This window comes from Cnephaeus nilssonii (genome assembly GCF_951640355.1).
Source record: "Cnephaeus nilssonii genome assembly, chromosome: 13".
In the NCBI taxonomy this organism is placed as follows: domain Eukaryota; kingdom Metazoa; phylum Chordata; class Mammalia; order Chiroptera; family Vespertilionidae; genus Cnephaeus; species Cnephaeus nilssonii.
The window spans coordinates 24,104,176-24,248,354 of record NC_137084.1 but is presented as its reverse complement, the minus strand read 5'-3'; the positions used below and the strand labels follow the sequence as shown (position 1 = coordinate 24,248,354).

The 144,179-nt window shown below is 38.4% G+C and overlaps 1 protein-coding gene across 4 annotated transcripts; it reads right to left on the bottom strand.

Annotated features, from left to right (window-relative positions):
• Nucleotides 1–67,140: 67,140 nt before the first annotated feature.
• Nucleotides 67,141–143,593, bottom strand: KIF18A (kinesin family member 18A; the record flags this gene model as incomplete). 4 transcript variants are annotated; one of them, XM_079788883.1, is made up of 18 exons in its annotated part: nucleotides 143,420–143,593; nucleotides 142,899–143,006; nucleotides 133,278–133,646; nucleotides 130,939–131,096; nucleotides 128,006–128,110; nucleotides 127,447–127,557; nucleotides 124,939–125,136; nucleotides 122,750–122,926; nucleotides 120,766–120,840; nucleotides 120,444–120,556; nucleotides 116,066–116,228; nucleotides 111,416–111,580; nucleotides 105,889–106,010; nucleotides 102,414–102,649; nucleotides 75,944–76,385; nucleotides 75,205–75,312; nucleotides 69,300–69,406; nucleotides 67,142–67,836 (listed from the first exon to the last, which is right to left on the bottom strand). In XM_079788883.1, the coding sequence occupies exons 3-18, from the start codon at nucleotides 133,600–133,602 to the stop codon at nucleotides 67,754–67,756; spliced, it is 2,688 nt and encodes an 895-aa protein (XP_079645009.1). In that variant the 5' UTR covers nucleotides 133,603–133,646; nucleotides 142,899–143,006; nucleotides 143,420–143,593. The 4 variants fall into 4 exon arrangements, with proteins under 4 accessions (XP_079645010.1, XP_079645009.1, XP_079645011.1 ...); XM_079788884.1 differs by lacking the exon at nucleotides 142,899–143,006 and having other exon boundaries at nucleotides 67,141–67,836; XM_079788885.1 differs by lacking the exons at nucleotides 67,142–67,836; nucleotides 69,300–69,406; nucleotides 75,205–75,312; nucleotides 75,944–76,385 and adding an exon at nucleotides 78,606–80,028.
• Between the last annotated feature and the right edge of the window lie 586 nt (nucleotides 143,594–144,179).

Here is a 144,179-nt window from a genome sequence, read left to right as displayed (position 1 = left end):
CTTACAGCACTGCCCTAAGCCACTTGGTAAACCAGGACCTAAGTTAGAGTCCTGGGTGTCATGATCCACTTAAATCAAAGCCAGGGCTGGCTTTTGGAATATGGGGGCCTTAGACAGAGTGGGTTAGCCCACTTATACTCCACCTTGGCTGCCCATTAGAATCATCTGGGAAGTCTATATATGAGGCTTTATCCAAGATAAATGTATTTAAAAAATATATCTGTTTTAGCTAAAGATGAAGAGGTTTAGAACTGACCCAAGGATTGATAAGATGCTCTGCCTCCACATATCTGTCCATATGCTACAGTGAAAATGTCCTCAGCCTCAGACGTAGAGGCATAGATGGAATGGAGCTTGGGCACTGCAGCTCTGGAATGGGCTGCTGGAGCTGGAATTCTAGCTCTGCTACTTGCTAGCTTCGTGGCCTTGAGTACGTTATTTAGCTTGGTAGGGCTGCAGTTTTTAATTAAGAGGATTGCATAAGTTAGTAGATATAAACCTCTTAAAAGGGAAAATATATAGCAAATACTTAATAAATGTTAGCTTTTATTGATTTTCTCATTATGAGAAAATCTCACAGACCAATATGAAGCTTGGAGGAATGCTTCATGGAGAAGATGATCCCTTACACTTGCCTTGGCCTTTTGGTGTATCCCTTCTTCTGTGGTTCAGGTCTTGTCAGATCATTTGGGTCTCCTATTGTCCTGTGTTTCTAAATTACCACATTCTGTACTCTAATATCTCTTACTAGAGGCCCGGTGCACAGGAGGGGCACGTGGTGGTGTCCCACAGCCTGGCCTGCACCCTCTCGCAATCTGGGATCCCTCTCACAATCCGGGACTGCTGGCTCCTAACCACTTGCCTGCCTGCCTGATCGCCCCTAACCACTCTGCCTGCCTACCTGATCACCCTAACCCCTCTGCCTGCCTGCCTGATCACCCCTAACTGCTCGCCTGCCTGCCTGATTGCCCCTAATCACCTCTGCCTGCTTGCCTGATCATCCTTGTCCATTCGCCTTCCTACCTGATCATCCCTAATCCCTTTGCCTGCCTGTCTGATCACCCCTAACTGCTCGCCTGCCTGCCTGATCGCCCCTAACCACCTCTGCCTTGGCCCCCGCCTGCCGTAGTGGCTGCCTCTGCCCCCACTGCTGTGGCTTTGTCCAGAAGGTCATCCGGAAGAACATCCGGAAGTTCGTTTGGCTGTCCAGTCTAATTAGCATATTACACTTTTATTATTATAGATAATGGATGCTTTACTTGTCCTTTGATGTTGGGTATTGTGGTAAATTAAAATGGCTTCAAATTTTTTGGTACTTATTTGAGAGGTAGAATCTAATTTCTGTTCCTTTGAATCTGGGCTGAGCTCAGTGTCTTTCTTGATCCATAGAATTCTGTGGTCATGGTTTTCTAAAACCCTGAGGGGAGGTGATAGGAAGCCTTGGAGCTTCAGCCTGGGTGCCTTGGAGAACTCACTCTGGGGAAGCCAATTGCCATGTAAGAAGGCCAATCACTCTGAGGCCACCATGCTGGAAAGAGCATGTAGAGAGAGAACACTTGGAGACATCCTGAGCCTGCATGAGGAGAAAGATATGCCCGATAGCTCCCATCTGCTGCAACCCCCAGCCATTCCCTCAGCGGATGCCCCAGGCTTCACGTGAAGTAAGAGGAACTGTCCCTGCCAAGTCTGGCCTCAATTGCAGATTCATGAGCAAAAGAAATTAGTAAGGTTTAGGGTGATTAAATTTGTGGAGGTATATAAGAAGAACAAAAATTTATAAACCCAGTAAAGCAGCAGCTGCCCTGGGAGAGGGAGCCAGGCATGTAACATGATATGGATATCATGATGAAGAAACCACAGGCATTTTGTGAACTTGGATGAAGCTGGCCTCAGTAGTTCTGCCATCCACTTATATGCTACTGATTTAACTAGAGTTGAAAGTCCAGATCCCTCCCACTGCTGTAAAGTTTGCTCTTGTGTTGTCTACAGCTAAAAACATATCCAGAAGTGGGGTAGTGATAATAACTGAGAGGCAGAGCTGATTCACAAGGGTGAGGCTAAAAAAGGACATGATTCATATGTTAAAGATGTGAAATTCCATTCAACAAAACTTTATTGGGCACCTAGAATCTGCCAGTTGAGACACTAGAGATGCACAGATGAAATCCCCATAGGTGCATGGGTAGGGTGTGGGACCAGTGATTGCCTTCCATATAGTAAAAGCTAGCCACCCCAGAGGTTTTGTGCAGGGTTTAGTGGGGGCACAAAGAGAATCTGTTCAACTTTATCCGAAGAGATCAGGAAAGACTTCATGGAGAAGATGATCCTTCAGTGAAGTATTGCAGAAGGAAGGGGCATTCACCAGGAAGCCATGGGAGAAGTAGCTGTAGTTCAATGTTTAAATGCATTTAATCTGGAAGCAAACTTATAAAGGAATGCCTATATCCCATTCCTTTCTATCACTGTTGGTTTTGTAGACTAGGATAAGTTACTTAACCTCTCTGAGCCTCAGTTCAATTTCATATAATCTGATCAACAATTGTGGTGCCTGATGATTAAAAGAGTTAAAACATATAAATCACTTAAAATAGTGTCTACTATATTGCAAGCATGCAGTAAATGTTAGCTCCAACAGAGAAAAGAGCACATGCAAAAGATACAGAGTCAAGAAACATCATGGTAGCACAAAGAGTTAATGGGGGCACGAGGGATGGGCAAGGAGTGGGAGCAGAAGCTAGAGATGGCAGTAGGGATCAGGTCATGAAAAACATGCATGGATTTTATCTCCTAGGGCAGTTATTTTTCATCATGATATATCTTTGGAAGGAAATGACAAAATCACTTGTTAGGCCACATATAATTTTCAAAGCATTTCAACATTATAAATCCCCATTGTTTGTTTTTAATATATTTTAATTTATTTCAGAAAGGAAGGGAGAGGGAGAGAGAGAGAGAAACATCAATGATGAGATGAAGCCTGCAGCCAAACTGTGACCTCCTAGTTCATAGGTCAATGCTCAACCACTGAGCCACGCCCCCATTGTTTTGACAATGCAAACCACCAAACATAAGGGCAGACAAAATCTTCTTGACACAGGTTATTCTCTCTTCAGAGTACTCATGTTCTGCCACTTCACAGAAAGGAGAGGCTATGGGTATATCTAAAGCTTGACAAGAATGGGATTTTTTTTTTTTTAAATCTAGGGTATAAGGGGCTGAGAACTCAATAGTGGAAAATAGGGAGCCATTGAAGATTTGCAATCAGAAGAGAATCATGATTCGCCTTGCATTTTAGAAATATAATTTTGATGGCAGTTTGAAGAAAGCTTTGGGGTGGTAGAAGAAGCTGGCCCATGGTGGGAGCAGATAGATGAATAGGAGAATATTGCAATGGTCCAGGCTAGAGATGAGATGGAGAGGAGGGGCACAGCCTTTATGGTAGAATAAATAGATGCATGAGCTATGTCTTAAAAGCTCTAAAGAGCTGAGTAATCTTGGATTCCTCTGCTCATGTCAGGACCCCTTGGCCTTTATTGTAAGCATCTATCTCCCTGTGTTGTCTCTCAGATCAGACTGAACAGATTCATTCTTTGAACACAAATTTGAGTTTCTGCCACTGTGGCAGTCCCTGCGCTAGGCAATAAACTTTAAGATTATGATTGTTCTGTCCACGGATTATTTCACTGTATATGCTCAAAAGACCACAAATAATTGCGACCCACTAATTTGTGGGTTTTCTCAGCTGAGAGCCAGAACCACAGGAAGGTCATTTCTTAAAACCTATAATCAGGCGGATTTCCCCCAGGCTGGTTTTGCAACCAGGTGCAGACCTCATTTCTGAATCCTGCTTGACTCAGGAACCCTGCCTTCGCTGCAAAGCAGAAATGAGAGGGGAGAGGAGGGCAGCCAAAACCATTCTGTCTTCACACCCAAATCCCCAGGGATTAGTCTCATCATCATATCATGACTCTGAGGCTTTTGACAGGAAAAGCCAAGACATAAATCCCCTCCACTGTAAAACCATGCGGGAAGTAAGCCAGCCCATGTTTGAGAGCCTCACTCACAGCATCGCTCTGCTCTCCAGGAGCTTCGCTCAGCGTCTTCATGCCTGTGGTTCACACCTAGAAAGCCATGGGGACAGCCTGCTGGCTGCTGCTCTCTTTTTCCCAGGGGAGGAGAAAGGTGTCTGTGTGGATGCTTCTATCATCTCCAGCTCTGAGCTCATTAGCAGAGGATGCTTCTTGGAAAGATCATGTCTTCTGGTGCAACAAGCAATGCTTTTTTCCCCCCGAAACTTTTATTTTTACAATGATTAAGATGACCGTGTAACTCAGCATTGTGTCTTTAGTCCACACAAGTCCAAGGTAAGCCAGAGGTTGGGCAGAGAGTGCAAAGGAGATAACACAGTAGTGATGCTGAGTCGCCCTTCATGGAGAGAGGAGGTGCAAGGTCTTGGCTCCTGGCAGGGCCTGAGAATCTGAGCTAGGCCAGGGGCTTAGGGTGAGAGGGACAGTATCAGGGCAAGTGGGGAACATCATCACCTATCACCTATTCCATGTAGCTGGGTGGCCAGCTAAGTGTAGATATCTTGGGGACAAACCAAAATCAATATTATCAGACTGAAAAAAAAATATTATCAGACTGTACTGACCACGGGTCATTTGGAAAGGAGGGGACAAAGAGAGAGACTCTATCTTGATGATGAGCTGTGGGAGGGAGAATAGGAGACTGATTAGGAGCAAGAAAATTTGAAGGAGAGGAGAGGATTTTTCTGACCTAAAGAACAGGGTGAGAAGGCTTTGAGCATGTCTAGTAAAGGCGATACAGAATTATCAACCCGACTTGCACACATGCCAGGATTGATCCTGGATGTCTGACCCACCTGGGCAGTCAAGGACCTGGGGAGCAGGATTTACCTTCCCATTTTACATATGAGAAAACTGAGGTTTGGGGAAATGAAACAAATCACCCAAGTTTACACATCTAGTGAATAACAGAACCAGGATTCTATCCAGGACATGTAACTGTGAATATGTCTTTTCTATTATCCCAAATGTTTTACAAATGTCTGAAGAGGGATGAGACTTCTGGGTTCCCAGATTAAAAGATAGATGTGAATCAACTGATCTAATCAGAGTGAGAGTAGGGGCCAGTACAGTAAGTAGTTCCCCTTTACATAAGGTTTCACTTTCTGTGGTTTTTGCTACCTGCGGTCAAATGCAGTCCAAAAATATTAAATGGCAAATTCCAGAAATAAACAATTTATAAGTTTTAAATTGCACGATGTTCTGAGTAGCATGATGAAATCCCCGGATGTGAATCATCCCTTTGTCCAGTGTCTCCACGCTATACACGCTCCCAGCCCATTAGTCACTTAGTAGTTGTCTGGATATCAGATCCACCGCCATGGTGCTTGCATTCAAGTAACCCTTATTTAACTTTTATTACTCTCCATTTTAATAATTGTTCTTGTGTATTATTAGTCATTGCTGTTCATCTCTTACTGTGCCTAATTATCAATTAAACAGGAGATTACAACCTCTGCACAAGGAGGTGGTTGGTACTGGGGGCAGCCAGGTAGTGGCAGCCCATCAGGAATGGCTGTCCCCATACCATCAATCACGCCTTAACTTGGATCCAACTGTGCTTGCACTCAGGCCTCCTCCAGAGTGAGAGGGCAACAAAAGTCACTGGGCAGGAGTGGGGACGGGATGGTCAGGAAGGCTGGCACTTGGTGGCAGGGGACTAAGCTACTGGGAACCCAACACAGGGAGGCAGGGAGGCAGCAGGAAGCAGGAGGAACATGAGCTGAGACTTCAAGTTTTTGGAACATGCTCTATTGTCTCATTGGTAGAAGGAGCTGGTTAATACAATGCTGGGAACAGATAGATGAATAGGAGAATATTGCAATGGTCCAGGCTAGAGATGAGATGGAGAGGAGGGGCACAGCCTTTATGGTAGAATAAATAGATGCATGAGCTATGTCTTAAAAGCTTCCAAAGAGCTGAGTAATCTTGGATTCCTCTGCTCATGTCAGGACCCCTTGGCCTTTATTGTAAGCATCTATCTCCCTGTGTTGTCTCTCAAATCAGACTGAACAGATTCATTCTTTGAACACAAATTTGAGTTTCTGCACTGTAGCAGTCCCTGGGCTAGGCAATAAACCTGAAGATGATGGTTGTTTTTAAAGCTTTTTAATTAATCACTTAAATTTTTTAAAATTAATTTTGAGAGAGAGAGAGAGAGAGAGAGAGAGAGAAAACCATTGATGTGAGAGAGAAACATCCATTGGCTGCCTCCTGCATGCCCCCTACTGAAACAAAACATCAAAGATAAAATTATTAAGGATTTCCATATGGCAATAGCAGAACATTAAACTCCAAGAGCAGGGTTCTTCTGAAGGCAAGGTCCTGATTGCATGCCTGTGAAACTAGCCCTGGGAATATGCAAGCTCAAATAGCAATGGTCTTAAAGTACAAATACCACCTAGGAATCTGAGGAGTACCCCCCCCAACATCCCACCCTGGCTTTCTACCCTACTGCCAATGTCTAGATGGCTTCTTTGGAAATCATAAAAATTTTCTGCTATTGTCACCAGTCCTGTCCTCCACTCTGCAGTTTCTAGTGATGCTGCTACTATTATTGCTGTCTCCCTCACCAAGACAGGCAAGGGCTCTCTCTCTGTTGGTGTCGGTTTCACTTACGTTCTAGAACATGTGCCTGGCTCTTTCCATTTCTCCTATACTGTGTACTGAAAAATTTAGGGAAAGTCTATTACAACTAAAGTGACTATGTAACTAATCGTCTGTATTGGACGTGAAAGGGTGTTAAATGAACAATTACACTAGGACAACAGGAGTAAATGGGACTGTCTCAGGCAAACCAGGACATATGGTCATCCCACTTGGGACTGAATAGTAAGACATCTGATTGATCTTATACAGTGTCACAGATTTAGAAATTCGAATACTGCCACCTCAAACTAGTTCCTTAACATGAAACCCAAATGTCTCGATTCTCTCCCTTCTTAGGGAACCTTCCCAGCACTTCTCAGAGAAAGGTCAGCTTTTTTCCCTGCTCAGCCACTGTTTCCAATCAATATTTCTAATCTTGTCTTGTCTGTGAGCCTAAATGACAGCTGCAAAGTTTCCCTATACTCATTCTTTGCCAGGAAGCCTAACCGGTCATTGTTATGCAAATTTGACTCCTACTGAGCTGTTGTGGGATTCCAAGGTTTAGAGTAGGAGTGGGTATCCTTGCTGTGTCTGTACATGGATTGATTTTTCTCTACTTTGGAACAGCTAGTGGGAAGCATTGAACAGCCACCCCCACATCTTCCTGTTTGCTCATGCTCTTTCAAAGGTGCCAAAGGACTGATGTCAATGGCTAAGAAATCTTAATTGGCCTTAAATAGGATATTTTAGAGTTCAGAAGGGATTTTATTAATGATTTCATTCTAAAGGTAGAGTTCACTGTTGCTTAACCTCATCTGTAAAGGTAAATGCTCAGCCTAAACTATTCTAAGAGGGTGAAATCATTCTTGCCCTTTCTAAAGAGACTATCAATGAAAGAGAGATTTCATTTACCAGGTGTACCGGTTAATAATGCAGGTATTGTAATCAAAGAAAACACAATAATTTCAAGAGAAACATCAAAAGTGCTTTATTCAAAGTAATGTCCATCGCTTGCTGCATATTCCCCCATCTTGCAGGTAATTTGTGGATACCATTCCAATAGAACTTCCCTTGTTTTGAGGCAAACCATTCAGAGACCCAATTTTCCACTTCTTCGTACGTTTTGAAGTGCTGCTCAGAAAGTGCATGTGCCATCATTCGGAACAAGTGGTAATCTGAAGGAGCAAGGTCTGGTGAATACAGCAAGAGAGTTAATATTTCCCAGGCAAGATCTTTTAACATGTCTTTAACTGGTTTTAAAGTGTGTGATGGTGCATCATCATGAAGCAACATTACTTTGCCATGTCTTCTGGAACATTCTGGTCATTTTATGATCAAAGTGTGGTTCAAATTGATTACTTTTTGTGGGTAGCAATCAGTATTAACGGTTTCACCTGGTTTTAGAAGCTCTTAATACACCACACCTTCCTGATCCCACCAAATGCAGAGCATTATCTTCTTTCCGAAGCGATTTGTCCTTGCAGTCGATGTTGATGGCTGACCTGGATCAACCCATGATTTTGTGCATTTGGTATTCTCAAAATAAATCCATTTTTCATCGCCAGTCACAATTCGATGCAAAAAAGACTTTGAAAGTGCTGTTGAAGCAACATTTTACTGATGACGTTTCAGTTTTCCATTTGTCTTTCATTCAGTTGATGTGGCACCCATTTTCCTTTCTTTAAAATCTTTCCCATTGCTTGTAAATTATCAGAAATTGTTTGCTGAGCAACCTTTAATTTTTCTGCAAGTTGTTTTTGAGTTTGACATGCATCTTCATCCAATAAAGCTTGTAATTGTTGGTCTTCAAACTTTTTCGGTTGACCTGGACATTCTTTGTCTTTCACATAGAAATCAGCACTTTTAAAGCATTTAAACCAGCGTTCACAAGTATTTTGAGAAGGAGCATGTTCACCATAAGCTTACCGTAAGCACTTTTCTTCAAAATAAAGTAATAAATTAAAACTTCCTGCAAATGCTCTTTTTTTTGGCACAAAATTTGACATTTTTAAGAGTAAAAATATCTATGATGTTAACACCTTCAGAAAATTTGACATATGAAGTTTTGAAGCTTATTGTCAATACAACAAAATAGCATACATAATCAAATTGCATATCTATATCAACATATGTGTAACTCCATCTATTGAAAAAAATCCGCATTATTAACCGGTGCCTCTGGTATATTTTTAGGCCCTATTTTTTTTTCTCCAATGCAATTCTTCTTCACTGCATGGGAATATGGTCACAGAAAATCAACTCTTTGGGTTTCCCATTTGACATCTGAAATTATGTTTATCTTTATATTTTTTATCTTGAATAAGAGCGACTTCTTTGAAGAGTTCTACTTATGCCATGAAATACCTTTTTGGTTCCTTCTGGACAGAGAAGCATCGATCAGACTACCAAACCTCAGAGGGAAGATAGGAGAGGGTGGGGAAAGGAGGAGAGATCAACCAAAGGACTTGTATGCATGAATATAAGCCTAACCAATGGACACGAACACCAGGGGTGTGAGGGCATGAGTGGGGGGGGGGAGGGGACTGGGGAGTTAATGGAGGGATGAGGACACATATGTAATACCTTAATCAATAAAGAAATTTAAAAAAAAAGAAAAACACAACAAAAACTTCAAGGGGGTGTAACTTCAATAGTGTCAGGCCTGAGCACTTGTAAAATTTATTATTTAGAAAGGAGGGGTCCTCCAAGTCTTCCTATGCTATAGGATAATAATGAAAGCCAATTCTTAAAATCTCAAATTTTGTTTTATCCTTTAATAATTTTAATTTTGAAAGTTTAGCATTTAAGCCACCATGTCTCACCTTTCTCTCCCCCAACTACAACCTTCCTGCTTTATCTTTTTTTTGTGTGTATGTTTTAAAAAATGGGGTTAGTACCCTAGCTGGTTTGGTTCAGTGGCTAAAGCATCGACCTGCAGACTGAAGGGCCCGGGTTTGATCCCGGTCAAAGGCACATGCCTGGGTTGTGGGCTCAATCCCCAGTTGTGGGGCATGCAGAAGGCAACGGATCAATGATTCTCTCTCATCATTGATGTTTCTATTTCTCTCTCCCTCTCCCTTCCTCTCTGAAATCAATAAAAATATGTAAAAAAATTTTAAAAATGGGGTTAGCATCCTAAAAATAGAGGCAAAGTTTTCTAATCAATCATTTTTTAATTTTTTTAAAATTAATTTTGAGAGAAAGAGAGAGAAACCATTGATGTGAGAGAGAAACATCCATCAGCGGCCTCCTGCATGCCCCCTACTGGGAATCGAGCCGGCAAACCAGGAATGTGCCCAGTCCAGGAAGGAACTGGCAACCTTTTGGTGCATGGGATGAGAAAGGTCAGCTTTTTCCCTGCTCAACCACTGTTCCCAACCAACTGAGCCACACCAGCCAGGGCCTAATCAATAATTTTTTGAGATTCCTGTGGCATCCTAATCCAGCCTCGCCAATATTATATTCACCATAAAATTATTAAATCAAAATATATGTTTGGTGCTATGGGCTGAATTGTGACCCTTCAAAATTCATACATTGAACTCCTAACCCCAGTATCTCAAAATGTGATTGTATTTGGAGATAGGGACTTTAAAGATGTTATTAAGGTAAAATGAGTTTATTAGGTGGGTTCTAATTCAATATGACTTAATGTCCTTATAAGAAGAGGAGATTAGCCCTAGCCGGTTTGGCTCAGTGGATAGAGCTTCGGCCTTCGGACTGAAGGGTCCCTGGTTCGATTCTGGTCAAGGGCACATGCCTGGGTTGCAGGCTCGGTCCCCAGTAGGGGGCATGCAGGAGGCAGCCAATCAATGATTCCCTGTCATCGTTGATGTTTCTCTCTCTTCCCCTCCCTTCCTCTCTGAAATCAATAAAAATATATTTAAAAAAAAAGAAAAATGGATCTTAAAAAAAAAAAAGAATGAAGAGGAGATTAGAACACAGACACACACTGAGAGAAATTATGTGAAGACAAAGAGGAGAATACAATCACCTATAAGCCAAGAACAAAGGCCGCAACCTAGCCAATACCTTGAACTTGGACTTCCAGCCTCCAGAATCATCCTATATAATAAAAGCCTGATATGCAAATTGTCCAACCAGGAGTTCGACCGCTCACTATGACGTGCGCTGACCACCAGGAGGCGGCACGGAACATAGCACGCATCAGTGACGTGGCGCTGCCAGTCCAGATGGGCCCCAATGAGAGCAGGACTGCGTCAGGATGGCGGAGCAGGGGAACAGGCGGCGCCAGGCCAAGGCGGGGGTGAATGGGGGCCTGATCACCCCACAGACAGTGACTAGCCATGGTGGCAGAGGCAGGGCCACTATGTAACTCCCAGGCACTGAGGGAGCCAGGCAGGCGGGGGCCCAGGCCAGATAGATTGCTCTGCAGGTGGGATAGTGGAGTAGATGAGAGGGCAGCGCCAGGCCACAGCAGGGTGCCAGGTGGGGCTGTGGGGCTGCAAGGCTGGAGGTGGGAGCTGGGGCCCGATCCCTGCAAGCCCCTCTTAGGGACCCCACCCATGCACGAATTCATGCACCAGGCCTCTAGTGTGAAAATAAATGGCAGTTGTTTAAGCCACCAACTGTATGTTGTAGTTTGTCAAGCAACCCTAACTAATACGTTGATCTTGTATCCATTCAATTTATCATTCTTTTTTATTCACTTTGTGACTAAAATCAACTTTATTGAATTTAGATGTAATAAAATGCATCTTATTTTAAGTGTGTGGTTCAATGAATTTTGACATATGTATACACCCATGTAAACACCCCACAATCAAAATATAATATTTCCTGCAACCCAAAATAATTTTTCATGTTCCTTTGCAATCAATCCCAACTCCCCAGCTACAGGCAAAAATGAATCTGCTTTCTGTTACAATAGATTAATTTTGCCTATTCTAGAACTGCATATGAATAGAAACAGACTAAGTATATTCCTTTGTGTCTAGTTTCTTTCACAGAGCATAATGTTTTTGAAATTCATCCATGTTATTGCATATATCAGTAGTTTGTTCTTTTCTGTTGCTAAATTGTATTCCATTTTATGTACAACCACAGTTTTCTTATTCACTTACCTGTTGGGTTATTTCCAATTTTGAGCTTTTATAAATAAAGTTACTCTAAACCTTTATGTACAAGTCTTTGTGTGGCTGTTTTGATTTCTCTTGGGTAAATACCTAGGAGTAGAATTGCTGCATGATGTTAAGTGTATGCTTAATTTGTTTTAAAAAATGAAGAAGGCTGCTGAACTTGTTTTTGAAAAAGTTTTATTATCCCACCAATTTTACTTTCTTAAATCACAAATTTGCCATTTTACTTTCTTACCAATAATGAATGACAGTTCCTGTTCTAGATCCTTGTTAACTCTTGGTATTGTCGTTTTTTAAAAATTTTAGTCATTTTAATGGGTATGTAGAAGTCTCTTATTGTGGTTTGAATTTCAATTTTCCTGGATGACCAATGATGTTGAGCATCTTTTCATGTGTTTACTAAATACTTGTACACCTTCTTTGGAGAAATCTGGTCAAACGTTTAATTGGGTTTTTAAAATTACTGAATAGCAACTTTTCTTTATATATTCTGGATAACAGTCTTGTCTAAATATGTATAAAAGATTTTTTCCTTATCTTTGACTTAGCCTTTCACTTTTTTGATGGTGTCTTTTGACAAAATATTTTTTTCATGATATTAATACTTACCAAATTTTCCTTTAATAACTAATGACTTTTGTGTTCAAGGAAATCTCAAAGTTGCAAATTTTCTTCTAAAAGTCTTGTGGGTTTTTTGTGTGTGTTTTTTTAAAATTTAGGTTATGATTAATATCAAGTTTTCTGTGTGTATGCTATGTAGTAAGGGCCAGGGTTCTTTTTTGTCTTCCTGTGGGTGTCCAATTGTTTCAGCACTATCAGTCATAAAGATACTTCTTTTCCCATTGAATTATCTTGGAATTTTTGCCAATAATTTATTGAGCATATTTCTATTAGTATATTTCTGGACTCTTTATTGTTCTACTAGAGGCCCGGTGCATGAAATTCGTGCATGGGGGGGGGGTGTCCCTCAGCCTAGCCTGCACCCTCTCCAATCTGGGACCCCTTGAGGGCTGTTGGACATCCCTCTCACAATCCAGGACTGCTGGCTCCCAACTGCCCTCCCTTGCAGGCGTGGTTCCCCCCAACTGCCCTCCCCTGCAGGCCTTGTCCCCCCCAACTGCCCTCCCCTGCAGGCCTTGTCCCCCCCAACTGCCCTCCCCTGCAAGCCTGGTCCACCCCAACTGCTCTCCCCTGCAGGCCTGGTCACCCTCAACTGCCCTCCCCTGCAGGCCTGGTCCCCCCCCAGCTGCCCTCCCCTACAGGCCTGGTCACCCCCCATCTGCCCTCCCCTGCAGGCCTGGTGCCCCCCCAACTGCCCTCCCCTGCATGCCTGGGTCCCCCACAACTGCCCTTCCTTGCTGGCCTGGTTTCCCACAACTGCCCTCCTCTGCTGGCCTGGTCACCCCCAACTGCCCTCCTCTGCTGGCCCGGTCACCCCTAACTTCCCACAACTGCCCTGCCCTGCAGGCCATCTTGTGGCAGCCATCTTGTGTCCACATGGGGGCAGCCATCTTTGACCACATGGGGGCGGCCATCTTGTATCTTGGTGTGACAGTCAATTTGCATATTACTCTTTTATTAGATAGGATTGTTCAATATGTCTATCCTTATGTCAATACTACTCTGTCTTTATTACTGTAGCTTTATAGTAAGGATTCAGATCCAACTTTGTTCCCCTATTTTAAATGTTTTGGCTCTTCTAGGCCCTTTACATTTCCATGTAAATTTTAGAATCAGCTTATCAAATTTCCAAAAAGATACTAGGATTTTTATTGGTATTGTTAAATCTATAGGTCAATTTAGGGAGAATGAGCATTTTAATAATAATGAGTTTTCTCATGTGTGAACATGTTTTCTCTCCAATTATTTAGTTTTTTCCTCTCAATAATGTATTGCATTTTCCACTGTATTTTAGTTTGCTCTTGCACATATTTTGTTATATTCATCCCTAAGTATTCAATATTTGTTGATGTTGTAAATGCCATTTTAAAACTTTTATTTCCTAATGGTTTATTGCTAGTACATAGAATTATAATTGAGTTTTATATATTGACATTGCTTCCTTAGGCCTTGTTAAAAACCCCCTATTAATTCTAGTAGCTCAATTACAGAGTCTTAGAATTTTCTATACACACAATTACGCTGTCTGTGATATAAAGATAGTTTTACTACATCCTTTCCAATCCATATGACCTTTATTTATTGCCTTATTGCACATGCTAGTTTTCCAGTACAATGGTGAATAAAGATGGTGAGAACAGACATCTTTGCTTTGTTTCTGTTCTGAGTGTGAAAGCATTCCCTGTTTTGACATTGACTTTGATGTTAGCCCTAAGGTTTCCCACAGATGTTCTTCATCAGGTAGAGGAAATTCCCATTTATTCTTAGTTTGTTCATGACTTTTGTCATGAACAAGTATTGAATCTTATCAAATGCTTTTAAAATAATCTACTGAGTTTATCAACTTTTCTTCCCCTTCAGTTTGCTAATGCAGTGAATAAAATTGATTGATTTTCAAATGTTAAACCAAACTTGACTTTCTTAGGTAAACTTATCTTCTATTGGCAGTTCCAGACCATTAAAAGAACCAATCACAGCTGTTTGGAGCTTCTATAGAAGTCTGAGCACCAGCTCTTGTGGGGTAGGGATGGGGAGGGTATCTCCGAGGCCCTGAAATATGCAGGCCCTTCTCAGAAGTCTGTAGACCAACTACTCATGGTTAATTCTTGGAGCAACTAATTTCAAATAATCCCACCTCCTCCTTTTTTCCTCACAGCCCTGGGGCTCATGGTAATCTCATACAACCATTATTGCTCAAAGTTGGAAATACCTTGGAGATAATTTAGTGCAACCTTCCAGCCAATTCATGAATCCTCGCTGCCACAGTTCTATCCTAGGCTTGAAAGCACTTGGGACAGAGAACCTAGTACACCCTTGCTTCCTTAAATATAAAGATGCTAAGAAAATGAAGCAGATTAAGAAGAGTTGATATTATTGTTGGGGATTTAGCTTTCCTCAGTAGTGCTAAAAGGCCTAAAAGGCCATTTTCCAGCTTAATTTATTTCAATGTGGGTTTATTTATTTATTTACTTATTTATTTATTTTTAAGCTGGGTTATGAAACTTTCATGGACATACTCTCAGTAGTTATTAATGGAAACTTATTTTTAAATTTTATTTTTATACCTGAGGAATTAACTGAGGCACAGAAAAAAAAAAGTAATATGGTATATTCTGGAGTATAGTGTTTTTCTGTACACTGATGACTTTATTCTCTAAAATAAGTAATCTACACTAATAAAAGAGAAACATGCAAATTAACCTTCACTCCGCTAAGCCAAGCCATGCCCACCAGCCAATCAGGAGCGAGTATGCAAATTAACTCAACCAAAATGGCGAGGCCCATAGTGGGCAGGTGGCGCTGGGGCTGCCAGGACAGATGGGATACACAAACCTGCAGGGAGGCCGGCACCCAGCAGCCCCAAGCCCCGCCCACCATGGCTGCGCTAGGGCTGCGCGGGGCCAGATGGGAGACACAAACCTGCAGTGAGGCCAGCACCCAGCAGCCCCAAGCCCTGCCACCGCGGACCTGGGGCTGGGGTGGGTGGGCAGATCAGAGACACAAACCTGCAGGCCTGGCACCCAGCAGCCTCAAGGCCTGCCATGGCCGCGCTGGGGCTGTGAGGGGTCGGATGGGAGAGACAAACCCACAGGGAGGCCGGCACCCAGCAGCCCCAAGCTGCGTGGTCGAGGCGCTGGGGCTGCTGGAGGGGGGGGGGCAGCGGAGACACAAACCCGTAAGAAACCTGTGGAAAGGGAGATAAACTATCATAACTTTATCTCCCTTTCCACATGATGAGAAAACTGACCCTGGTTTATTTAGTGATATGGCCCACACCTTTCTACAAGCACAGGGTATGTTATGACCACTCCCAGGAAGGTCTGGTCAGAATACCATCTCTAGGGAATAACACTATTGTGGCGAATCATCTAAGAGAGGAAATAAGCTTTTGTTGGGTTTATTCTGAAGGTCAGAGAACATGCCACTCCAACGTATGCTGTGTTGTTATATTGATTATCTTGAGCTGCAGATGCTTGAAAAACAGCAAATGCATGCAGAGGCTTTCACTGAAGTCTCCTGATCTGCCTAAAATCGGACCCCCCAAAAGGAGCTTAAATGTCATAGGTCCCCTTGACAGGAGAAGTGTCATCAGGCAGAGAAGACTGACTCCTGTCACAGGACAGGAGAGTAGAAGTTGACATCACACCCAAACTTTGTTACAAACTATTTCCCCGCACTCCCATTCATCTTTACTAAAAATCATTTACTCTCCTCTAAGAGGCCTACATCTCCCATCCCCTTTCCCTAGGAAGAAGGTATTTAAATCTGCATTCTAAGCCACCTTGGGGAGTTACTCATTTTTCCCTGGGATCTCCCACATATACACAAGGTACACATGTTAATTAACTTTTGTTTTTCTCTTGGTGATCTGTCTTTCATTACAAGGGCCTCCACTAAGAACTCAGAAAGGTAGAGGAAAACTATTTTTCCTCCTCCATAATTCTATCTTGGGAAATCAAGTCCCCAGCTGAACAATGAGGTTGGCTCAAGTACCAAGCAGTCTTGGCTGACGGGAGGGAAGCTTCTAGGGAGAAATCAATGATATTGGCATCAAAGGGGGACAGAGGGCACACGCATGGTTGCTGGTGGGAGTTTAAAGTGGTTCAACATTTTTGGAGGATGATTTGGCAAATTCGATAGAAATGTTCAAGGTACATTCAAGAGTCTTCTTCTAGGAATCACATCTGCTGAGATAAAGCACAAGAACATAAGCCCTGGTCAGAACCCAGGATGCTACTGAGAGCTCCCCTTCCATGATAGGAAAACCTGGGAACAACCTACATTTTTAGGACAAGGTGGCATCTATACAAATAAAAGGGTTATATGCTAATTAGACTGAACATCTTCTGGACGACCTTCCGGATGTCCTTCCGGATGTCCTTCCCGACAAAGCCATATTGGTGGGGCCAAGGCAGAGGAGGTAGAGGCAATCAGGCAGGCAGGGGAGAGCAGTTTGGAGGATCAGGCTGGCAGGCAGGTGAGCGGTTAGGAGTCAGAGGTCCTGAGGGGTCCCGGATTGGAGAGAGTGCAGGCCGAGCTGAGGGGACCACCTTCCTGTGCACAAATTTCATGCACCAGGCCTCTAGTATAGGTATATTCTGGATGATTTCAATGACCACAGAGTGAGAGTATTGCCACACATTTTTAGTGCCCCTGTAAACTCTGTGCTTACATTCATAGTCTACTTGAGAGGCTATCATTGATTAAGAACAAAGACACTGGGTGTAGGGTGCCTGGGTTGGAATTCCAGGTCAGCAACTCATGTTATGTGTGACTTTGGGCAAATTACATTGTCTTTCTATGCCACAGCTAATTCCTCAAGTATAAAATGGAGCTAATTAAAGTATCTCATTCATAGGATTGTTATAAGGGTTGAATGAATCAATGTATTAAAACAATGCCTGGGACACAGTATGTACTACATAAATATTTGGTAGTATCATGGACTTAATTATTTCACAGAAGCAGGTAGAATTGATATCTATCTTAATCATTATGTACCAAGTGAAGACTAAATAACATCACAGCACACTGTACAAAGGATTCATAGTGCTTGTAATAGATAAACTGGTAAGAGAATTGAGTAATTATATAGCACATAGTACTGTAACATACTCCATAACACAGAAAGTGGCAATTTAATTCCAGCAAAATAATATCATTTGTCATATCATTTGTCTTATAATTACTGCATTTATAGTTGGCTTATATTTAATTTTAAATTGGTTTTCTATTTATAGGTCATAAGGACTGGAAGCAAATGTTTGGTTTTATGTTGTACATATTTAAGAAACATGCTACTGAAAATAACTTGTCAACACTGGTATTGCATGAGACATTTTTTTTTTCTTTAAAGTAGATCCATCCATGATTCAAAATCGAGGCTCAGTCACCAGATTTAATATCCTCGGTTTGAAATGGGAAGAAGGTACATTTAGAAGAGACTAAGTGTCCCTGACGGAAGAAGAGTAAAGAGCCAGAGGCAGGTAGGATAATGCTGAACTAACATGCATTTGAGTGTAGGAGCCAGGCACCACCCTCACAACAATTCTGTACACTGATGACTTTATTCTCTACTTTTCAGATGAGGAGAATGGGGTTCAGGGATGTTAATTTGTATACAGTCACAGGGTAAAAAAGTAGCAGAGCCAGGACATTCAACTGGGCTGCTTGGCTCCAAAGCCGATTATTTTGCAATATAGCTTTGTCCCTGGAAGCCATGGGCAAGCTCTGAAACAAAGACTGATGACCAGGAATTCCAGAATCCAAGCCCTTTCAAAAAGGCAAGACCAGAGGAGCCTCTCTGAGTATTCCTTGGCTTCTGATCCACAAAGGGAAGAGGCCTGCAGACTGGGTTACTGTGATAGTAAATTTTATGTGTCAACTTGACTGAGCTATGGGATGTCCAGATAGCTGGTTAAACATGATTCCTGGGTGTGTCCCTGAGGACAGTCCCAGAAGAGATTATCATTTGAATTGGTGGGCTGAGTAAAGCAGATGGTCCTCTCTAATGTGGGTGGGCAGCATCATTCAGTCCATTGAGAGCCTGAGTAGAATGAAAGGGCAGAGCTGGGACACCCATCTTCTCCTGCCTTCAGTGATTCTGGTTTCAGTCCCAGACTGGAACCTACACCATCCTGTCTGGCTCAGAGGCCATCAATCTACACCACTGGTTTTTCTAGGTCTCCAGCTTACAGATGATAGATTGTGGGACTTCTCAGGCTCCATAATTGTGTGAGCCAGTATCTCACTTCAACAAATCTCTTCCTAGATATAAATATATACAAAGGCTCTGTTTCTCTGGAGAACCTTGGCAGAGGCAGCTAGAGAGGCTGGCTCTCGGCATCCTGAGAGCTCTAGCTGCAGCCCCAACAGGAGCATTTCTACCAGAAACTTCTTCCTTTCCTCAGCTCAAATATGTAAGGAAGAACCACTGGCCATTTATTTTCACAAGTGGGTTCATGACCTCAAATAGTTATGGATCCAAATATGCCTGAGAAAAATAGTCTTTCTTGTCCTCAGTTGATACGTCATCATCTCTTAAAGAAGTCGAGGTGTTCTTATCCTGCGGCTGGGAGAATCCTTTTCTTCCAGAACAGAGAGGATGCTGGAAAGAAAGCACATGGACCAATGCTGCCCTCTCTCTCCACCTAAGGGTTTGCATTTTTCTTTTTCGCTCTTCTCCACTAGAAACCTACACGCTAAGCTTCATTTTTAAATATTCAGTTGGTAAGTCAGAGTTGAAACAGGTCCTCAATTTTCAGAAAGCCCAATCCCCAAGTACAGACACCACTTTTGTGAAAATGGTGTCAATTCTTTTCTCTGTTGCTGCTGCAAGGTCCCCTGGCAGCTCCCAGAGATGCTCGAGAATCTGCTTCCTCCAAATCTAGGCACCTTCGGCTTCCTCTGCTATGGAGGGTAAGGGGCACTTAGCATTTCTCCCACTGACTTCACCCCGTTGTTAAACTCAGATGTGGTTTTTGCGGAGCACAGCCAATATACAAATTTTAAGTTACTTTAGAAAAGTCCCTTTCAGCTTAACAACTCATTTTAGCTAATGTCATGTAAACTATTGAAATTGTCAAATTTAGAAAAAAAAATTTTAATCAAGATTTGGAAGTAGTTTCCACAAACCAGCTTCTGGCTATAGACATTGCAAACCTTGTTTCTCTTCCACTCTCCACATACTTCTGGTGCTGAACGCCACAGGAAACATTCATGTCACCATGTGACCCACATGTCATGACACGAGGTGAATCAGCACAGAAGGCAATAGAATTATTTCTGGAAGCTATTTCTATACCAGGATGGCTCACTGTACAGCAGAGTGACCTTAATCCACATGAATACATACCACCAAACCCAAGGCCATCATGTCCCCAATTCAACTTCCCCAGAGGATCTTCCAAATGCCTATGGCCACACCAACACTACTCAAGAGGCAGCAGAGTGTGAGAGAGGGATGTTGGGGGGGGGAAGGGTGGTCTTAACTAAGTCAAGTAGAGAGTAGCATTGCAAATATTATATGACATACACCCAAATGAACACATTACTACAGTACTCCCAGAGACTTGGAAGGGACTGATGCAAATGAGCTCTAAAGTTTAAGCCTCATTCACTTCACCATGTATCTCTGCCTTGCATTTTAGGTGTGTGAGCTTCTTACTCTTTATGGTCCAGTTTTCTTTGTGTTCATAGTGTCTTTAAGATGCTAAAATATTTTTCTTCTACTTTATTTCTATACTAAATGGCCCTCCCAGTTTGCTGAGATAGGCCATGAGCCATTTAATTATTATTTAAATAATCCCTGCGGCTCTTTACCCCAATGCATATTACAGATTATTGCCTGTGGGAGAAATGGCAATTTAAAGAGTCTTGCACTTGTGGCTTTCAATTTGGGACTTAAATTTGGAATAAAGTTTGGTATTTCTGACCATAGCATCTTAATATTTATGGTACATCTTTTCTGGTTGGTCAATAAATTCAACCTCGTGTACTTTATTGCCTGCTGCTCAGGAGGGTCACTTCCCATATACTTAATCTCCTCTCATGACTCCCCAAAATGAATTTAATGTATGACACATTGTCTATATAAGTCTTGTAATGCCAAACAGAGTCTTCAAATTCTGTGAAAATATGGCCAGCTGTTGTCATGTGACATATTTAAAAATAGACCCAAACACTCTTTTATTTTTATGGTTTCAAGCTCCACATCATTTCCTAAAGGATTTGAGGCACTTTATGGTTATAGACATTTAAAAAAATGTTTTTCTCTTACAAATAGAAAAAAAAAGAACAAAAAATAAAACTGAGAGGAAAATGGAAACCTGGTGTAGAATGGCTGAAGGAGAGAGTTCATACATAGAAAAGCAGAAACGCAAGCATGATGGCCACATCTGGGTTAGTAAATCAATGCTGAGCTTCTTTGTGAGAAAAGTAAAAAGGGAAATCTGATGAGTGATGAGGTACACATTGTTCAGCAGATCAAACCTTCACTATTCTTCAGAAGCTCAGCTTTTCCTGGTTGAGATGGGGCCCAGCATATACTCACTCACTATTTAAATCCCATAGTGGTACCTGATACTTAGTAAACACTTACTAAATATTTGTTGGGAAAATGAATAAGTGGATGAGGGAAATCAATGTTTGCTTTCTCTTATAAGTTGGAAATTATTTAAAGGCCCATTCTGTGCCTCATCCATTTTTATATTCCCCAAAACACTTACTATGGTTCATTCATTCAACAAGCATTTATTGAGGGCCTATTATGTGTCAGGCAGTGTTTACAGCTCTGGGAATACTGTAGTGAACAAAACATGCTAATGAAAGTGGACAAACAAATGAGGTAATTGATATATATATGTGTGTGTATATATAGATAGCTAGCTAGCTAGCTAGCTAGCTAGATAGATAGATAGATATAGATATAGATATATATAGGATAGTGAGTGATCCTTCAATATAGTGAGCACGTGTTTGAATTTTGCATGGATTCCAAAAGGAATCCTCAGAAAACCCTGGAGGGTCTTCTAACCAAGGTCTCACAACTGTGATGTAACAGCTGGGTCTGTGAAATGGCTTCCCTGGAGGCTGAAGAATGGCCCTTGGATTTGGGCCCTTTAGTAATGACTGGGGTGTCTTATGAAAATTCTAAATTAGAAGACTGTGGGGTGATAGGCCTTAGGGTGAGAAGCTCTCTTGGGAAATCCTGTCCTTCTTAGACTAAGCAGAGAGAGCCTACGCCGAGGCCATCTTTAGAAATGGGATCTCCTTGGGGCCCATTTATAGCCCTGAGCCATTCTGCTTCCTACTAAGGGAACTCCCAGCCAAATGCCCATGGTCAAACACGGTCACTGGTCCTGAAGAATGTTCCCTCTTCTCTCTTTTGGCTCTCCTTCAGGACACAGGGCTGTTCAGCATCCCCTTATCTGCGGCCCCGTGACAGCTGGGGCTGGCAGGGTGCACACTGGAGGCTGTCTGCTGTCCGGGGCCCATTAACCTCCTCTTCCAGCTCATTGTTTTACAAGCGGTCATCGCCACCTCACCATCCAGTCCAAAGCCAGTAGCAGCTTTATAGCCTACTTACAGAAAATGGCTCAGCACTTAGGCATTTTCTGGTGCCCCAGGGTTCAAAGTGAAATTAATTCCATTACCTCCCATAATAAATCACCTCACCCAACACATGTATGAAATTCCATTCAGGAGACTCAAGTCATTCTGGGGCTCTACAGAAAAGCCTACACCCTTCAGCTAGCAGTTAGTTAATTTCTCTGTTTGGGATGGAGTTGATGGGGCCCTGCAAACCATTAGGTTCCAAGAGAGCCAATGGATCAGGAGGCAGCCCCCCAAAACAGGCAGAAGCCAGCCCAAGGATGCTGGGTTTAATAGAAAAGGGGGACTTCCTTCCTGCTTGGGACACTTTTTGGTGGCCCTTCCTCTCCCTCAATAGCCTTTCTTATCACAGGCACATCTGCACAGAATCTGACAACTAGTAGGGGCAGCAGTGTGCCCCTGTTTGACATCATAATCTGGATCTTGGGAACATTTTGAAGCCTTTTGGGGGGGATGTGTGGCTAGTCATCGTGATTCTGTCTTTTTATCAAAGAAACTGCTGGACGATCAAAAGTGGCAAACAGTTAGATAATGAAGAAAGAAAATAGCAAGGTATGGCATCACACACAGCTCCACGGAGGTTGAAAGGATGGTGAGCATGACTCACACACACTTAACGAATCATGTCTGAGGAATTTAAGCCAAAGAAGAAAGGGAGAAGGAAAGAGACAGGCCCAGAATCTTCCAGCTGGAAGGGATCTTACAGAGCGCTGACTCCAATCCGCAAAGTTAGAGATGGGAACAGAGGGAAAGATACAGGAGATTATAATAGTAACCACTACTGTTTACTGGGTCCCCACTGTTCCTACGAGGTACTAACCTGTAACCTTTGTATCAGAGAAGCCCCATGAAAACCCTATTTTTTTTAAAGAAGAGTTTTAGATTTATAGAAAAAATTTACAAGATATTACAGAGTTCATATATACCCCACACCCAGTTTCCCTTGTTATTAACATTTGACATTAGTAAGTCACCTTTGTTATAATAAATGAACCAGTAATGATATATTGTTATTGAATAAAGTCCATAGTTTTTAAAAGATTTTTTAATGGTTTTTAGAGAGAGGAAGGGAGAGGAAGCCTGGGCATGTGTCCTGACCAGGAATTGAGTCAGCAACCTTTCAGTGCATGGGATTACACCCAACCAACTGAGCCACCCAGCCAGGGTTAAAGTCCGTATTTTATTCAGATTTCAGTTTTAAGGAGTTCTGAGAAGATTTTTTTTTTTTTGGATGCCCCTCTATGGACATTTGTCTGATTTTTTTTTTTCATGATTAGACTGGAGTTATTATTTTTTGAGAAATGAGATAGGTATTTTTATCTTAAATTGCAAATGAGAAAATAAAGACTCAGTGGAATAAAGGGGAATTACCTTGAGTCATGTCACCAAGAAGTGATGGAGTCAGGTTTGAAAACCAGGTCTTTCTGAATCCAGATATCAAGTTTTTAACCATTACACTGCTTCTCTGTAACCCAATGAGTTGGAAGCCCAACTGGTATTTAAAAAATCTGAAACCCAACTGATGTTCTTTCACAGAGATGGATGGATGGATGGTGGATAGAGTGATAGGGAGGTAGAAAGATAGATAGGTGACAGACTTTTTATAGATGCTTTTTTTGATGACATAAGTAACACAGTCTCCCTATAAATACTTAAGCACTATACACATAGGAAGTGAACATGCTTGTAAGCCTTTTGAAACAATTACTACTACTAGGATAAACAGCTAGCACCTATTGAGAGCTTACTGTTGCATGTTCTGTGCTAGTACTTCACGTGGGTTATCTCATTAAACCCTCTCCATAGTAATTTCTGAAATCGGTACTATTTTATGACCATTGGACAGATGAGAAAATAGAGACTCAGGCTAAATAACCCACCCAAGGCCACATGCCTAGTGTGTGACAGAAGACTTAACTAATGACGACTGATGTCAGAATAAACTTATGAAACCAGCAAGCTATGTTTTAGTGCTTTTCTGTCCACCCACAATTGTTGAAAGCAACTTTCCCCATTTTAGCATTCGACCTTTTAGAACCTGAGGTCCAGCTGTTTGTAGAACTTGCCCGTCAGTCTGTTTCTATGTGCCCAGCTTGTCTCATTGGCTGACAACTACAGTGCAGAGTGTGCTGGGGTAGCAGGGGGAGGAGGAGGGATACCCATTGAAAGGGGGAGCTTTCAGAGGCCAAGGTGGGGAGCCCTCCAGCTTTTCTCCCAGCCCCAGCTACAGGCACCGCCCACCTTCCACCCTTTCTCTGAGCGACCCTGTGACGCCTGATGAAATTAAACCTGCCCCACCAGGAGCAAACCATGGGCGTCTGGTTCCCTGGCACTTTTAGCCTAATTGCTGCCCAATGAATATAATAGCTTCCCGACTATCTTTTCAGCAACACAGGCTTCTGAAGCCATTCAGAAAGGGCTGAACACCAATAACACTCACCCTTCTGTCTGAGGGCTGAAACCCAATATCAGCTGGAGGGTCCTCGTTTACAACTTGGTTTTCATCTCAACAAGGTCCCTCAGTCTCAGGTTTACTGTCCAGTCTCTAGGCAGGAACAATCTGTGACATCCCCCTAACCTCTCTCCAGCTTCTCACATCCCAGGGCTGCCAAACTCAGGATAGGATCACAGGATTACTTTTCAGGCTGAGAACAGGAGCCGCAAAGTCCAGCTGAAACCCATTTTGCTGAGCGGCTACCTATTGACCTTGAAGAAGCAACTGGCTCAAATTGTTTTGGGGTTGAGTTTGGAGACCAGGTGGAGGCTTTGACGAATTAGTGGGACCTGGCCGTAGTCGTCAAACTGCGGCTCGCGAGCCACATGCGGCTCTTTGGCCCCTTGAGTGTGGCTCTTCCCCAAAATACCACGGCCTGGGTGAGTCTATTTTGAAGAAGTGGCGTTAGAAGAAGTTTAAGTTTAAAAAATTTGGCTCTCAAAAGAAATTTCAATCGTTGTGCTGTTGATATTTGGCTCTGTTGACTAATTAGTTTGCCGACCACTGTGCAGCTAATGCAATCGACAGGTGTGGATCCAACATTGCCACGTGCCCACGTGTATCACCTTGTCTTCACCCGAGATCAGGCAGGAAGCCAAGAGAAAGCCTGGCTCCTAATAACTAAATCTTAGGTACCTCAGTGTTTCAATTATCTATTGCAGGGAAACAAAACAGGCCACCCCAAAATGTAGTGGCTTAAATCAAATGATAGCTGGGACTGAAGTCATCTGGAATATCCCAGAGAACTCACTCCCATGTCTGGCACCTTGGCAGGGACAATTGGGACACTGAATTCAGCTGAGACCCTAAGGCAGGTAGGCCTACCTCTCGACAGAGTCTCAGGCTCTCACCAGAGTTTCCATATTATCTCTTCAACTGCATAGCTGGGCTTCTTATGTAGTGGCCCAGGGCTCCCCAAAGTAGAAACCATCAGTCATTAAGGATTAAGCAAAAGGAAGGAAGGAAGGAAGGAAGGAAGGAAGGAAGGAAGGAAGGAAGGAAGGAAGAAAGGGTGGGGAGTGGGTGGAGGTGGAAGCCTTGTTTTCAATGCTAACTCATTTACTTTATTATGAACAAGGAACTTTATAAAAACATTCTAAGAGCCCTGGCTGGGGTGGCTCAGTTGGTTGAGCATTCCCGTGCACCAAAATGTTCTGACTTCCATTAGTCATAAAGAAATTCTTAGCATTCAAGAAGGTAGGAGAGAGGAGTGATGTTACTGAGTGAGTGAATACTTCAAATATCTGCAAACCAGGCCTTATGCCATCTCATAAGCAGATGTGAATAATGGAATCCATGTGAAGAGAAACATAACTGAGTGTCGGGAGCACTTGTTCCTGAGTCTGCACATACTCCTGAACCCTGCTCACTGCGCCAATTGTTGGAGTAAGTTCTTTCTCGACCCTGCTTGCTGAAGCAATTGTGGGAGTACTCACTCCTTGAATCCTGCTTCACTACACCAACTGTTGGGTCCGAGTCCCTCTGCCAGGGACTGGACCTCCTTTGATGCTGGGTATCAGACAGAGAAGACATAAGAAGTCGTAGGCATATAAGAGAGTCTTTATTGTAGGAGCCAGTGACCATGTAGCCATTGCTACTAAGGAGCCATCAGTAGCTGCCCCCTTACATAAAACAACCTCTGCTAACACAGTAGCAAACATAGGAGTCATCCTAGTAAAAACAGCCAGCATCAGCTGGTCAGTAATACATCTTCCCCACAATAGCCCCCAACACAGGAACTATACAGGAGCCAGCCACACTGGCTGGTCAGTAAAATAGTGACCTCAGTCTTGGGTTATAGAAGAGCACATATGCATAGTACATAGATTGCTGCATCCTTCCTTTTGCACCTGGCATATAGTAAATTAGCATTGAACACCCTGATTAGGATTCCCACACTCAGAGTGGCCTTGAACATCCAGTGTACTCTGGACAGGGCCCCCACACTGAGCTATGACTTTGTCCTTGTCAGTGTATTGGGCCAACCAAGTCATTCCCATAGGCTTGTGTCAGAACTAAAAGTCCCAGGAAGTAGTATTTCATTGAAGAATGTCAATGTATTTATTCACTGGGGGTTTTTCCATTCAATATTGACTGAGTGTGTACCATGAACCAGAGTTAGGAACTGAAGTTATAGTAGTAAACAAAACAAAGTCCCTGCCCACATGGAGTTGACAATCTAGTCAGGAAGACAGACAATGAAGAAGTAAATACATAATGCATTAGATAAGTGCTATGAATAAAAATAAAGTAGGGCAAGAAACATAAGTGGTTAGGGCAGTGGTCGGCAAACTGTGGCTCGCGAGCCACGGTTTGCCGCTCTGTTGACTAGTGAGTTTGCTGACCACTGTTATATACTACCCTTTACCTCTTTGCACACAATATTCCACAATTGCCTAATCCTCACAGCTTCCAACTACACAGTAACATTTAGTCTAGCAGTGGTCGGCAAACTCATTAGTCAACAGAGCGGCAAACCGTGGCTCGCGAGCCGCAGTTTGCCGACCACTGGGTTAGGGAATGTCTGTCTCTAACATAATAGGCCTTAAGGAAATAAAGGATGATATGTGGGAGAACAGGTAGGAAAAGGAGGGAAAAAAAAAAAGCAAGAGCAAAAGCCTTGAGGTAGAATCATCCTTGAAATGCTCACAGAACCACAGGAAGGCAACTTGGCTAGAGAGGAGTGAACAATGAGGAAAGAAAGTAGAGATGCTGGTTAAGAAATGGGAGCAGGAGACAGAAGATGTCTCTCCCCGGATTTTTGCTGCAAATCAGAGTGAGTGGAAAGCTGGTGAGTGATTTTGAGCGGAGTGGCATGATCTGATTTAGGTTTCAGAAGGATGAGTCTGGCTGCTGTGTTGAGAATATAGAGTTGGAGGCACCCAAGAATGAAAGCCAAGAGATTCCTTTGGAGGCTGTTCTAGGTGAGTAATAATTGTAACTGGCCCAGGTTAGGAGTGGTGGTTGTAATGATGAATGGTCTATTCTGAAGGAAAAGCTGAAAGTATTTGGTTCTATTCTGAAGGAAAGGCTGAAAATATTTGATATCGGATTAATATGGGGTGTGAAAGAAGGAGTAAAGTGAAAAATGATCCCAAGATTTCTATCCTGAGCAGATGGAGGAATGGAGCTGTCATTTACTGACAGGGGAAAAGCTAAGAGCCCAATATTTGACATGTTAAGTTTAAAATTCCTATTAGACATTCAAGCAAAAGTATCAGGTATATAGCTGAATGTGAGTCTAGATGTCAGGGAAGCGAACAAGCTGGAAATTTGTATGTAGCTAAGGGGAAAGCACTATCTAAACCATGCTGTGCTTATAATGGTCTTCACTGAACACTATAGAAAGAGTTTATGGGAAAGAAGCAGAATGTTGTGGGGAAGGGAGTTCTCCAGGAGAGTTAAATGTAGTTCTCATTTTGTGGGACTTGAAACTTGATAACAATTATTTCAGGTAGATGAGTGAAGACTAGTGTTCTAATGAGCTCAGAATTAACCCCAAAATATATATTTTCTAACCTTAATAAAGGCCAACATAGCCCAGATTACACCATTTTATTCCACTCCACAGTGTCAGGCACTGTCAATGTCTCTAGAGAGATGAGGGTTATGAATTTTGCTCCAAGGAACTCAGAGCTAAGGAGCCATGCCTGGCGAAGTAGCCCACCTAGAGGTCATTTCTTGATCAGATCAGTTCTTAAGACATTGCAAGGGGTCTTCAAACAGATGAATCCAGCAGTTAGAAAAGCTGCAATTTTCCCACTGTATAACTGTAACGTTCAAAACATCCAGCCACATGGGCAAAGTTTAAAAAAGAAAATGTCATTTTTTAAATTCTAGAATTATCTCTTTTGAAGTACAAGTGAACTGGTCCCAGGCATGATGAAAATGTTTCTCTTTATGCTATTTAAATAAATAAATGTAACAGAGATAGACAATTTTATATTCATTAAATTAGCAAGAAGAAAACATTAGCAATGACATCGAGGGCTATTGAGATTGTGAGCATATGCAGCACTTATGCATTTAGTAGAAAAGCAGTCTGGTACAATATTTGGTCAATACTATGGCATTAGATATTTTGGTAGATTGGATGATCTGTTCCAATTCTTTACCCTACCTCTTCGCCCCTCCCTCTAAATACAGAGTGCACTTCCCTGTCCTTGAATTTAGGCTCAGCCATGTGAATTGTTTTGACTAATGGGGTTAGCAAACGTGATACAAACAGGGACTTGCAATGTGTTTGTGTAGTTGGGTGTGATCTCTGATGCTTTTACCATCTTCAGAAGAACATGCCTACGTTAATCTGCTGCTGTTGGGACCAGAATGAGAGACATACAGAGTCAGCCCAGTTGAACCCAACTTAGATGTATCAACCAGCAGATCTGTGAGATTAAATGATCACTATATTATGTCACTGGGTTTTGGAGTGTTTTTATATAGCATGTATGAAGCACTAGCCAACTAGTTTACATGTCAAGTATCATTAACAATGCTAATACTCTTCCATCCTCCAAATACACTTTGAGAGCTTATCCAGATAAATCCACATGTGTATCAGTCAGCATAGACTAGGTTATTCTGATGTAACACATGAGGCTTAACTCAACAACAGTGTATTTCTCACACATGCAAAGCAGATATGGGAAAACATTAACAATGTGTATCCAATGGCAGAGGTTTTGAACCTGAGTTATGTCTACCCGTAGTATATAAATGGAACAGTGCGGGATAAACAGGACAACCATCTAGACAGGCAGATGAGCAGAATAACACTAGTAATCAAAGGGCTATCACATTTCAAATCTTTCTCATTTGGCATAGCACTTTCTCTTCTGTTTATTTAGCCTTTGGAAATAATGTAATGGGATAATTTTTTAAACTTTGAGTTAACAAGCTCTTTCTACTTTTACCTGTGATAGCAGAAGAATCAGAAACAACCTACTTGTCCAACACAGGGGGAATGCATAAGTAAATTAAGGTACACATAAGATCATAAAAGATTAGGAAAAAACGGGAAATAACACTTAAACAGTATGATTTTTAATTATGCAAAGTATTTGTGTAAGTGAAGAAATTTTAGAAGGAAATATGACATAAGACAACCTTAGGGTGGGGCTTAATCAGTGGATTATTTTCTTTAAAGACCTTAAACATATTTTATATTATTGAAATAAAAATAAAATGACTCTCATTAAATATCCTTCTGATACTGCTTATCTGGGAAACAACTAGTTAGAAAATACATTTGCTATGGAATGCTAACCCCCTGGAGAAAAGAGATAGTATCTATTTAAACATCTTAAGGGTATCAGATGCTAAGGTGTAGTAACTTGCAATCAATACCTGTAATTTGATGAATTGGTAACCAAATCCATCTACCTGAATCCAATTTTTTTTTCTTCATCATAACTAGACTTAGAAACAAAGAGCAAGATTTTAAGCTATCAATTCAGGTGAAACAGAATTTGATCTTTAGTAAACCTTAAAACATAACCTTCACAAAAAGAAGATAGTTTGAGGACCCAGAAAGAGGGGTGGCCCAGCTATTCAGCCAGGACACTTCCCTCGGGCTGGAGCCAACAGACACACTGGCATTCTTACACATTGAACAATGCTCAGCGCTTCTCCCCTGGGGAGCCATAGCCCAGAGCCAAGGCCTGCATCTCTGCCTCCCAGATGGCACATCCACAAGCACATCTTTGATATGGGTCAGGGTCAATGCTTTGGAGACAATTTCAGCAAGACTCATGGTCTCTGGTCATAGCTTCTTAAACTAAAAAAAAAAAAAAAAGTGTATGAAAGATTCAACATACATTTTTGGAACTGTAAATACAAAATTCTCAACTGTTATGGTTCCAAGAGGTGTCTTGATGTCTCGGTACGTTTTTTCAAAGTAAGTTTTTCATTCGTTTACTGCAAAGAACTCCATATTGAGTGTCTCTTTCGAGCTAGAAGCTGAAGGTATGGTATGAAACAAGAAAGACAAAGGTCCTTGCCCTGTGAAGTTTACATTTTATTGGGGGACATATAGCTTATCTCTGTTTTTCCTTCAGATCCTATTATAGTAGGAAAAGATTAAGAGGTGAGCATCCAAAGTAAAGACTCCTATTGGCTGTAAAGAATGATAATGAAATATACTAACTAACCCAAATGTATTCCCAGACTCTAGCACCTAGAAAGACCTTTGTTGTTTAGTTCCAAATATCCTAAGTATCAATTGATTATACCAACCCAACCCACTCAGTCTATAGGAGAGGCCAGTCAAATACTATCAGGTCCAGATTCTTCTGAAGAACTGATCTTGTTTGAACTGAAGGAAGTTTTGAATCTAATATTTCTTCTTTCTCACATTTGTGCCAGGGACAGTGATGACTTCCTTTCCATGCATTATTTGGTTCAGTTCTTACAATTATCCTCTCAGGTAGCTATTTTTATCCCATCTGTACAGACAACAAACTTAAGGTCTAATTCTCAAAGGTAGGAAAATTGAAATTGGTGAATTCAAAATTCAGATTCTGTCTCATGCCAAAGGCTGTGCTCTCCCCCACGACTTGATGCTCAAAGACTTTGTGGTCAAAATATAAATAATAGAAGGAGATTCTGAAAGAAGTCATACCTTATGGGTATCACAGTGTTTATGTGGTTGGGCTGGCTGGTCATTTTCTGATTGTGCAGCATGACACAGGTAAGAGCGAGGCTTTGAAGTCAGGCTGACCTGCATCTGAATCCCAGCTCCCCCAGTTATTATCACCTGTGACCATGGAGCAGTACCTTGTGACATGGAATACATTACCCTTTAGGCAATGGTAATGATAATGCTTAACCTCACACGGGTTGGTGAGGATTAAATGGAGTAATGTTTGTAAAGCAACTGTTGGGATCCTTGGTATATAAGTTCTCAAATAATTAATTCATTTAGCAAACATTCTTCCTAATTCTCTTTTGCATATCTCTCAGGCAGGTTAGGTTCAAATACAAAGATTTAAAAAGTAAAGTTTTCTTGTGGGGTCCACAAAGGCATTTTCAGAGAATAAATAACTTATCCCATTAACCTGAGGTTAACTCTCCTAGGTTTTCTGTTTGTTTCTTTGGTATATTTATGTTTATCAGATTGTGAACCGGACCTCAAATGATGTGTTTATCTGAAATATCCCTTAGCAATATCTTGACACCCTTGCCCTTCTAATCCAAGAGCATGAATAAGGGAACGGAGATGTATAAATCAATACCATGGGCCAGTTACTGTGCCAAGCCACCTACACACAGCATCTCATCTTATCCTTTAACCAACACTAATAGATAAAAAGAAATAACCAAAATTATATATGAGAAAAATTCCCATGGCTAATCAAGTAATGAAAAGCAAAATTGAGAAATACAGGCTTACTCCAGACCCAGGCTCTTCAGCATACCAGCTACTCCCCAGCAAGTCTGACATCACCAACTCACGAGTCTTATACACTGGGTATTCTGTGTTTGTCCCTCCAGAGCCACTCTCCACTCTTCACTACTCAGGTCTATCAGGCTATATCATCAGGCTCCCCCACATGCTGGTTTCCAGTTGGGTTTGGCCAATGGGAGGTACCCACAGGAGGCAATGAGAGGTGGGGTAGAAGCGAGAAGAGTGAGGTTGGAGCATTTATTCCCCCAGCCCCATTCCATCAGATCACAGGTTGATAGTGGCCATGTTTCTCTACCAAAGCCATGGCTTTTATCCTATGTTCTCTCCTGGAGGTGCATCCCTGTCCAGGTGCCACCCCGTTTCCTGCTCCTTTGGACCTGGGGAAGGAAATGGCTTCTGGGGCTCAGGCTGTTCCTGGAAGCAAGGTTCTTCACTATTCCTTCTTGGTTTTCCGTGTCCTGTCCAAACTTTTGTAATAATCCCTTCATTCTACTTTCCTGAATTAGCCCATTTAGCCATCTGTTTTGTATTGGACTCTGATTGCTATAGCTTAGGTAATAGAATCTAAGAACTAGGTGGGCAAAGTTATTTAATCTGAAACAAAATTAATTTATGGCACAGACCAACTCCAAATGAAGCCCTTTGATACTCAGTGCAGAGAATTTCTTTAATTTGTCTCTTTATATTTCTCCCTGAAGATGGGATTTATCATCCATTCTCTTCCAGGATTGCCAAGGAGACAACGTTATTTCATTCTTTCTGGGTGCTTTCACTCTAAGCTTGTTATTTCTTCACTTGCAAGTTTGGAAAGTTCAATAAAGCCCAATACCAGGACAGATGTTAACATGTTAATTTTATTCTTTAATATAATCCCTTTAAGTATTACAAATGATGCCTGATTGCTTTAAGTTTCATAGTAAAATAAAATTATTTTGACTTTATTTTAGAATGATGGAACATATTAAAGTCACATACTATGATTTCAAAAGAAGCTACCCAAAGGAGAGACACAGAAGTAAGAAGGGATGTATTACTACTGGTATCCCTAGTCAACCATCTTAATAATAAAATTTGGTTTATTAAAGAAGCCAATTAAATCTTCGTACATTCTCCTTCATTGACCAGAATAACAATGGTTTTAAAAAGGACTCCAGTTGGGAAAAGGATATGTTGCCCCCAGAAATAATGTACAAAATTTCTCCATATTACAGAGATATAATTCAAATCTATCATTAGTTTTTGAGATGTTTATTGGTCTTCCCTGACTCCACCCTCTCCCCACTGCCAAGGCCCTAGTTTCCTAGAGTCTCTCTGCCTCTTGTATAGTTCCTTGACCATCCATCCCCCATGTTCCAACCACAAAGTTCTTCCTAAAAAGTGAGTCTGACTACGTTTTTCCCCTGAGTCAAACCTTTGGATGGCATCCCATGGTCTACGGAATAAAGCAAACTCCTGAGAAATATAAACTAGTCTTAGCTATGTTTCTGGGTGTCCCTACTCTATTCCATTACTCCAGGACCTATGCTTTAATACCTTGGGTGCACCATCCTTCTCTCTCCTGGACATAGCCTGCTCTGCCTTTCTTCCAGGGTCTTGCCCAGGCTGTCCCTCTGCTGAGAAGGTTCATTCCCATCACTCACTGTGAGCCTCCTGCATGCCTTCTCATGCTCAAGAGACCAAGTTAAATGTCACCTCCTGGCTAAAGTTTTCCCTCACTGACTCCCCACAACAGCTTTCTACCACCTTTCATTTCCTTTCCAGATTTTTTAAAAATCTTAATCTCTTGTTCTCAACTTGTTCAACATCATATCCTTGTTAGAACAGGGAAAGTTACTAATTACTAATTATCTTTTATAATGCCATGCCCTTCTGAGTCAGTGAATTCTAATTACGTATTTAGAAAGGAAATATTTATCAAACACCTACTGATGTACTATGTGCATTATTTACATACATAGCATGATTTAATCCTCACAACAGCATGATATAGAGAAACACTATTATTCCATTTTGTTGGTAAGGAAACTGAGCCTCAAAATAGAGAAACATTGATCAAGGCAGTTCAGTTGGTGATGGGGATCTTTGAATTTGAACCCATGTTCTGACTCACAATCTGTGCTTTTTTCATTATATCACCATTTTCTCATATAAATAATTGATTCATAGATTTTAAGACTCCCTCTTGTTTGCACAGCATGTTACAAATTACAAAGTACATTCACAGAATTATTTTATTTGATCCCCAGTAAACCTGTGAGGTAGTTAAGACAGGGTGAGTACCTTACTTTATAGATCAGAAGGTCAGAGAGGGAAATGATTTGCCCAAGATCATTAAACCCAAAACTGGAGGCATCAACATGAGAACTTCTGTCTCCTAAGCCAGTGCTCTTTCTCCGTAACAACACAGTCTCCAGCACAGGTATTATATTTTCTTCCTGGAAGGAAAGAAGAGTTAGATCTTCAAAACAACTTGACTGTCTACAGAGGCTCCAAATGAACCTTCCTCACATCTCGATATTTTGTTCTGTGTTTTCTATCCAAGGATGCAATCTCTGCCCTAACTGGTCAGCTCAGCTAAGCTCTAAATCCGAAATTCCAACGTGGTAAGCCAGCAGCCAACTCTGACCTCAGATATGGGATTTTATTTTTGTGTTTTGTCCTACACTGCATTTTAAAGAAGTGTAATTATTTCCTAACTTTTAAAAATCAAGTGTCTAGCATCTCCTGAAAAATGTCGATACTGCCCTAGTTGGTTTGGCTCAGTGGATAGAGCATTGGCCTGCAGACTGAAGGGTCCCGTGTTCGATTCCTGTTAAGGGCACATGCCCGGGGTTGCAGGCTCAAGAAAGCAGAGCCTTGAACTAAACTTTGAGGAAAAAAATTAGAGAGGGAGGCAAATGTGCGTCAGGTGCTCCTGCAAGCCCTTGTGCATTGCATGATGGTCAACAAGGAGTCTCCAATGATGAGACCTGGGCTGGACACTCAGGAGCCTATAGGGCCAGCAGGTACATAAAGAAGAAAATGAAGACCGTCTGTCTCATCTCACCGTCAGAGTTGGTGATTTTAGCAGTAGCAACATTTTTAAAAATATGTACAGTAGGGGGCCTGCAAAAGGCAACCAAACAATAATTCTCTCTCATCATTGATGTTACTATCTCTCTCTCCGTCTCCCTTCCTCTGGGGAATCTGGAATTTGAACCCATGTTCTATCTGACTCACAATCTGTGCTTTTTCCATTACATCACCATTTTCTCATATAAATAATTTACATATTTTTAAAAATGTTGATACTGCTAAAAATCACTGACTCTGATGGTGAGATGAGACAGGCAGTCTCCATTTTCTTCTTTATGTACCTGCTGGCCCTATAGGCTCCTGAGTGTCCAGCCCAGGTCTCATCATTGGAGACTCCTTGTTGACCATCATACAATGCACAAGGGCTTGCAGGAGCACCTGCCACACATTTGCCTCCCTCTCTAATTTTTTTCTCAAAGTTTAGTTCAAGGCTCTGCTTTCTTGGAATGATTCCCTTCTCTTAAACATTGAAGAGCATCGTCTGTGAGAACCAAGACTTTGCTCCTTCAAACAGAAATAAAGATGTCTAAGCATCATCTATTCCATATCCCTTTATGAAACCTCATTCCATCTGTGCTGGTGATTCTCTCTCCTACATGCTCCACAGGAAAGGGCCATTGGTGAGTGGGGAAGAATTGCTCATTGCAGCAGATAAGAACTTACTTCAGTCTAAGAAATTTCTGTTCTTTGTTTCACCTTCCCTGGCTTCTGGATAACACAGAAGAGACACTACACACCATAATGTAAATGACAGAAAATATTCCTCACTAGTTCCTTTGGGCCTCAGTTTCCTCATCTGTAATATGAAGGTGGTGGATTCTTTGCTCTCTAAAGGCCCTTTGAGATCTAATATGATCTTATGTTATGGGGGAACCATCCTATATAATAAAAGGTAATATGCAAATTGACCCAAACAGCGGAACGACCGGTCTTTATGATGCACATTGACCACCAGGTGGGCAGATGCTCAATGCAGGAGCTGCCCCCTGGTAGTCAGTGCGCTCCCACAGGGGAAGCTCTGCTCAGCCACAAGCTGGGCTGATGGCTGTGAGCGTCTAAGCCAGCAGGTGGACATCCCCCGAGGGGTTCTGGACTGCGAGAGGGTGCAGGCCTGGTTGAGGGACCCCCACCCTCAGTGCACTAATTTTCATGCACCAGGCCTCTAGTCTTTAATATAAATTCAATTTTTGTCTTAAGAGTGTTTTAGTTCCGCATTTATAATTAAAAATATATCCTAACTTTCAGGTAGAAGAACAGCCTAATGATCTCTCACAGTGTTTTGGCTGCCCACAAAGCCAGGATATTTCTGGCTAGATATGATGCCCCATAGGTTAGTAAAAAGAACTCTAGGCTAATGGCTAGGACAGTTGGCTGTGCCACTTACCTGTCACATGATCCTGGGCAAGTCCCTTTCTTTCTCTGGGTCTTGGTTTCCCCATTGCAGAACGAGAGAAATAGTTTAAATTCAACAGATCTGTGATTGTGGACGCAGTAAATCCACATCTGTGAGCTTGAGCAGCAGTGGGAATAGAAAAATGCTGGACAGGTGTCAGACCTGGATGCTATTCACAGTTCTGCTACTCACTATGTTTGTGATTCTGGGAAGTCACACACATGCTCTGGGTCTTTCTCCCCATTGGCATTTGTCACTTTTGTGCTGTGTTTGTGTGTGTGCTTTCTTGTAATCTGGCCAGCACCATTCATTTCTGTAACCACTTGGACTATAGGCATCTGAGTTCACTACTTACCCAAGAGTTTCATTCACTCAGCTCATATCTACTAGGAATCTCTTGGTGACAAAACTTTTCAGAGAGGTGTTATTGACAGGAGCATGCTGCCCCAGTGAAGCTGATTTTCTGGTGAAGTCTACAATTCTATCTTGCATATACAACACCAAGTCTTGTTGCTGGTACAACTGGTTTTCTGCATCCTTCATTACCCCTCCCCTTCAATGCATCCTCTTCATCCTTTCCTCTGGCTTCCACCTAGTGGTCACCAGTGCCCTTAAGTCCTTTCAGCCGTGTGCCCTGCTCTTACATCAGCTCTTATTTAATCCCCACCGCACCCTGAAGAGTAAACCCAAATGCTCATGTGTATGTAGTAAAGCCAGAGCAATTAAGTGGACAATGAAAGTAAGCATGCGACTAAATATTAAAAGTAAATGTGGACTACTGGAGGATCCTTCATCCCAAAGGAATGGTCTGAGGAAGGGCTCTGGGCTCAAGAGAATGTGGATTCACATTGCTATGAAGCTACTCAGGGGCTGTGGGACTGATACAACTTGTTTAACCTTTTTGGAGCCTCAGCTTCCACATCTGTAAAATGGGGATGACAGTAGTACCTACTCTTTGGGGAGAGTGTTGAGGTTCAGTAAGACAATGCATGTTCAACACAGAGCCCAGCCTGGCAGGTTTAAAGTGCTCAATACATGGTCCCTGTTATGACCACCCTGAGGCCTGGACAATTGCATTTGTGGTCAGGCCAATTGCAGAGATGTTCTTAAAGAGGAGAGGCCTTCCTGCCACCCCCAAACTCATGCTAATTAGCCCATGTTAAGAACAGAATATATACAGGGCCTCCATTCAGAATCACTCTCAGTGAGACAGTGAGGGAATCAGCCACAGATTGCAACTCGACCCTCTGGCTGCTCAGTGTAGACAGGAAAATCTTTGCCAGTTCCAGAGACAACAGTATTCAGGCTGCACGTGGCATTGACTTCCAGTGCCAAACATCAGGCTCTTTACAAAGCCCTTGTTTTTCTGCAAACGTGTCTGTCCGTGGGCCTTGTTTTGCAGATAATAGATTTACAAAGAGGCCTGTTCTTCCTTTCTGGCACCTTGAAAGGAAAAAAATCCCTGAATGGAAAGAAGGATCAAGTGGCCACTCAGCTTGTGCAGTGGCTCTTGCCTACAGACTGTGCCACCGAGTTGGAGGCCAGGTTGCATAATTACCCAGTGCCAGCACACAATTACCTACAATTAGGCTAATTATATAAATACACTATGATCATCGGAAAGATAACACTGAGTAGCACACAAAGAGAAGTGGAAGGCCCTGAGGTAAAACTGAAGGGAATTGATGGTGGATCAAGGAAGTTCCAGGGGATCCCAGCGATAGGCACCAGCTTCCAACTTCCCCTTCCCCCTGCCCATCCTCTCCACACAGGAACAAGTCCTTTTCACAGCCTCTGGGGGCTAGTCACCCTTCAGGTGACCCCCAAATGTCCCCTTTACCATCCCTGTCTGTTAACACAAGAAATTATAAAGGACAATTGGGTTGGAAACCATATCTAAATTCCAGGCCAAGAGCACAGCCACGCTGCTGACATTTAAAGGCAAGCCGTGGGTGCATTCTCTATGTCCACACGTGACTGATCATCTTGCCATTCTCAGATAGTCAGGCCAGAGCAATTAAGCAAAGGTTTACATTGGCATAAAAATGACCGCTGACTGACGGAGGGCCAACCTCTGGCTCACTCTGAATCCCGGCTGCCGACTCAGATTTTGACAAATGCATATTGAGCTCTGGAGGAAAAGGGATGGCTTCCCAAACACACACACACACACATGAGCATTTGGGGTTACTATTCATGCTGTCTGTTTCCTGGACTCTCCTGGACCAGGATTCTCAATATTCACTCAACAAGTAGTTATGGAAAACCTTTTTTTTTTTTCAATCTGCAAATTTGATTTTGGAAGTAGAGAAAGGAGCAAAAAAACTCATGGCCCTTGCCCACCAGGAGCTTAGAGTCTAGCTGTGGGGAGAGAAGGGAACATGAGCTACTTTCAAGTGGATTGGCCATTCCTGGGACCATGGAGGATTGCATTATAGTCCCCAATTGTTCACTCTCCCCTCTTGCCACCTGTTTGCCATGTGACTTGGTGGTTCCTCTCCTTAGAGATGGAGTGACTGCCCTACTCTACTTTTGGTGAACTTGGCTACATGACTTCTTTCAGCCAATGGAATTTGGGCCAACATAGCAGAGACCAGTTGCAAGCTTTGTCCTCAAGAGACATCGCATGCTTCCACTTATCTCTCAGGGGACATCCAACCTCTGCCATGAAAAGAACATGTCCTATGTGCCCTGATGGTTCCAGAAGAATGAGAAACTTGCAGCAGACCTGAACTGAACCTGGAACCAAACCCTGTCCATGGAGCAAATCTGCTTTTTATTCTGTCTTCTTTGACTTTCTTTAAAATTTCAATAACAAGCATTGTGCAGTTTTAAAATAAATATATTTTTAAAATGTCATTAAAAAAATAAAAATAAGGTAAACTGAGAAGAAAAGACATTCATCAAACCCTTAATGCATTCTAGGCACTGTTAATTATTTTATACACCTTACCTCATTTAATTTTTACAACAGCCTGTCTCTGTGTTTTTAAAAATTTATTGGGGTAACATTGATTAATAAAATTATTAGCTTTCTGGAGTGCAATTCCATAATACATATCTGTATATTGTATTGTATGTTCATCACCCCTCGCCAAGTCTACGTCCATCGCCATTTATCCCAACTAGCTCTGTGTTAAAGATGGGGACACTGGGCTCAGAGTGTTAGGAATGCTTGCCCAAAACCAAACAGCTAGGACACTGGGGAGAAAACATTTGAATTCAAGGCTGCCAACCTCAAAATCTCTCCTCTTTGCTTCATATTATATTGTTGCTTGCTGTCACAGATGAATAAACGTTCAGAGCCTCCGTTTCCTTGTTTGCAAGAAAGAGAGGTTTGGACTCCACCATCTCTAATGTTCCTGATAGTCTAAGATTCCATGAGTGAAGATTCCCATCATGCAATGATGATTCTTTCCTTTCAGGGGAAGACAATCAAATTTTCTTTAAGTATAGTGCTCCCCTAGCTCACATAAGAGCTTATTATTTCCAGATCATTAACTGCTTGACATAGAGATTTGGCTGAGAAACTTGAAGCTCAAGTGTTAGAGGTCTCTGCCAATTGAAGATCAGTCAAATGTGGATAATGGCCTCTGTTACTCTAATGCAAGCCTACAGGAAAATGTGATTGAATTTATAAAAATTCTATGCAGCTTTTCAGGAATTCATCTGTTGGGTGCAACAAGGTACATCTGTGCTATATTATCCAAATAAGTTCCACCTGGCAGACAGATGATGGTAACGCTTAAAAAGGAAAAAAGAAAAGAAAAAAAGGCGTTTTTAGAAAGTGCTTTCATCTCATCTCACTCTATTTTAACTTGTGCTAGTCTCTCACACCCTTATTTCTAGGTAAAGCAGAGACGTTAATTTGGCCAAGCAATGGATGATGCACTTTTATGAACAGATAGAAGAGGATTGGTCATGAGACAATCCTTTCAAATATCATTCCACAGTATGAAAACTTGGGAAGGGGGGATGGGCAAAAAAAGCAGGAGCCTGTTCTTTGTCCAACTGGCTTTACTTATGATGAAATTCACAAAATGGGCATGAAAGCTGTGCAACGTGAACCTCCAGAGGCTTGTTCTAGCTTCTGCTACAATTGAGGGCCCTAAGAATGCCAAAGGAAAACAAGCCGTTAAAATGTGCCATCGTTTGGGGGTATTGAAAAGATCAAGACAGGTTATTTGGATGTCTGGGGTAGTTGAACTTGAAGAATACTTTCCAGGTTCAGTGTGATTTAACACAGAGGATTCCTATTATAGTCAGTCTCCTGCCTTAGGTGACATTTTAACTTTCAGCAGCAGATCGCCTTCCCCTCTCCCCAGCCCCTGCTCATTTTTCCTCTTCGTCTCTGTGGCTTCACCCAAGACAATGTCATCCATTCTTATTTGGGCCTTTGTAAACCAAAATACCTCCAGACTCAGAAGTTAGCTTCAAGAGCCAGACATCTGTTTCATTATGAATATCTGTCTAGACATAAAAGGAATCACTCAACACTACCTCCCATGATCCTGTGAGCACCTTGACAATAGCAGACCAACTCATGACAGACAAACAGACATACTTCCACCTGCCCTGCCCCTGGGCTTTCACTAACCTTAATAGATTCTACTTTCAATAGAAGCAAATGGGAAATAGCCAGGCTTCTCTATTGGTAGAAGTAACATGATGTGTTCAAAGACTCATTTGATTTGCTGAGTTTGTTGTTTTCCCTTCTAAAGGTGGGTAGCTTCCTGGATTGGGGGGAAGTATAAAATGTTCAGCCTTATTACCTTCTTGGGTTTATTATCAAACCAAAAGGATCAAGAGGAAGATGCTGTTGATTAATTATTTTGTTCACAATTGGAAATCTTGTGCAAAAGCACTGATGTGTTAGCCACAGGTCAAGCAAGAAATGCACCTTTCTTAGGCATAGTATTCATTCATGATTGCTCCCTCTCATCACCCCTTCTGTAAAATGCTGGTATTGAATGTAGACCACCTGGTGTTGACCTCAAAATTGTGTCGGGGTAGTGGATCAAGTCCTTTGCCTCAATACTGAGGTTCTGCCAATAAAATTCTGTCTAGGATGTTATTTGAAATCTCTAGAGCAACCAATCAGTCTTTAATGTACACATTCTCAGAAACAGCTTTCTTAAGGTGTGTTCTCCCCATTTCATTCCTAAGGAGACTGAGGCACCAATATAAACAATCACATTAAATTTAGCATGTGATTTTAACAAAATGAGACTTGGAAAGAAGTACAAAATTACCAAATTAAATTTGCTCCCCTTGAAATTAAGTCATTAGAAGGCCACATACTTAGTCTATTACATACTTTAGTCTATTGTGGCTTCCTTTGCTACTTACCCTCTCCTATTACCTTGGGAAAAGCTTTGAGTCACTTCAGACAAATAGAAAAAATTAATCTAAACACCTCAGAATTCTTTCCCTTTTTAATAATAGCAACAAAAGACATGCTCTAGGTTATTCTAAAATTTACATGAGATTTTGTACCTAAAGACATATAATATTTTCAAATGTCAAATCCCCCATCAAAGGATTATTTGCAGCTATTAAGGGCACTCCAAAAAATTTAAGGTAATTCCAAAGTTGTAAACAACGCAATATTTTTGGAATAAGCCTTTCTATGGAGGTGGCTACTTTGGGGAAGACTCTGTTCATTTGCAGGCATACATTCAGGTGTTGCACCAAGTATAGAGGGTTATGGTCTCATTGTATTCTATGTAAACAACACCCTTTGGGATTTTATAACATGAGGAATATGTATGTCCTACTCTGTTTGGGGGAAAATAATACTATGACTTGAGTCACTCTCCTAGTCTTCATAGCAAGCATCCTGTATAGTATCCTTTTCAGAATATTAGAGCCTCGAGGATTACATTTTCTTTCTCTTTAAATATATTTTCATCCCGTGGATATGAGCAATGTCCCTATTTTATTGATAACTATTCTTTGTCATATTTATGAGTCTTTCAAAGAAATAGGAACTACCTTCTGGAGATGGTTAGGGTTTGTGTATTTTCATATCCCACTGTAATTTTTATAGGACAAAAGTGGCAAGGTTAGAAACATTTCTATCCTGAAGTAAGTGAGATGGTCTGGGTTAATGTTAGCCCAAAGGCTTGGAATTTAAGCCTCAGACGTGGTTGAGAACTTTACTGTTGGTTTAATTTTCCTTTAATCTTTTCATAAACAAACAAAAAAGAGGCACATTTAAGAGAGAGATTGGGGAAAAAATGATAGAAACTCCTAAAAAAATAAATAAATCCAAGAATAAGACTTGGTCATTGGCCCCATTTAAATGGCTAGGTTTATAGGTCACATTAATCAATATTTGATTTCATAGCAGATGTGGAGGAAGTGAAAAGTCTGGATTCCAAAAGGACCCAAGAATACGGAAAAGTATCGTGTTTCACACGCACAAGGGAGAAATGCAGAGGGAAAGAGATTTATGTATAGCTGAAAGCAATAAGGATGAAAAAACACAACTCAAGTCATCAAAATCACTGTTGAGAAACCAGACTTGAATGCTGCTTCGAGTTTTCTTGATTAAATTTCAACATCAGAAAGCCATGAATAAAGAGGATTCGTTTTAGTGCACCCCAGTGCGATCCACTGGCCCACCTGGAGGGGGACACTTTCAAATCGCACTTAGCAGCATCGATGGATGAAGGCACACATTCATTCTCTCCCTGCCCCCTCTTCCTCTCTTTCTTTCTCAAAACTTTCCAAGTTTGGCCTCTTGTGTCTTTTGCAGAAGATCTTCGGTATCTTTTGTTCATTCAACAAACATTCACTGAACTCTCTCAGGGGGCCAGCCGCTCCTCTAGCTGTGACCTGAGACACATAGAGAAGAATTTGACCATGGGAGCAAAGAAACTCCAGATGATGAAAAATAAATAGGAAAACATGGGAAGGGTCTTGAACAAAGATTGGAGCAAAACTAAATTTGCTCCACTGGCATCCACTCAACGCAGATACTTCTTAGTGCCTACTATGTGCTTGCTGTGTACCAGGCCCCCTGGTGAACGTGACAAGAGCGAGATAGAGCCTTCTGATTTCACTAACTTGAAGCCCATCCTTTCACGTTTCATGAGATCCTTCTGTTCAAGTCCTCCCAAAGCTCTTCCCTACATTCACCAAATCACACAGCTGGATGCTGGGAGCCATGCCTGCCCATCTCCAGCTGGGTTGACTATGTAACACAATTACAGATGTCCTACTCATAATCTGAATCAGTTGTTTACCAGTACAATTATTTTAAGGCCTGTGTGTGACTGCTGCTGGCAGGTTGGTGAGCAGAGGAAAACAGGAAATGAGCGGAATCATTTATTAACATTAAAAATAACAAATTGAAAGGTGTTGGGTCCTGGGGTAAATAGCCCTTGGCTGCTGCAAATGACGGAATGGGAATTTTCCAAAGAAAGGACTTACCTGAAAGAATTTTCCAAAATTTGGTTTTGGTGTCATGGAAAAACACTCATTTTGAAATGATTTTGTCGATTGCTAGACGTGTCCTCAAGAAGACACATACTTGCTAAGAACTATAACATGAGCAGTGTTGTACAAAGTCACTGTATTATTCATGCCTTGAGTATATTCTGAAAATAAAAGAGAAAAATAAAAAAGGAAAGGAAGTTTTTATTATACAGCCATCAAATGCCAGGTCTAGTAATAGATGTTTTCATAAACATCATGTTATCTGCATGTTACAACAAACTTGTGAGTTCGAATTACCACTTTATAAATGAAAAAAAAATAGAGGCTTAGAGAGGCTAAATAACTTAACTGAGGTCACACAGCTGATGAAGAGTGGAACTTGTACCTGAAACCAGGATTCATGTCTTTCCATCCATCTACAAGGCCACCCTCACTTAAAGCGCCACCCCTCATAAGAGGATTTATGCTAGGGAGCAGAAGATTTAGGGGAAATGCAGCTTTAAAAAAATTTTCCGATAAAATAATATTTTAAGAGATGCTAAACTCTAAAATCACAAATCACATTTTAATTCAGTCTGATAAATTATGTATTAATCATATGTTCTTTGAAATATATATAGGTCAAGAGTATTGTTGAAAATAGAAGAACGTTTTGGTTGATATTTTCCCTGCTGCCCTGCCCTTTCCTTTGTCCCAGGACTCTGTACTGCCTTGGGAATGAGTAGTGACCCAGGAATCAGTTGGTGGGGAGGAAAGTGGGTGTGGATATTGTCATTAAAGGAGCCTAAGGATTTTATCACATGGAGATAATTAAATAAGTGACAATTTATGAGAAAGGATGTTCATTGCCATATGATTTATATGGCAAAAGCTGGCAATACCGCCCTAGCTGGTTTGGCTCAGTGGATAGAGCATCAGCTTGTGGACCAAAGGATCCCAGTTTGATTCCGGTCAAGGGCACGTACCTTGGTTGCAGGCTTCTCCTTGGCCTGGGCCCTGGTCAGGGGTTGTGCAAGCGGCAACCAATCGATATGTTTCTCTCACATCGAGGTTTCTCTCTGTCTTTCCCTCTCTCTTCCACTCTGCCTAAAAAGCAATGGAAAAATATCTTCAGGTGAGGATTAACAAGAAAAAAAATTGGCAATACCTAACACAAGAGATTTGATCAATAGATAAAGCTTCTTTGAACAATTGGAACGTTTTCATTGGTTAGAAATAGTGGTGCGTTCATGGGTGATGTTTACCTGGGCGGTTCATTATACTATCCCATTTTGTGTGTGTTTGAAATTTCCCATAATAAAATATTCTTTCAATGCCAATCTATATATTGACCATCTTAGCAGTATTTCTGTGGTATCTGATTGTGTGGGAAAGGTCATTATCAAATGAAGGAGACATTTACATTGTTCATCTGCATCCCGTTTTCCTCCCCTTTCAAGTACAAGTGGGAGGATTAGATGTCCCTGCTCCCTTACAGCTGGGCAAAGCCAAATGATTGGCCAATAGATGGAGGCAGAAGTGATGTGCGTCGCTTTCAGCTGCAGCACTTAATTGCCAATGAGTGACCCTCCAGCCCTCTCTATTCCCTGCCTCTGTAACTCAGGACATTCCAAGTGGGAGAGCCTTTGACCCTGAGTGAGGACAACATCAAACAACTCCCTGACAAAGTAGGATGGGCATGTAGGATGAGCAGGAAATAAGCTTTCGATGTCTACAGCCACTGAGATGTTTGCTGCTACACTGTTGCTTAGCATATCCTAATTGGTAAACCAAGTAATGTAATTTGACCAGAATACTCAGCTTGTTCCCTCCTCTCAGTCAGGTTTTTGTGCAAATTTCATTTTCTGGGCAGCTTCTCCACTTAAGCTTATATAATAAAAAAGTCAGAGCCCATAGGACTTGGCAGATCATCTAGTCTGGTTATGAATACTGGGGCCACAGAGGTTAAGTGGTTGTCTGGGATACAAAAATGCAGGGCCAGTTCCTAATATAGCTGTTCTCGATTATTGTATCTCTCCCTTATGAGACTAGAAGCCTTATGAGGACAGGGAATTTAGCCTGCCTTTCCAGCTGTAACTAACCCTGGCAACTGGAAAGGATGGATGGTGAGCAATAATAATAATAACGTCTATCTATATAATACTGTCACCTTTCCATATTATCACATTTTGCTCTTATTCCAATTTGGAAAAACATAAAGCTACGATTACTTAAAAATTGAAGCCTAGAAGAATTAAGTGATCTTCCCTACATTAAAATCACACAGCTGGGTCATAACAGCTTACCAATTTATTGTGGTCTTTTCTGTGCTAAGCACCTTCCATGTTTTATTTTATTTAACCTCACAACACCTTCACAAGATCAGCTGGATTATTATTGCCCTTTTACAGGTAAGAAAAGAGAGACAAAGAAAGGCTAAGAAATTGAATTCATTCATTCAGCTCATATTTGCTGAGTACCAGCTAAGGCCAGGCACTACTCTATGCACTAAGAACAGAGAACTAGAGATAATGTCCCTTTCTTCCACATCTGTGGAGGACGGGGGAAGATACTGAAGTGTATCCGAAGCCTCTGGTGCCCCCTCACAGCCCCTCAGCCGTACCTCTGAGTTGAGCAGCTCTCTGAGGGCTTCCATCACCTGGCACTGAGAGCATGTCACCTCAAACGCTCACCCACCATCTTTGGTTTCTATCTGCTGAGATATCTTAGCCCACAGGCAACTCAGAACTAGGCAAGGAATTAATACCTGTGGAGGCAAACGTCAACCAACAGAGGATGGGAGTTGATGGATAAAACTCGCAATTCCCAATTTAGGCAGACAATACTGAGAGACAAAGAATTAGAAGTTCACTGCACAATTATATTAAGTGCTATCAAGAGAGCAAAGCAGGGTGAAGGGATAGAGTGATCCTGGGGTGGCAATGGTGAGGCTCTATATTTAGGGTGGGTGTCCAAGGAGGACCTGTCTGAGGTGGTGGGCAGTGAACTGATGACAAGGAAGCAGTCCTGTAAAGATCTGGGGCTGGGGCTCGGGCTGGGGGTGCTGAGGAGAGTTTCTGGCAGGTAGAAGAGCAGGTGCAAAGGCCCTTATGAGGAAACAAACATGGGAGAATAGTATGTGAAGAAGTAAAAGATAAAGTCAGGGGCCAGACTAAATTGGCTGGTAAGGAAAATTCGAAATTATTTTCATTGCAATGAGCAGCCATTGGAGGGATTCAAGCAGGAGAGTGAAAGGACTGAATCAAGTATTCTAGGGTCCAAGTCCAAGCTCCTAACTTTTGTATTAGTTAGAATACGGAGTCAGCTGCTGTAACCAACAAACAGTATCTGACCACCAACAATGATTAAGACATGCACCTGCAGAACGACATTTTGGTCAATAACAAACCACATATGGCCCCATAAGAATGCAATGGAGCTGAATTTCCTGTAGAAAAAATGGAAACAACATCTTTGGGGCTCAGCAATAGACTCCCTGTCACTCACAGCACCTCAATTTTGAGTGCAGAGAATATATCCCAGCCAGTTAGCCATGGACCTATTTCATCCCAGAGGAGCCTGTCCCCCCAATGCTATATTTTCAGAGGGCGCTACAGCCCTCCCAGATCTAGCTTGATGGTCTTCAGAGCACATTGCTGTGAATTCCTTGTTGAGGACCTAAGACCCTGTACAAGGACACAGGTCCACAGAAGCTCCCCTAACAAGTACTGAGTGTCCCTGCCACTTTAGTGAAAGCTTTCTGTGGCAGTGTGGAGACAGCTTGTCCCTGTACTTTGAAACTATTTTGCTGTAAAGCATAGGTTAGTTTTATTTCTTCCGTCAATTCAATGCCAGAGAGAGTCATTTGTGCCACATAGGGTCAATGGAACCAAAAACAAATTTCCAAAGTCAAAATATTGAGTCCTCAGTTCTATACCCTCATTTAAACACTCTTTTTAAAAAATGACTATCATTTTAAAAAATCTGACCAGTGCTCCAACATGCAATAGACAAAACCACATCAACCATGACAAGCCCCTATGTTCCTTTTTCTCTCCATCTTGATTCCTTATTCCTACTGATCCTCAGGCCACCTTTCGCTCCCTCCTGACAGCCACTATTATGGGGACCTATGCCTTCCCCAGACAGTTCTCCTCAATATTTCAAGCAATCCAGCCCACATCTCTGTTCATGGAGTAGCATTGGCATCTGCAATGTTTTATTTCTGACCCTGTCAAAAGAAATCAGGGGAAGGGCTTATGGGACAGTGTTTATAAAGTCTCTAGTAGTGTCCAATAGTATCCCAGGCCTTCACATTCACACACCACCTCCTCACTAACTCACCCAGAGCAACTTCCACTCCTGCGAGCTCCAGTCAGAGTAAATGGCTTATACAGTTTTATCACTTTTTTTATCATTTATATTGTATTTTTACTGTATCTTTTCTATATTTAGAAATGTTTATATATACAAATATTTATTATTGTGTTACAATTGCCTACAGTATTCAGTACAATAACATGCTCTAAAGTTTTGTAGCCTAGGAGCAATAGGCCATATCAGAGAGCCTCGGTGTGTAGCAGGCTATACCACCTAGGCTTGTGTAAGTGCACTCTGTGATGTTCACGCAATGATGAAATATCTTACTGACACATTTCTCAGAATGTATCCCCATTGTAAAGTGATGCAGAGATGTGGGGAAAACAACATTAATAAGGCATGATCTATGTCATCAAAAATAAAGCTGCAGAGGAGGGAGGAACAGACATTAATACAATGAATTATAATAAAAAGCAGAATTAAATTAAAGCAGTAATAAGGTGAGAATAGTTTGTTATGGGGTACAGGAAATCTTGTGGATGGTAGATATCAGGGGAGATATTTGAATAGGTCACTAAAGAATAAGAAAGATTTCGGTAGACCAGAAAGCCAAGGGAAGGCATTGTAGCCCAAAACACAGACGTTGGGGGAATAAATGAATATAGAATTAAAATAATAATGAGATGTCCAGTGGGCTGGGGTATCACCTCGAGTGCACGGAGGGATATAACATGATACGAGGTTGGAATGATGGCTTGGGGTCAGATGGCGACAGTCTCAGATCCCTCGGGAAGGTGTTTTTACTTCGTTCTGCAGGTAGGGAGGAACCATCTAAGGTCTGTGAATTAGGGAATGAGTAGATCAGACTTTGGTTTTAGAGCAATTACTCTGACAGTAGAGTCAATTGGGTGGGGACAGACAGCTGAGAGAAAACTTATCCCCTTCTCTACTTTTGGGAAGGTCTGCCCCTGACCCTGTCAACTGCTCACTTTTCAAACGGATAGTTTCTCTCCTGAGCTTCTCAGAATGTCCTGGACTTCCTGGAATTTGATGACCTTCACTGCTGTAGGTATGAATCACTCTGCATATTTACACTGGGCCTGGGGAACCTGAAGAGAACAAAGTATCCATGTAATGTTTGAAGAATGATGAGATCTAAATCTATTTGTCACAGCCCTTGGGCAAAGATGTGGCCCTGGCAGATTCTTCACTTAAGATCCTATAAAAAGTCAGATCCCATAGTATTTGGCAGATTATCTAATCCAGTTATGAATACCAGAGCCCACAGAGACCTAATAACTGTCCAGGACACAAAGATTCAGGGCCAGTGCTTGATATCATGGGCTTCCTCATCCAATACTTTATCCACCAGTAATAATCACACAAAAAAACCCCTTCTTACTTGGTAGAGTCTCATATTTATGCTAGTTTGGGACCAGCTCTTAGGTAAATGGGGGCCAAGAAATCATTGACAAGTATTGTTTGTAGTAACTACCCCAAAATGCAATTAAAGCTTTTATTTTTCAGGCTTAATGGTATTTGATACTCATTAGTACATTTCCTGTCAAATTACAGAATTATAGGGTCTCATAAAGACTTTATAAGTGATCTGGTCCAATTATAGAATATTCAGAATTCTATTAACTTGTAAGACACAAGGGTTTAAACTGATGGTTGTCTTGGGCCAAAGAATAATAAAACATATTACATCATTCATTCATTTGACAAAGAGGGTGTATATGTCTGCATAGACCCAATCCTCAGCCTGGTGATAGTCCAGTAAAATACCTGTATATTTTCTTAATTCTTTCCTCTATTGCCCTCAATGTCTTGTTATTGATTTGGTGTGCTTGGCAATTCTAGCACTTTATAGCCTGAATTTGATTTTAGGAGGAAGTAAAAGAAACTCTATAAGCCATGCAGAGACACCTTCCAGCTTCCTTTCTTCTCTCCTAGGCTGCAACTCATCCAGCTCAAACATCTGCCAGAGCTCAAGTCCTTGCTCTGAGGGCTGTGTTCATGGGAGAGACTGCCCCAACCAGGACCAGTAATCACCAGAGGGCAATATGGAGAGCCTTGACGGGGCCTGGAAATACATTGCCTCAGCGAAAAACACAGCAGACCTTAGCTGTGAATTACCCTGACAGTAGCAACTGGAGACAACCTGGTTCAAATAAAGCTCTGTTTGCCCCGTGCTGGAGTTTTGCATCTTTCTGGGGCTGAACCCCTGGAGTGAGCCCAACACCTTGGTCATAAGAAGACATTTTGCTTTTCGAGTACGTTTTCACTCTTCAAGTACATATTGGCAGGAACAGTGTGTACATGCTGAAGATAGAGCCAGCAGATGTGATAATAGTAATAAGTGTGGGCAAAACACTTTTCTGGTTACAAGACCCTTTCTCATTTATATATGTCTTCAGTGCAGAGAGTAGGAGATAAATTGTGGTTGAGGATGGGGTGTGATAAAGATACTTCCCACCTCCCTTCTATCATGTATGACCAAATTCCAATTTCTTAGTCCAAGTTCTAATATTCCGTATACAAAACAGTTGTGTACAAAGCTAGTTGGCTTAGAGAAATACAGCATCTTGGGGTCTACAGTTCTAGAGACACATTATCCAGTAGAGTAGCCACTAGCCAGCCACATGTGGCCATGGAGCACTTGAAGTGGGCTGGTCTGAATTGAGATGCACTGGATCTGTAAGATAAACGATAGAGTTTGAAGATTTAGTATAAAAATGAATTTAAAATATCTCCTTAAGAATTTTCATATTGATTTCATTTTGAAATAATATTTTAGATATATTGAATTGGGTAATAGATATTATGAACATTCGTCTCACCTGTTTCTCTTTGCATTTTAAAATATGGCTACTAGACTATTTGAAGTTACATATGTAGCTGGAATTATATTTCTATTGGACGGTCTTGCTCCAAAGGCCCATCCAGGAATGAGTTAGTTTGAACCTCCTTAACCCTGGTTAATGGTGATGTGGACATGCCTCTCCCCAGAAAGACAGTGTTGGGAATCACTCTAAGAGAATCCAGGAAACAGATGAGAACATGACTCTGGTCAGGGAACATGACTAATTTGTGGGCTCAATCCCCAGTAGGGGGTGTGCAAGAGGCAGCTGATTAATGATTCTCTCTCATTATTGATGCTTCTCTCTCTCTTTTTCCCTTCATCTCTGAAATCAATAAAAATATTCCTAAAAATAAACAAAGAAATAAAGACTCCCATGCCTTGAAAATAAGTGAAAATCCAGTAGTGGCCCCAGGCCTGAGGCCTGGGTGGGCAGCAACAACAGGCCAGGACACCCAGGAATTGCTCTCTAATCCAATGTACCCATCCAAGACACATGCAACCAGGAAAACTAGGAAAGAGCCTTCCTCTCATCAGCTTCACGCTGTGACAAGTGCTTCAGCCAGCTCAGATGAGGTCATTCACAAAGGCGTCCTTGGCACTGGATTCTGTTTAATTCCATGGCCTGACGTTTCTTCTTCCACACACCGGGCTTCCTGTTTCTATCCTCACCCCAACCAGAGAAGGCGTTTTAAAACCTAAGTTGGTTCGTGTCACCCACCCCCTCTACTCAGAACCTGTGGCTCCTGCTTAGCCTCAGAATAAAAGCCAAAAGCTCTAACAGTGACCTGTGGACCCCACAGCACCTCCCTGAAGTCACCTCCTACTCCCCTCCCTGGCTCACTCGCCTCCTGGCTGTGCCCCAGCTCTGACCTTTCCCTTCTCTCATATGTCTGCATGGTTAGCTGCCTCATCTCTTCTAGGCTTTGCTCAGATTTCATGTTTGTAGCAAGGCCTCCCTGACCACTCATTTAAAATTGCAACATGCGCCCCTCCCTTTCCAATCTCCCTTACCTTTCTCCCTTTTTTCCTTCTTCATAGCCCTTATTGTCTATCTACTATAAACTATAAAACTTACTTATTCAGGTAATTGTTTACTGTCTATCTCTCTCCACTGGGATATAAGTATTGCAAGAGTAGAATCTCTCTCTCTCTCTCTCTCTCTCTCTCTCTCTCTCTCTCTCTCTCTCTCTCTCTCTGTGTGTGTGTGTGTGTGTGTGTGTGTGTGTGTGTGTGTGTTTATTGATGCATCCCAAGAAACTGGACCAGTGGTAGGTATTCAGTAAGTATTTTTTTAAACATAAGGGAAGTTACATAATGTTCATTATCCTTTTTATTCCTGTCATTATGTTTTCAGTGCAAACCCATGTCACCTGGTGCTGAGAAGACCCCAGTGGTATCCCAGCTCATCTCTCTGGCATGTCAGCCTTTTCTGGTCCCATCCTACCTTCTCCTTCCATCCCTTCCTTAACAAATCCACTAGATAGTTGCCAACAGCCAGAGTCCATGAGTGATATAAAACCTTTGGCAAATGCTTAAGTACCGATACTTTATGCTGGAATTTGTTAACAAGTATCTGTAGTGTGACTGCTTTGCTAAAGAAATTTAGTTTGAAACCTGTAGGTAATAGAGAATCATTGAGAGCTTTTTTGTAAGAGAAAGTTGTGATAAAAGTGGTGCTTAACTATTCATTCTTTTCTTCAAGGCAATTTTCTAGAATCACATTTTCACCTACCCAGCAGGAATGCCTTCATTGAGTTACAATTTGATTGTAAATATGAAGCCCTTCACTAAAGAGCTGTACAAGGATCAACTATCTGGACAGCTTCTCTGTGTCTTTTACAAGGTTTCCTGTTTGGTCACTGATGAGCTAATCAAAGACCTACATGATTCTTCCCACCTTAAGAATGGTAATAGAAAAAAAAGATTTTTTTTTTGTGCTTCTGTAAATGAATTTGATTTCTTTTGGCAGGGAATGGCAACAATGAAATCTAATAGATTTTATTTATCTTTTTTTGCTTTAACTGTCAGAAAAGCTTAATTCATGGCTGTATTATGGTAGTAGTTAATTTACTACTTATATCTTGTAACTTTTGGGGAATGGAGGACTAAGCTCTACCACCCAGAGGGAGGTGTATCAAAGAATTTGTGGATATATGTTTAAACAACACCCCTTACCCCAAGGCAGAGAGGGGATGCGATTTGTACAGGTCAATTCATGACTTCCTGTGAGAGTTCATTCTCCGCCTTTTCTTGTTTTCTTTGCTCACTCACCACAGCTCAGTGCAATCTGTTTTCTTCTTAGTCAGATGTTAGAAGCCCGTGCTTTTACTACATTATGCGGGTAAATAAGACCAAAAGCAAAACTACCTTGACGAAGCTGCATCACACTTCTCCTGCCATGACTTCTTTGATTAATGACCTAAATGCACCGTCACTTTGGTCAGGGTATTGATTTATCAAGGAAGAGGGTGTTATTGAAAAGGAGTGAGTCAGATCATCCACACAGGGAGATGCTCTTAACACGTTAGGAGCAAGGTGTTAGGGGGGGTTGAGGAGAGGGGAGTGGAGTAGCAGACAATGAGTTAGAGAAGAACAAAAGATTTTTCTATGTTTAAAACACAAAAAGGAAAAATTACAGTCTGCAATCCGCTCAGTTCACCCAGACTATTGAAAATGGGCCAAAGCCAAGGAGTCCCCACTGGGCCGTGTCCTTTTGAAATAAATCCCAGCTGCACTCTTTACAAGTTCAGGCCTGGGCTCCCAGACTTGTACTGATTTTGATGATGCCAAGTATCCTCATTTCCCACGGTTGCCAATTTATCAAAAACTGGTGACTTCCAAGAATAGAGATGTATTTGGAAGTCCGAAATCAAGGCAACCTCTTTTGAAGGTCCTTTGTGTGTGAATTATTAGCGTGAATGACTATGAGATACCATCCCTGTTACCTTGTGCAGATCATTTGACTTTTCTGGGCATTTGTTTCAGCATCTGAGAGTCTCAGAGGCACTTATAATGATTACATCAGATAAAGGTAGTGGGGTGCCTGGCATGTGGCTGTCATTCAGTAAGTGGCAGCAGCTATTATCTTCAAGACTTGGTTGCACAGGAAAAGGCGGCCAAGGCATCCTTATTCACATCCCAGTCAAACTACCCCATTGAGAATCCATGCCTAATAACTCTACCCATAATTGTTCCATAACTGTGGGAATCAGGAAGCTTCACCATCAGCTACCGTTTACAAGCATAACATGAATAGTACTATTCAATCACTTAGGGATGATTTAAGACATCTTCCTCATTTGCAACAAATGCAGAGAGATTCATCAATGGTCATACAATGAAATAGTAACAAAGCATGAAATGCAGTTTATATTTATGGGGTTTTTTTTACTCTGAGCTTGAAAAAGTATATGCTTTTAATTGAAACTTTAACATTACAGATAGGACTTCAAACAGTGCTAAGTAATACATGTGTCCTTGATTGATTGGGCAATGAAATACCAGTTTTATAGTCTAAACTAAAATGAAAAAATAAAAACACGTTGCCTAGACCACTCACCCCCACCATTCTCCACCCCAACTTTGAAGGGAATAGATTGGATAAGAAATATCTTAGCTTTGGAAGCACTAAAAGTTGGACTTAGTGTTTTGAGGTATGTGCCCTTGACAGGAATTGAACACGGGACCCTTCAGTCCACAGGCTGACACTTTATTCACTGAGCCAAACTGACTAGGGCTCATTTAATTCTTATGACAACTTTGTTAGATAGAAATCTAGCCCCATATTACAGATGAGGAAACAGACCTATGAAGTGAGTGTAAATTCTCTGGAATCACCCACTACAAATGGGCAGAGTTAGGACCAGATACCATACTTCCAACTCTTCCAACTCCAGTTCTTCCTTCTTTTCTCTTTCTTTCCTCTTTCTTTCTTTCTTTCTTTCTTTCTTTCTTTCTTTCTTTCTTTCTTTCTTTCTTTCTTTCTTTCTTTCTTTCTTTCTTTCTTCCTTCCTTCCTTCCTTCCTTCCTTCCTTCCTTCCTTCCTTCCTTCCTTCCTTCCTTCCTTCCTTCCTTTTCTTTAGGCTCAGCTGCCTTCTTTATTATAGCTCTTTGTGAAATAACCTCTATTTCACAGGGAAGCTTATGTCTGTCTTAGTAAAATTAAGATAATTGATAGGAAAGAGCCTTGGGACTATAAAAGGAATCACGGACATTACCTTCTTTTTTTGGCACTGGTACTCCCCAAATTTGAAGTTGAGATTTTTTTCTCCTCTCAAACAACTGACATGTATCAATTTTTTAATATTATTCCCCTTCACTTTTTGCTTCAGGCCCTTTGCCCATTTCTCCTCTTCAAGAGCTCATTCACCAAGAAATATCAGATAACAAGAGGATTGATGAGAGGTCAAAAGGCCACATTGGGGTCAATGAGCAGAGATCAGGAGATACCATTTTCTTATACAGGAATTTTAAAGTCATTTATGTTTCCAGTCTGAATGGTAAAACCTCATGTTTATCATTGGGACTCATATGATGCTTCATTCATTTATTCAATCATATGTAATATACATTTATTTATTGAACACTTACTTTGTGCCAGGCACTGTTTTGATGCAGGGCATTAAAAAATGAATAGGGCATTAATCCTGTCTCTACAGAGTTAATATTTAGTCACAAAAAAGAAAATATAATCACATTATAGGTAGGATAATGGAGGTTGCCCATCTGTACCACAGGTCCTCATTTGAATCTATGCCAACTATTTCTAGCACTTTTGAGATCACAAGCATCATCAGTTTCATAGGAAGGTCTTCAGCAAGAAAGCACATCTGCCTGTGCCTTGAGTTTTTTAGGCAGCTGACAGAATGGTGTATTATTTGCCTTTCTTGGTGGCAAATATCAAGCTGGGGAACAAAGGTTGTTTTTTCTGGAGTCTTTTTCTTGTGTGTGTGAGTTTTTTCTTACCTATATCAGGGAAGTTTTCTGTCATTATTTCTTCATACAGGTTTTCTATTCCTTGCTCCGTTTCCTCTCCTTCTTGTACCCCTATTATGCAGATGTTGTTTCATTTCATGTTGTCCCAAAGTTCCCTTAGGTTCTCCTCCTGTTTTTAAGTTGTTTTTTTCTAGATGCTGCTCTGCTTGGATATTTTTTCCTACCTTGTCTTCTAGCTCACTGATGCAGTCCTCTGCTTCTTCTAGTCTACTGTTTATGCTTTCTATTGAGTTCTTTATTGCAGTGATGTCATTTTTCATTTCTTCTTGGTTCTTCTTCATTTCCTCTTGGTTCTTACACATATTGTTGAATTTGTCTTCCATCCTTTTCAGCGACCTTATGACCATTTCTTGAATTCTTTCTCTGACATATTGCTTGCCTCCATTTTGTTTACTTCCTTTTCTGGTGATGCCTCCTTTTTTTTCATATGCGGGTTGTTTCTTTGTCTCCCCATGATCGCTCCTCTCAGGGTGTCTGGTTATGTAGCTCTCTCTCTCCTGCATTGACTTAAAAGCACAAAATACAGCACAACAAGGCACCATGCACAAGATACCAAACACAACTGTATTCATGATACTAATAACCCCAAATAAAGGTGACCACCAGAGAAAAGAGAATCAGGGGATTAAAAAAAAAAAAGAGTGCAAAAATGATATTGAGAAAAGAAAAAAATATAAGAGAGAAAAAGAGAATAAAAAAGAAGAGGGGGAATATATGTATATGGGGAGAAGATGGAGTCTTTTTTTTTAACTTTTAATTGATTTCAGAGAGGAAGTGATAAGGAGAGAGAGATGGAAACATCAATGATGAGAGAGAATCATTGATTGTCTGCCTCCTGCATGCCCCTGCTGGGGATCAAGCTCGAAACCCGGTCATGTGCCCTGACTGGGAACCGAATATTACCTCCTGGTTAAATGCTCAACCACTGAGCCATGCCAGCTGTGCCAGTCTTTGTTTATAGGGTTAGTTCAGACCTGGCCTCCTGCTTTTGGAAGCAATGGATGTGGAATATGAAAGCAATGAGATTTCCCCTGATTAATGAAAAAGTTACATAGTGAAATACTAAACACCCAACATGTTTTAACTCAGGGCCCTTAATTTTAATGGCACTGATTGAGTACAGCTGCTCAAAGGCCCATTACAATGTTTTTCTTTAAGGACAATCAATTCTATTTGGCTGATATTAAATGGAGGATCATTATTTTTCATGTCAGGTAGAAATAAGAAGAAATAATCAAGTAAAATAAGTGGAGTGAACTATTATTATCATGTCAGAGGGTACCATCTTCTGTGAGTCAAGTGCATGCATAAACCCGGACTATTATCATCACCTACAGGCTTTACTGCTTTCACACACCTGAATAGCAGGGATTGCCTGCCCACAATGTCTCATAATCCAGCGAGACTATGGCCTGACATTTGGCCAGTGTTTATACAGAATTGCTGTGAGTCCAACTCTTTGGCACCCCTATAGTATAGCAGTGCAGTGGCCCGACAACTGAGACTACTGGCCTTGCTTTTTAATTTTTTATAATGGACTCCTGACCTTGTCATCCTCATAGATGGGGCTAAAAATGGATAAAGCTTTAGTCCCCTGAAATTCCAAGTCCCAGGCATGCACCAGTTTAAAATGACTGCCACCTAGTCCCTATCAAAATCTTAGCTGAGAAAAATGGTATTCCTGAAAGCAATATAAGAGGCATATTCTCCCTCTAGCATCTAACCCTGTAGGATCCACATATAAGATGTCAAAAATAGTGCTGAAAAATGCCTTTGACAACTCAGCACTATTTTCTCCTTTCTGAGCTCTCCCCTGCAGTGAAGTGGTTGCAAGACCAGAAACTATATTTCTCAAACCCCCCTGGAGGATTGGTGTGGATTCCACCAAAGCCCAAGTGTGCCAAGTGCAAAGTTGGATGGAGGAAGAAAGGTCAAAGCTATATTATTGCCTCTCAGGTAGTGGCAGAGAATCGTGGGCTTTAAGACAGGAAATGTTATAGTGGTTTCCAGGCATTTTGCTGTGAACCGTCTACCTTGGTACTGGAGACACTGAGAGAAATTTCCTATGGTTCTTGCATCTCTCTGGGTCCCAAACAGATAGAATCAAACACAGGAGTTAATACATTTCCTGTTCCTTCTTCTGGGGATGCTCTTTCCTTGGATGCCCACATAGTTCACAGGTTCACTTCTTTAGGCTTCTGCTCAAAGGTTGCTTATTGGTGAGGTCTTCTCTGACCACTCTATAAAGCACACCACTTACTCCTCCTCCTTGCTCTGTATCCACACACTCCTCTTTATTCTTCTTCACAGTTAATATTCAATTGTTATTTTTATTATGTGTTTATTCATTGCTCTTCCATAGGAAAGTCAGCTCTGGGACAGCAAAGACTTGTTTTTGTCCACTGCTGAATCCTCAGCACCTAGAACAGTGCCTGGGACAGTAAAGGTGCTCAATAAAAATCTGTTGAATGAAGAAATAAGTGTTGACAACATGAATATATAACAAAGTGAATAAGACTAAGATTAAGACTAAGACTAAAACTAAGAATAATAGCTGCCTTAGTCTGTTTGGGCTTTTATAACAAAATACCACACACTAGGTAGCTTTTAAACAACAGAAATGTATTGTTCACAGTTTTGGAGACTGGAAAGTCCAAGATGAAGATTGTCACCATGGTCTCCCAGTGAGGGCCTTCTTCCTGGTTCAAAGCCAGCACTTTCCTGCTGTGTCCTCCCCAAAGCGCTTTCTACCAACACCACCACATTGCAACACCACCACGTTGGGCATTAGGATTTCTGCCTATAAATTTTTGGGGTTCACAAACATTCAGATCATAGTATTCTCTTCTGAGCCCTTCCAAGAATCATCCTTAATAGTCCATTCATGACAATGTATAACAAAGTACTCACTACTACTGCTACTACTACTAATACTACTAATACTACTACTACTATTACTACTACTACTACTATCTGATTTTGTCCTATCAAATCCTCTCAATAACTCAGCCGCATAGGAGGTAACGTGCATTATTTCCCAGCATCTCATTCTTCTAAAGACAGTGTTTGGTTCAGAAGTGACAGCATCAAAGGGAAGCTTGCACTAGTAGTTTGGTGGCCAGAAGAGGGACTTCTCTTTTCTGGATAAGAAGAAGGAGACATGTAGTGCAGGGTGCTGCAGCAGTCATTCTGCTAACAGCAGCAGAATCAGCTCAAGGATAAAGCCAATAGGATGAAAGGTAAAGGAGACAGAGGGAAAGACCTTGGGCCCATGATGACATCACTATGCTGCTGGACCAAACCTCACCTGAAGCTCATCCTACCTCTTTCAGTTATAAAAACCAATACATTCCTTGATTGTTTAATTCAGCTTAGGGTTTTTTTGGTTAATCTTTGCAACTAAAAGCAGCTTAACTAATCCAGGTAGATACTATTTAGCAGCTATGCTATATTAAAGGGAATATGGAATCTCTCTCTGCTTCTTTCCCTCATCTGTAGACTGAGAATGATGCTAGAACTTAGTTCTGGATTTGTTGTGCAAATAAAGAGATCATGTAGATAAAATACCAAGTACACATAGTAAGAAATCTATCCACATGTGTACACTAATATTATTTCAAGAAGTTTACAATAAAAGGAAGAAAGAGGACTGTAATTACGTTAGGTCAGATATGTGACACCTGATCATATTTACTCCCATGACAACTTTTAGATGCCTCTATTACCGCACATATGTACTTGGATGTTTTGTTTACATGTCAACTTCCTAAACTGTACTGTGAGCTTTTAGGATCTAGACAGCAAGACAATGTCTTAATATTCTTTGCACTCAGCCCAGTGCCCAGCTTTATGTCAGGCATTTAGCATGTGCTTAATTGAAGTCTGTTGAATTAAAGAACCAAGATATGAGAAAGGATCCTAAAGAAGGAGAAAGATAGAGAGGCAAGTGATAAAGAAAGGCTATACCTGATGAAATAGGTTTCAGGAGTGGCTAGGAGTGATGGGGACCAGAGCACAGAGGGAGGGGGAAGGTTAATAATAAGTGGGATCTGATTTCTGCTCCCAAATGACTGTCATCACATTTCTTTTAGGGTCACACACACAGCCAGACACTAACTATTTCCCAGTGATTATTACCAAGACAAGGCCTGGGAAAGATATTTGTAACAGAAAGAAAAATAACAATGAACTTTCTTTCAAAATGGCTGGGACCAGGATCTGTGTTTATGTTATATATTAAACTGAGTATGAATTTTAAAGAGAGAATGATAAATTTTCACACAATATTAATCTTTACTACATAATATTGCAGAATGGAACAGCTCTAACAGAAATGAGTTGCTGAAGTTCTCCAGTTATATAAATGATAATTGTAGTAAATATCTTGATACTATTTAATAGTATTTTTAGAAATATTTCATTTTTTCTCCATCAAAAGTTATGTTGGGGCTAACAAAGAATGTGTTGTTACTTCCTTTGAAACATGGATTAGTCATGGACTAAATCATTGGGAGTAAACCAAATTCAACGATACTATTGTTTGCGCATTAAGCAGCAGCAATAATATTCCATGCACAGGGCTTGCCCTGAGGACACAGAGATAAATGAGTCATGAGCCCTATCCTCATAGAAATTACATGTTTTATAACCCCAAACCCAACTAATTGCAATTTGTCTGTGGTGAAGTTCAAGGAGAAAGAAGGCAAATAAGAAGATGAGGTCATCTTGAGGATTCCACATTTTTTATAGCCGCGGGAACATCTCCTGCGGGCTACTCCAGCTTGAGCCCAGTCTTCCACAGCAACTGACACTTTCCATGTCTGTAATGGCCCAGTGCACCCCTATAATCCCTTCGGGCTGTGCTGGTGAGCACATGCCCCCTCGCCTAGGAGATTCAAAATGTGAGTATAAACAAGAAGCACCTGTGGACCTCTCTTGGGGGTCAGGTGTCTGAAATGGCCCAGGAGTTATCTCAGTATCCTTGTTTCTGTGCATTGGAGGACCTGTTTCTGATTCGAACCCTGTGCAGGAAGGGACTTGTGTTGCCAGAGGGAATTTACATGCTCTTTTCCAAGTTCTCCCACAGCTGCTCTCTTACTCCTCTTTACCCCCTCAACTGCCGATGAGAACACTGCAGATGAGGAAGCTCCCATTGAAGAACAAAGCTGCAGCATGATGCCTGGCCAGCATGGGTGGAAGGAGGCAAAACTTTCTAGGCTGTACATCTGTGAATGAAGACCTAGAAACCAAAGATGTGCCTTAAGCACAAACTTTTGGGCAGACGTGTCAGTGAAGCCCAAGACGCTGTGGAAAGATCCCAGAAGCAGCAGCGGATATCACAGTACCAGGGTTGCACATGTGGCTGGAGGGCAGCATTCCTGGAAGGAGATGAACACTGCCCCAGATAAAGGTGGTTATTACCAATTTCCTGAGAATTATAGGAAGTGCTTCATTTATTCCATGTGAACTATATGTCAGGTGCTCCATCGGCACTTATTCTAATTTGACCCAAGACAATCCTTTGAGAGCACTACTGTTAATATCTTAATTGTTTTGACAAAGATAGTGAGACTCAGAGAAGTTAAGTAACTGCCCAAGATTTCATGGCCAGAACTCCAACACATGTCTGTCTGACTGATTTTGTTTGTAACCACTGTGCTCTACTGCTTCCAGGGAGAAACAGGAAACTGATTGCATTATCCATTATGGATCTTTTATGATCTGTTGTGTGCATTTATAGTGTGCTCCATGTAGTTGCAAGTCATACAATGTGGTTTTTATTCCATGGAGTGCATTCAGCCAACCACAAAAAAAAGCCCCTTGTCCTTTCATAAAATCTAACTGCAAAACAATATCTGCAACACTCCTGGAGATAAAAGACAAACATAAAAATTTCAGCAAATAACTGGAAGCCATAAAAATTGGGACATTGCTTATTTGCAAGAGTATCAACTAGAAATGCTATAACTGAAAGATGCAATAACAAAAATTAAGGACCCAAAGGTTTGATTTAGCAGCAGTGAAAGAATGAGAACAAAAGGAGAATAATGATTCAATATATATAAGTTTAGCCTGTATTTGAGTCCCAGAAGGGGAGAAGAGGAAGAAAAGGCAAAGACTGTCAATTATTTCATTGATGTGGAGATACTTATTTTTTTTTCATGTTATTTTTCTAAAATCAGGATATCTTACAATTGATGGTGTCTTATTTTTCTAAAGCTGGTCAGAGGTTATCAATTCTCCTGGCCTGTGCATATGAATAACAAAAGTGCAAACATCCAAACTTTCCGAATGGGGACAAGTTGCTTGGAGGACAATTTCAGAGGCAATAGTGGAGCATTCTTTTCACTGGCTAGGATACAAATGGTCATGAGGGGTGAAGGATTTCAATCAGATAACTTTAACAATATGTTTCCAAAGAGAAGAGAGTAGTAGGCTATTTCTACATAATTTCAAAGCCAAATTAAGAGCTCACCACTCATGGCTTTTAGTTTATTTATGGAATCTTTGAGAAAATGCTGTAATTCAGTAGCTAGAAGTGATTCAGAACACTTATTCATTGGAAGAAGTTTTAGGAATACCTGTATAGGTAATTTATATATATGTATGTATGTATGTGTATATATATATATATATATATATATATATATATATATATATATACATACACACACACACACACACACACACACACATACTAGAGGCTCGATGCACGAAATTTGTGCAAGGGGCTCAGCCCTCACAGTCCCAGCTTCCTCCAGAAGGTCATTTAGCTGTCTGGTCTAATTAGCATAATATATATATATATACATATATATGTATATATATATACATACATATATATATGTGTGTGTGTGTGTGTGTGTATATATATATATATACATATATATATATATATATATATTTCTTATTGGGTATTGTGGTGGTTAATTTTATGTACCAACTTGGCTGAACCACAGTGCCCAGGTATTTGGTCAGACATTATTCTGGATGTTTCTGTGAGGCTATTTTCCAATAATATTTACCTCTAAATGGGTGGACTTGGAGTAAATTAGATTGCCTACCATAATGTGGGTGGGTTCATGCAATCCATTGAAGGTCTGAGTAGCCCAAAACCCTTCAGGGAGCTAAGCAAGAAGGAATTCTTCAGCAGACTGCCTTTGGACTTGAACTATATAACTTTCCAGTCTCCAGAGTTAGAACTTTCAAACAAAGTGTTCCATTAATGGAGTGAGCTCTCTTTGCAAAGAAACTAACTTCCCACCCATTAAAAATTTCAGGACCATAGAAGGGGTTCCCGCACTGCATGAAAGGATAGCTGAGAAACTCCTAATATTCCTTCTTATGCTAAAGTTCTAATATCAATTTTCAACGAGTGTCAACATCAAAAAGGCTTTAAATAAAAAACTTCTTTAAAACTGTTAAATCGCAAATTCAAATAACCACAGTACCCCAGTTTCTCAATTCTGATTAAGATTATACTGGGTAATTAGAGATAATAGTAGTTACACCAGGTACTGTGTTAGATGTTGGGGTACAGAGATGAACAAAAGCAACATGATCTTGGATATCATGGAGTTTGTAATCTTGTTGCCATGACTATCACATGCCTAACATGTAATGGAACATGAAATACTGATTTCTTCTTTTTTAACGGAAATATTTTTTTTTCCTGTTTTTCACACTCTAAATAGATATAGCTCAAATGCAAGTTTATTTACAAATAAGCCAATGGGTTCTGCCCAACATTTATGGCTATACAAACCTATTAGGCTATGGGCTCTGATTTTAGTAAAGTAAAATAAATATAAATGACATTTCTGAACAAACCTTAGGTATACAAAGCAATTTTATAATGTCCAATCTAAGGTTTCAATGTGTGATTACCTCATAAATAATTACAATGGGTATTTTTGTACTCACCTTTTTGTTTTCATCTGAGATACAGGTGGTTTCATGTTTGCATCGATAATTTCTTTTCATTTATTTTGCCATTTCAACTGTGATGAATGTTTATAAATATATACCTGCGGATAGTCTGACTGGCCCTTTCACACATAGACATGTTTGAATATAAAATGTGTATTGATGATACAACTGTAAAAGTCTGGAGAATTGATTATATAGGAACTCCTCCCCTCACACCAGCATTTTTTTTCTAATGACACTTCTAATTGAAAAATATTCTAAATCCAAGCCCCTTGCACTGCTGAGTCATGTTAAGTTGTGCAGTATTAGGTTACATTCCTTTTGGCATTGGATAATGTAATAGACTGCAGAGTCTTTAATTTTCAGGTATGTTTCAGATATGGATACACTTCAAGGTATCACAAAACTGTCCATAATTCAGGATCTATATTGCCAATGTGTTCTGTAGATAGTCTTTGTGATAGTCATTAAAAGGTAAACATTTATAACATTCACTGTACCGAACACACATTTCTTATCCAAATGTTAAAAATTATTGGCATCCATTTGAAGAACTCAAGTATCTAAAATTTTACACCAGCAACTATCTGGAATATGCCTTGAAGCAACTTCTGTTTACAGACAACGTCTGTAAGATCTCCAAATACCACTGTGATGTGTTTACAGTTTATAAAGGAATTAAATATCAAGTCCTTTTGGGTGTATATTTCTAAATGAGCATTAAATGAATTGGGAAAAAAAGTTAAAAAAATTATATCTAGTATATGCCAATCAAATGATGGCATTCATCTTCCCTTTGCAGCTCACTTTTGACTGATAAGGCATTTACTCTAACGGTCATTACGGTCATTGCTGGGAATTAGTTTACTTTTGTAAATGGATTTCACCTGGAAATGTCATTTCTCTGCAATCAACTGTATCATCTTGGGCCTATGAGCAATGATGCTAAACTACTGACAGATGGAGAATTTTGAAATCAGTTCCAACTAATTCTGACAGCCATCACTTCCCACCACCCTTAGTTAAAAATTAACTTCCAATAGTGGGAAAGAAAGATGATGAAACCGACCAAATACCTACAAAAGATGTTTAATATCACGAATATTTATCCATCATTTCTTTTTTGGGAGGGAGAATGAGTCGATCTAGGGAGTTATAATGACTACTAAATAAAACCAAAAGTTCATTAGGCTATACCTCCTACAAAATTAAACTCATAGTCATGAGGAAGCAGACTCCCAGGGAAAATTACTGTTACAGGAATTGAAAGTATTGTGTTGGTCTAAAACAGTGGTCGGCAAACTGTGGCTCACGAGCCACATGCGGCTCTTAGGCCCCTTGAGTGTGGCTCTTCCACAAAATACCATGGCCTGGGCGAGTCTATTTTGAAGAAGTGGCGTTAGAAGTTTAAGTTTAAAAAACTTGGCTCTCAAAAGGAATTTCAATCATTGTACTGTTGATATTTGGCTCTGTTGACTAATGAGTTTGCCGATCACTGGTCTAAAAGAAGCGCTGAAATTCACCAGCACAGATTATCTAGTTCAATTATTTCTCAAGGCTTTCCCAGTGGGGGGTCTGCAGGAGGCAGCCAATCAATGATTCTCTCTCATCATTGATGTTTCTATCTCTCTCCCTTCATTCTTCTGAAATCAATAAAAATATATCTTTAATAAAAAGCATTAACATTTCATATTTGAGAAGTAGCTTCAGAGGATAAGAATATTCTATAGGGTTGAGAAATGGGGCTGAGGACCTAATATCTTTGCCCAAAGTCCTGCTCAAAGAACTTTTTTCCTGTCATGTTACTAATCTTCTTAATTATACCAGACATCTTTTAATCTTCCGTTTGAAAGCATGAGAATGAACTTCTTTAAAAAAAATTATGACTCCTGGCTTATTTTGTCTCATACAGTATGCTTTAGGCACACACACACGTGACAGAAATATATCAGAACTAACCTTTCCTGACAGCTCTTAACTTGATGAACTAGTCCCTATAGTGGCTGTTATGCAGAACTTGCCATTTGCAAGGCTTGAGTGGTTTGTTAAATGACGTTCACTCTGAGTAGTATGGACTATCTGTCAACTACTGCCTTTTGGGGGAAGTTACAGGAGAGAAAGAACTTAGTACTCTACATATGTATTTCAAAAACAAATGTCTTGTGCTGATTGCTGAAACACAAGATTATATTTGACTTAGTATCTAAGCTGTGTCTTCAGACTTTGAATATGGAGTCTTAACACAAAGATTCAAATATAACCAGTGATTTTGTAACATATCTTGAGTAGTTGACAACAACTTACGAGCAAGTTGTAAATATCCAACAAATAATGTGCTATTGTGATTGTAAAAGACACAAAACAGTCCTTGAAAAAGCAATCTGTAGGATTGTAAATACTTTCAGTGATACTAAAGACTTTTATTAATACTTTACTAATAAGAATGTAAACTGCTTTTTGATATAAACAATATGAACTAAATATAATTTACTCATAGTTATAAAATGCATTGACTAAATTTTCCCCCAAATAAATTAGCAAATCACAGGTGACCATGGAATGGAATTCATTTTCTATAGTGGATACTTTTTGTAGTTATGCACATGCAGAGTATTAGCCCACTGTAGATGGAGGCAGTGTATAGTATAGGAATAGCAGCAACTCTTTACAGCAACCTTAGTGCAAAATCCCAACTCTGCCACTGTCTAGTTGTGAGATCTTTGGCATATTACTTAACATTGCCAAGAGTCTTTTTCTTCATTGCTAAGTAAAAAAATAAACTATAATATGAAATACACATGGCTAGATCAGAATTAATTTTTTTTTTTTTTAGAAAGGCAACATAGTTCATGTATTGTTCTTACATATCACCACCAGTGGGGTTTAGGACAACACCTGGTAATGAGACATTAACATTTCTGTAGTAAAACCTTTGAAAGTTTGAATGTTGCTTTGATGGGACAGTCCTAGGCCATATAAAGTTAAAAACACATTTAACCAAATATTTGTTGTATTCAGGAGATAAACAGGCCAAGCAATGCAGGGGAACAGGGAGATATAATTAAGCTGTAGCTCCATGTACTTCCTATGGTACTAAAAGGAATAATTAAAACATCTTTTCATTATCATTAAAGAAACTATGGATTCTTTTCATTCCTTGATTCTAGTGCCATATATCTTGATTTAATTTGAAATACAAATCTACAAAGTTCACATTTTATATGCTATAGTTCAAAGTGTGTAAGGGGTAGTAACGAGACACAAAAGCGAACATTATAAAACCTATGACTTTAATATACTAAGTAGTATGGAACAATATTAGTATTTTATTCATGAAGACTATTTAAATAATATTTACAACAGCTTTATGGGAACATATATGTACATTTGAACATCAAAACATTTTTGCGAAGAAAAGTCACATATATGATTAAAATAATGTAAGACAAAATACATCCTGGGCCATAATTTTATCACCACTAAATTCTCCTGATTTTCAAAAAGCAGTAATGATATTTAATTCACTATTGTTTTCTTAAAATTACTTAATCAACCTGCTGCAGAATAGCAAAAATGAGCTACCACCATGATGACGTAGGATTTTAAAAGGTAGCCAATATTTTAGAAACTTAAAACATAACCTTTTCTGTTAAGATTTTTTAGTTGCTTAGAATACAAAAGAACAAAAGTGAAGGAATTTCATTTTCCGCTTGCTGAAGCTATTTTGGTAAAGCTAGTTTTAAGCTGGTCTTCTTCAAAAACTTTAAGTACGTTTCTGCAAGGGTGCTGGAAACAAACCCTCTTAAAAGGAGAGGTGTCCATTTAATGTCTGTTGATTTTGAAGTGATTTATCTTAGATTTCCTTTTGAAATGCTTCTTCCAAACTTTCTGACCATGTTTGCCTTTGCTTTATGGATGTTTCTTTTATATTCTAGAGAAGAAATAAGAAAATTTATAAATATGGTAAAAGCATCATTCAAAAAGAATAGTCACCATTCATTCTACTTTTAGAAATCTATTTCTCCATATTGCAAACTGAAGTTGTAGTGAATTATCCTAATGACAAATCATTCTTTAACCTGGCTTTTGCTCTTCTTTTTTCTTTGGAAAGCACTATAGTTTAGTATCATCTCCTACTTTTTTCTCCATAGCATATATTTTTTAATTCATCTCTTTTTACGCATGAGATACTTGATAATCTAATAGATTATTTTATATTATTAGAAAATAAGCATATTAGAAAACCCAATTTATCTTTGACGATTATCACAAACATCATTTTGTTGCAGAATTATGACTTCCTGGAGAATTTTTTCAGGAGATCCATGGGGCAGCACATATCTACACCAACTGCCATGTACACACTGCTAAGCATTATTAAATATGGTATGATAAACCAAATAAACATAGTAAATTTTACTTTATTGAGTTTTAAATTTGCATAAAAGATATTTCCATTGAACTTAAGGTAAACAACCGCCACTGGCTACCACAAGAAGTAAGGATGTATCAATGCAGTTTGGCAAAGCTATTGAGAAATGTAATATTACTGTGATGAAAGAGCAATAGTTTTCATGTTTTCTTAGAAACACTTGTTATCTCATGAAACCCCTTTAAATTCCAAGTGCTAGGATTTTAAGTTACTTTAGAGAAGAACCAAACTGGTTCTTAATGATGTTTGTATCCATCACAGAACCTAGCACATAGTGGGTGTAAACACATACTTCCTGAAGAAGTCTAGGAACTGGAGTGCTAGGGAAACAGAAGCCTGGACACCAAGGGGGAGAAACTGAGTGGCACTATCTCTTCTGGTTTTACTGAGGATGTGGTTTTGTTGACATGGACTCCTGTCACCCCCAAATGTAATTGAGAGGATGTATTCATCCCATCAGCATCTTTTCAACCTGCTAACGGGAGTTACAACATGATTATAACTAGGTACTGGAGCCTTGGCTGTAATTGCACAAGTGAGTCTGAGGCCAGATGATCAAGAATAAGAGGGTAATGGAAAAATTTCAAGTAGATATAGTTCATCTATAAAATATATTTAATCACAACCTATTAAACAACACCTTTCGCTAATATTTTCAATTAATTAGTTCAATTATTTACTAATTCTTCCACCATGTGAAGCAGTATAGAAAACTAGAGATGCAAAATATAGTTTTAGAGATACGATTCTGAGTTCTGGCTCTATCGTGAAGTATCTGTGCAGTACTAGCTTAGTGTTTTCATTTTGTGTCTTAAGTTTTCTCATTTACAACATGATAGTCATACTTACCATGTAATAAAGGTGATGAGTAGATAAAAGGATAGTCTTATGAAAATACCACAGTACTATACATGTATTAGGTAAGTATATTATTAAATATCAAAGTAAGAGCTCAAACATACCAACTGCCAGTCCGTTTTCTTGTAAGTGCTTATCGCTTGAATTATCTTGTCGAACACGTTTGGCAAATCCAGAATTTTCCTCAGCAGTTAAAGTATTTGCTGCAGAACTTGAGAGAAAATTTTTTTATTTTAGTAAAGCATGTTTTATGTCTCTAAGTTTTAATACATATTCTACATGCAATAAAGACTAAAGATAAAGTAAAATACTAGAGTATTAAGTTGTAAAATCCCATAGAAGTAATTGGAGGTGCTAAATACATTTTTGGCCCATAGAGAAATATAGCTGTGTGATTTTAATAATTTTTATTCGAATCAGAGATTTTGAGTATAGGTGTATGCAACAATTCTGTTAGCAGAACACTTCCAGGGGTTCTGCTGGAATACCAGCAAGCTCTGTTATCCAAACTGTAGTGACAAGGAGCACACTGGGAGTGAAAAACTAGGCTCATATTACAAATCTGGAGCAAGAACCATAATCTGGGGAATATAAAGAAGATTGTCTGGAAACCTTGTTTTAAAATCAAAACACGGTAATAGACTGAGTCTCTCTGATTATAGCAATTATAGAAACTGAAATGAGTGGACTTAACTTTCATTTGTTTAATCTTCAAAAATTTATATCAATCTCACATTATTAATGGGTTAAATTTCTAACTCGATTTGAATGGACGTACTAAACACCTATCATGGCCTCATGTTACAGGATATAAAAATAAGTAAGGCACAGACAACTCCTGTCTTGAAAACGAATGTAATGGATTTATGGTGGGGAAAGGGGAAAATAAGACAAATACATAAAATAATACAAGGTAGAGTAAAATACAGTGCCACAGGTTTTCAAACTACAAGGAGTTGTAGGTTCCTGAGTTTAGAAGAAGACAGAAACACAAAAGAGTCTGTGGATGAGATGAGTTTGATCTGGGCCCGGAAAAAGAGCAATCCAAATCTTTGAAGCCCCTAAGAGGATCAAGATTTAACAAGGTAAGATTGGGGGTTCAGAATAAACCGATCCCTGCTGGACCCCCAATCTTACCTTGTTAAAGCTTGATCCTCTCCACACTGATTAAAGCTTGATCTCCTCCACACTGATTCAAATAAGCTAATTTTAGGGAATTTCTGCCTAGTAGTTATATAGCATTTTACAAGTTGATATTAACTTGATAGTCAGTCAGATTAACAACTGGAGGCTTCCCTTTTATGGCAACAATGTGATCTTCTGGCAATCCTAATCATGTGGTAAACTGATGTGGCTGTATGTTTATGGAATAGGCAGAAGATGGGCTCGTTATATGCTCATTTAAAGTAGTCAGAAATGATAATTTAATGACAGCAAAAAAAAAAAAAAATAGGCATGAGCACACTGAACGCTTGGGGAATTAATTCAACCTATGTACCTCATTCAGTCTGGAAGAGAGATGATTATAGTGTTCCTAATAGTAACTGGGCCTACTCTGTTCAAGAATGCAAATGATACCTCCCTGAACGGTTACAAACAGGTACTAGTGTTATGCAAGTAAGCCAATCAGTTGTAGAAATATTGTATACCTAAATGGTGTTAAATAAACTAAGTCAATATAATTCCGTAAAAATATACTAAACACCCTTTTCTGATAATATGCATATCATTTGTCTAAGGCAAAAATTCTTTTTTGGTCATTTGGTGATTTTATTTCTTTAAGTATAAAGGTCAGCGTCATTGGTTAATTTTGACAAGTGTTGTTTTTTCCTTACAATTTACTTATCTTAAAATTGTCTTATTTTGTGGATTCTTTGGCCTGTTTTAGGACCTTTGTATTTTACTTAGATTTTTACTTGAAAAATTAAGCTTTTGAATAAAATTATCTGAATAAAACTCATATTTACATAGAATGAAATTAAAGCCTAATAAGATAAGTTGTATATTTACGTATAAGTAAAATACACGAAAACATTTAATGGATTTAGATAAAATAGTCCACTGATTAAATGTTTAACATTTATGTTAAAAATTGTCACATCATTAAATTAAAAAAGAAAACACACCTAAAATTAGTATATGATTCCAAATTCAAATTATGGTAGAGACTACATTGAGAAGAAAGCTAAAGATCTTCCTAGTTGTGTGCCTGATATATTTCCACACTATTAATAAAAATTAGGGCACTGGCCACTGTGGCTCATTTAGTTGGAGCATCATCCTGTGCACCGAAAGGTGGCATGTTTGATTCCCAGTCAGGGCACATATATACCCAGATTGTGGGTTTGAATCCCCCCCTACTCCCTTTACAGGGCACATGTAGGAGGCAACTGATCAATGTTTCTCTCTCACATAGATGTATCTCTCTCTCTCTCTCTCTCTCTCTCTCTCTCTCTCTCTCTCTCTCTCTCTCCCTCCCCCGCTTCCCTCTCTTTAAAAAAATCAAATGTCCTTGGGTGAGGATAAACAAGTTAGGATTTAACTGTTTGTTCTCTTACATAAGGAGGAATGCTACTGCTTAACAGACATAAAGCATCTCATATTCTTTCAGCTGAGATAATTTCTAGTTGAAATTATTAGACATCTTTCAAAATAAACCAAAAATGTATGGGAAGGAGTGAGACCATTTCGGGATGTTGAGAAAGATTGCAAAACAAACAAACAAAACAACCAATCAAAGAAACATAAAGCAAACAAAACCCAAAAACTCTAATTTAATTTATAAGTAAAATTTTACATATGTATATATTGTATTTATGTCTTTGGTAGACTGATTTAGTTAAAATAGTCTGCTACCGTGATATTAAATAAATTAAAATGATTAAAAATTTAATATTCTCATTTAACTAGTAACTAAAAAATCCAGGCTGGTAGGTTTTTTGAATATTCAGTGCTTTTGGACTATAATTTTTTTTTTTCAGAGAGAAAAACTGATACTCAAAAAATAAAATAACTAAATACATGGATCCTTTTCTTTTTCACCTTCAAAAATTATATTAGAATATAAACACACCTAAACATGTACATAAAGCTGCTAAGTGGAAAATACCAGAGTTTATTACTTTCAAGCTCATGTAGATTTAATTGGAGAAAAAGAAGAAAAAAAGGTAATTATGTACATTTCTACCATTAATCTCTTTTAACCATAGTTAATGCCAGGATCTAATTACAGATACCAGAGGGAATGTAACAGAGCAATTAATAGGCTATGAGAAATCTTACTTTCTTTATGTGTTCTTTTTTAAAAAAAAAAATATATTTTATTGATTTTTTAGAGAGGAAGGGAGAGAGATAGAGAGTTAGAAACATCGAACAGCTGCCTCCTGCACACCTCCCACTGGGGATGTGCCCACAACCAAGGTACGTGCCCTTGACCGGAATCAAACATGGGACCTTTCAGTCCTCAGGCTGACGCTCTATCCACTGAACCAAACCGGTTTTGGCTCTTTATGTGTTCTTTAATATTATTTCACAATATTAGTTGCTCATGTGGAAGCCTGGTAACATCTAAAAGCACTCCAAATACACATTACATACCTGGACTTTTGATTTTGATAATGACTATGTTTACAGTTTAAAAATATTCGTAGCTATAAACTTTTGCCACATCTAAATTAACACAACAGAGGATGCTACCAGCGAAGAACAAGAAGTCACCAACATTAATTAATTGAAATAACACAATCAACACAATGAAAATTAGTGGTTAGATGGATGAAAACACAAATTAGTCACAGATGAAGGTGAATGATTCCCATACACGAGCCAGACAAATTACACAATTCAAATTTGTGCCATAGCAAAATACAAAATTTAAAATGTCACAGATAGGCAGACATTCAGAAAAAAACAATCCATGAGTTTTTAGTGCACATATTCCAAAGGCCTGTTGTACTTTGGTTGGAGGGAAAAGGGTACATCCTAAATGAACCTATGAGATGATACCCTATGGGGGACAAATAAACAGGCTTTTTGTAAATCTGTTTACATTAGCCCAGATGAGACTAGGTCCATGGTGGAAAATGAGAAACTTAAAAAGAGGTTTAAGTTTAAGATCTTACACTCTTTTCCCCACAACCACATGTCAAAATAAAAGGGAGAGTAAGCCAGACCCATTTTAAAATATAACTATCTCATCACTGCATTTAATGTTGCAGGATGTAAAGACTATATAAAATGGACTTTATGTCATATAACTCAGTGTATTTACAATTTTTTCCTTGCCTTTGATTTTTAGCTATTTTACTGTTATGTACAAAGGTATATTTTTCTTTATACGAGTGCTGCTTGTGGTTTGCAATGGTTCTTGAATCTGTGAATTATCTTTTGTCAGTTATGGAAAATTATTAGTCAACATACTCTCAAATACTAGTTTCCACCATTCTTTTTCTTATTTCTTTCTGGAACTTAAAAAATACACACAGGTGTCCCTTATTTCATTTTCCTTGTATCCTAAATTTTTCCTTGTGCTCCATATTTCTTTCAGTTTTCTCTATATTTTCTATCTTTTTATCCTTTTGTACATAGGTTAGGCTTTTTTTTTTTTTCTATCAATCTATCTTCTGGTTCAATCAACTCTCTTCTGCTGTGCCTAATCTGTTAAAAATAGTTTATTGAGTTCTTAATTTCAATAATTCTATTTATTCAGTTCTAGAGTACACATTTGATTAATTTTTAATAGAATATAGTTCTTTGGAAAATTATCATCTATTTTGTTCAACATTTTGTTAATCACAGTTCAAATTTTAAAGTTCCCTATCTGATAATCTCAATATCTGCATCACTACAGATCACTGCCTCTCTAATTTTACTTCTCTTGATTTTCAGTCATTTGGTCCTGGTGTCTCCTGGCATACTTCGGAATTTTTGCTTCAGTACTAAACATAGTGTATGAAAAACCATAATTTTCTTCTGGCAAGCAGGCAGAATAGATCACCTTAATCCGAAAAGGGACTGAGCTGGTGTAAGGTCTGTTTTAGGCTTTTAAGAATGGGTCTATTTCCAGTTTGCCCTACTCTTGGACTACAGACCTTCAGGGATCTCAAATAAAATCCTGGTGTCTAACAGCTCTTTCTCCATGATGACTCTGGAACAAGAATTCTTGTGTCCTAGTCTCATAAGAATGTCCAAACTTGGCTTAATATGTTAGTCTCTTAGCAGCTACCTTCAGCTTGATTTCTTGAACTCTTACTTCACAGAGTTTAAAACTTGGCAAATAAATATCTGGAGGGCAAAAGCTACACACAAGGATTCTGTGTCCCTAGGGCAGTGAGATGGCTGATAACCTGCAGGCTCCCATTTTATGCTTGGCCTCCACATAATGCCACAAATTGTTAAGTGCTAAAAGGAAAAGAGGCAGAGAAGGTCAGGCTCTCTACAGCTTATTTTCCTTTTCTCTGGGATCTGAAACACTCAAATCCTGGCTGCCTTGGTTATTCTTCAGTGCCAGTCAAGCAGCTACTAGTTGTATTTTATCAACTTTCATAAACGTTTTTTGATGGGTAGCTTGGATCAATACAAGCTACAGTGTCATAGCTAGAAGTCTCTTTACTCATTATATTTCAGCCATATATTAAAACCCATTAAAATAATGTAATTTTAGAACATAATAAATTCGGTAATGTCTAAAAGGAAACATACCAAATGAATAAAAATTGTACCAGAAGTTAAAATTAAATGACATTTTTGAAGGCCAGGGACTTTAAATTTATTTTTAATAATCTGAAACATGGAATACTTTATGCAAATGTCAAGTGAAATACTTGGCTTTATCAAGATCTCCCTTTGATAATATAAATCCAGTGTTGCATTCAGAGAAATTTATTATATGTACGCTTAAATATGGATTAACAGTTTAATTATAAGAAATAAAGAAGAACTGCAGGAAACAAAGGATAAAGGTGATCTTATGTAAATATGAAGTCTGAGCCAGCTCATGTTTAATCGTACCTTGTTAATTTCCGTTTCCTTTTGGCAGCAGCGGTCATGGCCATGTAGGATGGTACTATGCTTTGTACAGGCAGAGGATGTTTCGCTGAGAATGAGGCAGGGGCAAGCCTGTATATCAACAAAAAATAAAAAGCAATTTGATCTGTACTACGGAGTGGGGCCATCCACTTATGTAACTGGAATACCATTTCATATTACTATATAGAGGAAAACATTATATTATAAAATTTCCCTTGCTTACTCTGGGATTTTCTTTTCTCACTTTTACATCATAGACAGATTTCTGCATTTTGAACAGCAGAAAAAGGTGAAGGTGTCATTCTCCCCATATTTAGATTAGTTGTGATAATACAGATGAAATGAGAAGGGTATGTGTGCTTGGATGACATGTAGTCAACCATACCTTAGACGTAAGACTATTTCAGAACATGCTGAGGTTTGCTAAACATCAATAGAAATTGTGAAATTTCCTGTATTGAAGATATTAGTGAATAATAATCAGCATGGTAATCTTTCAATGATGGCTTGTAGCCTGATTTCAGCATGAAGAACAAACTACATATATATGTTAAGGTCTCTTCAAGCCTAAAGAGGGTCCCTCAATTTAAGATATCAAATTAAAGACTTTAAAATTGATATATGAAATACACTTCAAATATAGCTAAAGGAGGAAAAAAAGCTAATAGTTTCAAGGTTACCAAAAAAAGGACAAAAGTCAACAAGTACTCTTTTTCTATACCTTTGTACAATGTTATTGTTTGATACCGACTGTTGCTCAGGTAATTTGCTGTTCAATCTCCTGGTGTCTTCACATATAGTAAACATAGAGTCCAAATCCTCCTGTTTACATTCTTTTCTCCTGCTGACAGGGAGATCTACTTCACATGATATTTTCAGAGAATTCTCACTGTATATATTTGAGCCGATGGCCTGAAAACTCGTAGTACAAGACGATGGTTTTAATAAGGTCACTGTAGATGGATTTTGCAAAGGTTTTCTGCAGCCTTCTGGGGTATACACAATAGGCTGAAGTTCTTGGCTGAAAGAATCATTGAGCTGTATACTTTCAGACAGTGCAGACTTTTGGGTAGGTTCTGTTTTCAAGGGAGAAGACATTAGTTTTCTTCGAGTTCTTTTTTGTGAAGGACTGTTAAGCAGATTAGATTCACTTGAAGATGTGCCTGTTCAACAAAATTAAAAAGAATCTCAATAATGTTGCCCAAATAGTTTTTTAAATTAATTAGGGTGACACTGTTAATAAGATTATATAGGTTTCAAGTGTACGTTTCAATGATACATCATCTGTATATTGCATTGTGTAAAGTTTTCCAATAATCCCATTAGTTAAAAAAAATATGACCAAGCCCTGGCTGGGTGGCTCAGATGGTTGGAGTGTTGTCCCATATTCCAAAAGGTTACAGGTTCGATTCCCAGTCAGGTCATGTACAGAAGGCAACTGATAGATGCCTGCCTCTGCCTCTCTCTCTCTCTCTCTCTCTCATATAAGGACATATCCTTGTGAGGATTAAAACAAAACAAAACACTGATGATAAAGCACATTTTTTGCCAAATCATAAAAATTTGAAAGATAATAAGTTAGAAAGGAAATAAAAATCATTTATTGCTAATAACTTTATAGAGATTCTATTACAGAAAATAAATAACATATGGCTAATATAAATATTACTTCATAGATATAGCTATCTTGAAATATTGAATAATCATGAAAACAAATTTCTAAGTAATTTCAATAAAATTCACAAGCAATTTCCAGCTTTCATGTTTGATTTCAGCTTAAGACAACAATAAAGTATGCAACATTTTTAGGCATTGAGTATTATAACTTGTTCTATGGTAAAATATCACCAGTTTATTACTAATTGAGTGAATGTCTAGTCTAAAGCAAAGAGAATGCAATAACCAATGAAATCCAAGGTGAATGAAAGGATTGTACCTGTAACTATACCACATAGTAATTAATTAAGCATTCTGGTGGCTTATTTCCTGTATCATAATAATTCACAGGCTTGCAAAAATTAGATTAATACTAAAGATAAATAAACCTAATTTGAAGAGTTCAGAGTACTCTTATTTGACCTTTATCCCTCTGTAAAAGCAAGCCTCCCAAATGCTTGTACCAAGTTTAATAAACTTTTCTAGGCCCTAATCCTACTTCTGTAGCTTTTCAAAATGATCTCCCTACTACTTCTCCAGCATGTGTTACTTTCTGTTTCCTCCATCCAGTAAATGTATACATTTTCCCAGGGATATGTACTCGACCCTCTAGTTTTCATATTCTATACTCCCTTATTTGTAATTATTCTCTTGCCACTACATTTTCAGTCACCTGGGTCTCAAATAACAAGATATATATATATTTTTTTTACCTTTTCCTTGCATTTTCCAATCTCCACCAATCCCACCTCTCTTACACTTACACATAATTCTGACCGTGTGATTCTTCTAATTAAGCACTTATAGTAATCTTTAAATAGAAAAATAATGTATAGATTTTTAGTAGGAGAGTTCTTGTTTATTGGTTCAAAATTAAGAGAAATATTGTTTTGTTTAAACTCAGGTGTAAATTCCCACCATACTAGACATGTTTTAATATTTAAGTACATAAACACCTCAAGCACCTTTTTTTTTTTAATATACAGAGTAATGACCTGGTTACATACATAACAATAAATTGATCAGCTGCAGTGTGCCTATATATCGTATTTCTTAACTATTTTTTCTGCTCTGCCTATTTCATTCTGGTGAACTTTATGATAACACATGAAGTAACTTTGCAGTGTACTGTCCAGGGAAGAAACTATAACATGCACTTCTGCCCATGTTTTCAAATCATGCAATAAAATTCTCAACTGATATTATATTTGCTTTATTATATAACATTAACACTGAAAGCCGAATAAAATTAGTGTGATACAGTATTTCAATAAAGCAATTCAAACTTTCCAAGTTAGAAAATATACTTATAGCAATCACCATCACTACATGCATTATTCTTTTTAAGTTAGTTGACAATAGGCTCTGCTATGGCTAGGTTGACAATTACCTCTAGGAAATACAATTTAAAAACAGGAAGAAAAATATGATCCCTGTTCTACTAAGAAATTTTACTTTTCTGAGAACTAGATAAATGAGATCCAGATCTTAAAATAATTTTCCACTACCTTTAACATGACATTTGTCAAATTTTCCATTACCAGATATTTTTATACTAATGCTGCAGTATAAAGACAGTTACTTTTCTCCACTGTGCTGCTACCACCAATTTGGTGGCTATTAATAGCTGGAAGATTAACTTCTTTTCCCATGAGAGGCAGCAGGGGTATATAGAGGATAGAAAACTATAGCGAGGATAGAGAACTGAATTGGGAGTCAGGAGACTTGGATTCTATTTCTGGCTTTACCAACAACTCACTGAGTGACCTTGGGCAACTCACTTAGGCAGCGTGGGCATTAATACCCCCCTAAAGAAAAGGAGACACTGCCTTTTTATGTAAAGAGAATTTCCTAGGATTAGTTAATACCTATAAAATACTTAGGGTTCAAAGAAAGGCTCTAGGAATATAAACAAGCTTCAACTGTTAGCATTACTACTTCACAGGGAAAGTCGTCACTGACTTTCCAGTATTCCATCAATAGCTAAAACTCACAGTTAAAACTTATTTAAAATAATGTCTCACTTTGAGTTAATAGGATATCCAGTTTATCAAGGCTGATGATAAACTGTACCATAAACCAAAGGTACTGTTAAAGTAGGCACATGTGTTATTTAACTTAGAACACAATGAAACATGAAATCCCAAGGGATGAGGGTCACCCAGAGTTACTATCTGCTTTCACATATCTAGAGAGGGAGAATCTATGGAGTGGCGCTGGGCACATTTCCACGACGGTAGACCATTCTTCTCTATTGCTTGTAAAGAGTGTGAACATGGGGGTTCTGCCATGGGACACTGAAGAATTATCTACTTGTTCTCTGGGATAATGTAAGTGTGCACCCAATATCAAATTTTGTTATGATCAGACTGAGTAGCAATTGTCAGTGAGAGCAACAGTAATGCTACAATGATATATCTTTAGCTATAATTCTGCTTTCCTGGCAGGAGATAACTTGAAGGAGAAACATGGAGATGGAAAGTTAATGTGGATTCAAATACCACTGTTTTACTGGGCCTGGAAGAAAAAATGCTACAGACATACAGCATGTATAAAATACAAATCCAGATAGTTCCTTTATTTTTATCTTCTCAGATATTTAATACAGATAAAATAACAAAAAGAAACAGAAAATAGATGGTCAATCAGGATGGTAGGTTGACTATTGCTAAGAAAGATTCAGGAGATAACCAGAGCCCAAACAAGATTTAAAGATGTAAATACAAACTGAACAGTAAATCCACTGTGACTCCACTTATCCACGAAAATGAAAAGAACACAATCAACAACTGATATTTCACTTTTAATATAATTTATAAAATGTAATAAATCATTATTCTCCTCTAGCTAGTTAGGTAATGGAGCACTTTAAGTGGGTATAACAAGCTGGAGAGTGCCGGGCACTATACATTTTACTGTACATTTTAATAAACTGTGAGAACCATCTAATATGCTAGCTCGAAGTCTATAAAAGAGATTTGCTGTATTTTTCCATAGAGGATATACAGTAACTTTCCAGAAGAGCAGGCGTGGGGCAGTTGTAGTTTCACTTGATGCAGCCTGGGAAAATATTATCTAACAAGATTCTGTAATTCTTGTGTCTGTAAAGTGGAACCGATAAAGGAGGAACCTGGAGGCTGATTATAGCGCCTTTAAATGAGAAAAGAAATCATATAGTTACAACTTTCAGAACAAGGGAGTCCAGTTCAGGTAAACTATGAAAAAGACAACCAATTTTAGCCAAGACTCTATTATTCTCAAAGTGCAAAATGACTTTGTTGAGCTGCAGGGAAAGAAAGAAGGCTGGTGTGACTAAGGTGCGGTGAGTTCGAGGGAGAGGAGAAAGGAGAGGCAGCCATGCAGTGTTAGGGTCTATGGACAAGATGAGGGCTTGGATTTATGTTTTTAAAAACATTGTTCTGCTTATTGTGTGGGGAACAGACTATGAATGGGCAAGAGAGAAAACAGGGAAATCAGTAAGAAGGCTATTGCTATAGCTCGGGCAAGAACTAACGAGAGCATGGGCTAGTGATGCAGCAGTAGTAATGGAGAGAGGTGGAAAGGGTGCTTTAATAAAAAACTATATAAAGTAAATCCAGAACATATCCAGTGACATACACATACTAGAGGCCAGGTGCTTGAAATTTGTGCACGGGTCGGGGGGTCCCTCAGCCCGACCTGCACCCTCTCCAATCTGGGAGCCCTCAGGGAATGTCCTACTGATGGCTTAGGGCCACTCCCCATGGTTCTCTGCTCTCTGTGGGGCCTGCCTGTTCCACATGATGATTGGCAAGCAGGCCCTGCTGGGTGCTGCCTGCGGGCTGCACTTGCCTGCTCCTGGGTTGCCTGGTGATGGCCTAGCAGGCCCTGCTGTCTGCACAGTCAAGCTGCATGGCTGCCCTCGCCTCCCAGGGCCGGCAATGGTCCCGGGAGCCTGCGGGCGTGGCAGGCTTGGCGCCCGTCCCCGGGACCCAGGCTGCTTGGAGCCGCCCCACCCCCAGCCGCTTGGCACCGGTGTATGCAAATTAACCCACCATATTTGTTGGGTTAATTTGCATACTCACTCCTGATTGTCTGATGGGTGTCGTGGAGGTATGGTCTATTTGCATCTTTCTCTTTTATTAGTGTAGATGTGAGTAGTGGCCTAACAATCAGGAACAAAGATAAGAAGAAGGAAGTTCACACAAAGGAGTAGGGTTTATTAATTTTACACAACATAAACAACAGAAATTGACCACTTTCCATGATATCATGAACCATTCCCCACATGCATAATTACAAAAGTTCTAAAGGTCCTAAATGTCATTTCCTTAAAATTGGCATTCTTGTTACTGAAACCCGTTCCCCACCTCAACTCAACAGGCTTGAGGTCCTGTCCTTTATTGAGAAGCTCTGATTTAAGTAAATACAGGTGTATTGGAATCTGCTTTCTTCCCTCTAGTTTAGATGCTCATGGACTTAGAGGCAGCAGATACCATTTGGGGTTTGATGATATGATTTCTTATTTGGGTGTCATTTCCATGATAGGACAGGGAAAAGGAAAGAAGAGTGGGGCTCGTAGAAAATAGTTCCAGAACAAGGGTTGCAGATAAAAGAAAAGGTAATAAAAATGGACTTTGGCTCCTAGGAAGTTGTGAGGGGAAGTGAGAGGGGAATATTTAAGTTAATACATTCTCTGCAAATTCATCTCTAGACATCTTCAAATAACTGAAACAGATTATCTCCCATTCCAGATATAGACATACTATGACTTCATATATAAGAACTGATTGCTCCACTCCTAAAACCTTGTAATTATTTCATTCAATTCCTTAAAAAGGAATCAACACATTTTAATATATATACAGTAAAGCTTGAAAATGCAAAATGTGGTCCTGTAATGATAAAATACTATTTGATTTACATAGTATTAGAACCTTTTCTCTTTTTTTATAGGGGAGGATGATAGAAAGGCACTGAATACCTGAAGAATTTCTCACTAGAAGAACTAGCATTTGGTTGGCTTCATCTTATTTGTTTTGCTTTAGAAACAAAAGGGATATGAAGGTAAACTATGAAAAAGACAACCAATTTTAGCCAAGATGGTAACCCGAGTAGAGGCATCTAGCTCCCCTTCTAGATTCCCTTTAAAATGACCATATAGTAGATATAGGAGAAAACCTGCCCTTATGTTGATAATAAGGGAAGAGTATCATTTGTATATCCAACAACTTTATAAGGATATTGTGTACCTAGAACTGGGAAAAGAAAGGTGTGGAGAATAACTTACAGTATTTCCCCATTTCATCCTTTAAGTGGGACCGCTGGGAGTTAAGTAAAAGACATCTGCAGAATGTTACTAAAGTCCCTTAAGTCAGGAACAGGGATGGGGAGTAGGTGCAGTAGGGGAGAAGGGGGGAGACAAAGCTATGGGATACAGCAAAATGTCAATATCTGAATATTAGCAGCAACACAAAGAGGCCAGAGATTCAGTCCCAACCCAGGTGTCTCAGTGTTGAAAGGAACACTGAACAGAAAGTGCCCAATACCGTGCACCTTGCTCCCAGCATTGGTGTCCACACCACACACAAATAAAAACCTTTTGGACAAAGAGCTAGTTTCTAGCTGAGACTACTTGTGGCTATAGCTCCCTTTCTACTTTCCCTGGGCTGTTAGATCAATGAAAAGAAAAACATTTCCCCCTATTTCTGAACCTTAATTTCTACTTGATTATCAGCAAGTAATAGGCAAAAATATATTAATAAGCAGCACAGAGTAAACTCACTGGATCAATTAAAGGATAACATAAGAGAATGACAGAGCTGGTATAGAGACTCTGGCTAGAATTTCTAATAATCCAGATGCCACATTCTTCACCACTCCACAATGTCAAGTCCCTACCATAGGGGAAATTAAATCAATTTTAAGAAAATGGTTAAATAAAACATGGAGCATTCACAATTACACTGTTATTTCAAGCCATATTTTACAGATTATTTGATGATATAGGGAAATGTTCATTAAATGAAGCAGTATACAAATTTTATATACAGCATGATGCCAATTTTGGAAAAAAAAAAAAAGGCACCAAAAACATATCAAAGCATACACGTACAGACCCTGTAAGCCAAAAATAAAAATTAAAAAAAAGGGGGGGGGGGGGGACGGGACAGAACGGTAGTCATAGAAAACAGAGCAGAAGTAAATATGGCACAATCCATTAATCCATTAAAATACAAGCTATGGTTGAAAAAAGTCTGAGTAATTTTATATTCTTTAAAAAAAACCACATTTTAATATCTGGGGTGGGAGGAAGGAAGCCCCCGGCTTTTTAAAGCCTCAGAAAATTCATAGGAATTGAAGGCATAAGGTGGTTTATGAGAGCACAGGGTGGAGCTAAATTTGAAGAATGGGTTGAAAGTCTGTACAAGAAAGTAGTCAGGTTCCCCTGACCACATCATCATCACCTATACTTCCAAGTGACTACTCTTGCGTCACCCCTTTAAAAGAACTAAGGTTTTACCCTCTGGAAAGGTTGCCTTGTGGCCAATACACATAGCTGACACTAGGGGGATTAAGTAATTTCTCAGTAATGAATGTATATAGATTTTTTCTCCTACTTCTCTAAAATATTGGTAGCTGTGCTTACATATCCCCTAAATGGGAAATCAAAGGGTTCTTTTTAGATAAACCATAACAATAAAAAAGACGGGCATTTTTAGGTTTTCCCTACACTGACTATTTTTTTGAAGATATATATATATATATATATATATATATATATATATATATATATATATGAGAGAGAGAGAGAGAGAACACAGTCACTAGATATTTGATGGGATTTCTTTCTATATGATAAGCAGAACTTATAATTACACATAGGAAAAAATAAAAGGAAACATAAATGTTCTTAAAAATTTAAAATATGAAGGGGGAAAATAAAAAATAAAGGTTTTAAGATAAAGTTGAGGACTCATCTCCCAGAAAGAACAAAACAGATACCAGAAGACAGAAAACAGAAGTAGAGGATGAATTCAGGAGATCCAATATCATATTAATAAGTGTTCCAAAGAATAGAAAGAAGGGAAAAATATGTATATATGCATTTGTATGTAAGTATGTGTATGTGCATAAATACATATATGAAAATTTCTCAGAGTAAAAAGATAAAGGTTTCCAGAGAGCAAGGCCCACAGATTTTAGTCTATTCTAATGAATTAAAAAAGACCAACAACAAGGCATATTGTTGTGACATTTCAGAATACTAAGGATAAAGGAAAGATCCCCAAATCTTTCAGGGAGGAAAAAGTCACATGCATATTCACTCTTATCTGATGAATTAAAACAGCACAACAGTTAAGAGCAACACTCGAATCTAGAAGTTAATGTAGCAATATTTTCTCAGTACTTAGGAAAATTATTTCTAACCTAGAATTCTATACCCTGACAAATAATCAGAAAATAAAGATACTGCCATAAATGCATTGTCTCAAAAAAAATTTACCTCCTATGTACCAATTATCCAGAATCTACTGGAGGATGCATTTCTGAAAATAAGAGAGAATAAGAAAGAAGATGGGAACAAAAGTAAACACTACATACAGAAACCTTAAAGCTGTACAGGAAAGAGACTTTAACACTTCCTTACTCAATAGGGAACAATATTAACTTGAATAAACTCTAGAGATTTACTTAAAAGAAGATGAAAAACATTTTGGCAAGATGGGGCAAGAGAGGAAATGCATATGTAATGTAATAAATCTTTTCCAACATAAAAATAAGTAGATGTATAAAATTGGAAAAAGACTAACAAGAATTAGCAGTATAAATTTGAAATCCAGAAATTAAGAGAAAAAATTAGAAGAAACAGCTAAAAGGAGACTCAGAATTAGGAATCCTATCTAATAAAAGGCTATTATGCAAATAGACTGAACAGCAGAACAACCGGAACAACCGAACAACTGGTCGTTATGACATGCGCTGACCACCAGGGGGCATGTGTGGAACATGGCATGCATCAGCTGTGGTGGGATGGTGGAGCAGGTGAGTAGGGCACCAGACGAAGACAGGTTTCCAGTAGCTGTCATTGCGTGGAGCCTCTGGTGGATACTGAAAATTCTTTGCTCCTGTGTGCTGAGGTCCTGCTGCTGGCGCCAGAGCCACCGCTCACACCCGCTGTTGGTACCCGGTGCCGGTCCTAATAGCTTGGAGCCATCAGCGGGTGCGAGTGGCGGTGCTGTCCCTGATCTCCCCTGAGGGCTTCTCCACCTACCCTTGCTCTTGAGGGTCGATCAGGGCAGCAGCTGCTGCTCACACCCGCTGAAGGCGCTGGCCCTGCTCACACCCGCTGCTGGCGCTGGCCCCAATAGTGCCTTCAGCAGGTGTGAGCAGTGCCATCAGCGTGTGGGAGTGGCGGTGGCGGGAGTGGCGGTGGCGGGAGTGGCGGCAGTGGGAGCGGGGCTGCAGGCAGACAGGTGACCGGGGGCATGGTGGGAGGGTCTGGGTGGGGGCGCGGAGGACGGGCCAAGACTCGCCCCTGTGCCTACCACAGCCTCGCAACTTCCTAGCCCACAGTTCCTTTCAAGGTGCATGAATTCATGCACTGGGCCCCTAGTCCTATCTAATAAAAGAGTAATAGGCAAATTAACCATCAATCCGCTACACCCACAAGCCACACCCACCAGCCAATCAGGGGCGAGTATGCAAATTAACCCAACCAAGATGGCTGCAGCCATGGAGTGAACAGGAGGCTTGGGTTGCCCCCGGAGATGGAGGAAGCCAAGCTTTCCGCATACCCTGGCCAGCCCAGGCCTCCACTCAAGGCTACAAAGTTTCAATTATAGAAGATAAATAAATCCCAACAAAAATGGCTGAGGCCACGGGGCAAGTAGGAGTCTTGTCTCCGCTCCAGGCTACAAAGTTTCAATTGTAGAAGGTAAATAAATACCAGATACCAGGGCCTCTGCTTGGGTCGCTGGAGGGCGTGGCCGGCCTGCAAACCACCACAGGCCCCTCACCCAGGCTGCCCCACGCTCCAAGGGAACCCCCACCCTGATCCAGGACACCTTTCAGGGCAAAGCAGCTGGCCCCCACCCATGCACCAGGCCTCTATCCTATCTAATAAAAGAGTAATATGCAGATTGACCATCACTCCAACACACAAGATGGCTGCCCCCATGTGGACACAAGATGGCCGCCACAAGATGGCCAGCAGGGGAGGGTAATTGGGAGGGACCAGGCCTGCAAGGGAGGGCAGTTGGGGGCGATAAAGCCTGCAGGGGAGGGCAGTTAGGGGTGACCAGGCCTGCAGGGGAGGGCAGTTAAGGGTGACCAGGGCTGCAGGGGAGGGCAGTTATGGGCAAACAGGCTGGCAGGGGAGCAGTTAGGCATCAATCAGGCTGGCAGGGGAGTGGTTAGGGGGTGATCAGGCTGGCAGGCAGAAGCGGTTAGGGGCAATTAGGAAGGCAGGCAGGCGAGCAGTTGGGAGCCAGCAGTCCTAGATTGTGAGAGGGATGTCCCAGATTGGAGAGGGTGCAGGCTGGGCTGAGGGACACAACCCCCCGTACAAGAATTTCGTGCACTGGGCCTCTACTGCTATATAATAAAAGTGTAGTATGCAAATTGTCCCCTCCACCGGGAGTTCGACTGGGGAGCGGGGCTGGCTGGGGGAAGGTGGACCGGCAGCTGCTAGGGACCCTACTAGTGCACATTTTGTGTACTGGGTCTATAGTGAGTAATAATAGGTCAAGGAATACTTCCATCATTGCAGTATTGCTAGCTTTCTAAATTATGTGCAGACATTACTTTCCTAAAAAAATATAAACTGAGTTTTTAAAGGAGGTAGAGGTGGAGAGAGCAAATAGGGGATAAGACAGAGGATGAGGAAGAACAACAGATATTTATATATATGATAAAAAATTAATAAAATGTTAGGATTATACAGGGGAAAAAAAAAACAGACCAAAATAGATTTCTTGTTTATTCTGGGATAGCTAGATAACTAGCTGAAACTATAGTTTTATATTCAAAAGTCTAACTGAAACATGCAAGCAAGTAACATGAAATGAAATAGGCAAGCCAACAGAAGAGCTAAGATAGTCTAGGCCTCAGGAAGGTGGGAAAAATCTTTTCTTTATTTAGCCCCACATTCCACTGGCTTACCACCTCACTTCCCTACTCATGTTTTCTCTAGCATATAACCAAAAGAAAAGCAGGACAATTACCCACCTATAGTAAAATCTGAAAGGGCTAATAAAAATGTGAATCAATCAAGCACTGGAAATTAATTATCCAATATGGTGGAAAGTGGGCAGAATGAATTTAAAGTTATGAGTCCCCAAAATAAAGAAAAATTCCTCCCAGGAACAGGCAAACCACTTGTAAAATGTGAATGTTAGCATATGTAGTTTTGATATGCTGAAAAATTTATAGAGAATAATAGTAGAAATAAAAATAAACTTTAGGATAGCAAAAACGCTAAGATATAAAAGACATATTTGGATTTAATCAGTTTGCTTTCAGATATGTAAAATGTCCTAAAGATATCTAGCTTTAGTCATTATATTTCTTATACCCATCTTTAACTTCACATTTAGATCTCATATGAAGATGATGCATACTGTAATTTCTTCATAGGTTTGTTGAGAAATATTCAGAGGTTTAATCAAGAGAGGATGTCACTTTAAGAAATCAGCATAATTTTTATTAATATTTTCAAATAAATCAGAATAACACAAATATAAAGAACAGTTGGGGACCTACTTGGAGAGAAACTGTTCAATGAAAAATAACTTTGGCATTACTTTCCTTATAAAGGTCTAAAACAATTATCCTGAAATTCAAGATGATTTTTTTTAGGCTTACTAATACCTCACACAGTTGAAAGCACATGTTAATGAAGTAACAATTCTATGCACCAATTGCCGTTTTAAGAGAGACATGAAGCTGTTCTCATAAAAATGACAATTTAGCAAAAATGCATATACAGTGCTATAAATGTATGAACAAACTCCTAGTTTAGGGAAGAAGGTAGGCAGCTGCGGTTATATGACCAAATAACATAACTTTCAAAATGATTATGTGCTACAATTCAAACCAGGATTTTTAAAGTGGTCAGAATTAGGGCTGCTGAAAGAGCCTCTCTTCTAAACACTACAGTACGTTTTGTTTAATGAATCCAATCTTAGTCTTTGTAATACTTATCCATTAATAGTTTAGGAAACATCTTAAAATATTTATATGGTGCTTTAAGGCATCTTATATACAACTGAAAATGTGCATTTCAGAATAAAGTGGTTAGTGTTCTATTCATCTGTTCCTGCATTATGGCTACAGATTCCCGCTTCAAAGTTTTGTTTACTGTAAGTCCATAGAGAGACTTAAAAAGGAAGTCAGACAAAAACATTGTGCTGAGACTGCCAAGTTTTAGAAGCCTTTCAAAAGACTTTTAAGTATTAAAACCACTTTTAAAACGAACTCTAAATGCAAGCACTAAAGTTGTGGATTAGATGGAGGAAAAATACAATTTTCATCAGTAAAGTCCAAATTTAACATAATTTTATCTGGATTACAATGTAAGTACATTAACATTTGTGTTGTTTGTGTAGTATTGTGTAGAATAAAATGTGCTATATTAATAATATAAACATTAATATCTGCTAAAAATAAAAATAAAAACAGTGAAAAGCATAATGAAATTAGAATTAATTTGCCTGGCCCACTAACTTAAATTTGCTAAGTGGTTTATGAAGTAAACAAAGTTTATGACACTTGCCATCTCTTCTCCCCAAATTTCTGGTATTTTTAAGGAATATGATCAACTAATAGCAATGTAAAGAAGTAATACATTGACCATTCTGACTTTATTAATGAAATATAGAGTATCATGAAGAAGTATGTTAGGACACATTAGAATAACTGACTGCCTGTACCTCAAGAGAAACATCTAAAATGCATTCATTGGCTGTATTGTTCTTTAAGATATTTGAGTCAACCTAGGAGCACAATCTAATCTACTTGATTCTGTCTAACTTTCAAATATTCCTTTTTCTAAGAAGTCTAATGCACACATATACCTAGGGACTCAGAAATGTTTCTAGTAGGAAAAAACAAAACAAACAGAAAGTTGTTTCATGTCTTAAAAGTAGTTTTAAGAAATGTCAGTATAGTCTTACTTTTAAAAGATTTTTAAAAATAACTTTCATTTTGCCTGGCTGCAGTGGCTCAGTGGTTGAGCATCAATCTATAAACCAGGAGGTCACAGTTCGATTACAGGTCAGGGCATATGCCCCCGATCGTGCAGAAGGCAGCCAATCAATGAATCTCTCTCATCACTGATGTTTCTATCTCTCTCTCCCTCTTCCTTCCTCTCTGAAATAAAAAAAAAATATATTAAAAAATAACTTTCATTTTTATTTATTATAAAAATTATCCTAAAATAGGTCCTGAGATTAAATGTTACATACATCAATATAAGTATATATGTAATATTATATGACACATATACCACTTCTTACACAATCCTGCTAAGATAAACAGTAGTCTTAGAAATATTAGGTAAACATTAGAAGGTTGTTATAAGTCATGCAGCACATATCTCAATAGAAAGTAGAAAAAACAAAGTGGTTTTATGTCTATTTTCATAAAGGTAGTCTTAAGAAACATCAATATATTTTTACTTTGAAATATTTTCTTTTAATTGTTATAAGAAATGACTTAAATTACTAACAAGTCACATCCAAATAATGTTAAACGAAGTGCCTGTTACAGAGGAAAACTTTCACATCAGTGTTTCCTAGTAACAAAAAAGGAAGGCCCAAGTAATATAAACCCTTACCTACTTTAGCAATCCATATTTTTTACTGAATTCCCACTTTAAAATGGTAGTTCTAATTCCTGACTAATTACAGACCAACAGGAAAGTCACAGAACCAGAATTAGTACTAGATGATCTTAATGGCCATTTAAATTTAACTTTCTCTTTTATAATTTGTTGCTCACAGCAAGAAAGTGACATGCTTAAAGTCATAATATCAATCATACTCATTGGCAGAACTGAAGTCTCTTGTTAATTTACCAGGGAAAGTCAGACAAAGAAACCAAGTAATACAAAGTAATAACGCACATAATTATACTGAAGACTTAAAAGTATAGAATTTTCTTTACAGACCCAAAATATAAATAGAAGGCAATGTATCCTTTCATCTCCCCCAAACTGAGATGCTAACACTCCTATTACTGGAAAGAGAACATAAATGTGCACAAAATATGGATAACCTTATCATTTAAATAGGGTTACAGAAAATTAACCATCATAAAAAAAAAGAAAGAAAAAAAGGTACCATATATGGCAAATGGTTTAGAGCTCTTGTATGTGTATATATGTATGTCTATGTCTACATGTTGTGTGTGTGTGGTCAGATATCTATCAATCTGGAAAGAACTCTTACAAAATAAATAAAAAAAGAAAAAAAAAGAAAAAAGAATAAAAAACACACCCCAAAACAACCAAACAAACCAGAACACTAAAGCAAAAGCAAAGAACAGGTAATTAATTCAGAGTGAACTACAACGAACAAAAAGCACAGAAAAAAATGTTCACCATAATTATCCATTAATGGTGGTAGACTGTACAATTACAGCACTTCTGAAGAATAGTTTGACAATGCATACCAAATGCCTTAAAAATGTACATACCCTTTGATCTAGCTATTTTACTTTTTAGAAGGTTAGCCAAAGCAGTGGTTGGCAAGCTGTGGCTCACGAGCCACATGCGGCTCTTTGGCCCCTTGAGTGTGGATCTTCCACAAAATACCACGTGCAGGCGTGCACATAGAGGGCGACTGAAACTTCGTGGCCCATGTGCAGAAGTCAGTTTTCAGCTCTCAAAAGAAATTTCAATTGTTGTACTGTTGATATTTGGCTCTGTTGACTAATGAGTTTGCCAACCACTGGCCTAAAGAAATACTTAAGACAAGTTGTAAAATACACACATACACACTTTACTGAAGTGTTGCTTATAACAATAATAATGTGAAAAAAACCCTAAATGTTCATTAGTAGGGGGTTAAATATAATATACACTATTTAAAATGAGTTAAATTCATATTTAATACAAAAATCAAGTGGTTCAGTAAAAAAGGCTATATAGTGGCATCTCAATTTTTTAAAAATCAAACTACATATCCATGCTTAGGCAAAAAAAATGTTCAATAAGCTATTAAAATAAAACATTAATAAAAATGAAAGGCATTTCTTTTGGCATGACTTTTTTCAAATTATAATAAATGAAATCTATTGTTAAATAAAAGTTAAAACATTGAGATAGGAGCAATAAACTTAACAAATTATTAAAAAAAAATGTTTCCAACAGTCAATGAAGTTAGTTTTGTTGGGGAGAAGGGAGGTATGCTATAACCGTGGAATAAAAAATTACAATGGAAATGCAAAAGAATATGTGTGGGCAAAGGGGAGAGGACTCATTAAAAAGAAGGTTTCATAAAGGAGATAGTATATGAATTGGACTATGAACAAGATTACTATGTGGATGGAGCTAGAGGAAACAGCACTCAGATTGAGGGAAAAGCCTGGAAACTACAGAGGCAAGATATAGAAAGCGTGCCTAAGAGAAGGTGGGACACGAAGTGCCATATGAAAATGAGTCTGCATCCTGACAACGGACTGGGAAAGCCTTTGAAGGCCCTTTTAGTAACGGGTCTACACTCTATTAGGGAGATCATTTTAGTGTGAAGGGTAGATTTTTAAAGGACAGAAAAGAGAAATAGAAACCAGTGTAGACATCACCATAGTTATTCATTTCTTACATCAAATTATCTCAATATGTATTAAATTGAATTTAAGAAACATTATTCTATAAATACAAGTATTAACTGGCAAGTTCATGTGGTTTCTTAGGTAGATTGGGTCTGTATTTATTTTTTAGCTTTCTGAAATACTCCACAGATGGTTTCTTTAAATAAAGAGACTAGATAATTTATCATCAATGAGTTAAAAATCCCTCTTAAAAAATGGGCAGGTCTTGTGGGGTCATCTTTTTGATGTCCCATATCATGTGTTCTGAATGAGTTTGCCCAGAGGAACTAATTTATCAAAAGCTTAAGACTCTAAAACTTAAAAGATTTACAGAACTGTATGTTAGTATAAGAAGCAGAATGCAGTACATAGCAAACATGAGTCAGAGGCTGCAAAGTAGGGTTCATGACAGGGAGACATTGATGAATGGGATAAGATCTAATTGAGGTTTGGTACAACATAATGGCAAGGATTTTTCCTTTGCTAGAACTCATGTTAATATGTGCGTAAGAAGGTATTTTGGGAAACTATGCTAAATTAAAATTAGTTGGCGAAGTTCTAAAGTGAAATCAAATATTAATATATGCATTTCAATAAACACTTCTGGGCTACAAATGATTGATACAATTATTATACTAATCACAAATCTGAATTCTTTTTAACAGCCTTGTGACTCATGGAATTCATAGTTGCAAATGACACAAGTGAATAAATTTTAACTATTTAAAAGATATATAACCTCAAGTTACTACTGGATTAACCAAATTAATACATCTTATAATGCATTCATAAGACACTATTGTAGTTATTGTAGCATTAATGTCTATACAGATAATATCAGTTACTTACAAATATTATAGAAAGAATACGCTTCCCCATGTATTAAGAATTATGTAACAGTTCTTTAAATTAATCCAGCACTCTGAGTAATAAATCAACCATAACTTTTTTGATACCCATCCCTGTGGAAAATAGCAGATACCATGTTTTCCTCTCAATCTCATTTTCCTAGTATTCATGCTTATTTAAGATGAAAATAAAAATAAAAAGGCAATGCAAAGAACCTTTTAATTTACAGTAACATCTGCAGTTACAGACAAATAACTGAACATAGTCTTGTGCACAAAACAAGGGTCCAAATGAAATATATTTAGGGCTACAAGCATGACTACTGTTGTTATTGATAATGATTGCACTTTGTCGACAAATTAGAAAATATATGGAGTATTTCCTTTATATAAACATCTTTTGATGCTTCATATTTATTATATTAAAGAATTAGAATAGAGGTATCCTATTTTTTAAAATGAAATTTCTTTCTACTCAAGTAATTTTAGGGGAAATCTAAACTTCAGCCAATACTCTATATTCAATCAGAATATCTGTACTATAGCTCTCCTGTATCTTTTCTTTTATTGTACTTCAAGATAAAACCACTGGCATGGGGTGCAAAATTTTGGAAAAGGAAAGGTTAGAGACAGAAATATTACTAACTGTGAGTTTCCAGATGGATAACGAAGAAATCTTGACTTTTCATTTAATGTCAGAAATCTTATCAGTTCCATAAATAAATCTTGCTGCCAGCACCCCATCCTGCACGGCACTCAGTGAGCTAGTGCACTTTCTGTTTTCCAGACCCAAAATAGGTTCATGTTTTACTCCACGTCAACAGACATGTAGTTTGTAGGCAAAGATCTCAAGTCAAATTTCTATCCCAAAATCAAGTACTGCCATTGGTAAAATTAACAAAATTTAAAAAAGTAGTTTCAACTTAAGAATATAGGCTTATTAAATACAAAAGTAAAAATAGTCCACACAGCAAAAATTTAAAACATTATATTGAGGGATATATTTAATAACAAGTGTATACTAAACATGTGAAGAAAACTTAAAACTTTGCTGAGGCACATACAAGAAGATATGAACATGGAGAGACAAACTATTCTAGAGTGAGAATATTTGATATGGAAAAATGTGAAAACAAAATCAATGTATAAACTTTTGAAAATATTTTATTTTCTTGGAATTGGAAAAAAATCATTGTAAGATTCATTTCTTGGTCAGAGACAGCCAAGAACATTTTAAAAACAAAGAATAACAAAGGAAAATTAGCACTGCTATATAAAAAATTATAAATTATCAATGATAGAAATCCAATAAACAGAATTATATATACTACTTACTATATGTAAAACAAAGGTGCCATAAAGATGGATTGTTAATACATTACACAAGAATGACAGGCTCTTTAGAAAAAATTAAGTTAGATTCTTGCCTGTTATTTTAAAATAAATTAGAAGAAAATGATTTTGATGGCAGAGAAAGAAAAAAAAGACCAATTTTATTACATAAAAGTTTTTAAAATGAATATCTCAAACAAAGGTAAGAGTAAATGATAAACTTGAAGAGAAATGATAAATTTGAAGAATACATTTGCAACATGCACCTTACAGGAAAGAGTTAATATCCCTGATGATCTCATCCTGCCCTATGACTTTAAATATCATCTAAATGTTAACAACCCTCAAATTTATATTTCAATTTAGACTTCTCCCCTGAACTCCAGATTCTTCTATTCAACTGCTTACATGATGTCTCCACCTGGATGAATCTTAGACAAAATTAAAATGCCTCAAAATGAACACCTAATCTTCTACCACCCCCACCCTATAAATTTGTTTCACCCGAAGTCTTCCCCATCTCTTTTAAGATGACTTGATTCTTTCAGTTGCTATGTTAAAAAATCTTAGTCATCCTTGACCTTTCTTTCCCTCACATTCCAAATCCAATTTGTCAGGAAATTCTGTTGGCTCTACCTTCAAAATATATTAGAATCTAACTACTTCTCATCACTCCCATTGCTACCAACCGTGTCTGAACCACCACCATCTTTCACTTGGGTTATTGCAGTATTCTCCTGTTTCAGTTCTTGCTATAAGAATAGATTTACAAATCTATTTGCAACACAGTAGCCAAAGGGAAATTTTTTCAGATCATGTCAGTCTGGAACAGTTGTTTTGTTCAGAAGCCCAAGTCCTTACAACGACTCTCAAGGTTGTAAGTTAAGTGATCTTCCTTCCTCCCCATTATCCCTATGATCTCATCACTGTCTACTTCCCTTCTCTTCTCCATTATATCAGTTACATACCTTTCTTACCATTCCATGAATGTACAAAGCAAACACCTATTGAATGAATGAATAAATACCTCTATCTTAGTCTCTTATAAGTAACCACTTTTACAAAAGATGATTATGCCAGAAAAATTTTCAAATGATGGCTAGGTCCCTCACAGAAAACAAAATAGATCCTTAAATAGCTGGAAAAAAAGTAAATATTTGAACTATATTAGCAATCAAAGGAAAAATATAAAAAAGATAATATGACTATTAAACTGATAAAGGATCAATGAGTAATTAGCAAAGACAAAAGAGGGAGAGAGACCCCCAGATTTAGTAAGTGTTAATAGATACATCAACCAAAGTTTGGGCTTTGTTTGAAGATTGATAGGAAAAAAACTGTAAGAAGAAATCATTTATGAGACAGTGAGGGAAATGTGAACACTGATTAGATGACATTAGGTATGAAGAAGGCATTGTGTTTTCTTTTAGAGACACTAAGATGTACATGGAAGAAATGATATGGTATCTGAGATTTCTTTCAAAATATTCCAGTGTGCTTGTTGTATATGGGGTGGAGGAAAGCAGATGGTATTTTCAAGACTAGACATTAGAGAATTCCTAAAGTTAGATGATGAGTACATGGGCTCATTATAGTATTTTTTTTGACTTCTATGTGTGTTTGAAAATTATTTTCTTAAAAAAAAAAAGAAAAAAGCATATTTTCCTATAGAACTGCTAATGGGAGTTCAAGTTGGTATAATCACATGAAGGCAAGGGGTATAACTTGGCATTATGTATTATAAACTTTAAAAAAAAAGTGCATATTTCTTGAGCCAGAAATTCCACTTACAGGAATTTATCATGGAAATAATCAGAGATGAGCACCAGGATAAAAATACATATTAGCTTAATATAAAAATAAAAATTTATTAAACAACCTAAATGCTAATAGAGCACAGAGTAAATTAATTATGGTTAATCTCATCAGACTTTTAAAAATACCATGTGTGTTTTAAAAACAATGAATTCAGTTGAGCTAGTAAATACTCTCTAAAAGTTCCTAAAGCAGAGGGAAAAAAATCCCACAGCATTTAGTATTTTTGAAATTTAACAACAAAACCACTTGACATTACCTGTTTTTAAGAGTATGGAAAAAAGTCAGTGATACATATGTAAGCTTAAGATGAATGAGAAACATCTGACTCATGTTTTGCTTAAGTTAAATCACTTCAATTTAACTTCTAAAATTTGTTAAGATTATCATTGATAGTATAGTATAATTTTAGCAATATATGCTATCTGGGTATTGCCTCATGTCTATAGAAATGCAAATGTACATTGCACTATTTTACTTTTTAAAATGAGGTACTTCAATATTCTAAGACTCGGAAAAACAAATATTTATAAGTGGCCTCAATTTACACCCCTTCCCTGTTATTCACCTTTGACTCTACTTATAATGTAGACAACACAGATAATTCATGGAGTAGGCAAGACATACTAAGCAAATAGTTAATCTATAAAATCATGTGAATGAAATATGAAACTAAGAAAAACAAAACCCACCTCTGATACACTTTTTAAAAAGAAAATACATCTTTATATAATGCACATTCTACTTGTCTTTCCCTTTCAAAATACTATTAAAAGAAATTAAGAGCCAAATAAATGTTTTGTTGTACTGTTGACAAGTATAGTCTACACAATTACATTGTAAGTGAAATATGGATTTTTAAATGAGGAATAATGACTATCATATAGCAGGTGGTCAGTATTTCTAAATCTTGGTGTTAAAACCATATTTCCTCTTCAACATCTTGACTACATTATATGGAAAAAATCAAGGCCCCAAAGGTATGAAAGAACATGAAAAAAACCTTATTTTCTTTCCAATGATCTCAACTAGGTAAGTTCCAACGCTTTACAAAAAAAAATTACATATATCCAACTTCTCTATCATCTTACTATAAAAATATAAGGAACTTAATAATGGAGACCTAGGTAAACAGACCAACCTCTCTATGCAAGGCAACTAAAATATTTGGACAAATAATAAAACACACACACACACACACACACATATAAAACATATGCTTAAGACACAGGAGAGCTAACAGAATTTTGAAGAATTATAGGCAAGCGTCAGGAGGTAGTTGGAGGCTATTTTCCCCTTGAGGTTGTTAGCTGATGCTAGAAGAGGTGGCAGAAATGCTTAGTAACATTGCCGAGAGCTTTGTAGGTCTGGGTGCTGGAAGTGGAATTTAGGGCCCACAAAGAGGAGTTGTTTGTAAACCCTCCTTGTAGATACCATGAACAGCTAAACTATCCTATACAATAAAAGGCTAACATGCAAATCGACCGAACAGCAGAATGACCGGTGGCTATGATAGGCACTGACAACCAGGGGGCAGATGCTCAATGCAGGAGCTGCCCCCTAGTGGTCAGTGTGCTCCCACAGGGGGAGAACTGCTCAGCCAGAGCTCTGAGCCAGGCTCAAGGCTGGAGAGTGCAGTGGCGGTGGCGGGAGCCCTCCTGCCTCCGTGGCAGCGCTAAGGATGTCTGACTGCCAGCTTAGGCTCCCTGCAGGAATCGGCCTACGTCATCAGTTGGACATCCCCGAGGGCTCCTGGACTGCGAGAGGGTGCACACCGGGCTGAGGGACAACCTCCCCCCCACCCCGAGTGCACAAATTTTATGCACTGGACTTCTAGTAGAGAATAAAGCAGGGGTAGGCGGGCCCTTGCAGAAACAGATGTTCAGTTTCAAATGATCTCAATCTATAAAATTGAAGTGATTTTGGATTGATAATGCCATCAGGAGCCTGGAAGAAGGGAATGTAATTCTCCCTGAAGACATTATTATCAGAAGACTCAAAGTACTTCTATAAACAATTCTGCAAATACATGTCTGATAAACAAAAATTAGCATGCATTTATGAAAATAAAGCGACAAAACCAGCAGAAGGAGATAACAGAAACAGGCCCAGAGGGTTTAGACTTCTAACTTTTTAGACAGAGACTTTAACTGAAATTAAGAACCTACTGGCTTTAAGAACCAACTATAAAATATGTAAAAAAAAATCCAATGAGAGAAAAAACTGAAAAGCTGGGGAGTAGAAGGCATAGACTATGAGAAGTTACTATGCAATAACATTGGAGTCTCAGAAATAGAGGAGAGAGCAAAAGTAACCGATATATTTGAAAATATAATGGTTAAGAAGTTTTTAAAACTAACGAAAGATAACTCAGACACAAATTCAGACAGTTCTATGAACCCAAGTAAGAGAAGCAGAAATAAAATTACATAGACACAATATAGCAAAAGTGCTAAAATCCAAAGACAAAGAAAAAATATTTTAGTAAGCTGGAAGTCAGACTGCATCCAAGGGAGAAACACTTATAATAAAAATTGACTTCATCAACAAAAGGCAGAGGATAATTTTTTTTTAAGTGCTAAAAGAAAAGAACTCTAAATTGAAATTCTATACCCAGCAAAATAGTCTTTAAGAAAGAAAAGTAATATAAATACATCTTCAGATGCATAAAACTTTAAGAAAATTCAGCATTAGCATACCCAGTGTAAAGGAAATGTGAAAGGTTCTTTAGAGGAAAGAAAAATTGTCTTGCATAAAGACAAAGAGATGCTGGAAAGATATAGAACAAAAATCTATACTAATAAAAGCGTAATATGCTAATTAGACCGGACAGCTGAACGACCTTCTGGACATCTTTCCGGATGACCTTCCAGATGAAGCTGGGGCTGCGAGGGCTGAGGCAAGCCGCCTCAGCTGCAAGGGCCGAGCCTCTTGCACGAATTTCGTGCATCGGGCCTCTAGTAGTAAATATGAATATGGTACAGACAATAAAAATAATATGCTATGGGTTTAATATATAAATAAAAATAAAGAATATATTAACAATGATATACATGAAAAAAGAGGGGTTAAAGGTGTTAAAGAATTTCAAGCTTCTAGCACTGGCTGAGAAGAGGGTGGAAATAACAAATAGTTATTTTGATAAACAGACTTTCATAAAGCAAGACTACATGTACAAAAGGATAACTACTAAAGAATATAAAAAGAGTATAGAGCTTTCCAGAGGTGAAAAAATGGGGCATTAAATATTACTCTATCATTTCAAAGGCAAGTTCTAACAAAAAGAAATTTAGAATAAGCAGGACATTTAGAAAGCAAATCACAAGATGGTAGATTTAAAGCCAACTACCAACAAATTCATTACGCACATTAACTAAAATATAAACTGATAAACAGAACAAAAAGCAAAACCCAATTACGTGCTGTTTATAGGAGACATGTTTGAAATAAATATAAAGGTTTACTGTGAAAGAATTGGAAAAAAGATAAACATGAAAACACTAGGCAAAAGATAAATAGCATAGCTAGCTATATTAATACAAGCAGCCCGTTTGCACGAAGATTCGTGCAATAGACCTTCATTCAACTGGCTGCCTGCACCAGTTTTCTGCCGGCACCAGGGACCCAGGCCTTGGCTGTGGCCACCGCCTTCTGCCTTCTTTCAGGGTCCGGGCTTGGCCCCGGGCGGCGGCCTTGGCTCTGCTGCACCCCAGCCTCCCTGCTATGGATCGTAGGAGCCGACCCCCGTGGTTGCCTGTGATCCATGCAGGCTCCCCGCTGGTGCCCAAGGCCGGGAGGAGGCTTTCCCGGCCTTGGGCTCCGCCACACCCCAACGTCCCTACAACGGTTTCCTGGTGGGCGTGGTTGGGGGGCATGGTTTCTGGGTGTAGCGAAGGTATGGTCAATTTGCATATTACTCTATTATTAGGTAGGATTAAAATAAACTTAAGTTAAATATTACTAGACTAAGGGTATCTTATAATAAAAAGATGTAGAACTCTGACATATATAGATGTAAGAATATAATTTCAATAAAAGAAAGCTAAAATTGACAGAATAAAACAGGGTAACAAGCAGTAGGCAGACCACCCACTCCCACTAAAGATGTCCAAGGCCTAGCCCCTAAAGGTGCATATGTTGCATTGCATGGCAAAAGGGATTTTGCAGATGTAAATAACATTATAGAATTTTAAATTCTTCTTTTAGTATAAAACAAATCCCTTAATTTTTCAAGTGTTTTAGAAAATAATTTTATATTTAAGTATTAAAAATAAAGACAAAATTTGCCAGTATACATTTTTTTTTAAACCACAACTCAAGCATCCATCCACTCTGTGCACAGCAGTATTCTAGGGGCAATAAAAGGGATTCTTAACCTTAAAAACATGACTTCACTTTCTGAAGTTGGATCTTCACCTTTTCCAGATTGTTTAAATAGGAAGAATACCCGCCCCAGCCGGTTTGGCTCAGTAGATAGAGTGTAGGTCTGTGGACTGAAGGATTCCAGGTTCGATTCTGGTCAAGGGCTTGTGCCCAGGTTGCAGGCTTGATCCCCAGTAGGGGGTGTACAGGAGGCAGCTGCTCAATGATTCTCTCATTATTGATGTTTCTCTCTCTCCCTCTCCCTCCCTTTCTGAAATCAATAAAAAATATATTAAAAAAAATTACATTTATTTTAAAAAACAAAATAGGGGATTACCCGAGATCAGTGATTTTCAACCAGTGTGCCGAGGAATTTTTAAATATGCAAAACCTGACTATTTTAGTCATGGATACTGACCCCTTATCCTTTTGATTGTCAAAAAAATGACAGCAGCCAACACAACAATAGTCAATAGGCGTGTATGAATAAAAATTATACGTTTATGGTTTTTTTGTCAGATTGGCAAAAAATAAATATTTTTGGTGTGCTGCAGAATTTGAATAATTAGTTTATTTGTGCCATGAGATGAGAAAGGTCGAAAATCGCTGTCCTAGATTATCCAGTGGGCTCAATATAATAATGTGAGTGTTTAAAGCAGAGGACTTTCTCTAACTGTAAGCTACTGCTTACATGTGTCAAAAGGGAAGGTCAGGAAGATTCAAAGCATGAAAAAATGATTTGACCTGTCATTGTTGGCTAGAGGATGAAGTGATGCAGAGGGCCACGTGCTAGGGAAAATGAGTGACCCCTAAAAACTTAGAATGACCTCTGGTCAAGAGCCAAATATAAAACATAGATCTCAGCCTTACAGTCACACAGAACCGAATTCCAACTATGCGAATAAGCCTAGCAGCACATTCTCCCCTAGGTCCTCCAAATAAGGGATTCACACCTTGATTTTGGCTGTGTGAAACTCTAGCACTTTAACCTATTAAACCTGCAGGACTTCTGGCCTACAGAACTCTTTGAGGTAATATAGCTGATATGTTCATGCCAATATGTTAGGGCAGCAATAAAAAACAGATACAAAATAGAAAAATACACAATAATAGAGGGAATTTCAATAGGTTTCCTCAGTATTTGATAGAAGATAAATTAAAACATAAGTCATTAAGAATAAGATTTGAAGACTATAAGCTAACTGGGCATAGAACAAGTATCCAGCAACTTCATCAGATTAAAATCATACAAAATATTTTCTCTAAATATAATTCAATGAAGCTAGAAATCAATAACCCCAAAATAGGCTAGAATTTGCCACATGGATCAAAGAAGAAATTATAACAGAAATCCAAAAATATTTTTAACTAAATAATAATGAAAAATATGTATCAAAACTGTGAAGTGAAAACTTTGTTTAAAAATGTTCCATGCACACTCATGAAGTAGATAGCAAGTGATCTCCCAACAGAAAAAGAGTAAATTCTACACTATTAGATATTAAGAACAGCTTATTATGTACTAAAGAATGTGATATTCTTAATCATAATCTGTAGTCCTTCATAGATGTTAAATTTTAAAGAAAGAAGTAAAATTAATACATCAAAAATGGGTGAAATAACTTAAAGATTTTATTGTTGGAGATATTTAGGATATCAAGCACACTTGCTCTTGGACCTGTGAGAGATACTGGTTCATTGAAACCATTCTGAAGCTCATCTTCCCATTAATTCTCACAAAACTAGCCAAACCTATTAAAAAAATTAACTGTTCTGTAGATTGATATATTAAGGAGGCTACTACATTTTACAAATGTTATTGTCTATACTAATAAAAGGGTAATATGCTAATTAGGCCAGGAGACCTTCTGGATATCTTTCTGGACAAAACCATGGTGGCAGGGCTGAGGCAGAGGTCGTTAGGGGCGAGCAGGATGGCAGGGGAGGGCAGTTGGGGGCGATCAGGCCGGCAGGGGGGGGGCAAATGGGGGCGAGCAGGCCGGCAAGAGGGGGTAGATGGGGGCAATCAGGCTGGCAAGGGGGGCAGTTGGGGGGCAAGCAGGCCGGTGTGTGTGTGGGGGGGCAGTTGGGGGCGAGCAGGCTGGCAGGGGAGGGCAGTTGGGGGCGAGAAGGCCGGCAGGTAGAGTGGTCAGGGGCAATCAGGCAGGCAGGCAGGTGAGTGGTTAGAAGCCCGCAGTCCTGGATTGCGAGAGGGAAGTCTGATTGCCGGATTGGCAGTTGGACATCCCCTGAGGGGTCCCAGATTGGAGAGGGTGCAGGCCAAGCTGAGGGACACCGCCCCCGTCTCCCCCCCGCCACTCCCGCCCGCATGAATGTCGTGCACTGGGCCACTAGTTTACTCAATAAAATAAAAGCCATACTCACAACAAGTAGTAGTCTGAACTGGTGCAAGTTGTGGAAAGGTCATAAACATAGAAACCCCTGGTAGAACGCTCTGCTTATCAGATTCAGTAGTTTGGTCAGCCCAAACAACCACTTTTTTCCTCTCCACCAAATGTTCAATCTCTTTGAAGTCAGACTCAAAGGCAGCATTTGACAGGCCAGCTTCTTTTAATGAACAGTACTGTTTTCGCAGGGTTGGAAGTAAAGCATTCAATACTCTATATACAAAAGGTGACAAAGAAGGAGAGATAAATACTAAATTTTAAATACACTTTATAGTTCTATTTAACATCCAAAGTATTAGCAGGTAATTTAAATGATTCCCTGTATATATGTTCTTTTTAGAATATTTCAGTCAACTACCTCAACATATTCTTAATACGTTAAATACAGAGTGGAAGGAATCTTGGATCTGAATTACGAGCACCAGGCTATACTCTTAGTCTTCATTTGCTTCCATATGATCTTGGATAAGGGACAACTGAGGTTTCTCCTTTATTACTTGGGGATCAATTGAACAGCTACTACTTATAATAGGAAATTGTTTTGAGGACCGAATGAATTAAATACATATAAATGCTTTTTGCAAAGCATTATGTGATTCACAAACCAAAGATATTGTAAGTTACTTAACATCATGGGATTAAAATGAAAAATTAATATACTCTGTCAAATGAGGAGACTCATTTTAGGTATATGACATTTAAAAAACAACAAGAAAAAAACAGAGCTCAATTTTCCTTTCAGTTAGTTCTTCATGAGGTAAGGCAATGGCTTCCAAAGCTATTCCAAGGGGATTCAAGGAAATAAGTTGTGGACAAGAATGGTGGGTATGGGGAAATTGATGGGACACAATAGATTCTTGGCTCTGATTCAACGTCTTCCCTACTGTTGTTAATCAGAGCAGCAGTGAATGCATCTTTTTATGTATTAGACCTCCACGTAAGTGCTGACTGAATAAATGCCACAGCTAAATAGTTATAAATTTATACACTCAATCAATGGTTCCTAACTTTTAAATCAAGGAAGATGTCATCAAAAAACATGAGTAATCTTGAAATGATTCAGTCCTGGTGTTGACGTATAACATCCAGAAGAATAGAACCGTTGGAAGTATAAATAGGTCAGTGGGAAAAGAATAGGCATTAATTTTAACACAAGGAAGTGATTGCTTTATTACTTAGGAGCCTTAAATATTTAGATAGTCTGTGATACTTTTCATTTTGGTGAGAATGGGGAGTACTTCATTTAAGCCAAATTGGGAACTATAGGAAAGTTAAGTAAAAACAATTATTTATTGAATACCTATACTAATCAGGCACAGTGCAGAGAAGTTACCTGTTATTCTTAGAAAGGCTTGCTAGCAAGGTTGGTCTGTAGCTGGCACATTGAATGTTGGATTTTGACAGGGTTCTCATCATTTTCAGAATTGATAAGAGTGTCTCACTGTGCTTAAACGGTTTGTACAAACAATGCTGAACAACTGCTTTCCTTCTGGGAAGTCTGTTTTTGGTACATACTAAGTACAGCGTGCCCAGAGGTGGCCATAGGGAACCACAACCTATGTTACATATGTATGCATTTTATATGAATATATCTATATACACATTCATTTATTATTATTTTGAAAACATAATGATCACCACAATAAGTCTAGTTAACATTCATCACCTCAAGTAGTTACAGAATTTATTTTTTCCTTGGGATGAGAATTTCTAAGATGTCTTTTAGTAATTTTCAAATATGCAATACAGTAATATTAACTAAAGTCACCATGCTGTATATTACATACCAATGACTTGTTTATTTCATACCTGGAAGTTTGTACTTTTTGACTCACTTCACATCTTTCGCCCATGCCCACCTTCAGCCTCTGGCAACCAGCAATCTGTACTCTTTATCAATGAGCTTGAATTTTGTTTTGTTTTTCTAAGATTCCACATATGAGACCATATGGTGTTTGTCTTTTCCTGCCTGAGTTATTACATTTTGAAAACTAAGACTTATGGGAAGGAGTCAATAGGGGAAAAAAAGGGGACATCTGTAATATTTTCAACAAAAAGATAAATTAAAAAAAAATAATTTAGGCAAGGTTATACTGGTAATGTAACCTAGAATTCAAGACCAATTCCAAAACTCTTACTTTTTCTACTATGACATTCTGCCTGTTTGTAATGCTTTGGTCACCTAACTTTTAAATAAGTAAGAATTAGAAATCTTTTTGTATATTTTGAGGCAAAAATTTATGTTAAGTGTACTAATCTCTTTGTCTTACATAGCAAATATAGTATGGTTAAAATAAATTAACGTGTTGCCCTGGCCGGGTGGCTTAGTAGATTGGAATGTCGACCTGTACACCAAAACGTTGCAGGTTTGATTCCGGATCAGGGCAGGTTTGATACCTAGGCTGTGGGGTGAAACCTGGTTGGGGCACGTGAGGGAAGCAACCCATTGAGATGTTTCTGTTTCTCTCTCTCTCTCCTTCTCCCTTCCTTTCTCTTAAAAAAAAAAAAAAAAGGCATATCCTCTAGTGAGGTGTAAAACATAGTAATAAATAAATTAATTAATGCTTCTTTTATAACTAGCTCTTGGAGGTAGATTAAGTGTTGGTTAATAAGTATTCAATGTCTGCTTAATGTACAGCATGGGGAGATTAGGTTGAGCTTGTATTCACAGAAGAACAGCTCCATAAAGTTTTTCCTTTCCCTTTTCTTCTTTTTAAAAATAACTATCTTACTATGATTTCTCTTAAATCATAAGTATGAAAAGTTAATTTCCAGTTATTTAAGAAAACTACTAGAACTCCAGCAGGAAGCCCTAAGAGAAGTAAATTTCTCATTTTTCTAGAGCATGAAAGTGACACCTAACCAACATATCCAAAGTAACAAAAATAAAGATTGTTATACTTTTTTACAATAATGTTATTACAGACTCCAATGATGTTACTAGTGAGCTAGTAGAGAGAGCATGTAAGAGATACTGTACTATCACATACCTGGATACTTGATGTAAAATATATACACATTTAGTAACTTCACTTTAACGATAGAACAATATTATTCTGGAGTTAAAAATGCTTAAAAACTGCCTACTTAAATATTTAGTTAGCATTAATAGTGAGTGCCTCTAAGAGGGAAATGGATAGCTAGTAGACAGGTAGAGACAGATTCCTTTTCACAATATAGGTATCCTTTTCAATAGCACATGGCATATATGTTACATAAAATAATTAATTAAAAATGCTTTCAAAACTATAAAGCACTATAAAAAATTAGCTGGAGAAGAATCACATCTTTTATACTTTCTTAATGCTTCCTGTGTATGCTTTCTGATGCTGGTAGACACTTAAAAATAATGTATCCTGTACCAGATAAAACTCAGTTTTCTGGCTTGGAAAAGTGAACTTCTATGTTTCAGGTTCCTTAGGTCTATAGAATAGGTCAACACATATACTCACGCCTCAGTCTGCCTATGTTGCTGTTCCTGAAGACTAGCTAGATCCATCACATGTTTAATTTGTGCTTTCAAATCGTTGTTCTGGAGGTGCAAATGATGACAATGAAGATCTTTATTGAGTTCCTAGGGAAAACAATGTAAACTATACATAAACTATATATCAGATTCTTTTAAGAATGTAAAAGTTAAATCAATTTTAATAAAACTTAGTTTATGTTGATAGTTTTAATTCTTTAAATGATTTTTAAAAATTAATTTCAGAGAGAGAGGTAAGAAGGAATGGTGGGAGGGAGGAGGGAGAAGGAGAAGAAAGGAGAGAGAGAGAGAGAGAGGGAGAGAGAGGGAGGGAGGGAGAGAGAAAGAGAGAGAGAGAGAGAGAGAGAGAGAGAGAGAGATAGAGAGAGAGAGAGAAACATCAATGTGAGACAGAGAGACATTCATTGACTGCCTTCCGGGCTGAGGTTGAAATCCAAAACCTGCATATATGCGGACTAGGAATGTAACCCACCACCCCTTGGTGTACGGGATGATTCTCCAACCAACTGAACCACACCGGCCAGGGCCAACAGATTTAATTTTTTTATCCTTGGAAACAGTTTAAAAAATAAGCATCCTGGTACAGGTATTTATAACTTACTAGTGGTCCGGTGCACACAATTCATGCATTGGGGTGGGGTGGGGTGGGGGGGGAAGTGTCCCTCAGCCCAGCCTGCACCCTCTCCAATCTGTGACCCCTCAGGGGATATCCGACTGCCAGTCGGACATCTCTCTTGCAATCAGGGACCACTGGCTTCTAACAGCTCACCTGCCTTCCTGCCTCATCGCCCCTTACCACTCTGCCTGCTCGCCCCCAACTGCCCCCTCCCCCGCTGGCCTGCTTGCCCCCAACTGCTGCCCCTGTGCCAACCTGATCGCCCCCAACTGACCCCACTTATGGCCTGCTCGCCCCCAACTGGCCCCCCCTGCCAGCTTGCTCACCCCCAACTGCTCGCTCCCCCCGCCAGCCTGATCACCCCAACTGCCCTCCCCTCCTGGCTTGATCACCCCTAACCGCCTCTTCCTCAGCCCTGCCACCATGGACCTCTGGAAGGTCTCCCAGTCTAATTAGCATATTACCCTTTTATTAGTATAGATAAGTAAGATAAATTGCAAGTTTCATCAGAAACAGGTCAGAAACTCACAACCAATTTTATTATGGTCACAGTTTCTTAGTTTATCCAACTTGTTCATTGGACTGTGAAAATACATGACTATGACCAGTTTTTCCTTAAATGTCACTTTTTTTATGGAGGCTTCCCTAAGCATTATATTTAAAGATGGATACTCTCCATCCCCAATAGTCTTTGTCATAGCATTGATCAGTGACTATTCATGTAGTTTCTGTCTGTACTAGACTTTAAGGTTCAGCGCCAGAACAAGGGCTGTGTCAAACTAGTTCAGTGTTACTGCCCCAGTTTACAGTTGCATGTAATAACAATTTCTTGCTTTAACCGGATCTTGGTATAAGCATCAATCTACAGAAAAAATGTGGAAAAGTCTTCTGTAGGCTCCCATTTCCCTAAGCTTCATGTGTGTAGGCCCAAGTGTTACTTAACCTACCCTCTAAAACTACTTATCTTTCCTCAGGCTTACTAAACCTCCAGTATGAAAAATGTCAGCTAAGTGGTTACACTGAAATACTGGTAAAAATACAATAGCATTCTTGAAATCCTTAATTAGGAAAATTTTAGTCAATAGAGTGAAAAGAAGTAGGGGGCTGAGACAACAATCCCATAAAGTAAGGGAGCTGTGCCTGGAGACATCCTCCTAGGGACAATTCCCATAATCCATTTTAGCTTTTCAATATTCCTCACAATCTGCAAGTAACCATTAATTCTCTAAAAGCTTAAAGTTGTTTTTTCATTTCTTTTAAAACAAATACTTTCTATGCCTGTAGTAGGCACCACGGCAGGAAAACAATGTCATTTAGTGTGTCCTAGATATATTAAAGTTGGGGCTTATTTACATGACTCATCATTATATTTGAAGACATACAACCAATATTTTAGAGAAAATTCTCTTTAGGAGTCAGTTATGATATGGTTAGAGTACTGGCCTATGTCAGGTGATTTTAGAGATGGGCTCAGCCATAACACAAATGCAACGTTAAGCTAAAATCAAGGTCTTTATGGAGATGAATTTATCTGACTAAAATTAAGAGCTTGACAACATGATCTCTTTAGTGTTTTCCAGTTAGAAAATTCAATGATCCTGACAGTGCAAACATATTTTCTAAATACTCCATCTTTTCTCTTTAACCACACACACACACACAAAATCCCTTCTTAAATGCTTCCCCTGTTAATCTTATTCCTTTGTTTTAAATCACTCTTCTTTTAAAGAGGCTAGCGTTGATTGTATAATTACATTAGTCAATAATGGGCCTTGGCTAGCCTGTTATCTTTTAAAAACCAAGTTACAACTTGAGTCTTTTTTTGTCTTGATATACTAATGATTAAAAGAGCATTGCCTATTCAAAGAACTACAAGTAGGTTAGTAATGGCTGAAGTGAAAAATATAATGAGAGGTGATATATAAAACTTGAGGTATTCAGGTGTCATGCTAGGCCTAGGAAATCATAATAGAGAGATTATATTAGAGACAAAAGCACTGAACAGTGTGATTTGATCAGAGTTACATTTTACAAAGCTCATTTCAGTTGCAGTGGAGAGAATGAATTGCAGTGCAATATGAATGAAGGCAGAAAGACCAAATGCAGCAGTCGACTAATGGGAGCAGGAGTCTGATTTAGGGTAGGAAGCAGTGGGAGATAGAGAGAAGTGAATAGGTTTGAGATGTGAAGAGGTAGATAATACAGGAGGATACAGGAAAAAAAGACTACCCCTTTGATAGTCATAGTAGTAGGTCTGTGTCCAGAGTTGTATGACTGTGGATAAGTCCTTTTACAAAGTTATATCTCAGTTTTCTTACATGGGGAATAATGGCTTATAAATAGATACTTTAGATGTAAAAATAGCCATAGGAAAAAGAACTGAGAGTAGAATTAGGGTAGCAAGAATGAAAACAATCTAATTTTTCCAAATTAAAATCATGCTTCAAAACACAAGGACTTAAATCAGATCCAGGTTCATATTCAGGTGGGGGAAAGTTCTGCTTAAGAGAGTTTTAAAAGACAGACTGCTACTAAAATTCTATTTGACTATATTAAAAAATTTTAATTTACTGAAAATAAATCTAAACAATTTTAACTTCAAAAATGCTACTAAGTAGAACAAAAGGCAAAAACAAATTAGTAATAATAATAATAATGCCAGAAAGAATACCCTACCATTTTTTTAAATTGGGAGTTTATGATAAATATGAGAAAGCAAAGGCAAACTAGGTAATTTCTACAATATTTCCCCTCTTTAATACTAAATAAGTTCTTAAATACTTTCCTGAGTCATAAATTACAATGTTGATTATATAGGCAAACATATCATGAGTATAACATAAATTAGATAAGGCTATTATGATGAAAATACTCCAGTAATAACAGTTAAAAACTATATATATATATTAATTTTTTAATGAATGTACTAATGTCACTTGAACCATACACCTAAAAATAATTAAAATGATAAATTTTATGTTACATTTTACTACATGCACAAAATTTTTTAGCTCTTCATGAAAAAGCTTTTGCTCACTCGAAGAGCTAAATATTCTATTAGAAAATCATTAGCATAAGTAATAGTAATAAAGAAAACTAAGGAATCTAGTAATTATTGTAAAATAAAGTAAAAAAAAATTTAATTCTAACAAAAACACTGATAATTTCATGTCATTTAGACAATGATTGTCTTGAGATTAAGACTGCTTTAGATATACATGGTCTTGAGCAAATAAATGAAACTCATTATAAATAAGTAAAACCAAAAGCTACGATAAACATTCAACATCTGTTAACTTTCCAAGAGAATCAGTGCTTGCACACTGAATCAGAAACACTCCTTTGGCCAGACATATCAGTTGTTTTCTCTGAAACTTTGGCTTGGGTACGCTGATGGAGACTGTTGCATTTTATGATGAGCCTCTACAGTTTTAGATGCCTCAAGCCTAGCATGGAATTTCTTCTTCTTTTTTTTTTTTTTTTAATATATTTTATTGATTTTTCACAGAGAGGAAGAGAGAGGGATAGAGAGTTAGAAACATCGATGATAGAGAAACATCGATCAGCTGCCTTTTGCACAACCCCTACTGGGGATGTGCCCGCAACCAAGGTACATGCCCTTGACCGGAATCGAACCTGGGACCTTTCAGTCTGCAGGCCGATGCTCTATCCACTGAGCCAAACCGGTTTCGGCATAGCATGGAATTTCAAAAGTTACATTTTCAGTCTACTGCTTTTCTTGAAATTAAAAGATTCTTGGATTAGATACCAAAATTAGCTGATACATAGTACAAAATTTCAGAAGAGCAACATCAAAGTAAAGTTGCTCCTCCTTTAAAAAAAAAGAGTAAAGGTCCTGGCCAAGTGACTTGGCTGGAGAGTTGACCCATACACCAAAAGGTTGCAGGTTTGATCCTGGTTGGGGCATGTACCAGTATGTGAGGCAACCAATCAATGTTTCTCTCTCTCTCCCCCTCCCCATCCCCATCCTCCCTCTCTCTAAAATCAATAAACATATCCTCAGGTGAGGATAAAGAAAAAAACTGTGTAAAGAAGTTCTTTTAAAGTATTAGGTATTTTAATCAAAATCAGTTCCTTTGGCCCTGGCCAGTTTGTTCAGTGGTTAGAGCATTGGCCCGCTGACCAAAGGGTCACGGGTTGGATCCCCAGTCAAGGGCATGTACTTTGGTTGCAGGTTCAATCCTGGGCTCTGATCAGGGCACGTGAGGGAGGCAAACAGTTAATATGTCTCTCTCACATCGATGTTTCTCTCTCTCTCTCTCTCTCTCCCTTCTACTCTCTCTAATTATCAATGGAAAAATATCCTCAGGTGAGGATTAACAACAACAAAACAGAATAACATTTGAAAGTAAATTTACTCTTCTGAAAGTAAAGGCGAATCTAGTAGGCAATTAGTGATGCAGGTGATATGTGCAGTTAAAAACGGAAAATTTGTCAATTAAATCTCAGAGAAATGGAGCAATAGTTTTCTTATGAAAAATATCTACTCAAGAACAAAGACAATGAGTTCAAAGAGCTCAGTTCTTACAAAATAAATATGAATATACAGGCACACTTTGTTTTATTGTGCTCTGGAGACACTGTGCTTTCATCAACATTGAGGCAATACTCGCCTACCAGCAAAAAAATTATGACTCAATGAGGGCTAGCATTTTTTTTTTTAGTAATATTTTTAAATTAAGGTATAAACATTTTATTATATATTATGCTACTGCATACAAGGACTATAATACAGTATCAACATAATATTTATATGCACTGGGAAAAATTTGTTACTAGCTTTATTGCGATATTTGCTTAATTGTAGTGGTTTGAAAATGAACCCACAATGTCTCTGAGGTATACACTTTTGTACCTTTGGAATGTCACCATTTTGACCTAAGAGTCTCATTTCGGTTTCGACACGATGGAGCCAATTAGTATTCTCATCAAATTGCTTCAATTCTTCTTCCCTTTTCTTCTGTAAGTAGCAGCGACGAGTTTTCAACATTGCAAGTCTATGATCTCGTTTGCAAGTGGCCTGAAAAACAATGCATTTAAGTTAATTAGGAAAACATGCATGTGATATTAGTAAAATAGTATATTTTCTTATAAGTGTGCAACTACAGTCTATTAAGTAAGGCTACACTTTCGTACTCAAAGCTGTATCTTCTCTAAAATCTCACAATACTACTGCTTACAGGAAAATAAAAACTGAGTTGAGTCATTTTATAAAATTACATGTTGAGAGTTTATGGCTTTCAGGAACAGAATGGCCAAATTGAAGACTATAAATAACTTTCGTGTATGAGTGTGTTAAAATACATTCCTTTAAATGTTTCATTTGAAAATTCCATACACTGTCTGGTAAGTCCCATGATTTTCTTACTAAAAATTAAAAAAGATACATGTCCTATACTTGTCTTCACTCCAATTTGAAAGATGTGAAGAAATAGCGTTTTATTGTTCTGGTTTTACCTATAAGGCCTTTGGGTTGGCTTGTGTAAATAACAGAAAATAGAGCTTATTTCAGAATGGTCATAAATATCTGATCTTGCTTGATGCATAATGGATATTCCAAATATTTTTGGTGTTTTAACCTAGGCCTGAAATGAGATCAAAATTGGCCTTTTGGTTTCTTACCCCAAGCCAAGGGTCTTGCACACTTTCATAGAAACTGTGGTCTAGAGCAGCTTGACCTGTCTGGGCTATTTGCCAAAAAGACACTGAACTTGATGATCATCCATTATGATGGCTGGACCTGAGACAACAGATCCCTATGAATTAAAATATGCTCCTGCAGCTGATTTTGGAAGTAGAAAACTACATGAAAACACATTTGAGGTGGTGGTCTAAGAGGACTTGGAAGTAATAAGAGAAAGCTTTTTAATAAATAATATATGAATGTATCTCATGCAATACCCATGTAATTAAATTACATAAATACATAAAAATAAAATTAACCTGATCCTCAATGAATACCAAAACTGAGGCAAATAGTTATCCAGTATTTTCAAGATGTTTATTTTTCCACTGTTTGGTGCACGAATTTGTGCAAAGGTGGGGTCCAGCTGGCCTGCGCCGATAGGGGCCCATCCGCCCTGCCGGCTGGGGGGAGGGGCCAAAGGTGGTTGGCGGGCCGGACCCACCCTCTGGTCAAACTTCCGGTTGAACTCCTGGTTGAACTACTGGTCAAGGGGACAATTTGTATATTAGCCTTTTATTATAGGACTAGAGGCCCGTTGTAGGAAGATTCCTGCAATAGGGCTTCCTGTGGCGGTCTCCGCCACCCTGCCTGCTTCCCTACCTTCTTAGCTGCCCCGCCTGCTTCCCTCCCTTCTCCGCTGCCCCGCTTGCTAGCTTCTCCGCTGCTTCACTCCCTTGTGCAGCGCTTGGCTTCCTTCTACGCTGTCTTCAGTCTTCACTCTGCGCCTGGATATGCAAATTAATCGCCATCTTGGTTGGGTTAATTTGCATACCCGCTCCTGATTGGCTTGTGGGCGTGGCTTGTGGGCGTAGTGGAGGTACAGTCAATTTGCATGTTTCTCTTTTATTAGATAGGATGCTTAGAACTCATGCTTCTTGAGTTTACATCTTACTAGTCTTAAAACATGCTGAGCCTTAAACTGTGCATATTATATTTTCACCTTTTGCCCTAATACATCTACTATTAGATAAATGCATGAATTTTGATTCTATCCATTTGTTCACATTTCCCATCTTTTTATCCTGTAACTTCTTCAGACCTCCCAATTCCTTAATTCTCTCTTCAGCTATATCTAATATGCAAAAAGCATAGCACGCGTTAAGGGCATAGGCTCCAGAAGCAGCTTTCTTGAGTTCAAATCACAGCTTTGACACCTATGAGCTCTGTGACATTGGGCAAAATGAATTATATGTGCCTTGTGTCCTCACCTTAATTATCTTACCTAATAATAGACTAACATGTAAATTGATCGTACCTCCACTATGCCCACAGCCATTCAGGAGTGAGTATGCAAATTAACCTGACAAAGATGATGGGTTGATTTGCATATGCAGACGCGGAGCGGCGGGGCGGGATGCCTGCTATGAGGGGGAGGGGGAGTCAGAGGGAGCGACAGGAGTGGTGCTCTGCCCGGGAGCGAAGCCAGGGGAAGGAAGGCCTATTCTTGCACGAATCTTCGTGCAACGGGCCTCTAGTGAGGATAATAATCCTAATAAAAAGGTAATATGCAAATTGACCGTACCATCGACACACCCACAAGCCAGCCCAGCAGCCAATCAGAGCAAGTATGCAAATTAACCCAACCAAGATGGCTACAGCCACAGAGAGCAAGGTTTATCAGGACACAGAGCAAGCCAAGCTTTCCGCGAGCCGTTGCAGGCCTAAGCCTCCACTCAAGCTACAAAGTTTCAATTATAGAAGGTAAACAAATTAAAACAGAAATGGTGGCAGAACGGAGCTTGAGAGAGCAGGCCAGGGTTGCCGGCAGCAACAGGGGAAGCAAAGCTTTCTGCACACCCTGGCCAGGCCCAGGTCTCCGCTTAAGGCTACAAAGTTTCAATTATAGAAGGTGAATTAACTGCAACAGAAATGGCTGCCGGCCGAAGGGAGCAGCAGGCTTGGCTCCACTCCAGGCTACAAAGTTTCAATTGTAGAAGGAAAATAAATTCCAGATACCAGGACCTCCGCTTGAGTTGCCAGGGGGCGTGGCTGGCCTGCAATCCACCACAGGCCCCTCGCTCAGGCTGACCCACGCCCCAAGGGAACCCCCACCTGATCCGGGAAACCCTTCAGGGCAAACCAGCTGGCCCCCACCAGTGTACCAGGCCTCTATCCTATCTAATAAAAGAGTAATATGAAGATTGACCATCACTCCAACACACAATATGTCTGCCCCCATGTGGTCAAAGATCCTGTCCCCATGTGACACAAGATGGCAACTACAAGATGGAGAGGGCAGTTGAGAGGGACCAGGCTTGCAAGGGAGGGCAGTTGGAGGTGATCAACCCTGCAAGAGAGGGCAGTTAGGGGTGACCAGGCCGGCAGAGGAGAGAAGTTGGGGGTAAACAGGCTGGCAGGGGAGCAGTTAAGCATCAACCAGGCTGGCAGCGGAGTGGTTAGGGGGTGATCAGGCTGGCAGGCAGAAGCGGTTAGGGGCAATCAGGAAGGCAGGCAGGCAAGCAGTTGGGAGCCAGCAGTCCTGGATTGTGAGAAGGGATGTCCGACTGCCCGTTTTGGCCCGATCCCACCGGGCCTAAACGGGCAGTCGGACATCCCTCCAGCGGTCCCAGATTGGAGAGGGTATAGGCTGAGCTGAGGGACAACCCCCCTCCGTGCACGAATTTCGTGCACTTGGCTTCTAGTATTATATATTTCACAGAATTTTCTGAGAACTTAATGAGTTGATGTACATAAAGTACTTAAAACATTGCCTAGTATTGTATCTATAAAGCGAATTTTTTAATTCAGTAACTAAACTTAAATTTCTGGATATTTCATTTGTTTTTTTTCTCAGATATGGATGTTCTTTTATCTTTGATTCATTTATTGTTAATTTATTTTGATGACTTTATTCATTTTTAAACTTTTTATCAGAATGATCTATTAGCTAAAGTTTTGGGTATTATGTCATATTTGCTAAGCTGTTGATTTGTTTATGATGAACTGTTCCACCACATATTTTGAATTTTGGATAGTAAGTTCTCAATGGTGGTTTAAGTTGAGGGTCTATTTTACTAGGCTCATTTTGCATTGCTTCTGCCCAGGTCTCCATAGATTATCACTGGTCTGATACCATTTTCTATGTTAATTTCTCATCTTAGAAATTTGCTAAACAAAACAGAATATTGTAAAAATTCAAACCTCAAATCCTGTGAAAAGTATTATGTCTATAATGAAAGTCTTCCAATGAGACATTTTTCCTTATCACTTGGGCTAGTTGGTAAGATATTTTTTCCTGGTGCACTCCCAATATGAAGCATGCAGGCCTCTGAGGTTCCCAGATTTATGTGGTGGCTCTCATTTTTAACCCCCTGCCTCCCTTGGGTCCATTACCTAAATAGTGGTGTACATCTAAGGCAAGGAAGTAGGAGTGTTTTGTGTGTGTGGAAAGGGAGGGCAGTGTACTATTGCACTGAATAAAACCAACTCAAAGTTGGTCTGCTTTTCTTAGCACCATGCTATGGAAATTCTAATAATGTCAGTGATAAAATATTCTTACCTAGGGAAAAAATTGCCATTGGTCTAAGTTGCCCGCATCTGGCGTAGACTGCTCCCCCTACCCCACCTTTGGTACTCAACTCTCCTTGAGTGTGTTAGCTTCATTCATGTTAGATATTTCAACAACCCTCACAGAAGTAAGCTGCCACTGATTTTCTTTCTTGTACAATAAACTATGCCTTTATAACAATGCTTACTACATTTCCTCCAGAACTGCCAGGAAGCTGTTGAGAACGGGTGATTACATAATTTCAAATTTCTAGAACGGCAAGTTCCCATGGTTTATATTTTCTAAAATTTAATTAAAAAGTTGTTAAATACCTTTTCTACTTTGTCTTCAGAGCACAGCATTTCTATCTGTTTATGGCACTGTTGTTGATAGAATGACTTAAGTTCATTTTCTTTAAGTAACATTTCTAGCTTCAGATATTCTTTCCTAATTTCTTCTCGATTCTGGAACAAGCAGTTCAGAATTTCTTGATATCTACAAAAAATAAACACATGAAAAAGTCACTAATTTTGTCATATATGATAGAGTTTACTTAATGAAATGCATGAACAAAAAATATAACACTCAGAATAAGACTCAATAATAAATGGCAAATTGGTTCAAGTGACTGTTTCTTAAGTTACAAAAATATTTGGAAATGGTTATTAACTACTTTTACTATACTGGTCTTCTCTCCTTCAAGAAAAATCATGTTATTAAAGATATAAGTATTATAAGGCCTCTGTTATTAGACTGCATTTTGCTTAGCAAAAATAAAATATTTATTTGTAGGAAATAGGCGATAATCTGAACCTGTACTATCCCAATTCACAAGGCCCTCAAAGCAACACAGTACTTAGCGTGTTGTTTTGGTTTTGGCACACTGTGAAGAAATAAGCAGTGGGTGGTGTAATCATATGGTGCCTCCATTGCCTCCTAGCGAAAGTGAGATGGCCAGTTTTTTGCTTCAGAACTTGTTAGAGTGAAAACACACCATAAGGTCAGGGACCCCCTACAGCCTGGCTATGAGTCAGTGATACGGGCCATGACCCAAAACATACAAGTTTACAATGTGGTAAACCAGAAAAGCAACTGTAGTGTGTTTCCTCAAAAGGGAAATATAGATTTAGAGAATCAAAGTTGGGGAATTTGACTTATATCTCCTCCATCAGCATAAAGACCTCAAGCTGAAAAACTCCTCAGAAAGCCCAACAGTGATCCTGCAATCCAGTGTCCTTTGGGTCAACAGAACATTTATTACAGCAATATCGTAATTTTATAAAAATATATCCCCACTTTTAAGTCATAGATCAGTTCTTAGCTACAGCAGCAGTATGAGCAGTATAAATAGTCACATATAGGCAAATCTCTCAAAGAAAAATTAACTGTGAAACCTTTAAAACTGTAACAAAATATAAGCACTTAAAAATAAATGTTCTTTGACCAAATTTTAGATATACTTGTAAAGATCTGTGGTAAAAACACTGCCAATTTACGTCAGTAGTTCCTAATGAAACTCTACTGGGAATAAATAGAAAACAAAATACATCGACTTTACTGCAGTTTTGTCCAACTGATAAATATTTCATAGAAAGTATATATGGACATTGCAATTTCATTGTATTATATTACAATAACACTAATGCCAGTAAATGAATTGATAAGATAATTTTTTAGTTTTTCTTTAACATTTTACCCAAGGACATAGTTAAATATTTGTCGATTTTGTGGTGCAGACTTATTTCAATTAGTGGTGTTTAAGGTGAGAGGAAGGTTGCTAGAGAGCTCCTTAAAAAACAAAACAAAACAAAAAACCAACAAGACAACTATCATTTTAAAACAGAAAGAGTTTTAAGGGATTGACAAATATCTATTTTGTAATAATTTAATACATTCAAGTAACTAGAAAACAAAAATCTTTGTTAATAACTTTAGATGATATATGAGGAATATTAAATTCTTACACAATTTTCTTGATATAGTCACAAAAGAAGTTTTATAGTTATTCTGTATAAAGGACAATTGCATTTCCTTCTTGAATATTATCTTTCCAAATAGCTTTGACAGATATCAAATACTGCATCTTCTTCCTTTATGTATTTAAACTTCATAACATGTTAACTTTTTTTTAAACAGACACTTTGCAAATTAACGACATTAAAAAAGTTTTTTGTAACAGTGTGATGTGATGAAGTTATCTCACACATTTCTTTCAGGAGATAGTTACTTTTAAGGGAAAATGACAAAGATATACCATTCTATGATTAGCTTCTTTATAAATATAAGTAAATTATTTAACATGTTGCATGACTTATAACCCTAAGTTTTTATTGTTGGTAAAGTCAGGCTGAAATGTGAAAAATACCCAAATAATTGCTTATTTCATAGTTCAGACCATCTCCCTCCCGAATCATTTTACCAGAGGAGAGGTTTGACAATTAAAAGCCATCAGCTCTAGAAGTCTACTATTTGCAAGGTGTTAATTGATAACCAGATATGGTTAAGTAGGGCTGAGCAATTGCATCCAAGCAATGACTACAAATCTGAACAGTTGGTGACTTAATTTTCAAGACATCAATAAAGAGATAACTAGTTGCATGAGGACCAATCATACATTTCACAAATAAAATAATAAGGAAACTACTAATAATATATCAGTTAAAAGCTTTTTTTTGATAAAAATGAATAAATGAGAAATCACTTTTACTTGTTATTTTTTAAAAGATATTATAAAATTGATGTGTTATAACAAAAGTATCATAAGACTAATAAAATATAACAATTTTATTTTTACAATGGGTTATCTGCATTAACAAAACATAATTTAAACACTAGAAAATCTCTTGTATAAACAGAGCTCTGATACTACAATAATATATAGGCTAACTTTTTGCTATATGAAAAACTGATTCATTTCATTGATAGAAATAACTTTAATTCTTATATTTGTGAAATAGCACAGTGTGGGAGCAAAAGAATTAAGATTTGAAAGAGATAATTTTTATAGTTCTTACTCTTATCTATCAATGAGACAATATGCCACTTTAAATTTGAAAGGGTTGTTGTAATGATCAGCTGAAATTAATATGGCCTTAAAATTCATTAAAAATTATAGCCATCTATAAAAATAAAGTGTTATTTATTATTATTAGAAGTAGTTATCTTAACATCTGGGATCAATTGAGGCAGAAATTAATATATATATTTTTCAAATCAAATATACTTTATATAAATTAATACACAAATCAAATTTTTAAAAAGGTGTTGTAACTGAAATTAAGTTGAGGTCATTGTTGACTAGTTTCTCTTATGTACATCAAGACACCTTCTATATACTCTAGTGTTCCAAAATAGCGTGTATAACCAATGACTTAAGTTGTGGCTGGTTTCTCATACTAATGATAAGGTAAAATTGGCTCTGGGCAATGTCAAATAAGTTTAACTTACTGGATTTTAACCAAAGTTAACAGATTGCCTTACTACAGGGCTTCTCAGAGCCTTCAATATGCTGATGTACTTTGAAAATCTTTTAGATTCCTTTAGTACTAATTTCCAAACTTGTTTAATCCAGGAATTCCTTACTGTCTTCTTAGAGTTACTCAAGATTCATGGCCTTTGAACCATCTAGACAATTTGTCTTAATTGCTAGGGGAAAGTACTTTTGAGTATTGCATTATTTTTTTTTAATATATTTTATTGATTTTTTACAGAGAGGAAGGGAGAGGGATAGAGAGTTAGAAACATCGATGGGAGAGAAACATCGATCAGCTGCCTCCTGCACACCTCCTACTGGGGATGTGCCCGCAACCAAGGTACATGCCCTTGACTGGAATCGAACCTGGGACCCTTCAGTCCGCAGGCCAATGCTCTATCAACTGAGCCAAACCGGACAGGGCGAGTATTGCATTATTAACAGCTCTCATTTCTTTTAAATATACCTGCTAAGAAGCTTAGTGTGAACTTATCAAAATTCTCTATTGACTTACATCATTGAAAGATGTTCTTTCAAATAATTAGCAACCTAAACTCATTGATTATGAGTTAAATATAGCCAAGAAAAGGTAGATATAATTTACATACGTAATCTATACAAATAATGATAATGCTAGATGCAACCACCTGAATGTGTTCCCTGAAATTCAGGTTGAAATCCAGCACTCAAGGAGGTGGGGCTCTTGTGATGTGATTAGGTCATGAGGGCTGAGCGCCTATAGATGGGATTAGTGCCCTTATAAAAGAGACTGCAGAGAGGCCTCTCTCTCCATTGGCCATGTGAGGATTCAAGAAGTTTATAACATGTAACAAGGCCAGCACCCAACTATACTGGTACCCTGATCTTGGACTTCCAGCCTTAAAATATATATATATAGTTGTTAAAAAACCACCCAGTCTGTGGTATTTTGTTAAAGCAGCTTGAATAGACTAAAACAACTGAGAAGAAAAATAAGAAATGCACTAAAAACTAATTTCATAAGTGATATCATTGGCTTTACCTTTTCTGAAGAGTACCTAAGTCCTGGTTCTCCTTACTATCTATATAATCACAACTACAATAATGGATCTCAAAAGTGTAAAATATAAACACCAATCAGTGACTTTCTCAATTCAGTTGAGTATATAAACATAATTATACAACAAACGATAACAAAATATTTGACAAAATTTCAAAAAAATAAAACATCAAAATGAAATATTGATTATCAATGTTACCTTTCAATTTCTTTTTTTTGAGGGTTTGAAATCATTAACTGTGCTTGGTTATTTTCCTCAGTAATGGTCTTCTGCTCTTCATAGGCTTTTAGTTTTTCTTTTAACATTAAAATCTAGTAGAGAGAAACACTAGTTAAAATACAAAATAAATTATCAGTCTCTATTATACATGGCCACAGAAAAATTTTAGCCATGAAAAATAATTGAACAAGCCAGATTTCATATGTAATAGAAAACATGTCAAATTTTTAGACAATTAAGATTGTAAAATCCCATGAGTGAGGAAGTGAGGGAGATTAGTATATGTAAAAAGTAGACACACCTCTTTCTTCTGCTCATTACAGATCTTCACATACTGAGTTATATGATTGTCAAGGTGCAGAACATTGCTCTTCAACTGTTAAAATATAGAAATTATGAGTATATATAAAGATAACCATTATCACATAGTTGAATATACAAGCAAAATGACATTATATGCTCATTAATTCAGTTCCATGAATTCGGAATTAGTGGCAAGTACAACCATGAGACAATCACGATTAATTATACTCACGTTTAAAATCTATGACTAGAGGATATGCTGACTACGTTAATAATGTAAATGAAATGATAAAGAGATTGCCTTACTATCTGAAAAAAGATATTTTTAAGAACTTAAAAAGCATTCATTCTCAATATGATAAAAATTACTCATTTCCTTTTTCCTCTGATTTCTAAGAAAATCAGAAATAATTTTAAGACTGAGACAGTTGTAAGTTCAACTAGGTGTAATGAGTTATTACATTTTATCCTTTATATAAAAGTATGGGCCCCTTGGCAGCTATGGGATAATGGAGAGAACATTAAACATAGAAGTCCAAATACTTAATTTTGAGGCCCTGCTCACCTCTCAGCTAAATGACGTGGAATTTAGTACTTACAACTCTAAGCATGGGATTCCTCCACTGTAGAGCTAAAAATGCCTTCCACAATGGGTTAGTGTATGGATTACACGAAAAATGTGTAAAAAACCTTTGTATACCCATATTCTACAGCTTTTAGCAACTAATTATATAAATAGTATCTGAACATTTCTCTAAGGAAAACAATAATGTGTTCATATTCATTCAATGAGAGTAGCAGAAGGTTAAGCAGGAAGAGACGTTATCACACTAGTTTAACTCTAGGTCTCTTCAAACCCTGAGATCCTGTGATTTTAAACATATATTATGTTTGACTTACATATTTTTTAATTACCCCAAATTATTTGCAAAAATACTGACCTAACCAATCATTATATTGCTGGAGCTAGAGATTGGTTATGTCAATATCATAAACATAAAAATAAACGATTTTTAAAAAGCGATTTACTTTGTAAACTGCGGCAGATATAACTATTTTACAGGTGAAATAACCGAGGCTTAGAGAAATGAGCTAACCTGTCCAAGGATGTCAGGTAGGAAGTGTTGGTGCTAAGCTAAAACAGAGTTCATCTCTAGCTGCCACAATATGCTAAAGCCTTGACCAATTACTCCGGGGTGCCATCAAAAATCATGTGCCATAATGTAGAAATGGTTGGGGAAAAAGGTACTAAAGCCCTAGCTGGTTTGGCTCAGTGGATAGAGTGTCAGCCCTCAGACTGAAGGGTCCTGGGTTTGATTCTCATCAAGGGCAGGTATCTCGGTAGCAGGTTCGATCCCCAGCTCTGGTTGGAGCGTGTGCAGAAGGCAACCAATCGATGTGTCTCTCTCACAAAGTGTTTTTTTTTTTTTTTCTTTCTCTATCTCTTCCCGTCCCTTCCACTCTCTCTAACCATCAATAGAAAAATATCCTTGGGTGAGGATTAAAAAAAAGAAAAAAGGCACTAAAGCCCCTTAGCTGCCAAAAGACTGAATAGTTATCTATTATACATGTAATCAAGATGCTTAGTTATTTCATTTTTTAAAAAAATACATTTTATTGATTTTTTTTTACAGAGAAGGAGAGGGATAGAGAGTTAGAAACATCAATGAGGGTGTGCTGCCTCCTGTACACCCTCTACTGGAGATGTGCTTGCAACCAAGGTACATGCCCTTGACTGGAATCGAACCTGGGACCCTTCAGTCCGCAGGCCACTGCTCTATCCACTGAGCCAAACCAGCCAGGGCTTAATTATTTAATTTAATGTAACTTAATTATTTAACCAATTCATCCTAACTATAAAGATATTTCTAACACTATTTACTAACTCAGTAAAAATGCAACTCTAAATTAATATTTTGTTAGAATTGTAAAAATAATGTCACCTAATACCCTTATAACGAAAGCAGAGTAAACATACTTACAGAAGATTTAATGTCCTTTGCACGGTTAGCATACTTAAGAGTGTTATATGTGTCATCGTAGCTCATAGAGGAAGGACTAATAGCAGCTATCATTATAGTTTGACAGTTGCCTCCAAGAGAATCCTTTAACAAGCGAGTGAGCTTACTATTTCTGTAAGGAATATGCTGATTCTTTCTCTGAAAAAACACACACACACAAAAAAACACACAAGAAAAGAATTCTTATGTCATTTCCCACATTTAAATGCAAACCTGCTACCACTTCACTTCAAGAATATAAGCAACTTCCCAACTTTGCCCAGAGTTATGATATAAATGGGGATCTAAATGATGATAATGAATTTTATGGAACTAGTAGAGGTAGGGTCCCTAGCAGCTGCTGGCCAGTACTCCCTCCCTGCCCCCAGCTGGCCCTGCCCCCTGGTCGAATTCCCAGAAGACCTCCCAGTTGAGGGGACAATTTGCATACTACGCTTTTATTATATAGAAGGATGCAATGAATATATAAAACAAATATCCTACTTAAAGATTTTATATCTATCTGAATATAAACTTTAGGTAATAAAATATCAATATTGGCTCATTAGTTGTAATACGCATACCTTATTAATAAAGATGTTAACAAGGGGAAATGAGTGTGGAGTATATTTAAGAAAAATTTAGTAGTATTATCTTAGCTACTTTTCTGTATCTAAACCTATTTAAAAAATGCCTATTTAAAAATTTTCCATTCATTTTTTAAAAGAAATTAAAATACAAAATTAATATATGCCCTAAATAAATATACTAGAAGAATAGTAAGAATTCTGTATGGCATAGAGCAGTTTTCTCTAACCATCTAAAATGGTAATTACTATTATAATTACTATTTTACAGATACTTTATCTAAAAGCGTAACAGAGTTATAAGAATGTAATTTTTCTAGGTTTTCTTTTACTTAAAAGATTCAGTTCTGACTTTATCATAAAAATTACACAAGACGTACAACTACTATATAAAAACAGAGCATTATAAGGCTAAGCTAAAAGCAAACTTACGTTATCCAATGGATATCTTTCATATTACAGAAGAGGAAAATTTGAACTAAGTAAAAAGCAAAATGACTCGGTTCAGGTCACATGGCTGGTAATTCAGACCTAGAAATGGGCCCTAGGTCTCCCAACTCCCAGTTTTTCAAACTGTAGAATGTGTATTGCTGAAAATTGAAATGATTTTACATGTACAACACATGCATTAAACACTGACTCATAAACGACTCTATGGGAGTCAATTATTAAAAATTAAGTATGAAAAAAAATGCCATAGTTTAAAACTTAGAAAATCAGACTCTATACCATGCTGTCTGCTTACATGTTTAAAGTTTTAAGCTAGAATATGAGTCATCTTGCTTTTGCAATCTTCATGGGATTTCAGTAACTACATATTATAGAAAGGGTCCTCAAATCATTTTAAAATACTTCATACTAAATCAAAAGGCAACATTTTAAAGACTTTACCATAATTTTCCTAAAACTTATGAGGCTGATTGAACTTAAATTAAATGACTGTTTTTTAACTTTTAAAAAAGTCACTTTTACAAATACAAAAACTGTAAAATATGCTGTACTCTAGTAAGCACTTCTGGCATATAGTAGGTGTAAAATATTTTAAATGCCCCAAAGGCATCCAATAAACACTAACCTATTAGGTAATTTAATTACATTTTATATCTTAAGTTCCTCTTCCTCTAAATCAACACTCTTTAATACTTAACCTAATTTTACAGTATATAAAAATACTAACCAGAACAGGTTTTAATTTTTCTAAGATATGTTTTGTGTCTTCCTGCCAATTCAATTATCTTGCTTGCTGTGTAGGAATCATTAAATGCTAACTTTAAAAATCAGTTTCAAAATAAGTAATGAGAAAGTACCATAAAATATTAACTATCAATCTTATATGCAATACTTTTCATTAAACAAAATTCTGGTTATAAAACTAGAAATTAAAAAAATACAGAACCATAGCTTTATTTGATATACTAGGCCTTCTGAAGTCTTTGCTCTGTATATAAAAATTATTGATGTACTCTTAAAATTTGATTAATAATAGATGTTTAAAACAAAATTATACTAAATAATTATCTCTCTAGAAATTATACATACTTCAATATTTCAAAATATTTAAACAAATAAACATATGGTACCAACCTTTGTATCTGCTAAAGCATTGATGACATTCCCAAGAGCGAGAAGTGATCGATTAATATTTGTACCTTCTCTGAACCGGGTCCCTTTAGCACTGGTAGCACTGGCTCTCTCAGACCCAGCCAGGTCAATGAGGGACATCTTGGCAATTCGGACATTTTGATCAATACTTGCTGTTTTGTCTTGTTGTCGCAAATAAATCTTTTTGAAATTACAGAATAGGTAAAAATGAGAAGATATAACAGAATTAAAAGGGAGATGTACAGTTTACTTTGGCTGATATTCAAGAATACCAGAAGTAACTACCAAAGTTGAGAAAAATTAGAAAATAAAAATGTGTCCAGAGGACAAATAAGTGTTGGCTGGACTAAGATCAAAACAACCACTATTTGTATCTGGTAACCCTTGAATCAGAACATGGGATTATCAGAGATGGTAGTGGGGCACAGGTCCTTTAGAAATAATGTTCCTAAGAGAAAATCAAAGGCAGTGGTCAAATGCTTTGCATGTCTGCAGGGATGGCTCCCAAAGGAAAGCTGAATTTGAATGTTGACCCAATTCGAAGAGTAAATTTACCCCAATTCTCCAAATTGTTGTGTGTCATTAGAGTTTAAAAAATGAAACATATAAAAAATAGTATATTAAAGAATATTAGTCATGTTCAACAGCCTATTAGAGTAAAGAAAAACTTATTCAACTATTTTAAGCTACTTTGTCATTTAACCGATATAAATTTGGTGGCAAATTTAAAAGATATGGGAAAGATAGTTTTCCATTATAAAAGCCTTTTGCTAAATTTTCTTACAAAACAGGGTCTAAGACATTTTGGAAAACTCCATGTCACAGATAAATATTTCTCTCAAGACTACTGACAAATGAAGTCAGTGGTAAGAATAGAAAAGATTAATACAATTTTGTGGGCTGGAGACTTTCTGAATGACTTGATTGCCTCAAATATGAATTCTTTCAACTATAATAATTTTTATAAAATGAGTTCGACATAGTATAATCTATATATATATATAAGAAGCCAGCGACCATAACGCCAGAATGACTGGTTGCTATGACGCCCACTGTGGCCAGCGAACTGGCCAACTCCGCCCTAACCCCCTGCGGCCCTTTCCACAGGCCGGCCCCACCCCCAATGGGCCCCTACCACCCTGATCGCCCCGCAGCCCCTCCCCCTGGCTTGCCCTGCCCCTGATTGTCCACCCTCTACCCCAATAGGGGCAAGGCCAGCCGGCCAACCTCCTGCAGCCCCTCCCCCCACCGATTGGCCCTCCTCCCCAATCAGGGGCAGAGCTGGCCATCCCAGTCCCCGATGGGCCCCCCAACTCCAATCAGGGGCAGAGCTGGCTGGCCAAACACTCATGGCCCCTCCCCCAGGCTGCTGGCCCCTGATTGGCTCTCCCCACCCCATTTGGCCCACAGCCTCTCCTCACGCTGGCCCCGCCCCCACCCTAATTGGGGGCAGCCCTCCACCCCCCGGCCAATTGCCCATGGCCCCTCCCCTGAGCCAGCCCAGCTCTGATCTGGTCCCGACTGGGGCCGGGCCAGATGGGCCCCACCTGGCACGAATTCATGCACCAGGCCTCTAGACTATATAATAAAAGCCTAAGCTACCATTACGTTGGAACGACCATAACAACCAGTTTCTATGATGTACGCTGACCACCAGGGGGCTGACGATCAACGCAGGAACTGCACCCTTGTGGTCAGTGCACTCCCACAGGGGGAGCGCTGCTCAGCCAGAACCAGGATCACAGCTGGCAAGCGCAGCTGCAGTGGCAGGAGCCTCTCCTGCCTCTGCAGCGGCGCTAAGGAGCAGCAAGCCGAGTGGTAAGGATTAGTGAGCAGGCGGGCAGTAAGGAGTGAGGGCCCCCAGACTGCGAGAGGGCACAGGTCGGGCTGAGGGACCCCCCTGGCCACCCAGTACACAAACTTTGTGCACTGGGCCTCTAGTCTATAATAAAGCTACATAATCATTTGGTTTTAACAGGACTAGAAGCTGTAAGAAATAATATTTAACCTATGCATTTAGGACTCTTAAAAGTACTGTATCAACTGAATTGCACTTTCTTAAAGAATGCAACTACTTTATATGGTCACTATAATGAAATCTTTTAAAAAGTGAATCAGTATCTCCCCAATTCCTTGGTTATGTAAATCTAGATCTATAAAGTTTGCTCTGAATATAAGTTTATGCTTTGGAAATATTAAAATATTTTCACCAATTTAAAGAAAAAAAAAAAAAGAAAAACTCCTCCAACACTTCCACTGTTTTTATCCTATAACATTAACCAGGTAAAATTTACATTTCTGATTTACATCATCTCATTTCTAAATATTCTTGATAGAATCTTCTCAAAGCTCCAAAGTAAAGAAAGAGCTGAGAAGTAGGAAAGTTCATAGATGAAAAATTTTTTTGTATGTGTGAAAATTACCATCCACGAATTTGGCTTCATTTATTTTAAATTCAACTTTAAGAGTGATAGTCTAGTGGCTTGTTACCTGAAAAACAGCATGAGAACGAGAAGATGTGGCATTCATATCAGTAGGATGTTGTGTCCTGTTTTTGTTCCCATTATCCAATAATTGTAAAATTTCCTCTGAGGACTTGGGCTAGAGAAGTTTAAAAAATATATACAAATTAGCCATATGAGTTTAATTTTTTTAATACACTTTCAACAAGCAAGAATTTTAAAGATAAAAGAAAAGGTGAGAAAATGCTTTCTATAATTTAAATCCTATTAAATATTGACTGTATATCATTTGCTTTGTAAGTTGGTGTTACATGAGGATTAAAAGATAAAGCTTTGTCTTCTGAGCAGATAAAATATAAACGTATTAAAGAGAATAATATATTATGTTAAATGTTCAAGAGTATTTTTAAAAGAAAAGCTCATTTATAATTATTTCAAGGAAAACAAAATAAAACTGAAGATATACCATGTTTATTTTAAGTTTGCACTTCATTATTTTTCTTCTTTCTCAAGCACAATGAAGAATAAGTAAATTGCTAAACAACCAAACTTGCTATTTGAACAAGGGGAAAAGTTTATAAACATACCTGATGTAAAGTCAACCCCTGAACAACCACCCCTTTTTGGGCATCTTCCCGGACAGCAAGTGGCCCTGAATTTACTAAGAGGTCACGAATCTGTTCATTATATACCTTAAGATAAAAATAAAAACAACTGCTTTAGCATTGATCTTAAAGCAATAGTGATAACATCATAAACAGGCATACATTGCTGATTTAAGTTTATATTAGAATTTTATCTTAAAGATAAATAGCAGATCATTTAGTTCATCTCATTCCTTCTATCTCATGTTGCCATTAATTTTCTACCATCTGAGGAAACAGAAGAGTTTAATTACATAGGTTTGACATTTAAATTTAAAGGTGGAGTCATTATACCCTCACCCCATAATTGCTAACTTGAGGATTTCAGTGAAACAGAAATAAGATAGCTGGAATTGCCTTTGACTATTTCCTGGAAATATACAGGACACATGGTCTTGGGAAATTCTAGTGGATCTGAAATGTAAGTTATATGGAGGTGGCATGGTTCTCACTGGAGAAGACATTTATTATTTCATGATGCCCAAATAGACCAAACTTTTAAAAATTTTACAGCTCAAAAGTTAAATAAAACTCATACTCAAGGATGGATAGTATTTTATTCCATTTATCCTTCAATTACATTAATTTAACATGTAATTCTTATGCCAAATTCCATAATGGAACCTCCTTCCCCCATTTGAATAATGAAGGAACTAGGGCCCTAGAAGGTTAAGCGATTTGTCGATGGCCACGAAAGTAACAGCAGAGGAGATTGAAGGCCAAATATCCTCACTCTACTACATGGTATTGAATACACATCTGTACTTTATGACTTTGGCATTTTGTTTTTTTTAGTAATTTTTATTTTTTTAAGTAATGCATATACATAATTTTATTGAGGTAATTTTATGAATTTACTAAAGGTACTAAGTTTTCTAGTTCCTAACTAAATGACAACTACCACTCATATTTTCATATTCTAATAAATAGCCCAGGGTGACAATTCATTGCTAGTAAAACTTTTAACAATGAATGATAACCATTTTTAAATGTAATAAACTCTTTAAAGTAGTAAAATATTCAAGAGCTGTTTTTGGCTCTTATTTTTCTGAAGTAGCAGTCACTTTTCTAGTGCTTTCCCTTACCCACTTAAATCATACAAAAAACGCAATTAGAACAATCATTCTCAAGCTAGTCTATGCTTCAGAACCACCTGGGAGCTTTTTAAAAACATAGATGCCTCGGCCACAATCCAGACCTATTAAATTAAAATGTCCAGGGGGTGAGGTCCAGGCATGTCTATTTTTAAAAAGCTCCATAGCCAATTCTGGTACACAGCCCAAGAGGAAAACCATTAGATTAGACATTGCCTTACCAATAATAAAATGGAAGTAGATTAAAAGAAAGGAAAAAAGATTAAAAACATTATAAAAAAAAAAACAAACTTTAAAATTCTCCCAGTTATGAAGGGATCTAAAAAAGAAATAATGAATACTGCCATGCTCTTTTCTAATTATGTTCAGAACAATTGTTTTCCATACCTAACTATAGGAAGTGAGTTTTACTTCTCTTTTATCTTCAAATCCTATAGACTAAGATGAAAATTTTTAGCAACATACATAATCTTAATGAATTTTTGAAATGTAAGGGCTTAACTTATAAGGTATCAATAAAAGAGCTGTAACTAGTAGAAATTTTTCTCTGACACCACAAATGAATAGGCAGTAAAATCAGGAATTTATGTTTCTGTACTGGTTTCTGAAACACTATCTAAATTCAAAGTTAGAATGCCTGGCACTTAGTTATGATGTGTTGAATGTCAGCTATTAGTAAAAGGGTAGGAGGCCTACGGAAATGATGGGGCATGCCAGAAGGACCTAGGAGACAGCACAAAAGAGCCTTGATTGGCACAATTTCAGCATATAAATAAATAATTACAGAAAGAGATTATAAACTATTGAATTATGTTAACAATTTGATGAGTCCACACTGATACAATAAAGGAAAGAGAAGCTCTCTTTACAGTAGACAGCCAATGAATAAATGTAGAAGAAATGAAAGAATTTAAAATCACAATCATCTACCGTCATATTAATTGATTCAAGCATGAATCATCAGTGGATGAAAGTTTAGTAAGAAGATATTTACATTTTCTCCCTACAAGGTACTTTTTAATTATAAAAGTTAAAGTAGTCTTGACAATGCAGAAACTTTGCAGACACTAGCATAATGAAATTGATCAAAGTTAACATAGCTAGTAATGGGACTAACTAAACACATAAGCCTCTTGATATGATGTCATAAGAACACAAAGTCACTTGTGTGGTATTTCTGCCAGTGTATAACCCAAATCTAATCTTGACAAACCAAACTAAGGGTTTTATGACAGCAACATAAAACATAAAGAAAAAGAAATCCAGATTAAGGAGACTAAGGAGTTATGACAACTGAATGCAACTAAGGATCTTAGATTTTCTTTTCTAATAAAGGGCATTATTAGAATCAATAGCAAACTCTCAGTAAGGTCTATGGATTAGGTAACAGTGTATCATTGTTCATTTCCTGATAACTCTTTGGTGGTTATTTTAGGAAACTTCTAAAAGTCTGTAACTTCAGCAGTTTAAAAAAAAGAAACAGCTACACACACATAAAGAGATAGAAAGTAAAGGTAGTCAAATGTTAACAATATAGGGAATCTGGGTAAAGAGTACCTGGAAGTTCTTTGTACTAATCTTCCTACTTTTATGCAAGTCAGATATGCAAAATAAAATACCAGAAAAAGAGAAAGATGCATCACAGGTACTTAAAAATGGTGTTATAATATATTCATGAGAAAATTCCTATATGACAGAATAATTTAAATGGACCATGGGACTTCTTAGAGAAAGAGTTCTCAATACTATTGATTAATCTAAAGAATGCTATTGCCAACTTACCTCCAGATAAGAAACTGCGGTACTACATATTTTCTCTTCTTTAATCTCATCCATGGATTTGTAAAGGTCTAACAAGGTTAGATACATCACTCCAGGTTCAGTAGTTGATCCTAGCATCGTGTGGGTCTTCCCAGCTCCAGTGGCACCATATGCAAGTACTGGGTTTTTATGAAAAGTGATCAAAACTCTCTGTTATGACATATACCATTACTACAGCCCCTATCTAGTGGATAGTTCCATCTGGATATGCTCAACAGTAACTTTAAAATCAACAGATAGATCCAAAATTAATTTATAGTCTTATCCTTAAAACCTGCAATGTTCGCAAAATCAACTCTTACTTCTATATTCTCTATTCTGATTAATGGTACCATCATCCACCCACCTGGCTTCCCTCTCCCCGACCCCAACACCTATTCCCAATCTTCTACCAACCTTACACATTTTAAGTAATCAATTATGTCTCCCTACTAGTCTCAATCTTCTTCCATCCCATAGAATTTGTGCAGTTACTTTTATGAAAAATAAAGTTTGAATATGTTAAAGCTGTGTAATTGTTCCACAGTCCTACAGGAGGAAATTCAAATTCCTCACCTTGGAATATTATTAGGCATTCTAAGAGAGGGTGTCTGGTTATCGCTCTAGCCTATTTATCCCTTGCTGTGGTCTAAGTACACTAGATTATCTGAAGTTCTCCTTAAGTGCTGCTCTCTTTCTACTCCACTGCTTTTGTCTTGGCAAGTTCCTCTATTTAATCCAACTAGAAAACTTTCATCTGTTCTAAATATTCAGCACAAATGTCACTTTCCTTGTGCCCCTAACAATCTTAGGCAGAAACGTCTACTCCCTTATTTGAACCCTCAGTATAAGCCACACAACCTTCTATTCCAGCACATATCACAGTGTATTTACAACTCTGAGCTCTGCCAAGGCAGAGGCCAGATACCCTTCACACTTAACAAACCACCTGGCACAAAGCAGGTACGCAATACAAGTTTGCTGAGTGAGTGAGTTCTAGATAGAAACCATTTATAAAATTCATTTTAAAATTTAAAACAACAAAAAATGATGTCTTACGCAAATTACTTGTTTTTCAAGATTCTATCCAGTAACACATAAAAGTTATTTTTTTTCCCAAATGCAAGAAAAAGTCCACATATGGAAAATACCCATCACAATATTAATGCAAAAAAAAGTGGCAAATACCCACCACAAGATTGAAATAAGGCAATAATTCCCCATATTATTACTGGTGAGAATATTTTTATAAGTTACATCTCTGTGCTGAGCTAAATGTTAACCAACTACCAGAATACTTTTCACAAGAATGAATTAAACTGATGTATGTTTCATTTTGCTCTATTTTATGTGAGACCATAATACATCAAGAAATCTTAAGACAGCTAGAAAATAATATAAAATCAAAGCCAAGAAGAAACCAAAGATTCAGTTGGTAGATTTTTGTTTATTTGATGTAAAAAAAATTAAAACTCTCTAGAGACAATATGGAATTCCATGAATGAGGAAAAGAATATATACTAAAATTCAGAATCATAGCAGATATAATCAATAAACCACATTCCTTTCTTACTATACCAAGAGGATAAGTCTTCTGTAATAAAACTGAATGAGTCAGTGAGAGACAGTAAAATATGTTATAGTTTTGGGCATCTTAAAGAAAATGCCATAAATTGTAGTAATTCCAAAAGTAAGATATGAATAGTGGTATTAAGTGCCTTGTAAGCATAGAGAAATAGCTGGCCTTTTGGACATATCTCTTTCTAGGAAATCAAGATGGCCGATTTGAAAGGAAAATTATTATAGGTCTATCAAGGGCACTAGACATTATTTTTTGGCTGAAGATATACTAACAAAGCACTTGAAATCCAATTAACATGGGCTTTTAACATTTTTATTTCAAGATACTGTAAAAAAAAAAAAGGTGCTATAAAGAAAATGCCAAGTGTTCAAAAAATGTCTGACTATTCCACAGGGATAGATAGTTATAAGGGTAAGCAGTGAAACTATTATAAACACAAACTGTGAGAAATCTGGCATCAGTTATAAGAAACATGTGGTTTAATAACAAATTGAAAGGATGATTGTCTATAGGGACCATAGCAAGACGGTGAAAGAGAAAGTTTCACAAATGATATGTTATATATGATACTAAATTTCAAATAAAGTTTGCATTTACAATGAAAGTCTACTGAATTCAATAATTTTAGCAAACATGCACCTTAAAATTGATATTTACAAGGAAAAAAACCAAGTAGATGTTTCTTCAATGTAAAAACTAAAATCAGACAGAAAAATTAAACCCCAACTGAAGTAATTACCTGTGCAATTATACCCATTCAAAAAACTCCGAAGAATTGGCTTAGTAGTGTGTTCAAAAACTTCTAATTGAGTTGAAGTTTCATCAAAAACAGCATCAAATACAAACTTAAGATCCTTATTTTGTTTCTTTGTAATATCTCGATTTCCAGATTTCTTTCCACGGAAAAAACTGATTTCTTGTTGTTTGGGATCAAAAACTAGAATATGCTTATCCACAACATGGGCCACTTTATGGAATCCAGCTGCCTTTTCCTTTGTGTTCTCAGGACGTACACGAACAACTACTTTCATGTGGTGACACAGGTCTTCCTCAGTGACAGACATGATTGATTATCTTGGTTCCTTTATTTATATGAACACCTAAATATCTAAAATTAAAAAGAAAAATAAAGTATTACTATTAGTTCTACATGCCTGCAAAATGACTGGCATGTAGTATTCATTGAAAAAAGATGTTAATTCTGTTCCACTCACCTGGTAAATGTCATTGGAAATATATATAGAGTTGCCTGTTGAACAACATGGGTTTATACTGTGTGGGTTTACTTCTTTGCGGGTTTTTTAAAATAAATACTGTAAATGCATTTTCTCTTCCTTATGATTTTCTTAATAACATTTATCTTACTTTAAGGATATAGTACATGATGCATACAAAAATGTGTTAATTTACCATTTATATAATTTATAAGGTTTCTAGTCAACAGTGGTCTGTTAGTAAAGTTTTGGGAGAGTCAAAAGTTACATGCAAAATAAGTCAGACAGAAGTTAGGAACCATATGATTCCACTAGTATATGGAACATAAAACTGAAAGCAACCAATGAACAAACAAGAAAAACTCACAGACACAGACAACAGTATGGTGGTTACTAGAGGGAAGGGAGTGGGCTGGGGTAAAATAAAAAGTAAAGGAGGTCAAATTTATAGTGACAGAAGATTTGACTTTGGGAGGTGGGCACACAGTGCAATATAAGGATTACGCGTCTCAGAATTGTACACTTGAAACCTATATAAACTTATTAACCAAGTTACCCCAATAAATTTAATTTTAAAAAGGAAAATAGTTATATGCAAATTTTGAAAGGTATCGGGCAGGGCGTGGGGGTGGGGGGAAAGAGACAGTGCTCCAAACCTCTGCTTTGTTCATGGGTCAAGTGTGTGTTTGTGCATGTATGTACACATTTGTTTGTTTGTTTATCTAACTCCTTGGTTCAAAATCTTCCAAATAGTTCTTCATCTTATTCAGAGTACAAATTAAGTTCATTAATGGCCTACATTTTTCACCTTGTTTTATTGCTCACTCTATTCCAGCTAACACACCAAGCACCCGAATAGGGTTTCTATTAGCCATTCTCTTTTTTGCCAAGTACTTAACTAATTCTTTCACTTCTTTCAAGTCCTTGCTCTATTGCTGCTCTCCTAACCTCATTAAAATTGCCAACCCAATTCCTAATAACTCTTATCCTGCTTTATTTTTTTCCAAAGCACTTACTACCTCCTAATAGACTGTATTTTTAAAAATTTATTTATGTGTTATTTTTCTCTCTTCCAGTTAAACTAGAAGCTTTTTATTAGCATGCATTTAAAAAAATGTTTTGCTTATTATGTGTTCCAAGAGCATAAAACAATGCCTGTCACATGATAGACAATCTATAAGTATTTGATGAACAAATTAGTGAATACTAAAAGGCTTTTCTTGGTCCTAACTTTAAGATTATTTTCTGGATTGTGGAGGCTCCCACATTATTGAACTTTGTTAGTTTTTCTTTATTCTTATTATTGTGAGGCAGTCATGTAGTCAGAACATAATTTTTAAACCTTCTATCATTAATGTACCCTAATTTACATCATTATAGAGCAGTGACTAGGATCTATATTTAGAGCTAGGATCCCTGAATAAACCATGGGTATACAGCATCTCCATCACCATCACATCTGGGCTTGCTAATTGATACATCCTTGGAATTATTTTTAACCCAATGGGTCTCTGAGACACAGGTAGAGAAAAACCTGGTTGTTTCAATTCCCACTGCCCAGAAGCTTGCAGCCAAGATCACATTTACTAAAAATAGTTCACAAGCCAAGGCTCTTCCTTCATTACCTTGATATAATTCTGAGAGATCCTTTCCTGTTCATTCCCATGACTCAAACTAAAATAGTGCTGGAGTCCTTGTAAAAAAAAATCAAAGCTAGATTTCTGGGTAGCCTCCCAGTGATTGTATATGGTTTAGCTGAAGTGTTTAAAACCATATACAAGTGTAAGGGCAAGGTCTGACTAATATATTTCAGGTAAAGAGATTTATTATGGTTTCACACATACATGCCATTTTTTGGCATAGTGACATAATCTAATCACTCTCATTGCTGTGGAGATAAAATACTATAGGGAATAGAGATTAGCTAGGTCACTGTAGTAATATAGACAAGAGATGATGTTGTCAACTCAGAACAGGGTGATGGTCAGGTTCTGGATGTATTCTAACGGTCAAGACAATAGAATTTCCTGACAGATGTTGGGTATGGGAAGAAAACAGGATTCAAGAATAACTCCAAAGTTCTTGGCCTGGGTGTTGGGAATAAATGGAATAGCCATTAACTGAGATGATAATAACAAAGGGTAGAGCAGGTTTTGGAGCAGAAGATAAGTTCAGTTCAAGATATCGTAAATCTGAAAATGCTAATAGGTAGAAATGTTGATGCAGTTGGAAGCCAAGTTAAGAAGTAAAGCTGTCCTCAGAGTCTTAATGTCATTTGACGCTTTTAGAAGTTTTTAAAGCTTCAAATGGCATTAAGATTTGGGGGAGACCTTTAAATCAAGGAGGAAGGAATGATCCATTATGTTAAATACTGCTAATATGTTCAATCCTATATAATAAAAGCCTAATATGCAAATTGTCCCCTCGACCAGGAGTTCGACCGCTCGCTATGACATGCACTAACCACCAGGGTGCAGCGCAGAACATGGCGGATGTCGGCAACGTGGCGCTGGCAGTGGGTGGACGTGGAGGCAGTGCTGGTCCTGATGGGCCTGAAGAGTGGGACTGCAGCAGGATGGTGGAGCAGGTGAGCGGGCAGCGCCAGGCCAAGGAGGGTGTGAGCAGGGCCCGATCGGCCCGCCGATCACCCTGCAGACAGCGACCAACAGCGGTGGCGGGGTTGGGGCCGACGCCCAGCTCCCAGGCACTGAGAGAGCTGGGCGGGGCCCTGACTCAGGTGGAGGGGGATGCATGGAAGCCCGGGGGCCCAGGTGCTGCCCAGAGCCCAGAGGTCAGCTGGGACCTGCCCTTCCACACCAGACATTTGCACTTCGATTGCTGGCCAGGCCTAGGGACCACACCCTTGCACGAATTTCATGCACCAGGCCTCTAGTATTTAATAAGAAGTAACCATGGAATTTAGAAAAACAGAGGCCAATGAGAAGAGCATTTTTGGGGGAATGGTGGGACAAAAGACTGAATGGGAGAAGATTCAGAGTGAATAAAGAAACTACTACTGCAAAAGTGAGCAAAGAAATGGTGTGGGTGGAAGGTGAAGAAGGGTTAAAAGAAGAAATTTCTTTTTTTTTTTAATGGAAAAATAACAGCAACGAGATAGCTAAAATATGTCATAAAACCATATACTTTTGGAAAGTATTCAAATAAGGCCGAAAGCAATCTAAAAGCAGAAGACAGTGGACACAGCACTTCCTTTTTAGGACTCTGTCCTTCTCCAAAAATAGAATGCTGAAGACGAAAGATGGTCATTTGGATTCTAACAGTCAGGTCCCAAGTGAATTACTACCCTGCTCTTTCTGTCTTGCCAAGTCCCACAAAGCACCTATAGCTCACTTCTATGACCTTGGTCAAGTTACTTAACCTCACTGAGTCTCAGGTTTCTCATTTGTGTAAGAGAGAATACGTCATAATACTGTTATAAAGGTTAAAGGACATAACAGGTATTAAGGCATTCAATAAACGTCAATTCTCTTCACTATCTGTCCCCACTCATGCCTCTTGTTCCCAAAGATACTGGTCCATCTTTTTAATGTTTCCCAATAGGCTTGTGACTGGCACTTTGGGTAGGATAATTCTTCCTTGTTTGGAACTGCCCCATGTATTAGAGGATGTTTAGCATCTCTGACCTCTGCCTGTTAAAGGCTAGTAGAATCCCACATTTCTGATGATACCAAAAGCTAACCTCCACACACATTTCTAAATCTTTTAAAAGTATTCAACAATGCTTTGACTTTAAGTGATAAACTTTTTAAAAATGACCAATATGTAATATATGAAATGGTTAACTAAGCATATAAGACATTAGGTGATTATTTCAAAACAGACTTTAGAACCTCAATGATGGAAGGTAAATCTTGCTAATTAATTAAAATAAGTTAATTTTCAGAAGTTGGAGCCAAACAGACTAGTTTAAAATTCCAGCTCTACTACTTACTGGCCATAATTGTGGCAAGTTACTTAAATGCCTTATGGCTCAGTTTCCTTATCTGTAAAATGAGACTAATAATAATACCTACTTCATAGAATTGTTGTGAGGATTAAGTACTTAGAGTAAAGCCTACACAAAGTATAGACTACAAATGTTTGCCACTAACATGGGATTAATAATAATACCTACTTCATAGAGTTGTTGTGAGGATTAAGCACTTAATGCAGACATAGAGTATACCACTACAAATGTTTGCTACTAACAATCCTTATCTGTAATAATAAAAGCATAATATGTTAATTAGACTAGACAGCCAAACAACCTTCTGGATGTCATTCCGGATGAAGCCGCAGCGGCGGGGGCTGAGGCAGAGGTGGTTAGGGGTGATCAGGCAGGCAGGCAGGCAAGCAGTTAGGAGCCAGTGGTCCCAGATTGTGCGAGGGATGTCCTGGATTGTGAGAGGGGGCAGGCCGGGCTGAGGGACTCGAGCCTCCCCCACCCCCACTGGTGCACAAATTTCGTGCACCAGGCCTCTAGTATTATTATAATATACAGTGCAGTGAAGGAAACAGATATTAACAAAATAGTGACACAAAAGGTAAAGGTTTAACTGTGACAAGTGTTTTAAAGTAAAAGTGAAAAGTGCTATGTAAGACTATAATGGGGTACTGATATAGTTAGAAAGCTTCCTAGAGGAAGTGATGAGTTGAGAGCTGAAGGATGGATAATTATTAACTAGGTAAAAAAAAGCATTTCAAGAAGGAAAACTAATTATGCATTCAGTAAATATTTATTGAATGCCTTCTATGTGGTAGGCATTGCTCTGGGTCCTAGGATAAAGATGGTCAGGAGTGTATGTGTGGGCTCCTATTTTAGGATAAGGCAGTTTGAAAAAAGCTTATCTAGTGGGTGACTTTACAGAAACTGAATAATGATTGAGAAAGTAAGTGCCTATGGCAAAAATATTTCAGGCAGCAGGTTCAAGAGCTTATGGCAGAAAACATAAGCTCTTGTGCAATGGACATAACTGGCTGCACGGTCAATTTGCTTAAATCTTGTTTCTTCTAGTTTAGTTTTAGATGATTGTAACTTTTTCTATGGCATCTAAAGAAATGCTCAATTTACCTTTGCTCAGTACTGATGCAGCAAAATAGAAGGGAGAAGATTGCATTCAGAGATAAAACTGGATTAGGGTGGGGTCAGATTTAGAAGATCTTGAATGCAAGGTTATAGCTTAGATTTGATTGAAAATTTAATTAAGAATTATTGAAGATATTTTAGAAGGCAACAGAGCTTATTCAAGTAACATTTCAAGGAGAAATTTTGACAATTACCTAAAGGATAGTTTAAGAAGTATGGCAAATGCAAATTTGTTTTAAACTTGCTATAGACTTTAAGAAAGACATCATCTTAATTTTTAAAGTATCATATTTACCCTACTTTGTGAAAACAAATGAGTGAATATAATTTTCATAGTAAAAATACCTCAAGTTTGAAGAAATTAACAAACAACCTAAAATCAACAAAATCACCAAAATGTAAAAATTTGTCTGTTTAAATATACTGATGCCTTCAGAGATTGATGAGGTTGTTCTTATACTAATACATGATGCCTGCTTTCTTTTCTAACATGGCTAAGTAAAAGAGATGGACATCTACTTGATTCTGAATAAGGCACATGGAAAGCAAATTCCTTAACCATGTTTACTAATTGCCAAAAGAAAAGACTAAATATTGTTATGTGACAATAATGTGTTGATTCCAAAATACTTTTCAAGTTCAATTTTGTCATATTTACTAAGTGGTATTGATTAAATAGAATAAAAAAAGAGCAAGCTGATGGGATTTCGTTGTTGGAACTAAAACATTAAGGAGAAACACTTCCAACACCCTTGTTCATATAGAAGAAAGGTATTTGTCTAGTCTAGAGAGAACAGAATATAAAAGAAAGAGTAACAAAGGAGCTAATGAAGGGGCTTTTTGTTGCCAATCTATAAAATGATAAGGTTGCACTATATGATATCTAAAGTCCTTTTTCTAGATCTAAAATTTTATAATTATTACATATGACAAGATATAACAGCTAATGAAGCTGTAGTTTTTTAACCTTTATATCCCTAACTTCTTGTATTAAACCTAGTACATAGTAAGTTCTCAAATATTTGATTAATAAATAGACACAGAATCTAAGAAAGCAATTTACCTTAGAGGAGAGACAAACATACAATATATTTCTCTAACAGAATAAACATATTACAGTCGAGTACAATGATTGGCAATAACAGGCAATTACAATGAGGACCCTGAGGCACAAATTAAAAAACAATGTGCCCAATTTCTTTTCATACAAAATCAGGAAAATGAGATAATGTTTCATGCTAATCAGTGAGAGAGCTTAAAATGTCACTTAACAAGGGTAACATTCAATTTTCTGGGAGTTTCACTTACATGGCACAGCTCATTGTTTTGCTATATTTAATGAAGAGGTGTTAAAACCTAATTCTCTTCAATAATTGCAAGATAATATAAATTGGGTTAAACAGGCAATCCTTAACTTTATCTAACTATCATTCACTCTAGGTAAAGTATAAGCCAGTGAAGTTAAAAGATTCACCCCCAATTATATGTAAATACAACAATACATTTTTAGTTCATTGACTGTATATACTGATGCCTTCTTCAAAAGCATTAAGATGATTTTATTAATCTTATGTCATTCCCCCTGCTCTAAATTCTTCAATGACTTCCCAACATAAGAATAAAATGTACTCTTTAGCATGTCCTGTAGGTTCTACACCTGTCTACTTCGACCATTTCTTCAAATGTTCTCTTCCTTGGTTACTCTGCTTCAGTCACACTGTTCTTCTTAGTGTCCCTAAAAAATTCCAGTTTTATCCTGTCCTCATTGCCTTCACACTTTCTCTTCTCTTTGCCTGGAAGGCTCTACCTTCAAATATTTGCAAATCTTAATCCCTCAGTTCATCATTTAGATCTCTCTCTATTCAAATGGCACTTCACAGAAGCTTTCCCTAAAGATCCCATTCAAAATAGTATTTCTGCCCTTGCCTCATCAATCTCTTACCTGCTTTATTTATCTTTCTAGCATCTAGACTAACTGGAAAATATATGTATGATTCGGTTACATACTTATTGTTTCCTCTCTAGAATGTCAGCACTGTGAGAGTATGGTCTTCATCTGTACCCCAGAACCTAGAACAGGGCTTGTCAAATATTTAGGATTCAATACATACTTATTGAATAAATGATAAACTAATGCAGTTTTTTAATGATACATGTGCCAAAAAACAAGTGCAGAATAGTGGACTCGGCACACAATCATTTGTATGTTTAAAAGATACATACTATTTGTGTATGCATGGACTCTGAGGGAGAGAACACAGAAATTGATAATGCCAGTTGCCCCATGGTGAGGAAATATAAAAGTCTGGGTGACAGGCAGGCTTGCTTTCTACTTTATATTCTTTTTTTGCTGTTTGAATTTTAAATGCAAAAGTTCAAAAACAAAACAAAAATTATTAAATTTACCTTAAACACAACTATCATTTGATAACAAGTTCCATTTATGAAATACTTTCTATTGAGCTCCTATTTTACAGACAGACATTCTAAGCAATTTGCATGCTTCTCATTTAATCCCCACAACAATCCTATGATATAGGTATATTATTAACATTCCAATCTTATACAGGAAAAAAACTAGTTAGGGAGAAATTGCGTTAACTGGCTAAAGTCACACTATTGGAAGCACAAGACATGGGATTTGAACACAGACTAAATCTAAAACTCAAGAATTTAATTGCCATTCTTCTTGATATCAATACATAATACTCAGAAACTTTCTTACAGAAGTTTAAAAAATACATATTTGCCTACTTTTGATAGAAACCTCAGGGTCTAGTACAGGAGCTCTTGAATACATGTAGAAAGAAAACAAAGTTTATGCTTTCTCTGTGCTTGTTTGATTATCACAGTTTCCATTCTCTCCAAATATACCATGAGTTGGGAACTCCTGGATTAGGTCTGTACAGTGATATTCAGTTATCATAAACAACAATGACTATCATTTGAAAACACTCTATATGCCAGGCATTATGGTAAACATTTGACATTCGCTATCTCATTCAATCCTTAAAATAATCATATATAAGGTAGATTCTATTATTGTCTCCATTTTACAAAAACCAGAGACCTAGTTTTAGAATAACTAATTCTGCCAAGATGACATAGCTAGTAAGAGAGGAGTCAGAATGTGGATCCAGGTCCAAATCCAAAGTCAATGTTCTGAACAACAATGCTCTACCGGAATCAGAACAAAATGCTTTCAAACAACAAAACAGAAATGTTGCACAGATCATCTTGAATGTGGAGTGATAGAGTTATAGATTACTTCTTAAATACAAACTCAAACCTGAATTAGATTCAGATTCAACAAACAGTTTTTAGGACCAGGAATTATCCTCCACACTATCATTTACTGTCTCTAGGCAACTTAACCCTCTTTCTGGAAATAACTTTAGTGTTAGAACCAGTGCTTCTACTAACTTACAAGCATCAGGGAACAAAGTTCACACGCAGGGAAGGGTGACACTGACATCTGGGCTATTTTTTTCCCTCCTAGTTTTTATAGAGTTGACAGCATAAAAGTAATTTTATGTGTACCTTCATGGATTCAGGGTATATTTTTAGTGGGACCAGAGGCTCTTTCTTTTCAAATGAAAATTTCATGTACTTCTAAATACTTGTTCAATAACAGAAGAGACATTAACCACTAGAGTTAAAGGCAGATAATCTTTGTACTGAAATACAATTATTACAAAACAATAGAAACTTAAAAAAAAACAAGTCCTATGTAGTCTTTGAATCTTATATTCTCTAGCACCAAAGCTCATTTATACCTCCCAAAATTCAAGGTGGTGGAATAACACTACCAACTAAAACCTGTGGAATGCCCAACACATTCTACCTGACTGTTAATAGTTAACCTACATTGCATATCATGCAGCAAAATTATTCACGTCTGGTCGAATCTCATAAGCGGCGGTCAGCTTTGACCTCTATGCAATCGAGTGCCCCTAAAGGAGTCTTGCAGAAACTAAGAACAGACGTTAGAAGGACCGATTCTCACAGCTTCATGTCCCTTTCATTTGCAACTTGCCAAGCAGTCTGATCTCTCCCATACCTCATCTGATCCTCAGCAATCCGTTAGGCAGTGCTGGCAGGTCTAACCTGGATGCTCAGGCCTTTACGGCAGGTTCTCCATTGACTTCTGCCAGTCTAATTGCAGAACCTCACGGGGAAGAAAAAAAAAAAAAAGTTTATAAATTGGTGAACCAAGGTTCCTCATTTGACAGTGGTGCCCAGTCACTTACACATCTGTGTCTGAAAGAAAACACTCTGAATCTGGGGTGCGGAGGTCACTTTACATTGTCAAGGGCTGGGCAGAAAGTGCTCTGCCGAAGTCTGGGAAAGGGGCCAGGATGCCCTTTAAAACTTCCACTTGCTCAGAATTGAAGGCAGGAGACCCCAGCCCTGCCTGCGGAGACAGTCGTGGGCTTCCGATCACACAGAGCCAGGCGCTTGGGGGGTTCTCCAGTTTCCTCTTCCTTTAGCTTTCTCCCCAGGGATCCTAACCACCTCCACCTCCACCTCCACCCTCACCCTCCATTCAACGCTTTCCTGCTGGTTAGTAATCCAGCCCACCTGGTCTTCCACGTGTGAGGCGGCGGGACCCTTCCGCTTCCAGCAAGACAGGTCATCCAAGAGGGCGTCCCGAGAACAGCTTTCTCTAGAGTTCCTCCCCCTCGCATCAGGCCCCAAAGAGGACACCGCGACTCTTCACTTCCATAGCAGCCTCCCGGCGACTCAAACTCAACCAAAAGATTCAAACCCAAGCCAGCTTCCTCAGCGCCCCGTTTCATTGGCTGCCGTCTTCGTGACGCCATCACGCCGGACGTTGCCGCGGCGCGCAGCAGCGGCGCGCTGCCGCGGGGCTCCGAAAGTCTCCGCCGCGCGACTCAGCGGAAGCTGCCCTGACTACTCGCGTCTCCTTGGCAACGCACGCGGCTGTTTCCGGAGGCCGTGGCCGAGGTGGGCGGGGCTAGGCCGGAACCGCAGGTGGGAGTCAGCCACCTGGGATTCTCAGGCCGCCTTCTGACGCGCGGGCGCTAGGCTGGGCCCCAGGGTTCAGGGTGTGAGTGAGAAGGGTGTGGGCCTGGGCTGATGTGTGCCCTCTGCTAGAGGGAGGGGCAGTCTGTTGGGTGTGGATTAGTAGATTCTGGGTGTTGGTTTTCTCCTTTTCTCCATTGACCAGTGAGGCCTCCAAAGGCGCAGGTCCCAAGCCACTCTCTCTTGGACCGAGCCGTGATCAATAAGCCTCAATTAATTAAAAGTCCAGGGCTTTAGGTCTGAGGCCCTAGGCTTCATCTCTCTGGACTCCCAGGCCTACTCTCTTTGGTGCTGA